This window comes from Onychostoma macrolepis, chromosome 14 (assembly GCF_012432095.1).
Source record: "Onychostoma macrolepis isolate SWU-2019 chromosome 14, ASM1243209v1, whole genome shotgun sequence".
NCBI classification, from domain to species: Eukaryota; Metazoa; Chordata; class Actinopteri; order Cypriniformes; family Cyprinidae; genus Onychostoma; species Onychostoma macrolepis.
Window position 1 is genome coordinate 14,491,338 of NC_081168.1, and position 144,179 is coordinate 14,635,516.

At 37.3% G+C, this 144,179-nt stretch overlaps 4 protein-coding genes and 1 long non-coding RNA gene across 7 annotated transcripts; 2 read left to right on the forward strand and 3 right to left on the reverse strand.

The window, feature by feature from the left end:
* Positions 1-65,610: 65,610 nt before the first annotated feature.
* On the forward strand, positions 65,611-78,237 carry adra1bb (adrenoceptor alpha 1Bb). The gene is made up of 2 exons (XM_058798132.1): positions 65,611-68,387; positions 77,216-78,237. The coding sequence occupies exons 1-2, from the start codon at positions 67,433-67,435 to the stop codon at positions 77,713-77,715; spliced, it is 1,455 nt and encodes a 484-aa protein (XP_058654115.1). The 5' UTR covers positions 65,611-67,432; the 3' UTR covers positions 77,716-78,237.
* A 137-nt stretch (positions 78,238-78,374) lies between these two features.
* Positions 78,375-82,117, reverse strand: eif4ea (eukaryotic translation initiation factor 4ea). Of its 2 annotated transcripts, none has more exons than XM_058798137.1 (8): positions 81,969-82,117; positions 80,466-80,569; positions 80,285-80,380; positions 80,092-80,155; positions 79,896-80,009; positions 79,655-79,794; positions 78,995-79,124; positions 78,375-78,909 (listed from the first exon to the last, which is right to left on the reverse strand). In XM_058798137.1, exons 1-7 carry the CDS (start codon positions 81,984-81,986, stop codon positions 79,010-79,012), a joined length of 651 nt encoding a protein of 216 aa, XP_058654120.1. In that variant the 5' UTR covers positions 81,987-82,117; the 3' UTR covers positions 78,375-78,909; positions 78,995-79,009. The 2 variants fall into 2 exon arrangements, with proteins under 2 accessions (XP_058654120.1, XP_058654121.1); XM_058798138.1 differs by lacking the exon at positions 81,969-82,117 and adding an exon at positions 81,745-81,891.
* Positions 82,118-82,431: 314 nt separating this feature from the next.
* On the reverse strand, positions 82,432-92,857 carry adh5 (alcohol dehydrogenase 5). 2 transcript variants are annotated; one of them, XM_058798134.1, is made up of 10 exons: positions 92,719-92,735; positions 90,679-90,780; positions 89,791-89,863; positions 84,913-85,054; positions 84,717-84,804; positions 83,997-84,216; positions 83,645-83,905; positions 83,240-83,375; positions 82,754-82,892; positions 82,432-82,637 (listed from the first exon to the last, which is right to left on the reverse strand). In XM_058798134.1, the coding sequence occupies exons 3-10, from the start codon at positions 89,857-89,859 to the stop codon at positions 82,613-82,615; spliced, it is 1,080 nt and encodes a 359-aa protein (XP_058654117.1). In that variant the 5' UTR covers positions 89,860-89,863; positions 90,679-90,780; positions 92,719-92,735; the 3' UTR covers positions 82,432-82,612. The 2 variants fall into 2 exon arrangements, with proteins under 2 accessions (XP_058654117.1, XP_058654116.1); XM_058798133.1 differs by lacking the exon at positions 89,791-89,863 and having other exon boundaries at positions 92,719-92,857.
* A 719-nt stretch (positions 92,858-93,576) lies between these two features.
* gar1 (GAR1 homolog, ribonucleoprotein) lies at positions 93,577-96,419 on the reverse strand. Its single transcript, XM_058798136.1, has 7 exons — positions 96,289-96,419; positions 95,716-95,909; positions 95,450-95,604; positions 95,215-95,274; positions 94,691-94,805; positions 94,417-94,548; positions 93,577-94,083 (listed from the first exon to the last, which is right to left on the reverse strand). The coding sequence occupies exons 2-7, from the start codon at positions 95,897-95,899 to the stop codon at positions 94,073-94,075; spliced, it is 657 nt and encodes a 218-aa protein (XP_058654119.1). The 5' UTR covers positions 95,900-95,909; positions 96,289-96,419; the 3' UTR covers positions 93,577-94,072.
* A 34,491-nt stretch (positions 96,420-130,910) lies between these two features.
* On the forward strand, positions 130,911-131,970 carry LOC131553453 (uncharacterized). Its single transcript, XR_009274188.1, has 3 exons — positions 130,911-131,141; positions 131,325-131,403; positions 131,882-131,970. It is a non-coding gene; the product is annotated as an uncharacterized LOC131553453 (long non-coding RNA).
* The last annotated feature ends 12,209 nt before the right edge of the window (positions 131,971-144,179 follow it).

Here is a 144,179-nt window from a genome sequence, read left to right on the forward strand (position 1 = left end):
CATATCACAAATGCTATAAAGTCCTACTGCAGTCAGTATATGTGCTATTAAATAAAAGTATGTAGAAAAATTGTGTAACTTGCATGCAATTATGGCAGTATTTTTAAATAAGTGTTATGGTGGACAGATGATTAACAGGCTGTGTAACACTGAAGGGCCAAATACAGAAAATACCATACAGTAGTTGTACAACTGGTGCTTCTAAAGGAAAGATCATGGATTTGTTAAAATACAAAAGGGTGCTTATTGGTCATGTATAACCGCACAAGTAATAGCGTACACACACACACAGCGCCGCAGCGTCGTCTGGTTTGCTATCCTTGTGGGGACTCTCCATAGGTGTAATGCTTTTTTCTACTGTACAGACCGTATATTCTATTGCCCTACACCTAAACCTACCCCTTACAGGAAACTACAGGCATTTTTAGATTTTTTCAGAATGCTGCGTCTCCACCAGAGGTCATGGGTCTTCCAGCAGGACAATGACCTGAAACACACTTCAAAAAGCACTCAGAAACACTGTTAACAAAAAAAAAAACAACAACAAAAAAAAAAAACTTTTTTACAGAATTTAACTGATTTTACAGAAAATAACCCTAGATTTTTTACATAGAATATAAAATCAGCCTTAAAATCCACAAATCATGTAACCGTGCATTAAAAAATGTATTAAAAATGTTTTATTTTTATAAAGAAAAAAAAATCAGTGAGTGTATAAGTACATTCTAACGTTATAAGAGAAATGTAACAGATGTGTAATCACAAGAATTTATTGCAGAAATGTCAAAAAGCAGTACCGCAGTACAGTAGTCCAAATGACGATGCGTTGCAGTCGCGGTCCTCTCTGAAGGAATATAATAGTTTAGTGCAAGGAGCAGGGCATAATTTAAGTTGTTAAACGCTGAAAATACTATCTCAATCTCCGGAAACACGGCATGTCGCAATCTATGACGAAACCGGCGAGAGCCAATGAGCGTTTGATATCGCTGCCGTAAGACTTCTTGTAAAACTTCTTAACGTCAAATTTTGAATCTGTTACTATAGTTACAGAGGAAGGAGATACATATCACTTATGAATGGTTTGAATTTGGATCTGTTCCTCACACAAAGCATCACACGGATACCGAAGATTTGAATAAAAATGAAAATACTTTTATGATCATTTTATGTAATGCTAGTGAATGACAGCATATTAATAAATGTAAATTTAAATGTAAATTTAAATGTGCCCCATGTTAAAACCAAATTAATATTGCATGATAAGTTAAATGTTCTCGCTCTCTCTCTCTCTATATGTGTGTGTGTGTAAAGATTCTAAAATTAGATATTTGTATTGAGAATAATATAACATAAAATATAATTTAATTTAATGCAGTTGACTGATTTATTTATTTGCTTAATTTTGAAATTACATGTTTTGACTTGCCATTTCAAAGATTAAATTTAAACAATACTACACTTCATTAAAATATCTTTAATATGTTTATTGCAATATTATTCCATGGCCCAGCTCTGGCTGAAAGGGTACATTGCCGACAGGAGGCCAGCTTGAGGCCACATTTGGGCCAAGATCGCTTGCTATGTGGGAAGGACCACACTGTTCATGATGGAACATCACTCTTAGGGCGACCTATACATTGTCTTTACTTTTGAATAACTAAAAAACAGATTGTCACTTTCTATGGTGAGAAGTTCAACATTTTCAGTTTACTTGTCTCATATCACAAATGCTATAAAGTCCTACTGCAGTCAGTATATGTGCTATTAAATAAAAGTATGTAGAAAAATTGTGTAACTTGCATGCAATTATGGCAGTATTTTTAAATAAGTGTTATGGTGGACAGATGATTAACAGGCTGTGTAACACTGAAGGGCCAAATACAGAAAATACCATACAGTAGTTGTACAACTGGTGCTTCTAAAGGAAAGATCATGGATTTGTTAAAATACAAAAGGGTGCTTATTGGTCATGTATAACCGCACAAGTAGCCAAACGTACACACACACACGCGCACGCGCGTACGTCTGGTTTGCTATCCTTGTGGGGACTCTCCATAGGTGTAATGCTTTTTTCTACTGTACAGACCGTATATTCTATTGCCCTACACCTAAACCTACCCCTTACAGGAAACTACAGGCATTTTTAGATTTTCAAAAAACTTAATTCTGTGTGATTTATTAGCTTGTTTACCCGTGGAGACCTCAATTTAGGTCCCCACTGTGACACAAGTCCCCATGAGTCTGTGTGTATTCAGGTTTAAGTCCCCACCTGAATAGAAAAACAGGTACACACACACACACACACACACACACACACACACACACACACACACACATGACTACCATGATTTTGCCAAGTAAGACCTGTTCCTAAATTAGCATATTTTATTGATCCTGTCTGAAAACATAGTACCTCTGGCCCTAAACCTAACTAAACCCTAAAATCAGAGGGAAATGACAGGTGGTGAACACTGAATAGCACAGATGCAATGTGAAATCACCATTTGATCAATTAATTAAATGTAACAGCCTACAAATAAAAATAAACAAATAAAAAGACATATAGGCCTATGTAATCTTTAATTAAGTTATTTGAATTAAGTTAACTGTAATCTTTTTTTTTTTTTTTTCCATAGTTGCAACGCTATTTGCTGTCGCTCAGTGTTGCTTTGAGCTGATTGGTTAAGCTGACCGTCACTCAGGAATCTGGCCAATGACTAGCGAGCGCGCCATTTTCCCGGTCAAATTTGAATATACACTTTCACAGCAGTGTCTGTCAGTGTGTCGTTGCTGCTCGGCTTTTGCAATCTGTTTCGGTCGCTCCTCTAGTAATGGCTTTTATATGTATTATCTGAGTGTTATATTCATATTTTGAGTGAGTTTGTGTAGTGGGATGACGATTGAGAACAAATAAACGCGAATATGGACACTTCTACCAGCAGCTAACAGACAATTAATTTCTCAATCTCCTACCAGTTACTGTGTTTTGTTAGTATGAGCTAGTTAGGGCTGGGCATTATATGACCATGTCACACAGAAAACCGCGCCTCACTTGAATGGTCAAATAAAGACAAAAAAGACAAAATTCACTTGACTTAAACACAGTCGCTAATGTCTGGAGTCAAGATAAACATTCAGGTGGAAACCCGGTGACCTGTCCATACTGGATCTGTGCTTTTGGTTCTTAAAGGGACAGCAGTATAATTTAGCCTAATGTTACCTGCAGTCAGTCATAATTTTAATCAAACAACAAAATACTAAAGAGAAAATGTATTTAACTGATCTTTGTTCTATTGCATTAGTCCTATTGTTTGTAATTTGCTACTTTGACCTTATTCATGTGATATATAAGATATACTGTTATTGTGAAGTACAATTTCCTATATTGTGAAATAATATGGTCATATCGCCCACCCATACTGTCAGCTAGTTTTAAGATCAAACCCATAAGAAAAAAGTGATAGAACTTTGAAATGAGTAACCTGAGAACACTGTCATGTAAACTCATTTGACAGAGATGACCTGAAAGCATGATCCTTGGACTCCTTGGAGAAGAATACTGTATGTAAACCAGGATTTTGGATCAGCTGTGAAGATTTTGTATGGAGCTGGTGAGTACATTTTTGCAAGCCCATGTCTCTGTCAGTAAGCAGACAGTGTTTTACTAAACAAATTAATAATAATAGCCCCTTTTGCACCGCTTTAGTTCCAGAACTAAAAGTACAGTAGTAAAGTACTGGGACGATTTTGCGTGAACTATTTCCCAGTACCATTTAAAAGGTTGCATTCGCACCAACAGTGGGTACAAGGTAGGGAGTGACGTAAGCCGGTCGACAGCGACGTCATTTGTGCGCAGCGTTCAACAACGAAAACAAAGAAGAACAACGTTAACAACAGGAGGATGGAGGACGCTGTGATTGGAGCTGTGTTTTTGTTATGTCTTGCAGGGTTCACAAATAATGGACATGGAATGTCGATGTAGACGTCAAGCGATTGAAAGAACGGAAAGGAGTTAAAAATGTTCAAAAGTGCCTGCACTTCAGCGTCCGTCCATCTATCGCTGTTCTCCATTCTTGCAAAAAAGTTGATGCGATGTTTACACAGTATGTGTTTACATGGCGTTTTAAATCATGGCGGGTGAGGGCGTTTTCGTACGCGTTTAGCCAATCAGCGTACACTTACGTCACAATAGTTCCTATGGAACTGTTTTAGACCCTACTCTGAAGTAGGAGCTAATTAGTTCCGGGAACTAAAAAAGTGGGTAGTTCCACAATTAGTTCGGGTACTATGAAAAGGTTCCTGCAGTGCGAAAGGGCCTTGTGTGTGTGTGTGTGTGTGTGTGTGTGTGCGCGCCCCCTCATGATCCAGAAGTTTTGTAAATGAAAATCTTCTATACCACATGATCTTCAGAGGAAGTGAGTATTGATGTCTAACATTAATACATATTATATAAATCTATTTTTAAATGAATTTTCACAGTATTTTTCTTCCATGTTTTTAATTTGTTTTAATACCAGACAAAACAGATGTCTTCTGACATAATCTTTTTTTTCTTTTTCTTTCTCTTTCTCTTTCTCTTTCTCTTTCTCTTTTCCCCCAGCTATTCCAGCTGATTACTGGCAATTTGGAGGAGGACTGCTCTTTATCTGCTGTGTCTCACTTCTGGCCATGGACCTTTTGTTGTATGTTTTGGTTTTACTTATTACACTAACATAGATAGAATTCAGAATTAAAATACATGTTTGTCTACATATATTATCAGAGCTACAGTGGTGCCCAAAATTATTAGAACACTAGTATTTATTTTATACCAGTTAAAAAAAATGGTTTTAAGTCAGTTATTTATATATTTTGCTGTATAGTGTCAGTAGGAAATATCAGTTTACATTTCCAAGCATTCATTTTGCCATTAATTGTAATAATCCAGTGATATTTTTGTTTGCACAAGGAGTCTGACAACAGCCAGTGCTCCACACAGAGATCTGATCTCATCGTCTAAATCCAGAAGAACTGTGGCAGCGTCTCCAAGAAGCTTCAAGAAACCTACCTGCAAAGCTAAAAGTTTTAGGCACTTGTGTAAAAATTCTGTTAAATGAGGATGTTGTCAAAAATAATGCCATAAATAAATTTTCTTTATCAATGAACTTCTATTAACTAAATTAAATCAACATTTAGTGTGACCATCCTTTGCGTTTAAAGCAGCTTTTCCTCTAGGTGCACTTGTGGTTAGTTTTTCAGGTAACTTTTCAGATAGGTTTCTTGAAGCGTCTTGGAGACGTTGCCACAGTTCTTCTGGATTTAGTCTGTCTCAGTTTGTTCTGTTTCTTCACGTCGTTCCAGACAGACTGATGATGATCAGATCAGATCTCTGTGTGGAGCACTGGCTGTCGTCAGACTCCTTGTGCAAACAAAAATCTCACTGGATTATTACAATTAATGGCAAAATGAATGTTTGGAAATGTAAACTGATATTTCCTACAGACACACTACAGCAAAAGATAGAAATAACTGGCTTAAAACCATTTTTTAGCTGCTGAAAATACTAATCTTGGACACCACTGTATATGGAGCCCACAGGAGTCAGTAGACTATTGTGGATTAATATAAAACTTATGTTATGTAAGTCCTCATCATGAGTAATCCTAACTGATAAGATAGAAATGCAATTTTTAGCCATTCAATTCCTCCTGGGGGCTCTGAAGAAATGTTTATGAAGAATTCATTGATAATGTTATTTTACATCTGAATAATAAAATTGCTTGACAATCTTGTGTGTGTGTATATATATATATATATATATAAAATGATTTTTTTTTTTTTTTCAGTTTAAAAGGACTAGTTCAATTCCAGAATAAAGATTTGCTGATAATTTATTCACCCCCATGTCATCCAAGGTGTTCATGTCTTTCTTTTTTCTGTCGAAAAAGAAATTAATGTTTTTGAGGAAAACATTCCAGTTGACTCCCACTGAAGTTCACTATACGGAGAAAAATTCTTTAATTTCTCAAAAACTTTAATTTATTTTTGACTGAGTAAAGAAAGACATGAACATCTTGGATTACATGGGGGTGAGTAAATTATCAAGAAATATTTATTCTGAAAGTGAACTTGTCCTTTAAGTTGAATATATTTAATTCAACATTTTTATGAAACTGTTCTATGTTCTTCATCAGTACAGTATTTTAAATGTAATTGTGCTGTATTTCTTTAAAAAAAAAAAATAAAATGTAAAATTTTAATTTCTTATGGCATCTGTACAGACTTTGTATTTTGTCTTCTAAATAAAACAGAATTTTACATCTTGAGCATGCTTTGACAGTTTATTGAAGGCTTTTGATTGTAATAATTGGTAAAATAACAGTGTTTCTCTGTAGAACATTTAGTGCTTTCATTGCAATAATCCAGGAAAAATATGTAAAATAAGGGTTTTACACTATAAAAAAACAGTCAAATGACTGGCAGCTATAGCTGCCAAGCAAAAACCATAAAATTAAAGTAAAATATCATAATTGAAACAAGGAAAAATCTGTAAAATAAGGGTTTTAAACTGTAAAAAAAAAAAAAACGGTCAAATGACTGGCAGCTAAAGCTGCGTTTTTTTTTTTTTGATGATTTCTTTTTTACAGTAAATGGTTACAAAGTGCTGGAGAGTCCTGAAATGGCCAGCAACGAGTCCAGATCTGAATCCCATAGAACACCTGTGGAGAGATCTCAAAACAGCAGTTGGGAGAAGGCATCCTTCAAATCTGAATGACCTGGAACAGTTTGCAAAAAAAGAGTGGTCCAAAATTCCTGTAGAGAGGTGTAAGAAACTCATTCATGTTTACAGGAAGTGATTGATTTCAGTAATTTTTTTTCCAAAGGGGGTGCTACCAAATATTGCCTCGTTCAGACTGTCAGCCCAAATCCGATGTTTGTGCAAATCTGATTGAAATCCGATCATATTTAAATAGTCTGAATGGCAACAAACTACATGAAATCCGATTTGTGTAAATCCGTTTCAAGCTACATTCGTATGTGGTTTGGAATCCTATTCAAATCGCATTTCTGGAAATCCGTTTCAGTCTGAACGGTCAGATCGGATTTAGCGTAGCTTTTTCACGTCCTCACGCCACGTAAAATGTAAATACATCAGATGTTTTTTGCAGAAAACATGCTGAACATCTTTGCAGAAACAAGCTTGTGTCGTTGCGAAGTGCAAGTCAAGTGGTAAAAAATAATATACTGCTAGTACATACCTCTTTGTGTTTTGAAAGTAGCGGAGACCAAAAAAAATTTATAAAAAAGGAAAGTAGTGGAGACAGCATCACGGAATAAAGCCACACATTCAAGCTTCCTGCGTTTCTGCCGCTGCCTCACACGACAAAATAATAGTACAGCGCAACCGCGACGATAAGACAACATCTGTATTGCAAACTGTATTGTTGTTACTGTTGTTTTTAGAGTAGTCATAACAACGCAACGGCATTACCATAGAAACCAATGCACATTCAGTAAAAACGAAAGAGCGCTTATGGACACACAAATCGGATATGAACAGTTGCGATATACTGTGTGGACAGTCAGTTATTTAAATCCGATTCCATCCGGATATGCACAAAATCGGATTTGGGCTGACAGTCTGAACGAGGCTTAAGTTAAGGGTGCCAATAATTTTGTCCAGTGTATTTTTTGGGTTCTGTGTGGAATTGTATCAGATTTGACTTTTCTTCTCAGTTTTTTTTTGTGTTGTTCCAATGCAGACAAAAAATAAATAAACATGCGGGCATGAAAACATTTGCAACTGCAAACATTTTCTGAGAGAAGGGTTGCAATTTCTGACAGAATTGAAAGGGTGCCAATATTTTTGGCCATGGCTGGAAATGTTTAGATTTAAAAAGTTTAGATTTCAGCATCTAAAATACAGCTAGCATGTATCTGTGTTTATCTGAAAATTCTAATGGCCACTCTCTGAAACTTCCCCAAAAACAAGACCAAAGTGGTTTACTCGTTAACTCCAATAGCTGTTAATCACAGACACTCAAACTGGAACACAAACAATCCACTAACCCAGCATTACTCGGCAGGCGGTAACACCTCTGCGCTCGCGCCTCACTGGTCTTTTCAGCGATAGAATCGTACATCAACCTTACACAAGTGCTCCATTATACAACTATCTTGTCAGACTAAGCTTTGTTCTTGGTATTGATTCAGAATGTGTAACCAGTTGAAATAATGATTCCGAAATTCCCATCACTCTTCTATTGAAAGGTTGAGTAAGATGTGAAGTTAAATATGCCCTTTCATGTAGGATGGAAGGAGCTTAAACAACAAAGATGCCGCTCAGTGAGAGACTTATTAATGCATGAAGCACACTTTCAGCGGGCCCAGACTCACAGCACACATTTCAATATTAGCAACTGAAGAAATTAAGCCATACCGAGGGACAAAGTTGTCAAAGGCAGATGGAATTTAATTGTAGGTTTTGCACAGAGACTGGGAGATGACCTTGACCTCATCCAAAAATTATACGCGTGTGAAAGCTGCGTGTGTGCAGTGAAGACAAGCACTGCCAGCGAGTTCACTGCAATTTCATGCTGTTGGCTTGGGATACCAAACTGATATTTCATATACGTAACACAGTCCTTGCTTTAAAAATAATAATAAATATTACATATAAATGTTACCATTAAGTCTGAATCATCCTCCAACAAATCAAATTAAATGTCAAATAAACATTTTCAAATGTGGAATTATAATGAAGAGGAACTGGAGCTTCCACGATTCAAAAAGAACACAAAATAACCATAAAGGCATCACAAAAGTACTTCATGCAATGTCGGATTCTAAGTGTTCTGAAGCTTTTTTTCCCCATAACTCATCCTTTCCCATGTAATGCTGTCAATCAAAATCACACCATGTTCATTTGCTAAGGTTTCCTGAGCAGTTTGGGTTCCTTGTTCTCTGTGTTCCTTGCCACTGTTCTTGCTTACACTGCACTGTTCTTGAATGATATAATCAAAATGAATTAAATTTAGCTGAATGATGGCAGTATTGTCTTATGTAGAGCTGCTTTACAGCTGAATCACATCTTGCAACATCAAAACTGGTATTAAACTATAATTAATACTGAATTGACTCAAACTGAATAACAACATTGCTGCCTTTTGTAGAACTGCTAATAGCTGAATTGAACTTGTTTTCAATTTAACCCTCTACTGCATAGCGTTGCCCTCAGGCAACAGAAAGTTTTTATTATGCCCTATGTTAAGTGCATATTTTTTTAAATGATTGCAACCAACTAAAATGTTTGAAAAGTATCAAAGAACAGTCCAATAAGGTGTGTGAGTCACTATCAAGCACCATTTGAAGGTGGGACGTCCTGTTCTGACACATGGTCACAGGAACAAATGGTATGAGAAGAAGGCAAGATTATTTGCTTTAGTAATCTTATTTAAAATGACATGATCTGTACATAAAAAAAGTGTATATATATATATATATATATATATATATACTTTTTATGTACAGATCATGTCATTTTAAATGTCATGATCTGTCATATATATATATATATATATGTGTGTGTGTGTGTATGTGTGTGTGAAGGTGTAGAGAAAACTTTTGTCAGGTTTATGATTTTTAATTTTTATTTAGCATGTGCAGAAATTCTGTTTTTCTTTTTGTGGCCTCACGGCAACATTGCACAATAAGGGGTAAGGAAGCAGGGGTCCACAACTCCCATCCCTAACCAAGATTCCCCATTATGTGTGACAAAAAGGGAAGATGCAAGGTTCCTGGGTGCAAAGGAACACCCAAAGTGATGTGCAAAAAGTGTAATGTGCACCTCTGTTTCACAGCAGAGAAGAAGTGCTTCTTGAAGTTCAACACGGAGTAAAATCTCATTCCATGAAGTACATGATATGACACGACACACTACATCGGGGCTGGGAAACTGTCCTGCAGAGTTAGCTCCAACCCTAATCAAACACATCAGAACAAGCTAATAAATGTATTTTAAGATCACTAGAAAGCTACAGGCAGGTGCGTTTAATTAGGGTTGGAGCTAAACTCTGCAGGAAAGTGGCCCTCCAGGACTGGAGATTTCCAGCCTCGCACCACGACACAAACCTACATCTGTATCAAATGCAATATATCAATGTGTTTCAAGTGTTTTTCCCTTTTCATTTAATGATTTCTTGACATTTTTTGACAGATTTGTGATTTTGAATTGCTCTCTGAACATTGTCTTATGATATGTGAATGGAGAATGGAGAGGCAATGAAAACATATTTTGGAATGGGGGTGAGGGGTGGTCAAAAAATGCTTTATCAATAAAATGTTCCCAAATAGACCATAAAATGATATGGAATATTTTTTTTTATTTTTTGCATGCAGTAGAGGGTTGATGAATTTCACACTGGTATTCAACACTGAGCTGAACTAAATAATGAATTTTTTTTTTTAGAGCTGCAGAATCTGAATTGTGTGCATAGTTGAGCTTCCATAATTGATTTAGCCATTTTCCTGTGATAGAGCTGCTTTGACTCAATGTACAGGTGCATCTCAATAAATTAGAATGTTGTGGAAAAGTTAATTTATTTCAGTAATTCAACTCAAATTGTGAAACTTGTGTATTAAACAAATTCAATGCACACAGATTGAAGTAGTTTAAGTCTTTGGTTCTTTTAATTGTGATGATTTTGGCTCACATTTAACAAAAATTTAAAAAAAAAAACTCAAAACTCACATCTCAACAAATTAGAATACTTCATAAGACCAATAAAAAAACATTTTTAGTGAATTGTTGGCCTTCTGGAAAGTATGTTCATTTACTGTATATGTACTCAATACTTGGTAGGGGCTCCTTTTGCTTTAATTACTGCCTCAATTCGGCGTGGCATGGAGGTGATCAGTTTGTGGCACTGCTGAGGTGGTATGGAAGCCCAGGTTTCTTTGACAGTGGCCTTCAGCTCATCTGCATTTTTTGGTATCTTTGTTTCTCATTTTCCTCTTGACAATACCCCCATAGATTTTCTAGATGGGGTTCAGGTCTGGTAAGTTTGCTGGCCAGTCAAGCACACCAACACCATGGTCATTTAACCAACTTTTGGTGCTTTTGGCAGTGTGGGCAGGTGCCAAATCCTGCAGGAAAAATGAAATCAGCATCTTTAAAAAGCTGGTCAGCAGAAGGAAGCATGAAGTGCTCCAAAATGTCTTGGTAAACGGGTGCAGTGACTTTGGTTTTCAAAAAACCCAATGGACCAACACCAGCAGATGACATTGCACCCCAAATCATCACAGACTGTGGAAACTTAACACTGGACTTCAAGCAACTTGGGCTATGAGCTTCTCCACCCTTCCTCCAGACTCTAGGACCTTGGTTTCCAAATGAAATACAAAACTTGCTCTCATCTGAAAAGAGGACTTTGGACCACTGGACAACAGTCCAGTTCTTCTTCTCCTTAGCCCAGGTAAGACGCCTCTGACGTTGTTTGTGCTTTGAGAGTGGCTTAACAAAAGGAATATGTCAACTGTAGCCAAATTCCTTGACACGTCTGTGTGTGGTGGCTCTTGATCAAGTCAAGGCAAGTCAAGTTGAGCTTTATTGTCATTCCGCTACATGCGGGGGCATACAGTGGAACGAAATGTCGTGCCTCACAGGACCACGGTGCTACATAAATACAGGCATACAACAATGGAGTAAGACAATATAAACCTATACACAACTATCCTACTGATAGATTTTGACTATAAATATAAATATACTATCTATAAAAAAGTACCTATACAAACTAAAAAATACAAACTATACAAACTATACGAATGCTTCAGATAAGTACTGTACATGTGCAAGGAGAAACATTGAGTTCAAGCAGCTGGCTGGGGAACAGTGCAGGATGATTTGTAGTGCATGAGCATGTAAACATACATATATTACTGAGTTCTTTTGTGGGATTTGTGTACACACAGCAATGTGTGTGGAAAGTGACTAGTGCGCATAGAGGAGGAGGTGTGCTACTACAGGTGGTTTGTACAGGCCCACTCACCTGTGTGTAGCACACTTGAATTGCACGTTACATGTTACAGGAGGTAGGGGTTTGTATGGGGGTTCAGAGAGGCGGGGTGATTTGAGTTCAGGGCTCTCACAGCCTGGGGAAAAGCTGTTGAGCAGTCTGGCAGAGCGGGCTCTGATGCTCCGGTACCGTCTTCCTGATGGTAGGAGCTGGAAGAGACTGTGGGAGGGTGTGTGGAGTCCTTCACGATACTATTGGCTTTGCTGGAGCATCGTGTGAGGAAAATATCCAGGATGGAGGAGAGGGGCACCGATGATCCTTGCAGCGGTGTTCACTGTCCGTTGTAGGGTCTTGCGGTCTGCTGCAGTACAGTTCCGTACCAGACAGTGATGCAGCTGGTCAGCACACTCTCAATGGTGCCCCTGTAGAAAGTGGTGAGGATGGGTGGAGGAGACTTGCTCTTTTCAGCCGGCGGAGGAAGTGTAGGCGCTGTTGTGCCTTCTTGGAGAGTGACATGGTGTTGGTGGACCAGGTGAGATCCTCTGTGATGTGCACCCCAGGAATTTAGTGCTGCTGACTCTCTCCACAGGCGAGCTGTCGATGGTCAGTGGGGGTGATCACCGGAGTTTCTCCTGAAGTCCATCACAACCTCCTTTGTCTTACTCACATTGAGGACAGGTTGTTAGTGCCACACCATTCAGCCAGCTGTGCCACTTCCTCTCTGTAGTGCGTTTCATCGTTGTTGCTGATGAGGCCTACCACTGTTGTGTCATCAGCGAACTTGATGATGTGGTTGGAGCTGGACTTGGCAGTGCAGTCGTGGGTCAGCAGCGTGAAGATCAGCGGGCTGAGCACACAGCCTTGTGGGGCACCTGTGTTCAGTGTGGTAGTGCTCGAGGTGTTGTGGCCGACACGGACTGACTGAGGTCTTCCGGTTAGAAAGTCCAGGATCCAATTGCAGAGGGAATTGTTAAGGCCCAGCAGGTTGAGTTTATTTATGAGCTGTTGTGGGATTATTGTGTTGAATGCTGAGCTGAAGTCAATGAACAGCATTCTAACGTAGGAGTCTTTATTTTCTAGGTGGGTAAGAGCCAGGTGGAGAGTGGAGGAAATTGCATCGTCCGTGAGCGGTTCGGACGGTATGCAAACTGGAGCGGATCGAGTGTGTTGGGGAGGCTGGTTTTGATGTTGTGCATGACTAACCTCTCAAAGCACTTCATTATGATTGAGTCAGTGCTATGGGACGGTAGTCATTTAGACAGGACACAGGTGATTTCTTTGGTACCGGTATGATTGTTGTGGATTTGAGACATGTGGGGACGACTGCCTGGCTCAGCGAGGTGTTGAAGATATCTGTTAGGACATCTGTCAGCTGTGCAGCACAGTCTTTCAGTACACGGCCAGGTATGTTGTCGGGACCCGCAGCCTTGCGTGGGTTGATCCTAGATAGGGACTTCCTTACGTCGGCTGGAGACAGACAGAGCGCCTGGTCGTTGGGAGGTGTGGGCAGTTTTGTGCAGGTGTGTCATTCTGCATTTCAAACCGTGAGTAAAAGTGGTTGAGTGTATCTGGGAGGGATGTGTCGTCATCACAGGCCTGTGGCGGGGGCTTGTAGTCTGTGATGGTCTGAATAGCTTGCCACAGGCTCCGTGTGTCACTGCTGTCTGTGAAGTGATTGTTGATTTTTTGAGCATATGACCGTTTTGCATTTTTGATGCTGCGGGACAGATTGGCTCTTGCTGTTTTGAGGGCTGCTTTATCTCCTGATCTGAATGCTTCATCTCTGGTCTTTAGCAGCCCACGAACCTCTGCTGTCATCCATGGCTTCTGGTTGGCGCGTGTGGTGATGGTCTTGGTGACTGTCACATCATCAGTGCACTTTTGGATGTAAGCAGTCACAGTTTCAGTGTACTCCTGCAGGTCTGTATGGTTGTTGTAGGTGGCCGCCTCTTTAAACATGTTCCAGTCTGTGTCCTGGAAGCAGTCCTGCAGTGCTGAGGTGGCATTGTCTGGCCATACCTTGATCTGTTTGTGAACCGGAACATATTTGAGTTTAGGAGTGATTTCCTTATGAACTAGCGGTAAATTTACACTATTTGGAGACGAACAGACGACATTAAAAGACAAAAAAGCACCGTCTTTGGGACCTGGAGCAGCCGCTGCGTCTGATCGCGCCGCCTTCTTGGATTGATGCCTTGACCCCAGCGTCAGTTCATTCCTTGTGAAGTTCACCCAAATTCTTGAATCAATTTTGCTTGACAATCCTCATAAGGCTGCGGTTCATGCTTGGATACAGCACTCTGTGAACAGCCAGCTTCTTTGGCAATGAATGTTTGTGGCTTACCCTCCTTGTGAAGGGTGTCAATGATTGTCTTCTGGACAACTGTCAGATCAGCAGTCTTCCCCATGATTGTGTAGCCTAGTGAACCAAACTGAGAGACCATTTTGAAGGCTCAGGAAACCTTTGCAGGTGTTTTGAGTTGATTAGCTGATTGGCATGTCACCATATTCTAATTTGTTGAGATAGTGAATTGGTGGGTTTTTGTTAAATGTGAGCCAAAATCATCACAATTAAAAGAACCAAAGGCTTAAACTACTTCAGTCTGTGTGCATTGAATTTATTTAATACAAGAGTTTCACAATTTGAGTTGAATTACTGAAATAAATGAACTCTTCCACAACATTCTAATTTATTGAGATGCACCTGTATATTGTATAAAGCGCTATAGAAATAAAGGTGACTTGATTTTTCTTCAGTATCAACTTCCAGATAAGAGGCATTTGGGTTTAAAATTTAGTAAAAAATTAAATGTTCTTACAGAATCGGCTAAAACTTTTAATATGGTTGATATCGTTTGGTTGTCCTTTTCCTTTTACAGAAATGACATTGTTTGGATCCCTCAAACTTCTTGTGTGTATGGCATGTATAGATACACACATAGACACACAGAGACAAAATATATATAATAATACACATTTTTCCCCCAACAATGTTCCTTACCCATCATGCATTATCTCAGTACCATCATCGGCACCCTGAGTTCAAATTCATTTTCTGCTGATAGGGCTGATAAGCCCATATTGGCTTTCTCAGTGGCATTTTCTTTTTTCAGCACAGCGAGAAAAACGGAAAGAAGTGCAGAGTCCCCTGATTCAGCTCAGGGAGACATTTAGAATTTAGAGAATAACCTGCGGCCTGGAGCTGATATGAACATAGCCCTGGGAAAAATAGAATGAACCTGAGACTTTAACCACCATCTCTTAATGGACATTAGATAGAGGGTCTGCTCTTTGGATGGTGCACGTCTGTGTGTGTTTGTGTGTATCACGCCTCAAGCCCATCATGTTTCCACGTGTCCGTGCTTTGATCCACGCATCCGTGCCTTGATCCACGCATGCACGCATTTGTAGCGCTTGTGTCTTTGCATTCGCAGATCATTGAGCTTTCGACTATTAAAGCAGCAGTGCGTTCGACTCTCATCGCCTTCGACTGCTACAGTCTTTCCTGCCATCTCCCATCAGCGGCGCATGTGAGGAGCGTTCACACATGCGGCTGCACATTTTTCCACACTCTGCTCTAGAAACATGACATTTGACTGCGCTTTGCTACAATAGAACAAATAGCACCGCCGAGTCAACACCACGCTTCCACCCCCTGAAGCGCTGAGTAGTTGATTAAATTTGTTCTTGATTTATCGCAGCCTTCACTTGCTTCTATAGAGACAGAGAAAGAAAGGGAGAGACAGACAGAGTGTAAGAGAGAACATATTTATTTAGATTTATTCTGCCTTTTACACCTCAAAGCACAGCTAATACTGCATGTGCTAAAGGGAGGAAAGGTTATAGACATAATGTGATAAGTGTGCATGTGTTTTTGTTGGCTTGACTCTCCTGATCTTCTGCAAAAAAAGAAAAAAAAAGCAGAGTGTAGTTTTTCTTTACGAATGTTGCTTGCCAGATGATATCTTGGGTAAAAGCCAAGACAGACTGTGTGATATCATTCGCCTTTTATCTCAGACTGTATGATGTACATTTGAGATAAGACTTTGGTCACGACTGACGGTGTTGACTGGCCGTTTTACATTACATTTTCACATCTTCATAGACATGCGAAACTGAAATGGTGGCACTCAGTTAGAAATGTTTGGCCTGGAAAACAGGAGTCTGTCGAGAAATGACTTCTGAGGTAATTTTGAGAATAACATGATGGGAATGTTACCATATAGACAACCTACATTTGTAACATTTTAAATTATTATGTAAAGCTGCACTTAACCGGCAAAGCTGAAACTCTTGTTATAGCGGTAAGTACAACCAAATGAGTGTTTACACATCAAATGCAATGTGGTCGCTGGGGGTGGGCAATATACTGGCTGACATGATAAATGGGTAGAAATTTTATATTTAATAAGCTTGAAAATGTTTAGTTTTGTTTTAGGTCCTTTTGAACCAGAAAGTTTTTCTTATTCCAGTAAATTCTGGTTGATATTGCCACATTGTTGTAAAACCTACTGACTTTGCTCACACAGGGTATAGCAACTTTGCAAAACAATTTAATGTTGTTTGCACTGTTCTATTTTTGTTTACTTGTTACACTTGAAAAGAAAAAAAAAAAACTGAAAATGTATTATAATTTTTCTTGTTATTTTATTGCCAAATAATAATGCATTCAATCTTTTTCGGCTTGATATATTTCAATTTGCACAGGTTTTGTATTTCTTTTTGGAACTGATTAACCACTGTTTTGACCTGCAATTTAGCTGTGTATGCTTGATCAAATGCTATGATCAGATAGATCAAATAAATAATGTCAGGTGTAAATACACCAAACAGTTAAAAACTGCTAGTTTTGCTCAATGCAAAATTACACATTTTACACAATTTGTCATCCTCTACATAAATTAGTCTCCGATAGCAAAAATCTTTCCTCTTTAGTGGCATCTCCCTCAAGTGAAAGGTCATGCTTGATGGAGATAGAGGCTGCTTAACTTTAATCAAACCTCTCTGTGTGTGCATGTGCCTGATAATGTTATCTACATGTGGTAAAGAGACACATTCATCAATAGCATTTGGACGTAGGGGTTGATAAAACACATGCTATACCACTGTGAAAGAATACTTGTTTCTGATAGAACTGCCAGCAAAATAAAATGATTAAATGAAGTAGCTTTAATCAGGGAGTTATGAGAGCTCAGCATGGAGTCTCAGTGCCGTGGTAGGAATTAATTGGCACAACTGAGCTGTACTTCATATTACAGTAGTTCTTTCTCTCTCACTCACATGCACACATAAAGTCATGATTTAAGACTACAAACCTTCACTGATTCTGGATAGAACATCAAACAAATCTTTATGTGTGTTCGCGAACATATTTCAAAGGCTAAACACAGTTGACGCATAAAGTTTGTCGGCCCCATGCGTCTGTGTGTGTTCCCAGCACAGTTTGCCGTCATTTGTGTGTGAGCTTTCCTGAGCATTTGGTAACGAACCATCTGAACAGAAAACAGTTGGATCCTCTAAATGAGTTTATGTGTCACACATTGTTTGGATATGCCAGATGTCAGTGTTTCTCACATAAGCCATACTCTAAGATAGGTTTGTGCGATAATGAATCTAGCAACGGCTCCCTCACTGTTTATGCTGGAATAGACAGAATAGGAAGTCTGAGGTGGCACAGCATGAGTGTGTAAAATAACAGCACATCTACCTACTGGCATACTTGGCATATGTCACTAAATACTTCATAAAGTTAGATTCTGTGATTTTTAAACTTGGATAAACTGTACATGTTTAGAAAGAATTCAACAATATGACTCTACATGCAACACACTTGGAACTTTCAAAGAATAAGGTACAATTTGGGATCCCATTCTTCTTTTAAATTTTTTAAATTTTATTTTGAACTTCTCAACAATTAAAACCAAAACTGAATTATTCGCTAAATGTAAAAAATAAAAAAAACTTACTGCATGATTTACCCCCAGCACTACATTTCTTAAAACATGTCAAACCATTTCTATAGTGTCCTAGGAAGACAAGTAAACATTCTCATAATTTTTAAACAACAAAAATCATTTGTACGCAAATTATAATGTTGACTGCACTTAACCCTATCTTTTAACCTTTCATGTAGAAAAAATGTCAAACAAATATTTTTCTTTCATTTCTGGAAATTTTGAATAGCTTTAAACCAACATTTGGATTGCTTCTGCTTTCACAGTTTCTTGAAAAATATTTTATATATATATTATATATATGTGCGCGTTTTTGTGAAAAATGAGGACATAAATTTGTATAATGACAAGGGTATGACAGGTATTACAAGGAGAGGGTGACTTTTCAGGACATTACCCCATGTCCCCACTTTTCAAAACGCTTCTAAATCACACAGAATGGAGCGTATTGAAAATCTGAAATAGCACAAAGTTTCATGTAAGGGGTAGAGTTGGGTGAAGGGTTGTGTAGGGCAACAGTTTGTACAGTATAAAAACCATTATGCCTATGGGATGTCCCCACTTTTCACAAAAACAAACGTGTGTGTGTATGAATGTATGAAAAGGGCCACAAACACTCTGAAGAGCGGTGTCTCCTTGACGTACTGTGCCACAAAAGTGTCATTCATTTTCAGTGTTGGGCAGTAACTAGTTACTAGTAATTTAGTTACTGTAATAATATTACTTTTTGCAGTAACTAGTAGTGTAACTAATTATTAATAAGATTTCAGTAATAATATTAGTTACTTTCCATAAAACAGCTTAGTTATTTAGTTACTTTTGATGCCTCAACCCCGCTGATTTAAAATCTAACAATCAAATAATTCCTAGATTTATTTTCAGAATGTTCATGGCTTGCACATGCATGTGATGTCCCCAGTGCAGCAGGCAAGCTTGGAATATGGAAAAGCTTACATTCAGCAGATAGAAATATTGCATTAAATTGATTTTTGTCAGGAAAAAAAGATCTGTTGTGCAAGTTGTGGCTTTACTTTACTCTGGCATTGCATCCCTCTGATCAGCATGTGGTACATTATATTAATATAATTAAAAAATATTTTTGGAAAATTAAACAGTTTCTTACAAACTCATGTGATTTAATAAAATACATAACGGAATTTAATCGCATATGGGTAACTGAAAATTACTTCAAGCTACACATGACAATTAATGAGATTAATACAACACTTCTACTTGAATGCTAATATCAATCACTATTGAGTGTTTGTAATAACTTCTGACTGTGATCCAATGTGGATTTTAGTTAAATGATGAGGCAGAAATACGTTGTTAGTAACATTCTTGAAGAATTTTATCTGGAAGATACCCAGATACAACTTCTGTGGGGCATGAATAAAAAGTAATGTAACTAGTAGTGTAACTAATTACTGTTGCCAGAAAGTAATAAGTAAAGTAACAATATTACTTTTGAAAGGAGTAACTAGTAATGAGTAATATATTACATTCTTTGAGTAACTAGCCCAACACTGTTCATTTTAGCAACATTGGAAGTTTTGCGCTTCATACTGACAACAATAACAACCCTCAAGCACTGCAGGTTACTTTGCGCCTCTTCTGTTTCAATTAGCGTAGCTTCTTTCAAACATTCCCCTTCTCTCTGCCCTTCATCTCACACACTCAAGGCTAAAAATATATCCATTTTTAACCTCACAACACCTGTGACTTCCCAGTACTTTTAGAGCTGTAGAACTCTTCCCAAAATACACTAACAGCGGAAAGGAGACTGTAAAGGCAGTATGTCGTATAATGCGCTTCACATGCCCAAAGATATTCTGCTGCTTAGAAAGGTGAGGACTTTAATTTCTTCATTGAAGTAGGGCGGCAGTCTATCATTAGCATAATGGCATCTATCTCATACCAGTGATTACTCTGAATTTAGACCCTGATGAAAAGCCTTTTCCATTCAGATTATGGCCCAGGACACTTAAAAAAGAACCATGAAATATGAACCTAAAAACCAAGATGGTGAGGAATCGTGGAAACGTTTTAAAACAAGGACTTAACTTAGACTTTATCTTAGTAGCTTTTTGACCTGTTTTATAAGCTGTAAATGAGTCTCTCTTCTGGAAGTATTATCTGACTAGTAGCAAATACTGCCTTTAAAAATGACAGACAATGAATGATGTTATAGAGAAGGCCTGACATCAGTATAGTAAATATTTCAAACTGCTGAAAGTGATTTATGATTTATTTTTTCACACAAATTTGAGTACTTTAAAAGTAATCACATTCCTCTGTGTTAATTCATAACCTGACCCGCAATTCCTCAAATGTACAGTCAGCCCTTGAACCGTCAAATTATAAATGCTTTTAAACTTATGACTTTCCAATCACTTTTTCCAACTGGAATTCTTAATTTTCACACAGATGGCTACTTCAAAAAAACATTCCTATGCAGATGAGGCTTTTCCTAATTACCATATATTAAGTATGCCAGCCATTATGTCAGTAAGCAAGGTGTGTGTATGGGACTTTCACGATTGTTCAATGTCAAGGTTTATTATAGCTATTATTATTTATTTTTTGATGGCTAGTGTTTCTCTATCTCCCTCTCACTTTCTCTCCTTCCCTGTCGTTTTGCGTGAGGGTCAGTACTGTCACTGTAATCAGATCATCTTCATTTATCCAGCTCTAATTGTGAGACTCACACCCTGTGGCTAAATTAAATCATTTCTCCCTTTCTAAACCTGCAGTAATTATGCACCTATGAATTATTTATAGGACAAGTATAGATATAATAATTTTTAATCAACTTTCAGCTGTTGAGGGATGGACAGCAGAGTGCGTGTGTGTGTGTGTGTTTATATGTGTGTCACCGTATGTTCGTCTGTGTGCCGAAACCTGATGCTCCAGCTTTCTTTCCTCACTTCCTGCATGCCGTTGTCATGGCAATGTGTGTGTGTCAACACAGAGTTTGATTTCCTCTGACTAATTTGGCTAATTAACGGTGTGACTGTTGCACTGTGGGATGTGCAGCCTTGTGCATGCATCTCTCCAAGGACATATAATCCCAGGGCTAGCTGCTGTTCCATTAGCAGAAGTTGTTGTGCTTCTACCTCTCAAATGTTTCTAACATGGGAAAAGGAGAATCTTTGGCCCAAGCTATTTCACGAATTATGAACAGTTTGCCCTGTTAGTTGCATTAATGCTGTCAGTGGATTTTGTTCGATAAACGGAGCTTTCGCATTAAAATGTATGCCCTTGCCACATCATTTTATTCACAGTTACTTAGTGCAGTCAAGGTATCAGAGTTGGTAAAAATTCAGAATTTAATAATTGGCTGCCTTGTCAATTCATGAGCTGGAATTTGAATTGAATAGGCCACAGAATGTTGATACGGATCGGAATGACAGGAATAAGAATTTCTGGATTTACAGTTCAAAGAAATTTAACAAAGCCGGACAGTAATTTCATTAGTCCAACACGTTTTGTGACAAAACATAACAATATCAGAAATTGTACTAAATGTGCCTATTTCGGTATAGACCAGGGTTCCTCAAATCTTTCCCTGGAGGGCCAATCTGCTGCAGAGTTTAGCTCCAACCCTGATCAAACTCACCTACCTGTGATTTTCTAATGATCTTGAAGACTCTGATTAGCATGCTCAGGTGTGTTTGATTAGGGTTAGAGCTAAACTTTGCAGGAGTGAGACAGATTTGAGGATGCCTGGTATAGACATCAGACTATTTTTATACGTATAGTGTATGGATTAAATTAGAGAATTCTGGGGAAATTAATTTAGTCTGGCATATACTGAATGATATTTTCATGAATGCTTATATTTAATATATATACACTCTACAACCTTGTATATACTTCTTATTAAAATATTTTGAAGTATATGCCAAATATTTTCATATACACTACACTTCAAATGTTTGGGTTCAGTGAAGTTTTTAAAGAAATAAATACTTTTTATTCAGCAAGGATACATTAAATTTATCAAAAGTGACTGCAAATTCATTTTTAATGTTACAAAAGATCCCCATTTCAAATAAATGCTGTTTTTTTTTTGTTTTTGTTTTTTTACATGTGTAGTCAAAGACTCCTGAAAAAAAAAAATATATATATATATATATATATTACTGAAGAAAATTCAGCTTTGAAATCAAATGAATAAATTATATTTGAAAATATTAAAACAGAGGTAAAATAAATTGTCATATTTCACAGCAATACTGTTTTGCTGGACTTTTGATCAAGCCTTGGTGAACATGAGAGACTTTTTAAAAAATCATCCCCAAATCTTAATTCAATTCTAAATAGGTGTACCTGCAAAGCATACATTTCTGTTCAGCTACATACATTTTTATTAACTACTTGCCCTACAATAATTTATTATACAGCATACGTATGTATGCAATGTAAACAGCCATCATTCAGAACATCAATGAAGCATATGGTGAGCCGCTGTAATAATAAATAAATGACCAAGAGTGTGTTGTACATACATTTTTACACATGCTCAAATCTTCCTGTTAGAAAATGTAACTACATTTTACATTCTCTAGGGATCAATCTTAAATGTTAAACACACAGATTGTTAAATACACTGTCTTGAAACAACAGCCACAGAATCTCCTGCTAAAGTTCAGCTGTCCTTTTTTTTTTTCTCTCTCTCTCTTTTTTTTTCTTTTTTTTCTTTGCTCTAATACTCTCCTGTTGAGCCACTGTGGCTAAAGTTGTGCTGTCGTCTGTGGTACTGGAGATTTCAGCTTCCCAACCATTAACATTTCAGCTGGTGAGGGACCATGTAATAGCTGCAGGCCAAGAGTGCTGGGTAAGGATCACGATTCTTCAGCAGTATGGCCTTAATTGTTTTCACAACCCTCATTACTTTGAACAAAGTACAGCTACTGGTTATACAGTCTGCAGAAAAAGGCTTAAACTCAGTTTATGAGCATTGTGGACCATTATCACTTATTATAATCTCTGGAGAAAATATCCTTGAGTGGCCTGGATTACACCTTCATCTATGTGATGCACCTAAAATAATAGTCAATGAGCGAAATGGTTGCACCCTTTTAAGCACGACAACATTACCTTGGGCTACCTAGATACTATGGATAATATCATTGCCTCTGATTAATTTGACTCAACAAATCTCACATAAAACTTCATGCACAAAGTAATTTCTAAAAATAATTTCATATTTAAAACATGCTGCTTCTGTGGCCTACATCTTTAGAAAGAACAAATGAGCATGTTGTATTTAGAGTTTGATTTGTTTTCCAAAGTCGTGACAGGACCATTGTAAGCTGCTCATCATGTTGGGCTTTATCTTTCCACACTCTAACAAATCGCCCGCATGGCAGATCACCCCTGTTAGTCCATCTAAGAGTTGAGACATGCATCTCTGGAGGAGTTCTAGACTAGAGCTGATGCCAAAGGGTAAGAGCAGAGCCAAATGGTGTGATAAACGTCCTCCATACTTGCGTGCCAGAAGAATGTGCCAGAAGCTGGACTGTGCATCTAACTTTGAAAAAAATTAAAAAAATTAAAATGTTGCTCCATTCCACTGAGCCAGTAATTGTGCTATTGATGACAATGTATGCAGCTCTCTGCACAATGCTTTACTTAGCTTAGTTAGATCAACATATTCTATTCTATTCCCATTGAGCTTAACCTGCACACCATTCTGTTGGCCATTCTATCATTTAAATTACTTTCATTTGTTCTATAAGCTCTAGTTCCTCCTTATATTTCCCCCCAGTGGAATTTGCACTCTGCACATGGTTGTGACTGCATGACACAACATTTGCAAATTCTGTACTCACACTCTTAACTTCCCATGTCCAAGAAATATGTAAGGGTTCCAACTTTCATAATACTAGGAAATTAATAAAATAAAATAACAAAGGATAATAATAAATAAAATAAAGGATCCAGGTGTAGAGAAGATTTTATATGTGTGAAGAAAGAAAGGAAAGCAAGAAAGAAAGAAAAAGAAAGAAAGAAACATGCATTTTTATTCCATCTGTTTGTTAATTTCAAAAATAGTTTAAATCTGTGAGTTAAAAATGGTAATAATAGGCTACTGTTCAAAAGTTTGGGGTCAGTACAATTATTCCATATGTTTAAAAAAAAAAAAAATTCAAAGCTGAATTTTTAACAGACAATTTCTCCAGTCTTCAGTGAAGTTAGAGTTGAAGAAAAATAATCATAATTCAATAAGATCTCAGTTTTGTTTCACTTATGTGAGTTTCAACTGAAAAAAAAACAAAAAAAATCTTGTTGATCCATTTAATCATGACTAAAAAAAAAAAAAAAAAAAACAGCTAGCACAACTTATGGTCACATGCTAAATAGAAGTATTTTTGGTTACACTTTATTTCGATAGTCCACTTTCTACTAACTATAAGTAACTTTTTTTACTACGTCAACTACATGTCAACTAATTCTCATTGATTTGCAACTACATGTCTAACTCTCAGAGTAGACTGTTAGGGTAGGTTTAGGGTTAGTAGAATAAGTTGACATATACTTGCAAAGTGTCTCATAGTCAGTATGTTGTATGTTGTGGACCCATCAAAATAAAGTGTTAGAAGTTATTAAGCAGACAGTCTACTAATACTCTAATGACTGCTAGTTGAGATGTTGTTGCAATGTTACTTACTGTTAGCAGAATGTCTAAAGTGTCTAAAGTGTTACCGTATTTTTTAACTAAATGTGTAAGAGGAGGACATATAAAGAGACAGGGCAATATACACTGGCATTAGTAAAGCTGTTACTCACTGAGTGAAGCAACACCGTCATCACGTATCCACCCACAACCTAAACAAAGGCTTCACTCTTCAACACAATGACAACCACAAAAACTCCAACATAGCAGAACCTCTAGAATAACTGAACTTTAACAACACATCTGAACGCTAATGTTTCCCTTTACTAAAACAACATTTACTCTTCCAATCCAGGCACATGCAGCATCCTGGGAACTAGAAGCAAAATGCCAGCAAAAATGATTAATGTAGTCACAACACAAACAGATTAGGTCAACTTCCATTTGACAAATTTAAATGGATTGTACATAATGAGATATTCAAGAACTATGTTGCTTTAGCTTGTGTTAATAAATTAAACAAGCAGCAAAACTCATGTTTTTGAGTACATACGCCTAGTACTTCAGAAAAAAAAAAAAAAACTTCTCTTCAGCAGAATACTCTATACTCTTATCTATTCCATACATGGCCCAATAGGGGCTTAAGAACTGAATCTTTTACGAAGATGGGTTGACTGAATGTGCTGCTTTTGCTTTACTTGCCAAAATGTTTCTTTGTTGCTATCAGAAGCCCATCCCTCCTACTAGCAAATAGCTTTGTGGGAATAGCTGTGACTGTAGCGCTTATATCTATTTTGAATAAGATAATGTCCCCATTTAGTGTTATATAAGTGTGCCATCATGAGTTTATGCATTGTTTTTTTGTTTTTTTTCCCCCTTCTATCACTGGGCATGAGACTGCATCAACATCAGTCTTTTCTTCAGTCTGTGGAGAAGTGCTCCGGCAAAGCCTGCTGCTGTTTCACTGTCTCACTCCGTTACACTTGACTGACGCTTCTGTTTAACATTAACTCTGGGTCCTGTTGGAGTTTTTCTGGAAGTGCCACGTCTTTTATTTTAATGACAATGTGATCACGGATTTTCATGAAGCTATCTGCTGACTCTCCATGTTCTTGTTTACGCCCATTGACTTGGACATCTCAAATATGACATTACACCTTCTAAAAAAATGTTCAACAATAATAGTACATCAGAAGATTAACATGGAATTTCGTCATCTCTCTTGTTGTGAGATGGTACCTTTCGAAGCGTCTGATTCATCTTGGCCACTGTCTGCTATCTGTGCAGGCAAACTTGTCAGGAGCACTGATGTGAAAACATTAATCTGCCTCATCTGCAAACATAAAACAAATGCATATAATAACTTTATACTCAATCTAGTCTGCTCAAACAAAATGCATTAGTCTCAGAAAGACCACTTCTGACACAGCATATACAAACATTTGGCATCAGTATGATTGATTGATTGATTGATTGATTTTAAAGAGATAAATACATTCATTTAGCAGTGATGGTAAAAACTTACACTGTAACAAAAAAAATCTAATTCATATAAATGCTGCACTTTTTGTAGTATTATTATTATTAGTAGTATTATTATTATTATTATTGTTGTTGTTTTTATTAAATTGAAAATCTTAAAAAGGTATCATTGTTTCCACAAAAATATTAAGCAGCACAACTGTTTTCAACAAATAAGATATGATAATGGAAATGTTTCCTGAGCACCAAATCAGCATATTCGATTGATTTTTGAAACATCATGTGACATTGAAAACTGGAGTAATAGCTGCTGAAAATATATTTTGAAAATTTCACTAAAATAAAAAAGTAATATTAAATTTGAATAATATTTCACAATATTGTTGTTTTTATTGTATATTTAATCAAAGAAATGGAGCCTTGGTTAGCATGAGACTCAAAAACCTCGAAGACAAAAAAAAAAAAAAAAAACTGACCCCACATTTTTGAACAAAAGTGTGAATATCATTTAAAGGAACAAAAACAGTTCTAAAGTTTAAATGCATTAATACTTTTATGATGCTGTCAATATGGTACATTTCAGTGCACTTATGAAAATGTACATCTTGTGATCTTTATATACAAATAGCTACTCACACAAACGAGATCAGGCTGAATATATACCATTTAGCTTCTTGGAAAGTTAATACACAAGTTCTGACTTTGTGAGACTGGAACTAAAACTCTTAAAAAGGGATAATGTTGTGCACAATTTTGTTTTGCTTAGTGTAAATTTATTTGCATTCCACTACAGCCATTACAGAAACTCAAAACTTCTGCACTGCATCTCTCTGGATTTCTGTCATTTGCATGCCACTTAAGAATTCACACATCTGTGCAGTGATAGTCAAAACCTTTACAGTAAATAGTTACTTTTCATAAACACATGCAGCACTAAATGGCATTCAGCTAAATCACTAGTGTTGCCTCTTTTGTTGCTTTTTACACTTTAATTATTCTATTCCATTAATAAGAGAATTTGTTTTTCTTCTTTTATATATTCAGGTGTCTACTCTGTGTTGTGCTAATGCAGAAAAGTATGTGTCAAATTGTTATATCCCTATTAAGAAGTCCACGGCAAAGAGCGGAATCCATGTAGGTGTTTGATTCCCTGTGGGCTGTAAGATGAATAGTATCTCTATAAGATAAAAAGACAATTCTTCACTCAAGTAAAAATCAGTACTGACAGAAGGAAAAACGAGACGGAGAGAATGTGTAACAGGATGGTATAACAGAAACAGAGAAGGAGAGAAAGAGATACAAGGTAGATAATGAAGACGGTGTTAATTGGAATGGATACATCGGGGAGGAAAATGAAATAAGACAAGAAAAATTTAAATGAGAATGAGAGGGGGAGCAAGGGAGAGAGAAAGGAGAAATGTTGAGCATTTAGATTTTAAATGAGGCCAGCAGCCCTGACCCAGCACAGCCACCACTTCTTAATGAGGACATACTAAAATTACCCACACACACACACACAAAGATTATGGGCAAACACACTCGCATTCTCTCAAGGACATTAATAAACTGTATTCCAAAAAAGTGTTCCAATGAAATATTTGCTGAAAAAACACATCAACAAAATATTTGGACTGCAGAACATGTGTCACATATGTAAGGGATAATCAATGGCTAGCTGTGCATTAAATGATTTGAATGACGCGCAGCGGAGGGTGGTTGCCTCCGCGAAGTTGATTATCCCGTTCATGCCATGGTCATTTCCCAGCATTCACATATTAAATATGTTAACAATATTTGTGCTGCAATATTTGACCGGAACGCTAAAAATGACGGTTATTTTCATCTGTAGTACTATTCAACTGTAACTGTATGTTACTATGGTTACCAATGTTTATAGGAAGCGCATTAATATAGAACGTGATTAAACTGACCTGGAACTACCTGTGCAGTTAAACAAATTTAATCAACACCTGCCAGCCAATCAGAATCCAGTATTCAGACAGACCATGGCATAATCGCACTATATCCACTTATAGATTGATTATATAACAATTGAAAGCTGAACAGAATGTATTGATTAAATTATCCGTATATAAACACTATAAAATGCTTGTTGAACTTGTTGAACTTGCTTTAAATAAATAAACACAATTAAAAATTTTATAAAACGGGAGCAAATTTGACCCTACTTTATTATAACTGTTGAAGCATATCTTATTAGACCTGTGAATTTAGAAGAGATCTTCTTTTCCTCTTTTTCATTCTTCATTAATGATAGATTCGGCTTCAGTTGCCCCTTCACTAAATGAAAGCATTGGAGGCCCTCTGGGTTTTAGCAGTGGCACTCTTTTATCATTTGGTTCAAGAAGATGCCATGCCATGCGTTTCATATCAGAATTGCACATGCTCCTTGCTAAAGAGAATATTTATCAGCAAGACCATGTACAGGCGCTCGCATGAGACTTCAGAGGAACGTGGCCAGGCGTAAGACTATTTTAAACGTGGACCTAATGCCATTTGTGGGCGGTTTTCTTGATACATGTATTGTTAACCCTTTGTCTTGTGTCAATAAGGAACAAATACAGCAAGCGAAAATTAAAAGTTTAGTCCATTAGTTATAACATGCACTTTGCCTGATGTGGCTATATATATATAACGTCTCGCCAGATTATAAATCAAAACTACATTTAGAGAAAGAAGGAAATGAATCTATGCATCCCTAATATTTTTGATTATATACAATTACACTCTGATCAGACTTTTTAGTGGACATGCAATGTGTTAGTGGAAGTGCTGGGGTGGAAAAGAGGTTTTTTTAACACCCTCAGCAGCCTCTTCCATTAAAAGGGCATTTCACAACATTTTAATACAAGGTTCATTATGTTCAACATTAAAGTAACACCAGTGAATGCAACAGGCCATGCTTCTAGTCTTTGTAGAAAATGGGTTTGTGGATAATGGAAACAAATGTGAACAAATATCCAAACCTTTCCAAAGTCCCAAGACCTATAACTAATTTAACAGAAAACGAAAATAAAAAAGTAGTGTCGTGAAATGAATTAATCTTAGAATGAATTATTATAATAAAAAGACAGCTCTGAATCTGAAATTATACAACAGTTCCATTTATTTAATTTAGTGGATTTTTCATTTACTTTATCTGCAAGTCACATATTTACCCAAAATTTTTGTACAAAAGCACAGATTCATTTAGGAACAAAACGAGTAGCTGAATCAATCACTCATTCGATTTGTTCAGAACACTCATTTAGAAACAATACAGTGAACAGAGTCACTGAATCTTTTACTCGATCAATTTGTTCAAACACTGATTCATTCAGGGACAAAACAGTTGTCTGTCAAGTCACTTGATCATTTCATCAACCGCTTCATTTAAAACACTGAATCGTTCAGGAACAAACACCACTGCTGTATCTTGCTAGGACACAGCAATCTATTCTGCTTTGACTTTTTCTTTTTCTTTCTACTTCCATTAGAAAAGCAAAATTAGACAAGAAATTCAATTCAGTTCAAGTTTATTTGTATAGCGCTTTTCAAGATGCAAATCGTTGCAAAGCAGCTTTACAGAAAATGTAAGTTTCTACATTATATTTAGTAATAGCTTATCAGTGGTGACTGGCAATATTGTCTAAATGTAAGCTACTTAAAATGACCATCTTGTTTATTGATTCTGTATAAAAGCAATAGCTCATCTGCATTGTACCACTGGTCTGAATATCAACAGCTGTGATTGCCTGTGGTCATTGCTGATATCTGTTACACCACCCTGTAAAAAAAAAAAAGCTTTTTTACCAGCTTCAGCAGATTTTTGAGTTTGTTCAACTTGTTTTTGTGGGAGATTCTCAAATTTTTGTTGTATAAACTTAAAACAAGTTGAGAAAACTCAAAAATCTGCTGAAGTCTGTTGCCTTAAAATTTTAAGTTGGCTCAACTTTTTTTTTTAGTGTGCACATCTAACTTGTGTGATACTGATTAATCGTATGTTTTTTTCAACATATTGCTGAAAAAAGCAATACATCTGCTTCACATGCCTACGAAAATCCCTTCCCCATGGTAAAACATGCAGCCTCTTGTGACACTTTACTTAAATCTAAAAATGTAACATGTTTTAAAAAATCAAATAAATGAAATATTTTTTTCTTTCGACCTCACTTGTATCTTTTGGTCATTATCGGTGATTCCATGCAAGTCTAATCATTGATTTTAGTAACTGTCATTGCTCAACAAGAAACTGTAGGACTAATTGTGGATTCCCTGGCAATCAGATGTTTTTGTTATTGCTGTTTTTGCCATTTCTTTTTACCAATTACAGAAATTCTGTGCAGTTTCTTTTTTTTCTTTTCTTTTTTTAATAGAAATCAATAGTTACTGTGACAATTTCTTAACCTGTGTAGTAGAGCAGAGATCTCCTGAAACAGAATTGACAGACGTGATCCAATGTAGCCATACTGTTCTCATGGTAATAGGATGTTTATAGGTTGGAGGTTAATCTGGCTTTCCATGACGAGCTTCACTTAGTCTTCTTAAGAATACATAAACCGTATGAATCGGTTACATTTTATATATATATATATATATATATACAGTATATTATACAGTATGTTCTGCAGACCTAAACTTGAAATATAGAGCAGAGAAAGCATATAGCACTGACACCACTTAAATGGAAAAACTCTTTGAAGAGCGATGCTCACCACTTTATACTTATTCCTTTTACTATTCTCTTTCATCACCCGATCTGTCTCTATCTGCAAAATTGTACCGTTAGGTTGTATTCCATTCCACACTTGACACAGAAATTAACATCATTTTGTGATAATTAACCCTGCAGGCAATTATTTCGCCTTTGCCTTTCTTGAACAGAATAGAAAGAGAAAGACAGACAGAAAACTTTCTCTATCTGTTCTGTTTGCTTTCATGGATGTCTCTCTTCCTAAAGGTTATTCATGACATTATTACAATGACTGTCCTTTTCCTAGCTTGTACTTCGAAAAACTGTAAAGGGAATTATTATGCTATTTGTTACTAAATTACACAAAGGAAACCCTTTTTTTACCCTCTCTCCAGAGGATGGGTTTTGTGTTTCTTAAGAGGACAGGTGCGGAGGAATCATTTGTTCTCTCTCACTGAGCACTCTTCCAGTTAAACTTTTGTTTTCTCCTGGGAGTGAAGAAAGAGACAAGGAAAAAAAGAGACTAATTATTTTCAGTGACTATTATCAGTCATTAAAAAGCAAAGACTCAAAGACACAACACTTTTGAATTGCAACTGAGGTAACAAAAACAAAAGCCCTTTGCAAGACAGGTGCATGCGTTTTAACACACACATGAAGATACACTATAACACATTTACGGTAACCAATTATTGTTGCTCTCTCGGGGCTTGCAGATGCCCTCTGAGGAGATTGGCATGGGACTGAAGAAAAGAAGGCCAGAGGCTAACAGCAATCTGAAGAGAGGTGATGAAGAGAAAAGAGAGAAAAAGAGATGTGCAAGAAAGTCTAAAAAGTGCAAACAGAGGAAGAGGTCAAGGAAATGTCCTTTGCTTGCAAGATTACACTCTATACCATTTCTGGGAGCATAAGTGGAGTTTTGCTTCAGTATATGCCTGATTGTGTTCTCTACATTTAGCAGTTTGTTGCCATATGAGATCATTTCAGAATTCAACAGAACAGATAAAACATTTTTATGTCCTTATTTATTTTTATTTGTTTGCAAACCAGTAACTGGTATTAGATATAAAATACATGAATTAAATAAATGATTTACTACATAATTTCATTATCTTTGCATAATTAATTTGAGCAAGGATGCCTGAGTTGATCAAAATTGACAGTAAAGTCATTTGCTACAAAAGATTTCTACTTCTATCTTCTAATGCAACCTTGGTGAGAATAAGAAACTTACCAAAAACATAAAAAAGCTTACTGTTTATTGATATATATTTATTTTTAACAAAAATCATTATCTATTTTATTTAATTTGTTTATTTTAATGGAATCAGTTCCTAATGGGTACTTGTTCTCAGTTCCCAACAATTCTACTGAAAGGTGCAGACCTTGCAACTCGTTTCTCTCTCCCTTCTAACTGTATCTCTCTCCTCCCCTCATTCAGTCACTCTTTCGTTCTCCTCTTTCTTCCCATAAATCATATTTGTTCACATTACCGAGGAGAAGGCAGAGTAACACTGCAGATAGGAGTCTTAATTAGCAGGAACGATCTAACACACCAGAACCTGTGTGAAGATCAAACAGCGTATCTGCTTACCGTTCAAATACCCCTGTCATTTAGCACGGAGAGCAAATTTTTCCAGCATTTTGTACCTTTCCCGGTAATTGAATTGTGCACCTCATAACTGAACGTTACCTCCGCAAATAGGGCGACGCTAACACGTTAAACCACTTAATATCATCTGTTGTAGCTTGTGACCGAGAGCGTTTAAAGCACTCATGCATGCTTAGAGGTGTGGACGGCATGGCGACTTAGCGAATTTAATGAACTTAGTGCTCATAAATGATTAGCGGGGCCAATTAATGCTTGACAGCGTATATGTGTGTGCGTGGAGGGCCATCTTCACAGCCAGGAGAAGTCAGACTGAATTAGAGTTACTAACAGATACACAAATAACTCTGCAATCATGGCAGGCGTTTTAGCTAGCTTAGATTAGGTCAGCTAATTGGCACACTAACATGATTTAAATAGCTCAAATTAATGTTGGACAAAATTAGTGAGGTCTATTTAAATGAATCCCATTTCAAGCTTATTTCTTTCTGATCCCCCTCTTTTTTTAAGCCTAGATCTCATTCTTCAACTCTCTATCGCTGTCTCCCTCACACACACACTTTCACGACCCCTTATAATAATTTCAGAACATAAAGCCTCTGGTATTCAGTTGATTTACATATTTCAGTGATTAAGTATATATGTCAACGCTGATTTCTTGAGCCAGGAGAAAGGCATGATTTATTTATAGGTGGTGGGAGGAAAGGCACTGTGCGCATGCATCTCCTAAAACAGTCCGGTATGTTCACTGCTCTCTCGTATGACCAACATGAGAAGCTTATCTGCATATGCAGCATCCAAACATAAACGTAAACCAGAATCAATCATATTCTAAATAGATTCCACCGTCTCGTACAGCGAGAGCAGGTGACCCAAACTCATACACATCCCGCGAGACTAATTTGCCTTCCTCTAAATCAATCACTCAGGCCATCAAATCAGCCTATCGCATTGTTTGTTACTCACACATGGAATGTTACATTGTTATAGATGCTCACACATGGAACGAGTTTTCATTTCACCCCGTTTATGAGGCATAATAAAATGTAAAATGAACTGCCAGAGGGAGTAAAGATGGGGAGACGACTCACAGCGAGCTTTATTCAGCGATGTTCACAAGATTATGTTTACTACTAAGCAATATCGCAGGAACAGGACCCCCTGGCCACATATCAAGTGAGTGTTTGCAGTAAATGCATGTGTATTCATGCACGTTAGTGCTGCGGAACTGCTTCTGTGGTGAAGTTAAATCTTCACACTATTGTTCTAAATAAAGTGAGTGAACAAATTCAAAGTATGCAAGTGGAGGTGTTGAGAGAAATTGGCACCTTAAGGCAAATTCTCCATATTAAGGCTGAAGTAGATGATTTCTCAACTTTTGGCTGCTAGGATAAATGCACTAAAATGCACTTTCTCTTCTTTGAGCAGATTTTCTTGATTCCAAAGTGAGCGCCATTTCTGGCAATAGGTGGTACAGAAAGAGATACAAAAATAGTAAGAAATCAGGTCTCTGAACTATAAAGTAGGCTGATTATAGTCATTGTTGCCTGCTTCCAAAAAAGTACACAACTGTCAATTTATACAGGAAAGATTTTTATATTTTGGATATATGATCATTTGACTGCCATTTTGTAATCCAAAGTACAAACCAAACATTAAAGGAATAGTTCTCTTTTCTTGCCCTTCTTTCTTCCATTCAACAATAAAGAAGATATTTTGGACAATGTACTTTCATGGTGCTTTTGTGTCCTTTTGCAGCTTGACAGCCCCTGGTCACAGTCTATTTCTGATGTATGAAAAATAGCAGCATGGACATTCTATTACACATCTTCTTTTATGTTCCAAAGTGCAGGAAAAATCCCACTGGTACGGATGAGACGATGATGAGAATTTTAATTTTAGGGTGAAATATTCCTTTAAAGGTCACACAATATCATCCAATACAAATTCAATACCTTGGTGACAGAGAAAAAAAATACCGGTGTCTGTTCTTTAATAACCCTTTGGTCAGCCTGCTCTAGTCTCTTGGTTTTAGAGGGTTTCTGTCCATGTGTCAGCTGATCACATTAAAAGACTGGCTGGGCATCCTGCTGAAATAAACAAATAATAAAATAAATGCAACCTAAATCATATACAAATAATACAAATAAATAAAACGGTAAACTGGTATTTAGCTTAATGCTTGATGTTGCTGAAGCTAATGCAAAACAGCTTCTAATACTCTAATCCTATAGAAAAAGAGTCCAAGCCGTTTATTTTAAAACAAGTCTAACAACAGCCCTGTTTAAACTATTTTACACTGACTATGCAAAAACAACCGTAAACCTCCGATCCTTGATATATTAGTTGTGTATACTGACGTGAAACACAAGCAAGCATGTGTTTTTATTCTCATCCCATTCAGTCTCCTATAGCAGATTTACCTCAGATAATAAAAGCGCTCCTCAGATAACCTTGCCATTCATCAAGCCCTGAGAGCTTTTTACCTGTGTCTTCTGCATGAGGCTAGACAGCCCATAAAACATCACTAATTAAATGCTGCTTTGGAGCTTCGCCTGACCAGGTTTGAGCGTTTTCAGAAACCGTCAGCGGTGTTCACGTAAGCATTACAATAATGCAACGATATGATGAAAATGAAAAGAGCGGAGCCCGAGAGAAGTGTTTATAGTGTAAATTAGTTCACGCTGCTCCTCAGCACCTCGTAAACAGTCGGAGTTCTCTTCCCTCGCGTTGCTCTTTATGATTATCTCTATTATCAGTTCTCTTTATTCTCTTTCCATCCCCTCAGGCTTTGGCAGTTTAACAGGAAAGCAGCAATTAAACTCACTCAGGGGTTAGAGGCCGAGAAGGCCAGTGGGAGCACAAAAGGAACGGAGGGAAGAAAGAGAGACATGGAACGAGAATGTGTTTTGCTGTAGCTCTATTACACATGGCTTGCCATCTCAGGGACTCATCTCGTCAGCAGGGTCACACTCCTGAGAGAATAAAAAGCTCATTTTCTCTTAATGAAGAGATGGAGGAACATTTGCTCTAGGTCGCTCCACCTGCTAGAGTAACGACCGCTCAGTCTGAGAGAAGCGAGGGCAGGGCAGGTGAGATGCTACTTTCTGCCCACTACAGTAGGGCCAAACCCAGAGAACATGTTAGGTTGGCCACCTCTAGTCCATGACAGATGCTTCATACCATGAGCAGCTAAACGGCCCGACAGCGCAAAGGCCAGAAAGACGAGGTTCAAACAGGCTGGAGAGAATGTAGAGAAGACGAGAGAGAAAGAAAGAATCAGCCAATGGATTTGAAGGGATAAAGTCAGACAGGTGACATAAGGGTGCAATTTGGAGCAAAGCTCTGCGGCTGGGCGGTGAATTCAAAGAGGTTCACTGCTAGATGTTTTTTGGCAGTTTATCAACTGTTGTGGGATGTATTCAGAAGCTGTTATATTGTCTGTAATCATTTGTAACTGTTTTACGTGTCGAACTTTCATCTATTGTCATGCATTGTGTCGAAATGTCACACATCGTGAATCGTGAGTTCCCTGAGATGATCAGATCAAGCTGTACGAAAAGATGCCAAGCTGTGTGGCAGAACAAAGGGAGATTCAAAGGAAAACTAGACGATTTTCTCCCTCTTTCTCATACATATGCACAAACTCACATATAAGGTCAGAAATGTTCTTTTGTGTGGTGTACATCGGTCTCAGAGTTATGACACTATTTCAAAAGACGAGTCTGAAAAAACCTATAATTCACCTCACTATCTAAATGGAAACTTCCATCATCTGCTGTTCTTCTATATTCTTCTCTTGTGTTAGGCTTATTGTCTAACCCTAAAATACTAACTTAAAATTCACATTTTCATATGAAAGATACCTAATAAATGGGTAATATAACAATTCTATAAAATACTATAAAAAAGTATTTAAAAAAATAAAATAAAACTACAATAAATAAATGTATAGTTTTATATGCTACAAGGCATTACAATATTATAAGTGGGGAAAAAAATCAGCTAAAAATGACATTTAACAGTGTAAAATGTTTATTTGGGACGATAACTGATCAAATATGTCAGGTTTTGTTTTTTTTGTTTTTTGTTGTTGTTTTTTTTTTGTTGCTACATATAGGAAAGAAAAATCACAAATGAGAATAGAGTATTTAAATAGAGATCAAATGGAAACCTTTGCTTAAGCCTCTTGCTTCTCAGATTTTTCTCTAGAAGAAAGAAAAACACCCTGATAATGTCACCCGTGTCTCTTCTATAGTTTGCAAAGATACTTCAACTATGTCATAAGCCATGCTCATTTTTTTTTTTTGCAAAATACCAAAGTCTTTAATAAAAAAAAAGTCAATATTATCTTAAGCATTTCTCATCAGATAGTTCCAAGGTCAAATTATCTGAGCTATGCAATTCACATTAAAGCTCCATAACCTCAATGTCAACATTTGTCTCAATTATTTCTCTCTCTTTTTTACTTCCATTTTTTCCTTACAAGGAAACCCCTCAAACAAACGTGGACTTCAGTGGGGGGAACTCCATCAAGATTTCTGAAGAGGCAACCTTTGAGCATCCATTGAGCTATACTTCTCGGGACCTTTTTCAGCTATTTTCTAGCTAGTATAGCTAGATCATTCATACACACAGAGCCCATTACACTGGCTGAAAGACATGCAGTGAGCATCATAAATGGCTAAATGAGGGCTGGACAATCTCCTATCTGTGTCCAGCATGCCATCCGGCAGCTCCCCGAACACTGGGATTGGACCGTGCTTTGGAATCCCACCCAAAAGAGAAACCCTGACATTTGAGCGCCCAAAATCCTGAAAAGCAATAACAGCCAAAAAGCTCGGTTTAGGAATGGAAGATGCTTAACACCAGGCCACCCTCACACATAGACACCCTCACACTAATACGCACTTAACCAGAACTCGCTCAATTCCTCCATTCAGCCCAAATCATGTCCTTTCCTCTTCTCACATACACCTTTTAGAGAGCGTCTTTTCTGTCATGGCGGCTGGAACTGTTTGAGTTATCATTTGGTTTCATCAGCACATTGCCAGTTATCAAGAGATTCAGATAAAGTATATGCTACAGACCCACAATGCCCCCTTCTGGCCACTTCTGAAACGTTTTCATTGGTTCCTCAGGACTCAGGAGAAAGGCCTATTATGGAAAAAGTATGTCTCACTACTGCAGTCAAACAGCATCATTCAGAGACCTGCATCTACACATCCAATGATGACAGATTATACATTCAATACTGACCCCGAAATCATGGCCATAAGGAATCGTAGTATAGTGAGATCTCACATGACATTATGTGAACATTATAGGAGCTTCAAACTCGCCATCAGCACATAACAATGTTAAAGTGTCAGGCTAAAACTAGAGCTTTCTATATCCAACAGACAATTACCGCCCATTCCACGAAACAAATTGCTATACTCCCAAGGTTTTGAGCTCCATGAGGGCCTTTTAATTTCTAGTGGTAAGTGTGCTGGGGCTGAATCTGTTGAAGCTAGCTCTCCAGGTGAGACACAGCAGTGTTCCAATCTGAAATGGATTTAACCATAGCTTTCCAGTGTAATTCCTGCAATAAAAGATTTGGGTGGTGCTATGTGTCTTTGTCCACATACTTGATTTTTGGTGCCTTTCAAAGTCCCATTAGCCCAAACCGCTCTGGTGACTGGAAAGAAAAAGCGAGAGATGTTGCAGTATCCTAGCATGCTCTCTCAATCTCCTTTGTTATAACTTTTTTTTTTTTTTGCCAACGCAGGGTAGGAAAAATGTCACAGCAATGCAAGAATATTTGCCAATGTCTGTGTGTGAGAGAGAGGGGGAAATGAAGGGGTGTGTGTGTGTGTGTGTGTGACTGAACAGAAGCTTTGATGTTTCACACCTTCTGAAGTGGGCCTTCTTCAGGTGTCTAAAGTGGAGAGGTCCTGGAACTGGAGGGAAAGGTGTACTTGTTCAAAGCCTCGCTCTCTCACTCTTTTTATCACTCCCTCTCTCTTTCTCAGGAAAAGTATCATTTTGACTATTCACTGTAGCCTGTAGCACACGTCCACAGCAGCATTTTTATTCTGTTAAAATAGATTGTTTAGGATTGTTAGACTCTTTCACAGTAATTAAAGGTGCAGCTCTTTTTTTTTTCTTTTTTTTTCCCGATGGTAAAATAGACACAACTACACAGCTAAAACAATGTTGGAACCATGATTTGGGACTCTACACAAACTTGTGGTTCCATCAGACAATCAGTAGTGTCATTCTACTGCAGCTCCAGAATGATTAGTGGCTCAAAGAAAAAAAAAAGCAAAGATGTTAAAACTGGTACCTCTGGTGCTTCCTGTGCCAGATGAGAAACGGATGTTGAGATGAATGGGATGAATTGCTCTCTCCAGGACGGTTCTCTGCAGGTATTACAGACCTCTTTGATCCAAACAATGGCAGTGTTAGGGAAACCTGTCTAAAAGCAATTTGAAATTCTTTTACTTTATATGTGCCTTTAAATGTCAAATGAAAAAATAAATTGTTATTTTGAACTTACTATTCATCAAAAATATTCAAAAGGTTTCCACAAAAATGTTAAGCAGCACAACTGTTTTCAAGAGATGTTTCTTAATCAGCAAATCCACATACTAGAGTAGAGTATATTGAAATAGAAAACAGATGTTTTTCACAATATCAACGTTCTCTGTATTAAAATAAAATTCTCATTCAAACTCAAAGTTGTGAACCAAACAGCCACTCATTTAAACTTTTTCTGCACCATCTTTGGACACAGACAACTTCCCCTCAAATACCGTGTTCTCAATCCTTCACATCACTCACAAACATGCACCCATTAAATGTGAAGCATCCGATTATGAGATAGATTTGCTTTGTAGAGACCTGTCTGATATAAATGAGAGCAGAGACGCTAGCTCATAAACAGGCTGGCAGTTTTTATTCTCTTGAATAATTCATTTCATTTCATGTGTTGCCTGTATATTAACTATAACAAGCCCAAACCTGTCACAGTCAGAATATTTCAAAGACATCACAATGAGCTGTTGAGAGACGGCAACCCAGACTAAATGACTCATCTGTGTGTGTGGGAGAGAACAAAGAGAGAGATCAGATGCAGGTCTCTGTATGTGACCTACAGCACAGCAGGTCTGTGATTCTATGCCTGACTGACTAAGACATGTGCCACCTGTGCACACATACTTGCAACCATACATGCTTACACGCCTGCTATCGTGGTCAATACTTTGCATTGACATCTATTATTTTTATGCAGAGACAATTTTCTGTGGCCTAACTCTTGTGGTTAATAAATATGTGTATGTGTATATATTTGTACGTAACAGTACTAGATGCATATATTTTACAGAAAATACACGCAGAGAGATATACCTTCCAAATACCACTAAAATGAACCAACGCATACCACGTGTTAAAATAAAAATCATATCCTTGTGACTTATGTTTAATTTTCATACCATCTGAACGATTCAAACTAGAATTAACACCTAAATGTTAGTTCACAGTCAGCCCAGCTCCAGCTGCTTATTGTAATGAAGCTGTTATTTAATATGTTTATTAAGCTGTTTTCCTTCCAACACTCCCCAAAATGTAGGCAAAACCTGACCATCACACACACACAAATGCACTGCTTTCATCATGAGTCAATATATTCTTTAGTCAATGGAGCTAGATTTGCAGACACAGCATATCTGACAATGATGCAGTGCGTTTAAATTCAGTGCTATATGTATGTACATGTTTGTGTGTACATGTTTCATATACATGCATGAAAAGTGTATATATTACAGACTTGAGAAAGGAGATATCGGCCAATTCAATCTGCCAAGACGTGGGGCAAACCTGCCAGGCTTGATTAAGTTCTCATATAAATTGCACAATAAGCAACCCAGTCATGTCTGAGATCAATTAACCCCTAAAACACATGAATAATATATACAGAGAACAACTAATACTGACTGCTTAAAGGATGAAGACAGAGATAAAAACTGATTCACATTAGTATGTAAACAACAAACACGCACAGACCTTGTTTAAATTAACATGCATCAGATTATTAATGTGTGGATCATTACTACGTCATTGCATTGTTGCTGTGCAGCTAGTTCAGTGTAGTCACATGCATTTCTGACTACCTCTGAATGTGCTTCAAGTGATTCATCAACACATCAGACACTGCTTATACATGTATGTACCATTGTGTACTTGTAATCGGACTAATAAAGACATATAGTGGAAGAATAAATCACCCCAAAAAAGGCAGTTATGTCCTTATTTATGCCTTTTAAAATGGTATAAACATTCAATGACAGTGAATGGTGATCATAGCCCTCTCAAGCTAAATTTTCAATGTATTACAAACATTTCAGTCAGTTCCTCACATAGACCTATTTTATGGCCATAAAAGTGAGTACATGGAGTGAAACTCGAGTTATATGGACCAGTTATATGGCACTGTTTTGTCCATTTTGTAACTTGACAGTCCCTGGTCTTCATTCACTTTCATATAGATGAGAGCAGCTCAAACAAATATATGTTGTTGCTGACCAAATGTATCACCAAATAAAGCAGCATATTCAAAGAAAGAAGCAGAAGACATGAGAAATGGGAAGATCAATTAAATTTTGAATAATTTTTAACACATATGCACTCTTAATAAAAAAGGGTTACAAAAGAGGGTTTTCACAGCAATGTCATAGAAGAACCAGTTTTGCCTCCCCAAGGAACCTTTCAGTGAACAGTTCTTAAAAGAACCCTTTTTTCTTAGTGTGAAGAACATTTTAATGATCAAAAGAACCCTTTTCCACTGTAAAGAACCTTTTGTGGAATGAAAAGGTTCCATGGATGGTAAATGTTCTTTGTGGAACCATTGATACCAATAAAGAACATTTATTTTTAAGAGTGTACTGTATATATACATATATGTGTGTGTTGTTGTTGCTTTGTTTTGTTTTTTTACTTGAAGGTCCTGTTCGAATATAACCACAGGGACAAAAAAAGTATTCAGTTATTATTCATTTAATTACATAATTAATATTTAAAGGGATAGTTCACTCAAGATTCTTCCATTAATTACTCACCCTCAGTTCATTCCAAGACGGAACACAAATTATGATAAGAATTGTTGAGTAAAGTCATTATTTTAGTTTTCTTTGCGCACAAAAAGTATTATCTTAGCTTCATAAAATTACGGTTGATTTTAAAGATGTCCTTACTAACTTTCTGGGCCTTGAAAATATCAGTTGCGTTGCTGCAGGGTCAGAAAGCTCTCAGATTTCACCAAAAATATCGTAATTTGTGTTCCGAAGATGAACTCAGGTCTTACCGATTTGGAACGACATGAAGGTGAGTAATTAATCAAAGAATTTTGGGTGAACTACCCCTTTAACTTTATCTAAATACTTATTATTTTCACTCAGAGGTCCTGGAATGTTTGGGCGAACTATCCCTTTAATACCAGGTGTAAAAGGGGTCACAAGTTGTCTGTCTCTGTAGCGTCGCTGCTGTCAAACAGCATAGCATACCGGTCAACTCAAAAGAGAGCGAGCGAGAGGGAACAGATAAAAGACTGAAAACCAAATACAGCATCATATTCAGAGGAAGAGGCAGAAGAGATGAGAAATGGGAGAATAGATTACATGGACAGAGAGATGGAGAACTTTTATCTCTACCTTAAGGGGACTGACATGGTAGGGGCCCCGATGAGACAGCTCCTCGACTGTAGTCCATTTGTCTCCCTGTTCCAGTCTGTCTCTTAGGAACAAAATCAATATATCTAACCTTTTCAGCAGCCGGAGGCTTAACGCACACACTGACACACACTCTTCACCTCACCTTGCCGCTGCTGAGTAAGATTTAGTAAATCACATATCACCTGCTGCTGTTCATCCAGAGACATGGCACGTATATGGCTCAACACACACACAAACAGACGCACAATAAATGAGAGATGTACATATGGACAAAGATGCACAGAAAACGCAGAGGCACAGTGCCATCTGTAGGCCAATAAGAGAATGATGGCTTCAGCATGGGTAGCGATAACAGGCTATCAAGTTTTGCAGAGGAGGACGTCAAGTTCTTTGGATCACACAAAAAAGTCTCAAAGAAATAATTGATTCTTTTATCCATTCAACAGTGATGAAGCTGTGGTTTAATCTGAGAATGTCCAGATTTGAGATAAAATTCACAGTCTGAGTGTGTATCTGATAGCACACAAGTGGAAAGGAAACGTTCTCTGTTAGAAGCGCAGACTGCTATTAGCAAGTTGACTTAATAATCTTCATGGTGTCATTGATGATGTGGCTGTGGATGATGTGCATTAATCACTGTTTTATGATACAATCCCACATCTACACAGCAACAGCGATGGCTCTCAAAATCAGCACAATCCTTCATTATGATCCATTGAGGAGTGGATACTAGAAACCTCTCAGATAGTCTGTCTGTAAAGTACACCATGAGGCTGAATACTTCAGCTTGGCTGTCAATCATGGGTGCTACTAAATCATGTGGGTCACAGACGTGGCCCTTCTGTTGTTAAGCCCTTTTCACACCAACAAAATGACCTGAACACATTCGTTTTGAATCAAAGCAGCTACCTTAAAGTTATTTGAATTTGGTCAACTGTATGAAAATAAAAAAGCAAACCAATGGAAATGAAGATACTGGAGCATTTGGGGGTATTTTAACATTATTAAAAAGTGACTGATGTCTTCATTTAATATACTTTTAGGTCCCACTTTATATTAGGTGGCCTTAACTATGTTAAATTTAAATTAATCATTTGGTACAATGCACTTATTGTGTACATACATGTTCTTACATTGTACTTATATTGTTAATAATACCTTTATGTAATTGCATCTGTAATTACATTTAGAATTACACTGTTGACCCATTCCCTTATACCTTAACCCACCCTTAAACCTACCCATACCACTTAACCTGTCCCTAAGCTTACCCGTATCCCACCTTAATATCAGCAAAAGTGCTTTGAAATACAATATGAACACAATAAGTACATTGTACTTATTTTTTGATGCAAGTAAATAGTTGTTAAGGCCACCTAATATAAAGTGTGACCTACTTTTATATTTTTTGTCCACATTTCTTTTCATTTACTTTGAAGATCTGAGGTAAAATATCCATTGTCGCTTTTAGTATGGCTATAAGTGTCACAGTTGCTTACAGGAGGAACGAGGAGACGTAGGAATGCTTTCAAAATAACAGTTCTTTAATCCAAACAGAGGTATGACAAGGCGGACAGGAACAGATATGAAGCACACCATAGACACCGGACAAACAAACAGGGAACTGAACACACACATATACATACACAGACAATTAGGGACTAAGACGAGACACACCTGGAATCAAATCAACAATCAGACTGGGAAACAAAAACTGGGTCACACTGAACACATGGGGAGCAAAACACAACCTAACAGTCCAGGGGCGTTACATTACTCCTCCCGGAAGGTGGAACACCGTGGAACAGAGGGGGAGGGGGAGGGGAACGGGTGGGAACAATGGCAGAGGCTCAGGGAGGAGACAGGAGGGACCCAGAGCAGGAGGAGCCTGGCAGGACCCAGGCCACAGCCATGATGGCCCACGGTAGAGCCGACGGAGGGAAGAGCCATGGAGGAGGGATGGCCGCCGACTCCAGGGGGCCGACCAACAGTGGCGAAGCAGGTGGTGGAGGAGCCCGAGGTGGAGACGGAGAGCCGACGAGCCAGGGGGATGCCGAGGATCCTGGGGGCCAAGGTGGAGCCGAGTGCTCTGGCGACCGAGGCGAAGGCGGAGCTCTGGAGAGCCGCGGCGGAGCCGGAGCGACTGAGGACCAAGGTGAAGCTGGCGGGAGGAAGGAGCCCAACTGAGCCGGTGGGATGGAGCGACGAGGTGCAGCCGGAGGAGCGGAGTCCTTAGGCGATGGCGGGTCGATGCCCGACCAAGGCGGAGCCGGAGGGACAAGGGAGCCCAGTGGAGCTGGAGGATCGACGGGTGACCGTGGAGGCGAGGGAGCTAGGAGCCGAGGTGGAGCCGCTGGGTCAACGGGCCATGGCAGAGTCCTTGCCGAGGAGGCTGGAGGCGGAGGGGAGGGATACTCCAGCCCCGGCGACACTGGAGGATGGCCGTCCCTTGGGGCTCGTACCGCATCGATGGTGGGCTGAGGGCTAGCAGAGGGGCGTGGGGAGTTGGTGGGCTGGGCTCTGGGTCGGCCAGAGTCCACTCCACGAAGGCGGCGAAATCCTCCCGAGGACCATCCTCAGACGGTCTAAGCACAGGAACAGTCTTGTGTGGTCGGATATGAGGATCCATGGGGCACAACAGAACCTAAAAAAAAAAACACTGGGTAAAACACGGAAACAAAATGGAGGGTACAAACACGGAGGTTACTGTATCCGGTCCGGTGTTCTGTCACAGTTGCTTACGGGAGGAACAAGGAGACGTAGGAATGCTTTCAAAATAACAGTTCTTTAATCCAAACAGGGGTATCAGAAGGCGGCCAGGAACAGAGATGAAGCACACCATAGACGATAGTCACCAGACAAACAAACAGGGAACTGAACACTCTATATATACACACACAGACAATTAGGGACTAAGACGAGACACACCTGGAATCAAATCAACAATCAGACTGGGAGACAGAAACTGGGTCACACGGAACACATGGGGAGCAAAACACAACCTAACCGTCCAGGGGTGTGACAATAAGGTCTTTGCAAAATGATATTCAAACTCACATTAAACCCTTTTAACGTTGAATAAAGCATACAATATAATCATTACCTGAGATTAACACAAATGCCAGTTCACATATATTATATAGTAATGTTATGAAAATAGTAGGCTACATAATCAGCAGTATGTATAATAGATGTACTCAAAAAATTTGTTTGCTCTAAATGTGCGTGGTGGTTTTACAAACAACATTAATTTTGTTTGTGCAACAGAGTATTAAATGATCTAAGAGATGTTTCTGAGTATTTAATATCAACTGAATACCACTGCTGTGCTTGGTTCTCCTTCTTCAACTTCCATATTCACTAACAGTTCTAATAATTATGTGATCTAAAGATTTAAAACCCTTTAACGGCTCTCTCAACCGACTGAAAGTCTGTAGCAGATTAAACACTGTGAATCAGGGTCAGCTCTGCTTTGCTCACTTTCTGACCCACAATAATCAAATCTACATCAGTGCCATTAAGATGCAAGCCATCTTGTTCTGGGCTTTTGAACCTGATCACATTGATGATAGAGAACAGAAGCTAAAAAGCATCCGTACAGCACTGATTTGCATGCTATGAAATGGTTTGGAAAAGATGTCAACTCCTAAATTACAATGACAGCAGATTTTAGAAATATATAAAATGCACAGAAACAGATGATTCAGTCAGCTCATTCACCTCCCACTGATGGAAATGTCAGATATATGTATGAGCTTTCTATGCCACTGTGTTTTGTTTTGTAGCACCACTGGAAATACCATTTGTCACACTGATTATGTTAAGGCAATTAGATTAAATTATTTCATTAAATGTGTTTAATTCAGTTTAAGAAGTATTTAATAACTTTTATTACAGATTAAAATGAAAAAAATAAAAAAATAAAAACACTTTTTTCCTCAAGTATTTCTTGTAGTGGAATGACAAGTGTGCGACAACAGTCTGTGTGGTTTAGGCTTTGCCTTCATTGCAGAGGTATTTTGCCAGTAAAACCTGAAATCACCTACATTCACCTACCCATTCCCACAAGGAAACCCATTATTCATGCTTTTCGGAATAAAGTATTTTGGTTTGACTAACCAGTAGTGAACTCTCAGGACCAGAAAATGTGTAATTGTCGAGGCTGTCTAGTGGACCTCTAGTAACACAATCACAAGTGATTTACATAATTAGAGAGTGAAATTTTCTAATTTGTTGACTGCTTAAAATGGGTTTTCCTGATGTTTAAATAGGCCAACTTAAAGGGATAGCATATTTAAAATTGAAAATGTAACATTTACTCACCCTCATGAGTACCTGGATTACTTTATTTCTTCAGTGGAACACAAAACAACACATTTCGAAGAACTCTGGGTTTCAAACAACATCGGACCCCATTGACTTTTATTGAATGGAAAGTCATACAGGGTTTGGAACAACAAGAATTTTCCTTTTGGTGTCAATCTCAAAGCATTCAGAGTCATGTCATGTCATGCTAAATGTCAATAGATCCTTTGGTACTATAAATTGGCTGTAAAATACTGTGGTGTATGATTACCATAGGGTGTCTTCTTCATTGTGTCAAGGTGTTTCTTAGCAGCATGAATGGCAATGAAGGCCATGCATTTAAATGCAAATTTATGGGGTGCCAATGACTGTAACTATTTGTACACTAAGAACTTGAAGCAAAATACTGTCATGCATGAGTGTTTTTCCTTGTTTTACTCAGAATATTGTGTGCCGCTTTGGCTTGGCTGTCGCTGAGGTACTAGATTTTTTCAATATTGGTTTAGTGATACCTCCCTGTAGCTATCCATTTTCATTCAATTCAGAAAAAAAAACCACCTCTAGAGACATTAGCTACGGCTGAGTGAAGTAATTCATCACTGCAAGCTCTTCAAATACACAGGAGTTGCGTAAAGCAACATTAATGCATTGTTCACCAAACACGATATTCTCATTTCTCAAATGGCATAAGTCTGCTGCTCTGGGATAAACCTCAGTGGCCTAAAAAAAAACATTTTGGGCATTATTAAAGAAACAAGTTCTGCTGAACTTGGATCAGTAGAAATGAAAGAGAGAGAGAGAAAGATCAGCAGCCGTTATGCCTGGGTGAAGAGACACATTTGAAGGAGTGTGTGGGTCGGAGATGACAGCGGGGCTTTTTCATTTGACTTTTAAGTGCTGGAAGATGTAAGATGTAAGGCTGACAGGTCATGTAAGTTATGAGAGGGTGAAAAACATCTCAGATTGTGACTGCACCAACACACACACACACACACACACACGCACACGCAAACCAGCCTGAGAGAAACAAACACTCTCTGCACACAAATATTAGCATGCACAAACAATTCCCGCCCTGTGGTGTACGTCTCCAGCGACGGAGAATTGATGAACGAAATCATGATTCCGTCACCATAACATCTGGCTGCATATCCAGCTTCAAATCTGTGTTTTTGAACCAAAACCGTCTCACCTATGCCTCAAGGTGTCATTGAAAGAGGCAGGGTGTTAGTATATCCTGCACGTTTGGCTCACAGCACTCCACTAAAGAGCCGTCAGTGCGGAACATTCTGAATAAAGAAAGTCATTTAGCTGCATTTTGCTGCCGGACAGAGAATAAGTGATTGCCCTGGGCTCCTCTCTACTCGCTCTCAAAAACAAAGTCATAATTGAGGTCTTTGTAGGGGAGAACATTAGACTGTGAAACATTTATGCGCCTGTTCGCCTCCCGAATAATAATAACGCCGGCAGTGTTGTCTCTTTAATATTAAAGAACACAAACATTTGCACAAGTTATCTTCCTTTATTACCAAATGCAATAATGAGATGTTTGTGCTACCAGATGATTCTAGAGAGTACTTCGTCTACTGCTAACAATGTCAGATTTACAGAGGTGAGTAAGGCCCTATGATTTCTGTGAAGCAGAAATGCAAAAATTGAGCTATAAAAATGGAATTTACAGTATAACATGAAATGCCATTTGGCAAATTTTGGATGAATACTTTAGAAATTCATGGTTATTATGAAAATTTAATTAAAAAGGCATCCAGAACATTTAAAATGTCAATTGTTAAACAATTAATACATCTGTTTAATTGTAGATGTTTCATGTTTGTTTTTGTTTTTTTAATTCATTAAACATTCTTACTGGTTACTGACATTTTACTTTATGATAAAAATGGAATCCAGAATAAATAACTGACTAAATAAATAAAAAGGAAAAAATTGCGCCTAAGTGAGCTTTTGTACTAAAATCTAAACTACTGACTGTAAAAATGTCTATTTAATGAGTCAGAAACATTGAAACACAAACATAAACATGTAAATATGGTAAATGTAAGGCTGATATTTTGTCTAAGAATCAGTAACTAACACTGAGAAGTCAGTGGTTAAATAGAGGGTTAATGCTCTGGTAGATGTTAAGAGAAATAAAAAACCTAAAGGTTACTGTCTGAAAAAAAGTCATGAGTCTCTGTGTTTAACAATTATAAATGGCCAGTCTCAATAGTAGAAGAACCAAAGTCATAACTCTTAGATATATACCTCCATACAAAAATCTACTGTTTTAGTAGATTTATGCTAATCAAAGATACTTGAGAGAATACCATAGTAACAGGGAAAAGAAGGGGAAAATGTGAAAAGATGGGAAAATTATTGTGAGATGCCATGGTACATTTTGGTTCTGTTTCTATGTGCTGTACATAGCCCTCATTATTCAGCTGTGGGCAGAAACTAATCTTTAAAGCTTTAGTGGGAGATCCACATTGATAGTTTGTAGGACAGCAGCTGAATCTTAATCTGAGTTTTAATAGGAGCTGTCTTTAGCACAACCCTGTTGACCGCTTCACTGCTGAAGTAAGAAAAGGAATTAAGACATTATTATAAATTCCACATAAAAAAACACTTTTCACACTTGCATAACAGTGTTGTAGGCAGGCGTTCTGGATGTAATGACAGCATATCTTGTTTAAATGCTAATCATTACAAAGGTGAAAATGTCATTTATGCACCACTAGCAGTACCAAACTAATTGAAATCTTTTGTTTTAGCCATTTCATATGTCATACAGCATGTAACTACTATGCTGTAGGGGACTGACATCTCCAAATGGCACCAAATGACCATGCACAAGTCCTCAAGTCCTTCAACTATTGTGGTGTCAAAAGGCAGCAGAGAAGAAAATAAGTCTATTTTACGCTTTCAAAACCTTTCAAAATAAAAAAAAATAAAAAAAGGATAAGGCACCTTCAAAGCACATACTTCTGAAAAACCATCAATAGAAAAAGATGGTTTTTGCGTAAAGATGGTTACGACATGACATTTGCAAAGACAGCTCAAGATGCAACTTCACAAAAAGTACACATTACCAGTTCAGAAGCAGGTGTCATCCCAAACCAGCAGGTAGACTCTATACATCACAATTCAGTCTAGTTTTTAGTCAGTTTTATTTTTTATTTATTTTTTTTTATTTATTTTTTTCTAAATCAGGAAATACTCTTGCATTATGGACGTGATAAAAAAGGTCATGACATTTTGAGAAATTATATATATATATATTAGAAACTCTGTATTGAAATGCAAAATTCAGAAACATCTATAGCAACATATGTGATATAGAAAGGTTTTTTTGTTGTTGTTTTTTCCATAGACATATTAATGAGGACAAACCAGTGTTACAGATGGACATCACATCACAGATCATAGGAGATTTGTGAGATATCGGTAACTGTCAGGTCTGAAATGCAAAAATCATAATTGTAAAAGACTAGAAACAGTTGTGCTAATTGAAGACCGGAAAGAAGTTAGCAATAGGAAGTTTCAGCTTTGTGTAACATAAAACATTACAGACGTGACACATCACTGAAGTGAAGAAGCTTCATAAATATGGCTCTTATGAATTCAAAAATTTCATAATTTATTGTTATGCAAAAGTGAATGCATATATTTCTTAAACACCTAGCCTTTTTGAAAAAATGCTTACTGACAACAAAGTGAAAGTGAAGAACTATTTTAATCCCTATTTTGAAACATTAATTAATTAGTTTAAAATGTTTTTTTTTTTTGTCATGGTACACACTTCATTTACGCTGACCAAATAATACAATTTCCTTGAAAAAAAGTCAATTATAGCAGCTAATATAGTAAAATACTGTTTAAAAAATAAATAAATAAAAAAAAGAAATAAAAAAATATAGTTACAGAAACCACCTGCAGGCGTTTCTCTCCTATTTGCAGCTAAAAATACTGTAGATGTGTGAACTATAAAATACAGTATATTTATGCGCACGTGTGCTAATAAGTCCTGGCGAGTCCTTGAAAAGTTTATATAATAACAAGTCTTAAATATTTTAAATGGTATAACAAACATCTTAATTATAATTCTAAGAGGTCTTACATTTGGGGAAGGTGAAATAGGAATCACAATACAGTCTAATGTATTAATTAAATCTGAAAAAAAACTTGATTTCATTAAATAAATATGAGTGCTGTTGCATGTTCCACAGCCACGAGGTTTCAAGGCAGTTTGCAATCAATCAAGCCGTCATTTATTTATGTATGTATTACTTTTTATTTATTTTTTGATAGCCATTTGTTTTATCATTCCGTTTTTGTCCAAACCTGCAATAAGTACAAATATGGTAAGGTACTTACAGCACTTACTCTTATCTACAAAAGAAAAAGAAGTTGCCTTTGCACCTTTTCTCCCTGAAAGCTCCTTAAAACATGCACACTTTGAGACACACACACCTTAAATTAATAAAAGGCTTCATATTTCTTTCATACAATATAATCTGCATATTGGCCAACTGAATGAAGTAGGCGGGACGTTCTTTAAAGCCATGTGAAAGCCAAGTAAGAGAGAGAGAGATTTCTTTGCTATGAAATGTAATCTCCTGTATTGGTTTGTGAGTAATGGAGGCAGATTCAGTATTTCATTAAGTTGGCCAAAGTGATGTATCATCCCTCTCTTCTCAGTAACGTTGCATTAACTTATTAGCTTTACTCTCTCTCGCTCGCTCTCCCGTTTTCACTTGCTCTCTCTTTCCCCTCGTCTGTCATTGAAACATAATCACCCTGTAAAAGTAGAGATAATAAAAGCAGAGGGAATAAATGACCCTAAGAGACACAGCGAAAGAGAGAAAGAGGCAGTTTAAGGAAGATATTTTCTTCCTTAATTTCGCCACTGTGACACAATAGACAGACTGACAGTGGCCCATATATGTGGTTGTAAAGGTTGCATCTGATATGTGTGTGTGTGTGTGTGCGCGTCAGTGCACATGTGTGCGTATTTGCATGTGTATTAATGGCTCTCTGCATGAATGGAGACAGTTCATTACTGAAGCTGTCCTCTATCCAATGATAAAGCCTTTTTAATTATGCTTCATGAAACAATATTAAAGATTATTGGGGTGTGCCTAATTTTTCTAGACAGCGCCACTCCTCTCCGGGACAGATGCCACCGTGGGACGGATGAGAATGACTGACGGCGGAGTGAACTTCAGAGACACGACAGGAAGTCGCTTGAGAGAATTAGGGCTGACTCAGCTCTTTTGGCCCATCTAGATGAGAAGCAAGACGTTACGGGCATTTTAATACCGACAAATACTTCCAGCAGTAATGCGTGAGAGATAGTGTACAGTCAGTCAGTTATTATGGCGAAATATTTTGCAATAATGATGACTGATTGTACATTATCCCTCATTACACAGTGACTGGGCAAATAGGTCTGCAGGCATTATATTACTTAAAAAATATATATTATAATTTACAGTAATATAAAAATAAAGAATAATACATTATTTATATGTTATAGCTGCACTGTAAAAATAAATAAAAGTATTTGTAATTTTTACACCCTCAAGTTATTCGAAACCTGTATGAATTTCTGTCTTCTACTGAATACAAAAGAAGATGTTTTGAAGAAATAAAAAGTTCTCTCATGAAACTCTAGATGGGGCAGGCCGATAGGTTCCAACTCAATCTGATATAATCACATCATTATTGACATGGTGCAGCTGATTGGTTTCTTTTCACATCAGCAGCCAATGAGTTTGCTGTTTAACATTCAAATACACGGCTAGTGCTTGCTGTAACAGTTGCAGCGTGTTTCAGAAACCCTCCACCTTCCCCAGCTCCACCTGTATAGATCTGCTACAGGGTAATTTCATGTATGCTATATATGCAGGGTCATTTCACATATTTTTCAGCTGTAGTATTTCCTACATGCTCACAGCAGCATGTCTGTGGATGTATTTTCAGTCTCGGTACTTGCTCTGCCACAGCAGCAGCAGCGTGGCAGATCTATTTCGCCAAGACCAAACACATTAACATTGCCATTTATACTACCATGCTAAAAGTTCCTAGAGTGGTAATGACCAAATGTGGAAACCAAACAGTTGCTGGTCTCCACTGAGTATTTTTTCCATACTGTAAAAGTCAATGGAGATCAGCAACTGTTTGGTTGCCAACAACTTAAGGCTGAGTAAGCAATGACAGAATTTCCAAATTTGGGTGAACTTTAACCCTTTAACTGTATTATTTATTTATTTATTCATTCATTCATTCATTCAGTACTGGGGTGTTTTGTTTTATATTTTCTATTATTTGTGTAATTTATATTGAATTATTGGTGTTTTTAGTTACCTTAATGGTGTTCTTCTCTGTGTGTATGACCCTGTGTAATGTAAACATACAACTACTGACCATATTTTATGGACGGGCCACTTAAAATGAATTCTGATTCATCATGTGGCTTTCTATTGAACTACTAGACAGGTGGTCATGGTTATCATCAACTGTAACTGTATATATGTATGCATGTATATAAAATATGAATCAGTTTACATTGATAATGAAAATTCATTTTTATTTTATGCCTGTGTTTGTTTGCAAATATTTTAATGCGTACTTAATGCATTGAGTATATTTAATTGACCAATTAACTTCAAATAAACAGTTTATTAAAGAGGATACACTTGAATTGAGTAATTTAATGGGAGTTCATCTAGCAAAATATCAAACAATTAAATAAACTAAGTTATTAAAATAAAGAGTCAATTCAGAACAAATGACACTGTATAATTAAAAGTGTTGATATGTAATTAGTCTTTTATTAAAAAGATAAGGTCCCCAAACACTCATAAATCCCGACAGAGGGAGGCTGGATGAGATGTGGGAGGGTATGTATGATTTTTCTTTTTTTTATTGCTTTCATTTTAAAAATGTGATTGTTCTGGACTTATTTCAAAACTTGAATTTTCTCAAAGATTAGCCAATGTGAGCTCTCTCTCTCTCTCTCTCTCTCTCATGCACACACACACATGCTCACAAGCAACGGCAAGCCACACAAAGCATGGTCCCCTCTGATGCACTGATGCATTTAATCAGGGGGGCATTTTTCAGTGAAGGGAAAGTAATCATTTTTGCACAATAAGGCCCATCTGAAAACGTCCACTCACATTTGTGTGGTGGCAGCATGCAGCCCAGTGGATGCATTATGTATTCCAGTGATAGATTAGACTCATGGTATTTGTGCTACCCTCTTGATGCTGAATGTCACCTTCTTTAATCATTCCTTCCCAAACAAACAACTTGAGTCCGCTCTTTTCCAAAAAAAAAAAAAAAAAAAGGCCCAACTGATGAGAAACCACTCCACTAGGAGTGCTGTGTCATTTACAGAATGAATTGCAATCACGGACGAAACTGTGCTAGATGTATATGAGAGGTTCCTGGAATAATGTTTTTCACATCACATTATTTTTATAATTATCATAAGAAAATCTTTTAGCACCACTGAAAATGATGAAGCAAAGTTTTATGTAATTATGCTCAGTTTCAATGTATTCTTATTGCAATAAGGTATAATTAGTTCGCACCATTACTTGCAAAATAATATAAAATATTTATTGTTTAAAATAACATAGACTAACATAAAACTAATCTAGCAATGTAACTGGCGAAAGAGTCACTGCAACAAAACATAGACTGACAGTCAATCTTGAACATGCAAACACACAAATGCAAATATAAACTTTATTGCTAATATATATATATATATATATATATATATATATAGTGGTGTGAAAAAGTGTTGACCCCCTTCCTAATTTTTTGCATGTTTGTCACACTTTAATGTTTCAGATCATCAAACAACTTTAAATATTAATCAAAGATAACACAAGTATCTTTGAACCTGGATGACTTGCCATAATTGATGGAACCATGAATTCTGCACTCTATCAGAAATTCCTGAAGGAGAATGTCCGGCCAGAAGTTTGTGACCTCAAGCTCAAGTGCACTTGGGTTATGCAGCAGGACAATGATTCCAAACACAGCAGCAAGTCCACCTCTGAATGGCTCAAGAAAAACAAAATTAAGGTTTTGGAGAGGCCAAATCAAAGTCTGGACTTAAATCCAATTGAAATGCTGTGGCATGACCTTAAACAGTCCATTCATGCTCGAAAACCCTCCAATGTGGCTGAATTAAAACAATTCTGCAAAGAAGAGAGCGCCAAAATTCCTCCACAGCGATGTGAAAGACTCATTGCCAGTTATCGCAAACGCTTGATTGCAGTTGTTGCTGAAAAGGGTGGCACAACCAGTTACTAGGTTTAGGGGGCAAGCACTTTTTCACACAGGGCCATGTGGGTTTGGATTTTGTTTTCCCTTCATAATAAAAAAAACTTCATTTAAAAACTGCATGTTTTGTTTACTTGTGTTATCTTTGATTAATATTTAAATTTGTTTGATGATCTGAAACATTAAAGTGTGACAAACATGCAAAAAAATAAAAAATCAGGAAGGGGGCCAACACTTTTTCACACCACTTTTTCATACATATATTATGTAAACAAAACCTTTTATTTTGGATGCGATTAATCTCAATTAATCATTTGACAGCACTAATATATATATATATATATATATATATATATATATATATATTCCCAGTACAGTTAAGCATATTTAAACTTGAAATGGTGTCTTAAAAATAATAATAATATAATAATAACAATAATAAAAATAAAATAAAAAACATCGTACATGTGTGAGGTGCTGAAAAAGCAGCGAAACGCGACGCAACAGTCCACCAAGCATGTGTTTTCATAGGAAAACAATTGCATCTGTTGATGTGAGACTGTTATATTGAGCATAACATGTTTTTACAAGTTGTGGAACATATTAGGGGTTATTCAACGTGTATATTTGAATAAACACGACAAATAGATAGGTACCTCAGGTGCAGCTCGACACAGCATAGGAGTTCACGCACACTACGCATCCAAACAGTGTCCCGCCCCCTAGTAAATGAAGCAGTATTCAGTTATGATATACAGGTGCATCTCAATAAATTATCACTGCAGAGACTGGGACCTAGGGAAAACTGAGACACAAGAAAGAGAAAGAGCATGCACAGACCCAAGGACCGAGGTAGGGAACATAGGAAGTATATCAATATGTTTCCTGGTGGCAACTGAGCGGGCAGACAATCCATAACTAAGAACATTGGTGGGAATGGGATTGGCAGATCGTTCAGTGTTTGAACCTGAATAGACTGACGGTTTATAATGAAATGCATTGGCTGGAAAGGGACAGACAGACTGTTCAATAATGGACTGTTTGGCAATGACCGGGTTAACAGAGCATACATAATGTTCATTTAAGGCTTCTAAGGCAGTGATAGTGGAAAAGTTAATTTATTTCAGTAATTCAACTCAAATTGTGAAACTCGTGTATTAAATACGTTTTTTAATTATTTTGTTCACATTTAACAAAAACCCACCTATTCACTATCTCAACAAACTAGAATACTTCATACGACCAATAAAAAAAAAAAATTAAAAAAAAAAAAAAAAATTTTTTTGTGAATTGTTGGCCTTCTGGAAAGTATGTTCATTTACTGTATATGTACTCAATACTTGGTAGGGGCTCCTTTTGCTTTAATTACTGCTTCAATTCGGCGTGGCGTGGAGGTGATCAGTTTGTGGCACTGCTGAGGTGGTATGGAAGCCCAGGTTTCTTTGACAGTGGCCTTCAGCTCATCTGCATTTTTTGGTCTCTTGTTTCTCATTTTCCTCTTGACAATACCCCCATAGTCCATTAAATGGCATGGGTCTTGATGGTTTCATGAGCATGCGGCCAAATATGGAGGAAGTTCAAGAGTAGGTGAAACGGGACTGGGAGCAATGGTATGAAGTTGGTCTAATGGACTGCATTCTAAACATCAGAAAATCCCAGTGCGACAAAGGTGGAGAATGAAAAAGATCTAAAGATTGAAAGGATGAAATGACTGGTTCTGCCAGAGAGCATCGCATGTGCCCTAAATTTACTGATCCACTCCCAGATGTCATGGGCTACCTTCCTCTGATTGGCTGCAGGAGACTCATTAGTCTGTGTCTGTGAAATGCTGTCATGCTGCCAAAGAGGACACCTAGAACTGCTCAGAATAAGAAGATCAAAAATCAAAGGAAACAGACTGTAATGAAAATCTGTGGATTTTTTTTCTTCTTTTCTTCTATTTTTTGTCCTGTTTTATTTTACATTCCTTCTTTCCTTTTTCATATTTCATAAAATACAAAATGTGAATCTAGTATATATATATATATATATATATAACATCTGTCTGTCTGTCTGTGTGTGTCAGGCATTTTATCATTTTATATAATAGATAAATAGATGGCGGACAACAGACTAGATAGATAGATAGATAGATAGATAGATAGATAGTAATATTGCCACTAGATGGAAGCATTGTGCACATTTAAGACCTTTTTTTTTTCATCTATCCAGCATGATCTCTGACAAATCGTTTTTTTCTTCTTTTGATTAATAATTGCAGGTTATTGTCAGTTATGTGTTTCAACTTTTTAGGCACACTCCTCCATTCAACTTTTAAAGCATATGCTTGATTCAAATACAAGACACTGCATATTATTTCAAAAGAATCACTGCATTTCACACAGCCTGTAAAGAAACATATAGAGAGGAAGAAAATAATGAAGATGATGAGTTGGAGAAAGCTTTATCCTCATTATGTCCAGACTGAGGGGTCTCAAGACACTTAACATTTCTCATGATGAAAATATCTCTCCTTCCCCCTTTGGATTTAGATCTTGGCACAGACAGATATCAAGAGAGCCATCCCCACTTCTCTTATTCTGGGGATGTTTATAAATTTCCTTAAATGTCCATTCAGCCACTGTCACTTGTTTTCTCCCAGAATATCTAAAAATCAATTGCAGTGGATGTCACTCTGCTCCCAGAAGCATGTTGTACACAGATTAAGAATGTTATATAAACCATGGCTTTCCTGCTCTTCTCCCAAGAATGCATTTCTCTCAAAGTGATGAATATACAGAGTAATAACCTTAGCTTCTGTGAGTACAGTTTATTTGGAATAAAATGAAGATTTACTTCATAACACATGCTTGTCAAACAAATAACTCGATCAAACCAACCACCTTACACAGACAGCAGAAGACACATAAACCGATTATGACAATTTGAGAGAAAAAATCCTGTGTTTCTATAACTCATACACACAGGAAGTCCTAAACAACCTTGTTTGCACTACTGTTCCCTGAGGAGTTGGAGTATGTTGTTAAATCAAGTTCTTCGGCAAGCGTTGAGTGTCCCTCTGTGCTCTCAGCAACTTGCCTGTGTCCTTACTGTTGAGAATATGAAAGAACAGACCAGAACAAACTATTCTTGGCACAACCATCTCCCAGTGCTTGTATATCACTTTTTAATCTACTCAAAACTATGTATTAACATAATCAAAAAGGTTTAAAGGCATGTAGCAGTATTATTTAATCTATATCAACATCAAATTGATCAAAAGCTTCTAAAATTGAATTTATATGAAACGTAAACAATGTAAAAACACATTTTGAGAGAGAATCCCAGCATGAAAGATGCTTTGATTTGCCCGAGTACACTTGAAAAGAGTATCGGTTAAATAAAGTCGCTGGCATTAGTTCCTCCCTACCAGGATGAATGCTGCTTCATCTGGACTGGATTCCTGCCTCAGCCACAACATATAAAGACACCATGTGTTTTACATTCAGCGTTTCACAATGTAACCATGTGTATTATACAACTTCTAAAAGGCTCATACTGCGTTAGGCCTCAGGGAGATGGAAGCTTTACTTTGACCCTACCACTGCCCTTCAAGCTCTTGCTTGCTTTTCTTTCTTTCAAATGCTGTGTGTCACATGGACAAGATAATAGAGTGATATTTTCCTTAGGTTTATCAAGCAAAATTTTGTGAGCAAAAAAGTTCCTTTGACCATTGTCAATAGTTTAGCGATGTCTGAAGTGGTAACAATTTACAATAAGGTCCTAACACTTAAAAATAAAGGTTCCAGAAGGAGGTTTTCACAGCGATGCCGTAGAAGAACCAGTTTTTGGTTCCTCAAAGAACCTTTCAGTGAACAGTTCTTAAAAGAACCATTTTTTCTTAGTGTGAAGAACATTTTAATAATCTAATTCCATTGTAAAGAACCTTTTGTGGAATGAAAAGTTTCCATGGACGGTAAAGGTTATATGTGGAACCATTGATGCCAATAAAAAAAAAAAAAAAAAAATATATATATATATATATATATATATATATATATATATATATATATATATATATATATATATTAAGAGTGTAGCAAATGCTGATTAATGTATTTGTTAATGAAAATACAGCTGTTCATTAGCTCAGGTCCAAACATCTTTTTTTTTTTTTGGTCCAAAAATCCAAAATTTGTATTATCTACATAAAATCCACAAGATCCACATCTTCAGTCCATCAATTAACATCTTGTGGAGTTCAAAGCTGCTTGTTTAACTTTCAATGCTCCTGACCAAAATATGAGTCCATAATCCATAACACTTTCTCCAATTAAAAAGTCCAACCGACATATTTGTTTAGAACTGTTATAAACTGTTTTTGCTTAAACAGTACTTGATCTGTGCATATTTCTCTCCTGATTCAACTTTTTAGTGAAGAAAGCAATATTAGAGATAGAGGACTCTTATATTTGTCTGAAGCAATGATTTGAAGTTAAAAGTATCTTAATGATGGATTTGTTTTTGTTTTTTTACAAACATGCAGTTATTCGCGTAATACGGAGCCCGGGAAGTCACCTGTAGGAGAGAAAAAAACAATCCGTGCCGACGGTTTTGCAATCCGTTCCCTCAGTTTATAAACCATACTCACGAATTCTTAAACTGTTCCCTCGGTTTAACAAATCGTGCCCACGGATTAATAAACCGTACCCACGAATTTCCAATCCGTGCGCTCAGATTTTGTAAACCCTCGGTTTTTGAATCCGTACCCACAGATTCATAATCCGCGCACGCTTTCGCAATCCGTTCCCACGGGTTTGTAAACTGTACTCACGGATTCATGCAGCAAGCTCCTAGGTAGCCTACGTGTTAACGAATCATACTGTATATTGTTTTATTGCATATTATTATGTGGAATAGGCCTACAGCAAATTGTTCGGAGTAGCACAGTGCTCATTCAACAAATGCACAGCTAAACAGATGAGTTTTGAGTCTAGATTTAAATGTGGCTAATGTATTAGCACATCTGATCTCTTCTGGAAGCTGGTTCCAACTGCGGGAGGCATAATAGCTAAAAGCAGACTCCCCTTATTTTGTGTGAACCCTTGGTGTTTCTTTTTTTTCTTTTTTCTTTTTATTATGCAAACAAACATACAAATACTTACAGGTAACAAATCAAATACAAAATAACCAACATCAACAAAACATACATGACAGCCAACATGATTTGTTTGAGTGAGTGTGTGTGTGTGTGTGTGTTTGTGTAAGTGTTGGGGGTGGAAGTATATAAATAAAGGAAAGTACAACAGACATGACAAAAGTTAAAAAAAAACATAATAGTAATGATAACAGTAATAATAATAATAATAGCATTAATAACAAAAATTAGAGGATGAGGAAGGTGATAAGTAATAATAGTAATAGTAGCAGCAACAATATCAATAAATAAATAATAACAGTAATAATAATAATAGTAATTAACTCAATTAATCAGAAATGATGGGAAAGTTGGAGGGTGAGGAGGATGACAAATATCAATAATAATTGTATTAAATAGTAATTAGTAATTGTAGCAACAATAACAATAATAAATTTATTCATCCGAGACAGGGGGTGGTTGGGGAATCAGGAAGAGGACAAATTGTAATAATAATAATAATAAAAATAATAATGGTAGTAATAGTAATGACGAAATAATAATAGTAACAATAATAATAAAGCTATAAATAGTAAGATATTGTAAGGCTGCCTCTGGGCCCTCCATGCGTAAGGCATAAATTAGGCCCAAAACGAGCCATCAAGGAGAGGTGCTGCGGGGCACAAGGCCCAAAGTCCCACCCCCGGCCGCCACTCACATGCCACGCTTACCCTACATATGTATATGTATTGTTGAGTGTATGATGCATTGAAAAAGCGTGACGTGCAGCGTGGAACCAGCCCAGTGCAAAGTCCAAAGTCCAACCCTTGGTGTTTCTAACTGGATCCTAAAGATCTGAGTGGTGTGTTAGGTTTATATTCAGTGAGCATATCTGCAGTGTATTTAGGTCCTATGCCATTGAATGCTTTATAAACGAGTAAAAGTACTTCAAAATCAATCCTAAATGTAACTGGAAGCCAGTGTAAGGACCTGAGGACTGGTGTAATATGCTCAGATTTTCTGGTTCTAGTCAGAATCCTGGCAGCAGCGTTCTGGATGAGCTGCAGCTGTCTAATGGTCTTCTTTGGAAGGCCGGTGAGGAGACCGTTACAATAATCCACCCTGCTGGTGATAAAGGCATGAACAAGTTTCTCCATGTCTTGACTGAACACAAAACATCTAATTCTTGCAATGTTTTTGAGATGATAGTATGCTGATTTAGTTACTGCATTGACATGACTACTAAAACTAAGGTCTGTCTCCAGAATCACCCCAAGATTGTTTACTTGGTTTTTAGTTGATTGACCCCTAGAGTCAAGGTATGCATTCACCTTGAGAACTTCATCTTTGTTTCCAAATGCGATGACTTCAGTTTTCTCCTTGTTTAACTGAAGAAAGTTCTGGCACATCCACATTAACAGTATCTAACTCTGGGGGGAAAAGCTCAGTATAATAAAATCACCAAAATAAGTCTTCATGTTAAGAATGAATAGTACACAAACACATTTCCAAAACTGTCAAATGTTATTAAAAATAAAGCATTCATGAATTATTGTATGACAAACATTTTACTGTCTTAAGTGCACTCATTTATTTAGCCTATAAATTAAAATAATAATAATAACTATTATTTTATTATTATTGTTGTTGTTGTTGTTATATATTTAGGTTACATGCATTTAGAAGAAGCTTTTATTCAAAACAACTTACAAAAGAGTAACAAATGACTCCAAAGTCAGTCACAATGCCAGGTTTATTATACAATAATAATCAAGTCTAAGATGATCACAAATTAAACAAGATTTTGACGCACATCTTTCTTATTAAATCGTTGTATTCCAATTCGTGTCCGTTACAATTTGCTGTAGGCCTATTCCACATAATAATAATATGCAATAAAACAATATACAGTATGATTCGTTAACACGTAGGCTACCTAGGAGCTTGCTGCATGAATCCGTGAGTACAGTTTACAAACCCGTGGGAACGGATTGCGAAAGCGTGCGCGGATTATGAATCTGTGGGTACGGATTCAAAAACCGAGGGTAAGGTTTACAAAATCTGAGCGCACGGATTGGAAATTCGTGGGTAAGGTTTATTAATCCGTGGGCACGATTTGTTAAACCGAGGGAACAGTTTAAGAATTCGTGAGTACGGTTATAAACTGAGGGAACGGATTGCAAAACCGTCGGCACGGATTTTTTTTTTTTTTTCTCCTACAGGTGACTTCCCGGGCTCCGTAGTACGACAATATGTTAATTGATTGATTGGAGTCGTGTGAATTACTTGTGGATTATTGTGATGTTTTTATCAGCTGTTTGGACTTTCATTCTGATGGCTCGAGCAAATGATGTAATGCTAAATTTCTCCAAATCAGTTATGATGAAGAAACTTAATCCGATGTAAATTCTGCATAGGCAAATATTTCAAGCTATTGCAGAGCACATGGATTCCTGTTGAAATAACTGGATTTCGCCCGTGAAAATTCACAGAACAGCCGTTCTGCGTCCGCACCTTTAGTCTACACCGCACTGCTTTTCCACTCTTCAGCGGCGTCCAAAAGGCCCAAACACTAATGTACCCCGACACACATTTCAGACAGGCTATTTCTTCCAGAAAGCGCTCTTTCTTTCCTGTCACAGCCGTCAGCTCAGACTGACTGTAATTCAGACAAGCATAGCTGACACTAAGAGCACGAGGGCATGTTCAGCCCGAGCTGCCTGAGACTTCCTCCTTGAAGTGTAAATGAGATTTGTGTCTCTTGGGACCCACATCATGTCTGTAACACAACTGTGTTGCTGTCTGTTTGACCTGAGATGGAGGATAAAGCCACATCAAGAGGTCTGCAGAGGTGCGGGGGTTTAAAAAAAGGTGCAATTCCAACACCGTGGCCTGAGACAAATGTGTCACAACAGGGTGCTAAAGAGCATTTTACCCATGAGACACAACAAGGCTGGCTGTACTTAAGGCATTTGAACATGATTTTACAAAGGTGCACTTTGCAAAAAGAAATTCCACAGACAAGGTTTTATTACATGCCCCTAGCCATTTTATTTTCGCACAAAGGAAATGTTAAAATGACATGCTTTATATTAGATAGAGTTATGTGAAGTCTTTGTGTGAAATTTGCATAAGGTACCTGGCACAGGGACTTTATTTCTGAAAGTGAAGGTTAATTTATGTTTACTGCACTTTAGCTTCCGAAGGTTTTGTCGAGATAAATCATACACATTTTAATAAATGTCAACGTGTAGAAATGTTATGGTGGCTTAGAGAGCTGTAACTGCGCTGAAGGTTTGCCTATTCATGGAGCTCTCAAGAGTATCGTATAGTATGAAGCACAACAAAATATGATGAAAAAGAGACATGTTAAGATTTCAGCATTAATCTGACACCGTTTTAATATGAGCATTTCTAGCTAAGAGGAAAAAGGTTTGCATTTCGAACTAAAGCAGTTCAGTCATCATCACAGCTTAGCTGTCAGAGGCTAAGTAATGAAAGTAAGAGTGGAAGGAATTTGCAAAAGATAAGTTAACAGTAATGGTAGACGTGATGAATTAGAGTAATACCAAACTCATATTTCAATAAGTGGGTGTTTCTTCAAGATGCACTTTTGGCCTGTGAAAAAAAAGGAGGGTAAACCGTCTTAAAAAGCACTTTTCATATTTTACATGCATTACAGACAAATACTATAATTTTTGTAAACATTTTTTCCAAAATATATATTTTACACTACATATTATATTACACAGATACATACATCCTTTATATCATTCCTTCGGAGGAATTTTGAAATTTCAGATGCCTGTCTCTTGCTATAGGCTACCTTGAGTGCAAACATCTTACATTTAAAGGTAAAACAAAACAATATGCAAAATAAATTAATAATAATAATAAAGGAAAAAAAAAAAAAGCTATGCTATTAGTCCACAGCAAGAGAAAGGCATCTGACATTTAGAAATTATATATATATATATATATATATATATATATATATATATATATATATATATATATATTGTTATATTATGCAATTATTATAATTATAGTTATTATAAATTGTGTTTTTTGCATAATTTATAAAAAATAGTTTTTATATTTTTGTCAAAATGCATATTTGAAATACACATCATAAAATGATGGTCACAAGTGATATTTACCTTCATATTTCTTTACACATCACATCTTATATTTAATATTATTTTAAAGCTTTAGTTTTGGAATAAGGTTAGAACAATAAAATTCATACATAAATGACATTTGAAAAGAAGACAAAATAAATGATGAAGGCATGGTGAAAAGTCCCCACGACAGGTTTAAGGTTGAAATATGTTCGTTTTACTAAAAATCAACCTCTGGGACATAAAAGTGCCTGACGTTGATTAAATACTCAAGTGCTAATTAACCAGAATAGACCGGGTCCTAAATCATTCATCAAGACCAAGAAGGTCAGAAAAATCATTTTAAATATTGTATGTATAGTAAACTAAACCCCATGGGAAACGTCAAATCCCCATCTGATAAGGCATTTAAGCCTATATCATGGTCCACAGCGGCACATCCCCTTTCTCAGCTCGGGTACTTTTCCCATGCCGTAGAGAAGGTGATGCATACTTAGTTCCCACAGTCTGATTTGAAAATGTCTCTAGCATCAGCAAAAAAATAAAACATAAACTCACTTCTCTCATCTATGGTTAAGTTTGACATGCTTACATATTTCAAAACCAAAGCACACAGACTACTGAAGTCAATTATAGCTGACTTGCTATAAACAAGCAATCACATAGTTTACTCTAACTGATGATGAAGATGTATTTGATCTGGTCTGTGAAAGAACACAGAACATTCTTTAATATCAAATAACACTATTTTGAAAATTGTCTTTAATGATGCTTGTGTGTGTGTGTGTGTATGTATGTATATATAATTTGTCCTAGTTTTACAACCATTGGTCAATATGAGTGGTCACTAAAAAATGAAACAATTATTTTGTGCCCCAAGGAAAAATCATATGACATAACGGTGAGTAAATAAGGACATCATTTTCATTTTGGATAAACTATCACTTTAAGAGTCCATGTACCACTACTGTTTGATCGACTGTCTCCTGCAGGGAAGTTTATAATTTCCGAGCTGCCGTTCTCCCCCAGGCTTTTAAGTCAGTCAGTCTATTTCCATTTAAAGCCACTCAATACCACCTGAACTCTATATAAGACTATGTTATGTGAGCAATGTTTAGAAAAAGATTATTTTCAGAGTTATCTCAAGGCATCGTAAACTGATTTTAAGTGGATGGATTTGAGTTCTTATTTTGGGGCACCAGTAGATGCCATGGGTTTGATTAATAACCAGGGAGGTCAGGGGGTTGCAATGTTCCCTTGCCAAACAAAACGCCTTCCAGGTGCGTGGACAACCAGAAATATCTGAATATGTTCTCAGAAAAAGGAATATGTTCCTCATGCCAAGTATTAAGTGTACCTGATAGTGTCTGATTGCACACTTCAAGTATTCAAAAATATCCTCTAATCAGGACTCAGATGTTCCATGTACATAGAAACCCCTAGTCATAATAAAAGCACTCTGACATGAAGAACAACGGGAGCTTAATTAATATGTATGGGCAGGATTCCTGGAAAAAGATTAACCCTCAGCATGGACTATATTGCGCTGTCAAAGAAGATTCTACACTGGATACACCTCCAGGATTAATCTGTATTAAAGAAAGCGCTCCATGTTTTATTAATCTCTGACCTATCTCATTCCCAAGAGCTAGATTGATTAATAAAAGAAGAAAAAGACTAGAAGAAGCAGATTCTCACCTGTCAAAGAGCTAATTTTATTGATCTAACAACACAGACATGAAAGGTTGACAATTTGTTAACATTGAAATGATTTAATTCATGCTGGAGAAACAAAATCAGAAACATGACTACATTATTATACTGCATACGATCTCACATATTTCTATTAGTTTCTTTCTTTCCACCAAAGTAACTCTGGTAGCACATTTCTTTCAGTGAGAAAGCCCAAACCAAACTATGTCTCAATATAAACCAAGGCCGATAAAAGTAGACAATAATTTATACCAAAAAATACAAATCATGTGATCAAAACCATATGATTTATCACAAACCAAAAAGACTCAAATTTCGCACACATTCAAAAATCGCAGCCTGAAGACGAACCGTTACAGTTTTTGATGTGAAATTCCAGTCTTGTGAATATAATTATACTGCTTTTTCAGTCATTTCGGTTTTTAATTATTACGTTGTACTTTTAGTATATAATACACCTTTCTTTAAACCCATGCAGAAACATTTTTGTCAGCAAAATTATTAAGGTATATTAAGAAATTAGCTTTATGATCATACAAAAATATTGATGCCCGTTGTGTCAGTCTATTAATAGTATATCATCATGTCTTTTTTTTTTCTCGAATATGAAGCAATATCAAACACCTTTGGGAGTGTCTTTACAACATGATCCTAGCAACACCAAGGATGTGGGTTCAGTTCACAGGGAATGCATAAGCTGATAAAATCTATGAGTTAAATGCAACATAAGATGTTGTAAATTAAAAAAATAAATAACAAAATCTAAAAAAATATGTTACAACAAGAACCTAAAAAAGCTCTCTATTCCAGGCATACTTTGGGATTAAAACCTCATGTCTCCAACCCAATGAGCTCATCTTCAGACTCCACAGGAGATAATAAAGGCTTTGCGTGAGACGAAATTGAGTAACAAAAGTCACCTGGTTATGTGGTTTTGTCTGGGATCAAGTGTAAAGTATAAAGCTTTTATACAGAAAACAACCTGTGATGTCACACTAGTTTATTGCATGCTTCACAAAATGTTCTTGTACACTTGAATTTTCCTTGATGGCTTAAAAAAGTTGAAAAATGAAAGTAGTAGGCTATCACCACATGGCCATACATTTCCGATGTAGATTTAACAATTAAAACAGGTTCTTGCAGTAGATAATCACCAATGACTTTGGAAGAAGAGCCTTTTTAGAGTGCAAATGTCTGACTATTTTAACTGACATGCTTCCGTATGATTAATATTAAAAAAGTCTAAAGATTTTCTGTCGGTTATGTCTGTTGTTAGCCCATTTTGTATGTATTTTTATATTTCTTTATCAGTTATTTACGTTTATACTAGTATTTAAAATAATGTTTAAGTTTCCCTACTTCAAAATGTCATGTTTATTTCAATGGTACTTTATGTTTCTTTGTAATTGTGATATCCGCTTGCAATCTCTGAGTGAAAATTGTTTCTATGCCAATTTTTACACCATTCTACAGTTTGTAGCTGACAGATATGGAAATATTATTTACAAGTTTAAGACATTTCAAAATTCTTCAGCCTCCCTATAGTGTATTGAGTTTGCTTTTTCAGCACTCTTCCTCTGTTTAAAAAAGAAAGAAAAAAATCAACATTTACTCAGAGTTTGGACTGAAGCGGGGATGGGCGGTATTAACGCCTTACCCCTGAGACAGAGACTCTTGTTTTCACTTTACATGAGTGTATCAGAATGACAACATTGCTCATAAGCAGCTCGTGCAACTTACTAGTTGTTCAGAAGAACCTGACCTGAGCAGCCAACCAACGCGTTAGAAATGGAGAATATTTTTCGCCAAAATGAACCAACAAAATGAAGATGAAGTCTCACAGTTTTGGGGAAGCGGTTCTTTGGATGCGTACAAGGGGTCAGCGAAGTTGTCAAACTCTTCCGAGTTAAATGGCACAGAACTCGAGCCTCTCCACCTGTCCCGTGCCGTCCCGCTCGGCTTGGCTTTAGGGACTTTCATCATCTTCGCGGTGGCTGGAAACATCTTGGTGATACTGTCCGTGGTGTGCAACAGGCACCTGCGATCTCCAACTAACTATTTCATCGTTAATCTCGCTATTGCCGACTTGCTCCTCGGCACAACCGTGTTACCCGTATCAGCCACATTGGAAATATTGGGTTACTGGGTGTTCGGGAGGATTTTCTGTGATGTTTGGGCAGCGGTTGATGTGTTATGTTGCACCGCATCCATCATGAGTCTGTGCGTAATCTCCATTGACCGTTATATCGGAGTGAGCCATCCTTTGCAATACCCCAACATCGTGACGGGACGCAGAGCTTTGCTGGCCATGCTCGGGGTATGGGTCTTGTCTTTGGTCATCTCAATCGGACCTCTGCTAGGATGGAAGGAGCCTCCGTCACCGGACGACACGGTGTGCGTAATAACCGAGGAACCCTTTTACGCGCTCTTCTCATCGCTCGGCTCCTTCTATATCCCCTTAATTGTTATTCTAGTCATGTACTGTCGTGTTTATGTGGTGGCTAAACGGACAACGAAGAATCTGGAAGCCGGTGTGAAGACGGAAACTATGAATTCAGGCGAAATAACGTTGAGGATTCATAGAGGTTCGCAGGTGCACGAGGACTCCGGAGCGGCAGCCAAAGGTCGCGCGCATCAGGCGAGGAATTCTCTGACGGTCAAACTTCTGAAGTTCTCCAGGGAAAAGAAAGCAGCCAAGACATTAGGGGTTGTGGTTGGCATGTTTACGTTATGCTGGTTGCCATTCTTCCTCACTTTACCAATTGGTAGGTCTTTCTTGTACACAGTTGCACAATTTGCCTGCCCCCCCCCCCCCCTCCCCCCTCTCCCTCTCTTTCATGTTGTCAAACCAGGAGAAGCTACAGTTAAATAGCATATCAGCAACAAAAAAAAAAACAAAAAAAAAACAATGGTCTAGCCTTATCATCTAAAAACCTGCTTTCTTTCTTTAAGCAGGAAAACAACATGAAACAGAAAATATAACATGTAACAACTTGTCCCAATTAAAATGTGACTACTTACCCAAACAACATTTAGGCCTATTAAATATACTTTTGTGTTTATAAAATCTTTTTGAAGCCCACATACACAAATATTTATAGAGAACACACACATAAATCATTATGCCAGTCTGATATGATATTCCAGTCTCACTATAGTAGGAAAATGGCCAAAACGCCTTTAAAACCAGCCAACAGATCAGATAGACCAGGCTTGGAGACCAGCTAGCCATTTTAGGTTATCATTATATTATTTCAGCTTAGTAGTAGTAATAATAATACTTTTTGGTTAAAATACTGACATTCTTAATATTATAAATACGTAATGTCGTTTTCTTTGCCATAATGCATCCTGATAACTTATATATTGTATATGCCTCTCAATATTTGTTCTTATGTCATTATAGGATCTATGAAAGGTTAGCAAACAGCAATTAAGATCCTCACGAGGAGTAATCATTATATACTGTGTGTATATATATATATATATATATTTTTTTTTAAATAAATAAATTTTGCTATAGGCCTGCTATTCACAGGAACAATACAAAATATGGAACAATTAGGACTTTCCCATCCCAACATATACAAAGTTAAAATAATAATAATATACAAAAAAAGTAAGAATAGTAATTTTTTATTTTTTTTTTAAAGCTAGGAAAACATACTTAAATTACAGTGAAAGTATGCATTCTGTGTTATGTTATTTTATTCAACTAAATTGAGTCGCCTATACACCCACATTAAATACATACAAGTGATTTATCCCCTAAGCCTTCTGCAGCTGGACATTTGTGGTCAGTGGGAAGACCGCAGAGTAGGGGTTAAGAGAGAATAAATCTTTTTGCACTTTATTTCCTTCTCCCTCTCATGGGGCTCCCAGTGTGGGGTCTGCCGCATCCGCCATTTGGCTGTCACAGCAGGGAGTATGAGAACGAAGCCCTGGACTGCAGCCATTCAGTCTCAAAGGCAGGTTATTATTAATGAATTAACATAGTAGTCATTCCTGTCCCAGACAGGGTTATCTCAGCAGGGCAGCGAGCTTGGAAGTTCAGCTGGCCTGCTACATAATTAGGCAACTGTGGCTTTCTTTGAAATTTAGAGAACAAAAACTTGAGTGGAAAACAGTAGTGAATTATTATACAGCACTGAATTATTGTAGCTACAGAGCTCATATTTTCATGAATATATCATTATACAATGTTTTAAATTAAAAAGTTTGTTTAGACAGTGTCAGTTTGTGCTTACATGGATACGCTTTAAAATGATCAGTTCAACTCAAATCAATATGTCATGTTTATTTACTTGAGTTCCATAATTGTTCAGGAAGGCATAATAACCACTAAACTGCATAATTCATCACTGTCTGAGGCAAGAAATTTCCTGTGCTAGTCTGTGCTATGTCTTTTAAATCACTCGCCACTAGCTTTCTTTAATATGGAAGCCCGTTTCTGCAATGTAATAATGTTTTTTTTACTTCACAATTCATACTTTTTTCACCTAATTCTGATACGTAAACAGAATTCTGACCCCACCCCCACCCCAAAAACAGAGGGAGATAAATTTAGAATTCAGACTTTTTGTCTTGCAAAGTTTACATGTGCAATGAAATTGTATTTCCGCCACAGAAAAAGAAAGAAAAAAAAAACCCGATTGTAACTTTTTATCTCACTATTCTGTTCAGAACAGCAAGTTTATATCTCGCAGTTGCACATCTTGCAATTCTGACTTTTTTTCCTTTTTTTTTTATCACATGGCAAACATAAGGATCTGTAAATATAATGAAAGAAAACAGCTATATTATTATAGCTGTTTTATTTTTTTATGTAATAAATAATTTAGCTATAATAGGTAATGTAACTATCTGGCAATACAGCTTAAGATGACCTGCTCATAATTTTGGATCTTTGCCGAGGAAAAGACTACAGGAGATATGCATGCTAACAGGGTTTATAAGTTATGTTACATAAATCATTGATATTTTTCCAAACCTGTCATACTAGACAATAGAAGAAACCCCAGTGAACCACTTGACTGCATACAAATTGAGGAAAAACAGGATGCAAGGTTGTGGACAGTATATCTCAAACTTGTTTGCTTCCTCTCCTATCATTCTAAAACAGTTGCATTCTAGAAAGTTTCTTTGATAAAGAGCAGTAATCAAAATAATGAGGCTATTTACTATTTAAGTGGGTGAGCTGCTGTGATGTTGCTAACATTAATTAATGCCAATATTCATGACTTCTTTTGAACTGTTACAGCCTTCTAATTTATCATGGTCACTTATACACTCTATTGGGCTTCATTCATGATTTTGTTTCTTCAGCCAAGTCTCATGGTTCCCATGGTACTTTGAATGCAGTGCACTGCTGCAGCATTGAGGTGGCTTCACTTTATACACCAGGGATCTCAGTCTAAAACAATTAATGGCACAGATCCACAGCTGCTCTACCACTGAAATTGAATGAAAAAGGGAGTAAAGGAACTTTTTTTTTTTTTTTTTTTTATAAATCTTGCTTAATGTTGTTTTTACAATAAACAGAAGCAGCATTTCATATTCAGGTTATTGATTCACTACTGTTTCAGCAGATATCTACTTTATTAAGGCTTTCACACATTCACATATCAACTGTACAAAAGATATTTGATCAAAGAAATAAATACATTTAAACTGTTAAAACATTTACATTAAACTATATTTAATAGAAAAATAGAACTTTCCTAATCACGGCACTTGAAAGCGAAAGTCTTCAAGTTTACAATGTTCTAGAGTAAGTTTGAGAATTATGTTTTACAGTTTTTTTAGACACGTTAAATTTTTAAGTTAATGTTTCTATGTAGCTACACTGTGGCAAACAATGTAAATGGCATTAAAATCTGAGAAATTTGAAAATACCAATAGGCCTAGTAGTTTGCATGCCTGAAAATTAATGTCTGTCATTAAACATTTTGTGTAAACCGTTGGCAAATATTGCTGAATTGTCTCATCATGTTTAGCTTTTTACATCTTATCTCAGCTCGCATTCAAATGCCGCAGCTCAGCTCAGCTCCTGTGAACAGCAAATCCTGCCTTCTTCGATTTGATTGGTTAAAACATTTTGACATTGATGAGCGCTTTGAGCCGCTGCGGCTGCACTGAGCCAGAACGTGCTAAATTAATTAGAATGTTTATCTCAAGTGGGCCATTCGTCTGGGCCAATGGAGGGATAGGCTATATTTACTGTAATTAATTAATTCTTTACATTTACGCAATTCCGGCCCACATTGTACAGCGGCCCACCGGGAAAACTCCCGGTACTCCAGATGTCCAACCACTGAGTCGGCGCAACCCGATCTCATGAAAGTGCGTATAAATAGTACGCCAAATAAAAACGAAAACTCGTGGTATTGATACGCAGAAAAAATGGACTTTGGCGTGTTTATGCTACGCGCGGTTTTGGCGTGCATACAATATGCAGTTTTCTCGCACATATGATACGAAATTTGTTGGCGTGCATATGATACGCAGTTTTCGCGTATATATGATACGCATCTACACCACAACCCTAATCCTACCCATCGTGTAGCATAGACACGCCAAAGTCCATTTTTTCTGCGTATCAATTCGTTCAGTTTCTACTTAAATCGCTATTGTGGGTAGGATTATTTCTTCGCATTTCATCCAACGTTGCTAATTCCAAAACGTCATTTTAAACGGAGGCTTGAGCCATTGATAACAGATTAATGCAGTTAATAACCAAGTTATGAGAGAGAGAGAGAAAATTACCTCTGTGCGTCTCTCAATAGTGTTCGGCAGCAATGTCTCTAGTTATAGTGAAACTTAGTTCCTTTTGTTCATGAACAGCGCCGTTATTGTTACCTCGCTTGTGAGAAATCATAGTTTTTAAGTTGTTTACTGATAAAATCGTCAGAGTAGCGCTAACAACATTAGCGCAATGTATGCTAGTGTGTGCAAACTGTAACTGTAACGTATGTGCGGTCTAGCAAGCACACTCGGGCCGATTCTGGCTGAAATGCGGCACTGTCGGCTCAGTCACGACATCGGTGAGAAGATAATGGGCCAGAGCCGCGCCGACTCTACAAAACACTTCTGGCTGACATCTCTGGGCCGATCTCGGCTGAAAGCTATTGTAGGTGCGGCAGGTCTGCACTCGGTGTAGTTGTGTGTCTCTACCTTCGGCCCGAGTTAGTTTTGTCTCTGGCGGCCGCTGCTAGAATGAAGGAACTCAGCGCCTGAGAGAGAGATTTGGCGGTTATCCTGAGGAGATTTCGGCGGGCACAGTTCTCAAGAGGAATACTTCAGATGCAAAAAGGTAAGTTAAGTTACTTAATTTATTTAATGATCAATCTAGTGTTGTTTGATGTTTAAATGCCACGAAGAGTATAGTTTTTAGATGGTTTCTGTTAGGTTTGCGATGATAACAAATATAATTTGCATATATTCAGTGTTGATGAGTAACGTTAGGCCTAACTGTCAGGCGCGGTCTCTTTAGGAAAACAATATGTAATTTTTTAATATGAAAAACCGATGAGCTGTATCCAGTGCATGATAATGTTAGGTAATTAAATTTTAATGAGTTAAATTATATTTTGTTTGCTAGAATTCATTCGATTCGTCTTTTTCAATGAGTGATTGCTGAATCAAAGGAGTCGGACTGCGCTGGTGGCGCCATAAACATCTATACGAGTGACTCTACTGATTTGATTCGATTCACTTAACCATTCAAATGAGTCATTTGTTTGTGAATCAAACTGGGCACGCTGTTGTAGCATTACACCTGCTCAGACAATTCAATATGTGCAATCTGAATTTAATAATAATATTTATTTTGTGGTAACACTGCCGTGTGGGAAGCTCTGACAGAGGAAAAACACTATAGATACGTAAGAGAGAGCCGTAAAATTTAAGTGCATCATCTTTTGTTCTTGAATGGAGGCCTATCTGTCTGCTGCACTTGAGCAGGTTCAGTTTTTAGAGTGAATGAAAACTTTTGAAGCATAGATATGCCTATGATGTGATTAAAATCATACTTATTTTACTGTGGTGGGGATTATTATGAGCAAACAAACTTAAAAGTTTAATCTGAACACTATATATATGTAATCTGACATTTATTTATTTTTTTACAGAAATTCTGAGCTGCCGCATGAACATTCATCAAACATATGAGGTGCAAATTCTGGGTCTGGTCCTAATGATTGTAAAAAAAACTGTAATGCTTAAGATTAAATAATTACCTTACAATATATATTTGTACATATTTCAAGGCTGCAATTTGGAAAAAACTTTCAAGCTAATGCTGCTGAAATGTATGTCAAGGGGACTATGAAGAGGTGGCTCCAGCTGATCAAAAGGGCGGACTTCAGGAGGCAGACACACTCTGTGAGTTTAAAAGACCCATCTCTTTAATCTTCCATACACGACAAACTATCACATTTCTATAATTCAAATCTCTTAAAGGATTTTTATGCTGCACCAATTAGGGTAAGCAGCAACACTTCCTATAATATCTAATGTACTTGTTAATTTGTGAGAAGAATGACATCAATGCTTATATTAGTTGCTTATATACTGTCTCCCTAGGTTATAGTAATCAGCTGATCCAGTCGGTATCCAGACCAGACGGTGGACCTGCACCCAGGAACAACCACAACACATCCCTGAATGTCAGCGGAGACCATGTCAGCTAGATGACAGATCCCCGTGAAGATCTCATTGATGACAGATCCTCAGCAAAGACTACGAGAACCAGACAAGCCCTCTGCACAGACCCTTTTTACCAGCTTCACCTGCTAGCGTGATTGTTTCTGCATGCAGAAGAAGTTGGATGAAATATTTTGAATGATATCAATCCATAATCTGACTTGTGATGCAGCCTGGAATAATCACACCACGTTCATTCGTTTGGCCAGAGGAGACGGTTTCCTGACTGGGCCGGGTCTTGTTTGGGTTTGGGTTCCTTGTCACTGTTGCCTTTTGTCTTGCTTGGTTGAAGACACCTAATATTCAGCAATATTATTGACTTGACTGCACTGACACCATTTGATAAGAACTGAACTGAATTATGACACACAATGTTTTATATATGAAGAGTTTTTGCAAAAACGGATAACTCCGTTTTTAAATATTTTTTAAAAATCATGTTTTTTGTTATCATGTTTTTGTTTTATTGTGTTAGTTAGCTAGTATTTATTAGTTATTCTTTACCTAATCAAAATAACTCGAATGCAGTTTGATTGAGATTAATTGGAATGCACAATGAAAAAACATGATTTTTAAAAATTGTTAAAAACGAAGTTATCTGTTTCTGCAAATGAACTCTTCATATATATATATATATATATATATATATAAAATATACAGTTAATATAATTTACTTGTTACTTTGTGGTTTAAAAAGTGTGAATGTTTATACTGTAGTGCATTTGTTCAGATATATATTTATATTAAAGTATTTGGTAATTTTATAATTAAAGCTTTTTTAATGTTTTTAAATGGTTGTATTTGTGTTTCACTTCTGAATTACATTTAGCAGTTTCTGGGCCATATTCGGCCCGGGGACCAAGCCGAGTCTCAGCCAGATCTGGCTTAAAGTGTCTGGGCCAGACCTGGGCCACATGAAATAATAGAAGTCACTCTACAGTATGCGGGCCAGATCTGGGCCACGTCAATAAATAAGAGTCATTTTACAGGGCGTGGGCCGCATCTGTGCCAGAGGAAATAGTTTGAGTCGGTTTGCAGTGTGTGTGCCAGTTTTGGGCCGGGGATCCAGCCAGAACTGGGCCAGAAGCTAAGCAAGGTTGTGGCCCAGAGGTGGGCCAGACAAATTTTGCTATCTGGGAGCGGGAGAGACTGTAACTGTTATGTGTGTGCGGCTGTGAGGGAGAGAGAGCGGGAGAGATAGAGTATGTGCTTTCCGTACATAATAAAGCGTAATTTTGTGGCAAAAACATGGACATGATCTGTCGGTTTTATCATATTGTTTACTATATTTATTTATTTGGCCAGTGTCGTTGTGGGTTTTGGTTATTTTGCTGTTGTAAGACCTTTGAAATAACAGAAATCATTTGGCGAAGTGATATGGTCATGTAATGCGGTCAAGAGCTGCCTGGAACTACGTTCGCCCTGCATTTCCCTGAAAATAATTGCACACCTTAGAACGGTCATCAGCCAATCTGCTTGAATCTGCGAACGTAGTTCCAGGCAGCTCTTGACCGCATTACATGACCATATCACTTCGCCAAATGATTTCTGTCGGCTCAAGCCTCCGTTACTAGGTTTAAAATGACGTTTTGGAATTAGCAACAGAGGCGTTGGATGAAATGCGGAAGAAATACTCACAATAGCGATTTAAGTAGAAATACTGGACGAATGCCTTGAAATATATCATCTGATCGATGTCTTGAGGTGTGGCAACCGTAGTATAAGCAGAATAATTGACCTCGGTCCGTTGAATTATTAGAAAAATAATGCACACCCGAGGTGTAACGGCCACTCCATTTCGCGTCGTGACCGCATCACCACCTCGGGTGTGCATTATTTTTCTAATCCAACGGCCCGAAGTCAATTATTCCTTACACATACAGCTTTCTCAAATTTAGAAGAATATTCCTTACAATAGAAAATCTAATATTTCGAAAGGTTATTTCAGAACATTTTGTTCTTTGTTATATATTCCCCAAATCATTATGAATTGTTTTACAATGATCATTGAATTATATAATTCAATAAACAGCATAAAGATTGATCATTTTAAAAAAATTCATAAAGAACACTGTATGGACTTACAAGGAACTGTTATCTTAACTGACATACTGTAGATCTAGGCCTATCTGTCCTAAAAGCGTGTTTAATCATTGTCTTATGCATCACATGCTCTTTCTTCCAAGTTCCCATCAAAGAGTAAGCACAAAACTATCTGTATTGTTTCAAGAGTTCAGTAATTAAGTATTAACTTTATTATTATGAGTACATAGAGTTACCCCATAGGAATGAAACACTTGGGATTTAGATTTAAATTCACTTTTCACTTTTTTATTTCCAATTCCTCAATAAAGGGAATTAAAAGGAATATCTAAAACTTTTATTTAGATAAAATATAAAATATTTGTTCATTTAAAAGTTTTTATTTTTTATTTTTTTTATTTATGTTGACTTGTGCACATCTGGCATTCGATAGATTTTTAGTTTCATAGTTTTCACACCAAAATTGCAACAAGCAGAAAACGATAGTCAAGCATTGCTGCCACATGCTGGATCCTAAAACTAATGACAGACCTTTAAAAGAAACCCAGTTGTATCGGCAGGGGGCACAATCACAAATTGTACCAGCAGGGGGCATAACAGTCATGCAGTATTATATGAGAGAGAGAGAGAGAGAGAGAGAGAAAGAGAAAGAGGGGTACTTCCTAAAGTATTCTTAGGAATACACTTCAAAACTTACATTTTCTCTGGAGATGGTGTAATTTTCAAATTCCGGGAACTTTTTGAATAAATGTACAATGCAAATCTAATTTATAATCTGAATAATTTAGAAAACTGATGTCACAATAGTAGTGTATAAAACTCACCAATGTGATCTCTCTCCTTGCAGTTGCGTTCAATGTCAGCCTGCGGCCTCCTGAAACCATCTTCAAAATCATCTTCTGGCTTGGTTACTTCAACAGCTGCTTGAATCCCATCATCTATCCCTGCTACAGCCGGGAGTTCAAGCTAGCTTTCATCCGCATCCTGAAATGCAGATGTCACCGCAGGAGACGGCCAGGTTGGAGAGCGTACAACTACCAAGGCTCGCACATCAACTCCTTCTACTCACGGCAGGACTCAAAGGACTCTGTGAACTATGGTAGTTACCTAAATGGGAGCCAGAAAACCCTGTCCTCTGCCAGCCCCAGCCCTAGTTATCATACCAAAGGCCTGTCGCATTTCCAGGAGGACGGACCCAGACATGCCCGGAGCAGGACACCTTCTGTGTTATCTGAGAGTACTTTGGATCATCATCTTGAGCCTGTGGAGGAAGATCCAACCCAGTCTGTAGACAATCCATATCAAGCTGCTTTCAGAAATTGGCCTCAAGAGCAATTGAGAGAGTAAGGATGTCGAACTTTAAGTGGCACAGGACTGCTTTTGTTTTTTATGGTCAAGAATAATAATATAAAGAAATCATATTTCTTTCTAAGCTATTTAAATCTAATATACAATCTGGTGTTAATGTACAGCACAGTGTGAATACTCTGGTATTCTTTAACAAACACAGCATTAAAGCAGTTTTGCTGACGATTTCCACTACTAAATAAATGACTTAATGATTTTCATGTTGTATAGCCGTCATCAAGATATACACAATACACTTAAATATTGTTCTTGCAAAATGATGACTTTTTCATCATAGATGATTAACAAAAGGATATAAAACTAAGCAATGAGCAAAGGGAAGCTAATTTAGCTAAATGGGTTTATCAGCTTCTACTGGAATGAGAAAATGTTTCCCACATCTCAAGAATCTCAGAGAGGATTATTTATTTATCATCAACAGATGCATTTCAGAGGCTCTTCACTGGGTATAGACAATGCACTGTACATTTTATTTACATTCATTTTTCATAAGCACCCATGTTCAAGACAGGGCTTCTATTATTTTTTGTTACAAAGAATTCAGGCTACTCAGTGAAACCCCTCAGGAAAAGGTAAGAACCAGAGATCAGTTATCAATACTGCTTTGAACATTTTACATGAGGAATGTAAAACAAGACTGCAAAAATACACATTTATACAACAGTCTTAGAACAGAATCAACCTTTGACATTCTCAAGCTGCAATACAAGAATTATTTGAATAGTGTAATTAGAATTATCATGATCGGTTTACTGTCCAGATCACTTAAAAACTAAATCCAAAACAGAAGTGTAAATAAAAAATAAATAAATTACACTTAAGATTTAGTAACTGCAACTCAACATAAAAAGGCAAACAGAATATGAAAGAAAAACATTCATAAATTGAATTGAACACACTTCCTATCCCCACCAGCAAAAGATTAGTTAATAGTACACTGACATTTAAAAAAAAAAGAACGTGGCTCTGTTTTTATACACTGTACAGTTTTGTAAATATAATATTCCTCTGATTAAACCCTTCCATCTACATATCTGAAGGCCTTTAATTTCCTAGTGTTTCCCCCACAGCATCCTGTGAAAGGTCAGATCCCAGGTCAGTTTTGTTTTCGTCTGTCTGTCTCTCCCGATGAAGATTTGAATTTGATTAAGTTTCATACTGTTGTTGCAGCATCTGAAATGAAATTATAGCATGAACAATTTAAGAGAGGATATTTAATATCAATGTGAATTTTAAAGGAACCATTAAAAATACTCACTGTTTAAAAGGCTCCTTAAACAACAAACTTATTCTTGGTGGTGGAACCACTTTTTGTGGCTGTGTCCGCATGTGACTGATATCCAATGATGACTTTTGGAGGCACACCTAATCTTTCCTTATACACACGCCTGTAAATAGACAAATAAATGAAGAAGTAACATTAGGTTCAGGGTTAAGGCTGCTCTGTGCCTGCTAAAAATTCAGTGTTAAGGCGCCATGCCACATAATAGCCAGAATAAATTATGCCTGCGCAGACCCATCTCAGCCCCTAGTATCAACATATAAAGTTGTAATTGCTGTGGAAATGCATGTATTCAACCTCTGAGCAACATTAAACAGTCTGGGTAAATACATGCCACTTCAGAAGCACTTCTGCGCCACCTTTGCAGTTGGCAATAATCTACCTTTTGCTCTACCTAATAGCCACAAATGAAAAGGCGGCGAAAATTAAAGTCACACTGAAACGCAAGCAGCGGCAGATCATTTCTTCTGTATTGTGATATACATCCAAGCGTTACAGATTATCAGAAACGAAAAAAAAAAAAAATGTAGTGCTGGGACTTGGTTCTATGCATAGGTTTTGACTGGATTTTGAGATGTGGGTGTTGGGCAGATGAACACAAGCTTGAAGGGTTTAAGTGGACTGAATGATTTTTACCCTATGTGTACAACAGCATCTTTGTTCTCATAGTCTGTCGTCCATATCGCTATTTTGTCTCCCTTTGTTCGGATGTTGACGACAGCACCACAGACATCATCACTGTGGTCATCAAATGCTTCTCCCACAAGGCACAAAAGCTGAAAAACAAAACCAGAATTGAGAGAGAGAACATCTAAGCCTGCATGATCCACAAACAGAGCTAATGCAGTTAAACCGACTGGACAGAGTATAGACTTACTGTCTCCAACCAGAAGCGGTCCAGGTCGGCTCTGCGCTGCTGTTTGGACAGGGTGATCAGCCAGCGGCCGCCCCGCTTGTTTCTCTCATCTTCCCACATGGGCTCAATGCCATCCTGCTCCGAAAAGAGCACACGGATCAATTTAGATGAATTCAAAATGATTTGCATAATGCTGTAATGCTATATTATGGCTTACCTTGAAGAGGGAGTAGTCACATCCTGACATTAAGTTACTTGATAACTGAATGTGATTGTATAACCTGGGAAAGAACATCAAAACCTCTGTTAGTGCCCACAGTGTTGCTTACAGCTCACAGTCTGTTTATTTAATCAGTGGTTGGTAAATCTATCATGCTGTCTGTTGTTTCAATCGTCTCATTATTACTTACGCCCAGAAGTCTTCCACTGTGTCAAACTTTGAGATGAGACGGAGATTAGCTTGCCATGTTTTGCTTTTGTCATTTTTAAAGAACCAAAGAGCCCATCTGCCAAAAGAAAACAACTCTTGATAAGTTTTTCAGGTACTTAGGGAAACACACACACACACACACAAACTGTGTGTGGCTTTACCTGTTCTGCAGAGGATGTTTAATATAATCTTCAAGACTCACTATCTCTTGTTTATTTTCGTCATTTTTTTCTTCTTCTGAATTTGTTGGATTTGTTGAAGTTTCCTATAGGGAAAGAACAGAACAATTTATTATATTTCCATTTACTTACGTTTTGCTAGCTGAATGTGACATTTCAAAGAAAATGCCCTTTATTTATTTATTTTTTTTAAGAGAAGTGGTTCTTGACCTTTTGGACTCCAATGCCGTTGTCTGCAAAAAAAAATATTAATTGGACTTTTGCAGCTGTTTGTGATCTATTTTTTTTAAATTTAGGATTTTTAAAAATATTATTTTTACCCACAATTTCTACTCAATGTAATATTTATAAGCTTGGCGTTAAACTAGAAAAATATATATTCAGTATACAAATGCAGATGGAGTTATTAAAATTAATTTACATGACTTTTCCAAGTCTAGAAATCACACTTTTAAAATGAGGCACCCTCATATTATTATATAGTGTGTCTTATTTGAAATCATTGGAAGACATCTTGGAAGTTTGCTGAGGCCCCACTGTGTTAGATGTAAATGTTATATATTGCTTCAGAGCAATTAATAAAATAGTTAAGGTGCATTTATTACTTCAAGGTGCTATTACTTCTACTAATGATAAAGAATTTTAAGTTTGCTTTGCTTATTCCAATACCCATCATCAAATCTATATAAAAACTATAAATAAAAAATAATAATAAATAAATTAAAAAAAAAACAATAAAAAAAAACAACAAGTATTTTCCTTATGACACGGTTACTGGAGGAATGATGGACATTTATGAAAACTTTGGCAGGAACTTATGGATCCTTATGAAAGTTTCTGATAAAAGTTCACCAAAGGCTGTCTGAGGAAATGGTGCCTAAAGTTATCATTTTATTTTGTTTTACAGTGACAAACATGCATGTTTAGAAAGAAAAAAATAATCTTGCAACCAAACTAAAATTCGACACAAGGTTTTATCACTAACCTCTCCAATACTTTCTTTATTAACATTTGACCAAACGAAACATCTAACGATTCCACTTATATCCGTGCATAACTTTATCTTGTCAAAATATCAAATAGTGTGTCCACGATGTGTCCATACAAAGAGCAAGTTAAAAACAAACATCCATATTTTCAGTGACACATCAGCAAAACATGAGTCTAGATTACAGGAACAGGTACGGTTAAACAAACATGTTCAACTTTAAATGGAAAACTCCAATAAGCTCACAGCAACCCTCTTCAGATAAAAACATACCATATTTATCACTTTTGCACAATATCCTTCAAACGCCTATGTGCGACAGTCAGACACATGAGCTCACTTGACTGTCTGCTGTGAGAGATATCAGTCCACAGCAACATAGTGATTCAGATTAGCTTCTATAAAACCACTGAACAAAATGAAACACGTATTTAACATTAAAAACTACCACTGGTGTCCTCACAATAATGATTGTAAGAGCACTTATATTGACTCACCGGTTCAGCAGTCGCCATCTTCTACAAACGTGAAGGGTCTTTCCGTGTGTGAAAACACCATTTGATTGGCCAAACTCAATCGAGCACATGTGAGTCAACGAGTAGCACGCGTCTGGACAGCGGCCTCTAGAGGACACCGAGAGAAATGGACTCCGGCCGTAAAGGGTCATGAATCACGTGTAGCACTTTATGATTCATTAATGCTTCACTGCTCGATTAAAACCACTGTATATTTTTACATTTTCTATAACTTCATCAGGGAAAATAAACAATATTTTAGAATCATAACTTTTCCATTATGTGGTCAACTGAATAGTTTTTAACTCTTATATTAGTCACAATTTAGTTATTCAACTTATATGATTTTAAATGTACACATTCAAGATTTATAACATACAACAGAATATAGCGAGCCATTATACGGCAACATTTTGACATTAAAAAAAAAAAGAAGCACAGAATGTTCTTTGTTTGGTAATCAAATTTATTCAGTGTGTAATGAACTCTGCACACAAATAACCATTATCAGAACAACCTCTAACACAACAGTCAATACAGTAACTACTGAGACAAGGGTGTTAATGATTAGTATGTTTGTTTCATGGCAGGACAAGGCAGTTAGGACTCATGTTTGAACTCGAGGCTCAAAGCTGTAGGACGGTTCGGATACTGTGGAAGACACACAAAAGAAAGTTTGCATTTAAACACCAATTTGTTCCCCATATTGTATTAATATAACATGACAAATAATGACAGATAAAACCTGCATGTTATAAGATATGTACCTCTTCCCAGCATGCATCAGGTCAAACGCCTCATTGACCTGGGCAAAGGGCAATGTGTGAGTAACAAATTCATCCACCATCAGCTTCTTATTCATGTAGTCATTCACTAGCTTAGGGACACTCTCCACACTCTTCCAACCTGAAAGACAAAGAAAAGAATCCTTCTCTTATTAAGCGAATTGCCCGGCATATCATAATTTATATGTTATATGTCATTTGTAAATGTAAATGGTAACAGTCTATTATAAAAGAATGTTAATAAAATAAAACCAAATAAAAATAAAACAATGATAAAAACTAAATAATTATTAATATATACTAAAATGTATATATTTTCAAATCTAAAAATACTAAATTGGAAAAAAAAAAAAAAAATCAATGATACATTTTTATTAAAAATACAAATTAATACTATTATTATAAAAAACTAAAATGCAAAAATAATATAAAACAATGAAAAATAATAAAATTAAATAAAATACCCACCACCAAAAGCTGTGCCTTTCCATGTACGCCCTGTGACCAGCTGAAAGGGGCGGGTGGAGATTTCTTGCCCTGCTCCTGCCACACCAATGATAACACTGGTTCCCCAGCCTTTGTGACAAGCCTCAAGAGCAGCTCTCTGAATTCAAACATGACAATAAGAAACATGGCAAAAATAATGGTCATCCTGACCCTAAGTTGTATAAACAAGGCAATTATGCACTTCACATTAGTACAATAATATATTTTAGTACAATATAATTATTTTGGTCTCTAATTTTGAGTTACCATGGAGTCAAATATTCTGAGAAACAATAACGACTTCAACTAAGCAGTACACAGATGGGTGGCTGTATCTGCCAGCTTTTGTTCATCCCTAACTAAACGGCTGATGTTTCTGCAGCTCACCATAATGCCAACATTGCCAATGCATTCGAAGGAGTAGTCAACTCCTCCATCTGTCAGCTCCACAAGCACTTCCTGAATGGGCTTGCTGTGGTCCTTGGGGTTCACAAACTCAGTGGCTCCGAACCTCTTGGCAGTTTCAAACTTGTCTGGGTTGATGTCAATGCCAATGATCCTGGTGGCGCCGACTGACTTGCAGCCCATTATGACTGCAAGCCCCACTGCTCCCAAACCGAACACAGCACATGAAGAGCCGGCCTCAACCTGTCAGGGTGAATACAATTTCATAAGACATATTGAGGCAGCAAGACATATTTTAATCTAAAGAAATGCACATTAATTAAACAAAACAGACCTTAGCAGTATTGATAGCAGCTCCATATCCAGTGGAAATGCCACAGCCCAGCAGACACACTTTGTCCAGGGGGGCATTCTGATCCACTTTGGCCAGAGAGATATCAGCCACCACGGTGTATTCGGAGAAGGTGCTAGTACCCATAAAGTGGAAAAGCTGCTTTCCTTTACATGTGAACCTGGAGGTCTTATCAGTCATCAGACCCTGACCTTGTGTCACCCTAAAAAATTACATTACAACTAAGTATATACACAAACCAAACTATTTCAGTTAAAATGAACGATAAAAAGACCTATGCTACCATTCAAAAGTTGGGTTTGGTCTCTAATGCTCACCAAGGCTGCATTAATCAGAACAAAAATACAGTAAAAAATACAGTTATATTTTAAAATATTAATTCAATTTAAAATAACTTTCTAATTTTAATATACAATTTAAAAAAATTAATAAAAAAAAAACGTTTAAAAGAACATCATTTAAAATAGCTTAAATAGTTCAATTTGAGCTAACATATATATATATATATATATATATATTTTTTTTTTTTTTTGTCCTATGATTTTTTTTTTTTTCAATTTAATGTGTCCTTGCTGAATAATTGAATAATTTATTCAAAAAACAAACAAACAAACAAACAAAAAAACTCTTACTGACCCCAACTTTGAACAGTAGTGTATTTTCACAAAAGAAACATGAAAATTACATTATATTTATAATTACCTGATTTTCTGACACAGGTTGGTTTTAGGATTTTTACAAAACTTGCATTCTCCACATTGGGGTACATACAGCAGAATAACAGTATCACCTTCACAAAAAGTAAGAGTTTCAGGATTTCTGCATAAGTCCAAAAACAGCTCACACTTTACACATTACATGTCATTCACATGAGGGTAAAGAGTCCATTTTGACATGCCTGGTTTGAATTTGGTGACCCCTTCACCAACACTCTCAACAGTGCCTGCGCCCTCATGACCCAGGATGACAGGAAACAAGCCCTCAGGGTCACTTCCACTCAGAGTGTAGGCGTCAGTGTGACACACACCTGTAGCATGAATCTAAAACATACAACCACATAAAACTTCTCACGATTACAGATTTTGAACAGCTATGCATTTTTTTCTATAAATGACTTGATTGCTTAATTATTTAAATAAAGAACAAACACTCTTCTGCATAATTATGCTCAAGACAAGACAGCAGGATCAAAACTGAACATCAGTGCACCTGCCCAGTGTAAAAAAATCTGTCACAAAACATGGTGCTTTGGCAGGGTGCAGCTGCAAGCCAGTTTGCTACAACTTTAGTAGAGCCGGTGCAATTAGAAAGTGAAATCTCGAATCTTATCAGTTATGAAAATATCCCATAATCCTCTGATACACACGTGGTCAGAATTGTTGGTACCCTTGGTAAATATGATCAAAGAAGGCTCTGAAAATAAACCTGCATTATTAATCCTTTTGATCTTTTATTAAAAAAAATTAAATCTAATCTTTCATTGAACTAAAACAATTGAAAATGGGGGAAAAACGCATTATGAAATAAATGTTTTTTTTCTCAAATACACATTGGACACAATTATTGGCACCCCTAGAAATTCTTATAAGTAAAATATCTCTGAAGTATATTCCCATTCATATTTACAATTTTGAGCACTCCAGGGGGATTGAAATTATGAATTATTTCATGAATGAACATGAAATTATCCAGCTATGGCTTCCTGTTTCACAGGAATATAAATAGGAATTCCCTTAATCATCCATCACAATGAGAAAAACCAAAGAATATATTTCTGATGTGCAGCAAAAGATAATTGAGCTTCACAAATTAGTGAAGTGGCTTTAAGAAAAGAGCTAGAGCAGTGAAAATTCCCATTTCCACCATCAAGGCAATAATTAAGAATTTCCAATCAACATAAAACGCTACGAAACTGCCTGGAAGAGGAAGTGTGTCTATATCGTCCTAATGCACGGTGAGAAGGAGAGTTTGAGTGGCTAAAGACTCTCCAAGGACCACAGCTGGAGAACTGCAGAAAATAGTTGAGTCTCAGGGTCAGAAAACCTTTAAAAAAAAAAAAATTGTCAAACAGCCCCTACATCACCACATGTTGTTCGGGAGGGTTTCAAGAAAAATTCTCTTAGATCATCCAAAAACAATCTCCAGCATATTCAGTTATCACACACGACTGGAACTTCAAATGGAACTGGCTTCTATGGTTAGATTAAACTAAAAAAGAGCTTTTTAGCAGCAAACACTCAAATGGGTTTGGTGCACACAGGGATTAAAAAATAAATAAAAAATGTCAAATGTCAATGTCAAATTTATTTATATAGCACTATTAATTACAAACCATGGTTGTCCAATGTGCTTTACAGCAAAAGAAAAATAGAGAAAAAAAAATACACAACATACAATAAAACAATAAAAAGTAAGGCAAGAAAGTATTAATACACATTATAGGCCTCAGCAAAAGATACGTTTTTAAGATAAACTTAAAAGCAGATACAGAGGGAGCAAGTCTAATTGTGACAGGTAATTTATTCCAGAGTCTGGGGGCAACTACCGAGAATGCACGGTCACCTCTACACTTATACTTAGACCTAGGCATGAACAACAGTCTCTGATTGATTGAATGAATGAATGAATGAGGCATTTATATAGCGCTTTCATGTGTATTGCAATACACCCAAAGCGCTTTACAATCATGTGGGGTGGGGGGTCTCTCCTCAACCACCACCGGTGTGCAGCATCCACTTGGATGATGCGACGGCAGCCACAGGACAACGGCGCCAGTGCGCTCACCACACACCAGCTACACGTGGAGAGGAGAGAGTGTCGTAGAGCCAATCAAGTGGATGGGGATTATTGGGAAGCCATGATTGACAAGGGCCAGTGGAGGGAATTTGGCCAGGACACCGGGGTCACACCCCTACTCTTTACGATGAGTGTCATGGGATTTTTAATGACCACAGAGAGTCAGGACCTCGGTTTAACGTCTCATCTGAAAGACGGTGCTTTTTTACAGTATAGTGTCCCCGTCACTATACTGGGGCGTTAGGACCCACACAGACTGCAGGGTGAGCACCCCCTGCTGGCCTCACTAACACCTCTTCCAGCAGCAACCTAGTTTTCCCAGGAGGTCTCCCATCCAGGTACTGACCAGGCTCAGCCCTGCTTAGCTTCCATGGGCAACCGGTCTTGGGCTGCAGGGTGATATGGCTGTGGCCACTTGGAAGACCGAAGTGATCTACTGGAAAAATGTTCAATCAAAAGGTCAGAGAGGTAAGATGGGGCCATACAGTTTAAAGATTTGTACACTATAAGTAATATTTTAAAATCAATTCTGTAGCGCACAGGCAACCAGTGAAGAGAGCGTAAAATTGGAGTGATGTGGTCCCGTTTTCGAGTACCTGTGAGCAGTCTGGCTGCTGCATTTTGAACTAACTGTAATCGGGAAAGAGCTGATTGTAATTATCTATATGTTGGGATTAGCCAATAATCCAGCCTGGAGGATATAAAGGCATGGATTACTTTTTCAAAATTTTTGAAGGAGAGAAATGACTTTACTTTTGATAGCATTTCGCAACTGAAAAAAGCATGATTTCACGACCAAGTTTATCTGCTTATCAAATTTCAAAGACTCAAAGACAACACCCAGGTTTTTCACTGATGTCTTCACACAAGAGGACAGCCCACCAAGATTTCATTTGGGATTATGAATTGAATCTGAAGAACCAAAACTATTATTTATGTTTTACTTTCATTAAAATTCAGAAAGTTTAGAGACAATCTTTACATCTGACAAGCAAGCCATGAGAGTGTCCAAACCATCTGAATTACGTTTTAAGTGCAAATAAACTTGGGTGTCATCAGCATAACAATGGAACGACAGCCCATATTTCCTGAAAATAGAACCAAGTGGAAGCATGTATATTGAAAAAAGAAGGGGAGCCAAAATGGATCCCTGAGGAACCCCACATGATATAAAAGCATCACTAGAAAAATGATCTCCAAAGTTAACTGAAAACCTTCGATTAGAAAAACAAGATTTAAACCAATTTAAGGCACTACCCTTTATACCTGCACATTGCTCCAACCGAGCAATACGAACTTTGTGATCGACCGTATCAAATGCAGCGGTCAAGTCTAGGAGCACAAGCACAGCATAGTTACCAGAATCGCAGGTTACTAAAATATCATTTAAAACTTTCAACAATGCAGTCTCAGTAGAGTGATGTTTTTTAAAACCAGATTGAAATATTTCAAAAATCATATTGTCATCTAGAAAACCCTGCAATTGCTGTAGGACAGTTTTCTCTAAGATTTTAGCAATGAATGGCAAATTTGAGATAGGTCTAAAATTGGCTAACACTGTGGGGTCTAAGTTTTGTTTTTTAAGCAAGGGGTGGACTGTTGCATGTTTTAACAGGTCAGGTACAACACCAGTTTCTAAGCAGCGATTAATCATAATCAATAGATGAGGAAATGATGAAACTTGTTTAAGAAAGTATGGCGGATTAATATCAAAACAAGAGCCCGAAAGTTTAAACTGATCCACTATTTCTTTAAGATAAGTGCCAGAAATTGGTTCAAAATGACTAAAAACAGCACTGCAAACAGGGGGAAGAGAGGGATCGAAGGAAGAGGGAGTTATCCCCAGTCTAAGATCTCTTATCTTATTGACAAAAAAAATTAAGAAAAACTTCACACATAGATGAAGACATTTCAGGAAACAAACACACAGAGGGGTTCAAAGTAGTATTGATGATAGTGAAAAGTGTTTTTGGCCTGTGACAGTTTTTAGTAATGATTTCTAAAAAATATCTTGATTTTGCTGCTTTGACTGCCTTCTGGTATTGCAATAGCGAATCACTTAATATTTCAAACGAGACCTGGAGTTTGTCCGTTTTCCATTTACGCTCTGCTCTTCTACAACACTTCCTGAGCGAGCGTATGGTCTCATCTATCCAGGGCTCAGACCTAGGTTTTCGTTTTAGGGTTTTTAGAGGTGCCACTGAGTCTAAAACATTTGCAGAAATATAATTAAACCTGGATAGGAGCTCCTCAGCACTCAAATCTGTTTGAGAATCATCCAGGGATAGAGTGGCATCACAGAAAGCTAAGGAAAAAGCATTTTTGGTGGTAGAAGTAATTAGCCGGGACTGGAGGGCAGATGAAGTACGATTTGAAATATTTAAAACACAAGGAACCATAAACATAACAGTCTTGTGATCAGAGAAACCATTTTCACACACCTCAAGGTCACAGAGAGAAAAACCATGCGATAATACTAAGTCAAGTGTATGTCCATGCTGATGGGTAGGGACATTAACCTGTAGAACTATATCAAAAGCTTGTAATAAATTGATGAAATCCTTAGCTAAAAGGTCATTAGTGCAGCAAACATGAACATTGAAGTCTCCCAGAATTAATATTTTGGTATAAATTCCCCCAATAAATCTGCAAAATCGGTTAAAAAGACCTTATTGTATTTTGGGGGATGATAAATCACTGCTATGAGAAATGGATCAGAAAGTTCCAGAGCAAATAACTGCAATTCAAAACTGCTGTATTCATTAAAAGGGACAGAGTGACAGGAAAAAGTGTCTTTATAGATGGAGGCCAAGCCTCCACCCCGGCCCGTAGTACGAGGAGAGTTGTAGAACGAACAGTTTGTTGGTAGCAGTTCAGAAAATGGGCTTAAGTCCCCAGTCGTAAGCCAAGTTTCAGTAAGAAAAACGAAATCCAAATCGCGGGAAGAGATAAAATCATTAATAATAAAAGTCTTATTTACCACTGATCTGGTGTTGATCAAACCCATCTTTAGCCGTAGGAGGTTATCGCTGGACTCTACTGACTGCATTGCCCTGCAGTAAAAAAAAAATACCCTGTGTACACAATGAAATATACTGCTGTATTTTTGATGTTGTGGGCCTATATTTCTGCTTTAGACACATGGCATCACTGATTCTATCAAATACCAACAGATAAAACTCAATAAGGGACTGACTGTGTTAGAAATCTTATAATGGGCCATGTTTGGATCTTCCAACCGTACAATAATCCAAACACAAACCTCAAAAACAACACAAAAATGGGTCACTGAGCACAAAACCAAGCTTCTCCTGGCCATTCCAGTCCTCTGACCTGAACCCTGCAGAAAATGAGTGGTGAACTGAAGAGAAGAAGCGCTAACATGGAGCTGGGAATCTAAAGGGTCTGGAGTGATTCTGGATGAAGGAATGGTCTCTGATCTCTTGTCAGGTGTTCTCTAACCTCATCAGGCATTATAGGAGAAAACTCCGAGCTGTTATTTTGGCAAATGGAGGTTTCAAAAAGTATTGAATAAAAGGGTACCGTTAACTGTGGCCAATGTGTATTAGAGATAAACATTTATTTCATGATGTTTTCCCTCCATTTTAAATTATTATTCTCCAATGAAAGGTTAGATTTTTGAAAGAAAGGATCAAAAGGATTAACAATGCAGATTAATTTCACAGCCTTCTTTGATCATATGTATCAATGGTACCAACAATTCTGACCATGTGTGTATGTCAGTTTAAAATGTTAAAAAACAAAGATTTTATGTAGCACCAAAGCGCTTTGTGTCATCTACAATCTATGCACATCAAATAACATATTGCTTTTGTCAAGAAGTACAATGTTCAGATTAATGATTTACCTTCACTCGAACTTCATGGGCTTTAGGTGGAGCTACTTCCACTTCCTCAATGGAAAGAGGCTTACCAGCCTCCCAGGCCACTGCTGCCTTGCATTTGATCACCTGAGGATGATTTGAGAAGATAGCAGTTCATAAATAATCTCAGAAGAGTTGTTTTGGTAACTCCTTTCCCCATAAAATGAAGATTATGTAAGCAACTGCTCTGGATGGTTTTATGCAGATACAATGGAGTTCCAGATTCAGTTGATTCAGATTCAGACGCACAAAACCATGTGATTTTTAATACAGTTTGTGTACAATATAGCAAAATCGGCCCAATATATGGTGAATCTCCATTTACATGCTGTAATAAATCTCTGCTGAAAGCCCGTTGAATGCAACAATGAAGACATTAGACTGACACGTTTCTGATCTTTTAATGCATTGCACATTTCTGAATAGAGTCTGGGAATGTGTCGTCACAGCGGCAATGCATTCTGGGAATTTAGGTCACGGGAGCTACAGCGGAGACTGAGTGGTAGTGAATGTAGACTTTTTATATTATTTAATGTTTATATTATTCTACTTAAGATCGCGTTGCAGTGATTAAGGTTTACTGTATCATCAATTGCCACATCCCTTTGCATGGCCGGTGTGAAAAACGTGCTTTCTCCGCGTTAGAAAGCCGAAAAAGCAGAGGTTTTACCTGCAGACATTGATGATAAGGGCTATGGCAATTGATCATTCCAACGCGATCTAAGTTGAATCATAAACATTAAATATGTTTACATTCACTACGGAACTCAGATGAAAATTAAACCGAAACTCTAAAATAAAATGTGGCTTTATAATTCAATCAATCAATCAATCAAACTTTTATTACAGACTCAAGGTCCAGATTTTAAAAAGACAGTAGTCAACATATACAACCCATAGCATCTATCACAAACATAAAGAGTTACAACAAAACCAACAATACCAGTGTCTCCACAACTTTGACTGATACCGTGTAGTACTAATTCATCTCTGTAGATTTAATATATTATAGATACAGTGATTTGCATTAAACTGTAAGCCCTCACACCACTAATAGAAGGAAATCATGTATGGAAATGTTGCGGCAGCTCCTTAATACCCGGCCACTTTTTGTACGGATTAAGTTTCCTTCATTCATTTGATCGCTCGCATCGTTGTTCGGCATCCTAGCAGGAGTCTTCAACTTGGTTCGGTCAAGTCAATGTATTTATTTGCACAGCATCCACAATACACATCGTTTCAAAGCAGCTTCAAGTTCTGTTACCTCTATAATGGCTTAACTCTTAACACCGAGCAGTTTTACCGGGCAATATGACGATATAACAATGATCCACTGTTTGAGATCTAGCTATAGTGTATTCTCCCCTTACAAAATTAGCCATGGTTTTGCAACTCTAACCACAGTTTATCCATGGTATTTAAGATTGTGGTTATATGAATGGTAATACATACACCAAAAACACGGTCGCTACACGTTTACTATAGTAAAACCATGGTCAATTGTCATAAGTGTTTTAGCAGTTAGCATATATCAGTACCACTGTAGTGAAGGAGACTGATTAGTAATGAATATTTGCAGCCTCTCAGACAAACAACAGAGCGATTTTTTTTATTTAAAGAGATTTACATGTTAGTCCGTTTTATTCTAAGTGTATGTAAGATGTTTTTCAAAAAATATGAATGTAAAACGGTCTGCTTTTTCTGTGGTGATTTGCATTTGTTTACGCTGTGTGCTCCTGAGCGTGACCTAAAACATGGCAGAATCCGACGCGGCGTGACGTAGGTTCCCAAGCTCTATAACGTTACCGAAAACAGGTCAAAGCAGCACAATGGATCTTTGTATACCTAAATCTGCACTCATGCCATGCATGCACAAGAAGTGCTGCTACATATTTGAAACCGTTTTTGATCGAACCTCTTGACACACAAATATTGCAAAATTACGTACATTAAACGCGCCCAAATGCACACCGTAAATACTTTATGTATTTCAAAGGGTAAGTGTAAATTTCACTGCCAACTTACTTTCCCAGTTGTGCCCATGCTTTTCTTCCACCACTACAGGAAGCGAAGGGGTGTGGCAAACTGAAGAACTCTTTCTTCAACCAATGAGAGACCAGGATGTGGCTACGCTTGAGCAAAGTTCGTTGTTTTTCTCAGGGACAGCAGCGCTTTTGCATTTTATTGGCCGGTTGCTAATGCCTATACACACTGTAAATATGTAATTAGTTATATGGATTGTATATTTTACAGAGAAAAATGTTTTCCAACAAATAATGACATTACACTAAAACGTTAATGTTTTCTTTTTTTTTATCCTAAGTAAAAAGTATGATTCACCTTATCATTTAGGCGGTAAAAGGGAGATAATTGGACAAGGTGGCTGTTAATTGAACTACTTAACTAGCAGCATTTTTAAACTTTCAGCAGTTTAAATAGGTTGGTGTATTTGTATTATAATGACCAAATCAAGTTAGGAACTGTAAAATATACAGTGACCAAAATGCCATCCTGTAATATCTGAAACGCTGTCACTTGTTTTTGCATTAGACTTGGAAATCCATCAGCATATTAAAAAAATATATATTTTAAGCTGTCATCAGTGACATAGCATGTATATCCAAGAATAGTCGAAGCAATTTCCTAATGTTATTGCACAGAAGGTCTGGAAAACCCCTGACTAAACACTTTGTCCAGCTCTTGATAACACTACACATTGCTTTTTATAAACAGTCTCTGACAGCTTTGGAGTAGCAGGAATCTCCCCCATTCAAACAACCCAGTATTTACATTTGAGCAATAGCAGATTCTTTTGGAATTTGTGAACAAACATGTTGGTACATAACAGTAGACATAGTACAAACAAGTCGACCAAGTTACAAGTACAGTAAATATACCATCAATTTTATTATGCAAGTCCATGGTGGCATATGGAGTTCAAATGAAACAGATTGCAATTCTGTATATGCAAATATCCATTATAATCCAACAATGAAACGTTTTTTACATTATAATTATTATTGTCTGTGGAGTTGGCTTTACAATTTTGTCACACCACATAACCTTGATGTTGTTCAAATCTATATTGGTCCAACCATTAGTGAATGCACACCAACCAGTCCAAGTTGGGGAGACACTCGCCCTCTTTGTACACAGGGATGTGGTAACTTAAAACATCAGCCCTATCAGTATACCAAATAAAAAAATTATACTGCAGAAAACTACACATATGGTACAAAAAGTAAAAAGTTCAGCTGTACAAGAGAGGCATCAGTTAACAGTCTAAAGACTCTGTTAGGCCCCCAAATGCTGCTTCTGGCTTCTCACTGGAAGTCTCTCCCGCAGATTTAAGGACACATCCCATACTGAGAGACCTTCATCATCTTCCACCTGCAAAGTAAGAAATATGTGATGTGTTTCTCCTATTAAAATGAAGATGTTTTAATTAAATGAAAAAAGCAGATCAGGTATTTACACACAATACACTGCTAGTCAATGGAGATGATTCTATGTAAATGCAGCGTTGGTGTTCATGAGGCATCTTTCAAAAAGATCGCAACTTTTTAACATTAATGTGACTTCAAAATATATATTTTTGTTTGTGGATTGGTAAAGGCATGAAGGTAAGCACATGATGGAATTTTCATTTTTGGATAAATTCCTCCATTAAACTGAATTCAGTACTTTCATCATTATTTTCTGATGATCATCATAGCTAATTACCTCTGAATCCACGTCCACCGCCTCCACCTCTGCCTCCTCTGAATCCTCCCCCACCGCGTCCACCAAATCCTCCACGTCCACCAAATCCTCCACGACCACCACCATTACCACCACGACCTCCACGGAAGCCACCTGCAAATATATCATTCACTTTAGGGATTATACCTTCAAAGGTAAACCACAATGTTAAAGTTATATGTAGCGGTTATAACCAGAGATGATGATCAAACTGAATCAATCAGCATATGTATGACATTTTCTTGTGTGATCTTACCTCCTCTCCCACCTCTTCCTCCTCCTCTACCTCCTCCACGGGGCGGGCCCTTCTCACCTGGAGGCCTAGGGAGGAATCTCTGGAGGGGCAGGAGCTTCATAGGATCAATGTAGAACTGATGCAAGAGGAGAGAAAGAGAAAAGCTAATTAAAAATATCTGCAAAATACTATACGTTACATCCTAGTGTATTGATAAGAGGCAGCAAAGTCAAAGGAAGCTGCAAAAATTGCTTGAAGGCTCCTAAGAATCCCTTTGATATTCTGAAGCAGTATCTGCTTCTAAATTATGGATAATTTTAAAAGAACACCCACTGATCGTTGTCTAATATTGGAAATAACACTGATAAGTGGTGGGGTGTTCTTTAAAAAATATATAACTGCATAAATTAAAACGTACTGCATAAACATTGATCATTGACAGACATGTTATGCTTCAACTACCAACCTAATACTAAAAAAAAATTATCAGAAAATAGGTTCAAACCAACACTACACATCTAGGGTCCCAAAAAGACTGAAATTACCTTCTGTAACTTCTTGAAAGAAGATGCCTTCATATTTTCAGAAAGTTTCACTGAAAAATACTGAGGAATTTGATAAGGACACATTTAATGACATTTAGTTAATTAACAAATTCTGACATACAAGATAAGTTTTGTTTTTTCTCAGCAAAGTTTTGATTATGCTGATAATTTAGAGCCCTTTAAGTCTTTGTAACATCTGACAGCACTGATCCAATGCAATAACAGGTAAGGATACAAAATCACGAAGCTGCCCAAAGATCTCGTCCACTTTTCCAATTTGCTCTTTGTTTTCCAGGTATACAGGAGCGTTGAAGTAAGGGACTTTATTGTCGTTCGTCACACATTTACAGACAATATCATCCTCACAGGGGTGCATGAACTCTCCCAAAGCTGAGACACGAAGAGCATGAATACCAGTTATAACAACATGCAGTCTTGCAGTGCAAACGCAATCTAATGTAAATGCAAAGAGAAGCGTGAAAGAAAACAAAGGCACCTTACCGACAACATATTCCGGTGGACCAAAGTCTTGATATCTGTTAAATCCACCTCTGCCGCCGCCGCCGCCTCGACCCCCTCCAAATCCGCCTCCACGACCCCCTCCAAATCCGCCTCCACGACCACCACCTCTGTTAAAACCACCGCCACGACCCCCTCCTCGACCACCACCCCCGCGGAATGACATGATAGAGATTCTGTAAAAACACATGAAACCAATCTCTAGCTAAATAAGACAACACGAGCTCAACGACCAGAAATCAAAATTTAGTCTGCTCATCGTGAACGAAACAAACCCTGAAAAAAAGACTGCATTTCCAGGTTTAATGTAAATAGTTTTAGGATTGAACATTTCTTATAATAAACCATAATCATAAACAGTCAAAAAAGAAATAGCAGCCCTGGTAACGTTAACTTAGTGGAGTACTGTCGAGCACGGTTAACTAAGGACGTTAGCCTTTTAGCATATCTAATACTCCAGAGTGCAAAAAATATAGGCAAATAATACCATAACGTATTTTACTCAAACATATGTTAATATGAAACTCGAACTGAAAAGCGAAAAGCATAATTTACCTTTAAATATGGTTGGCTGGACTATCAATGAGCACGCTATTGACTCTGGAAACACATGTGCCTGCACTGCCTGCCGTAAAGGAACACCGGCTCACAGACTGTCGTAAACACGGAAGTCAATACCATGTTTGGGCGATAGAGGCATACGTGTCAAGTGAAAGCAGGGGCCAGTTGTTCAAAAAGTTAAATCTGGACCAGAATTATATGGAAAATGGGGATAGGAAACATTACACTTAAAAAACAAACAAACACACAAACTGCTGAATAATGGCTTGGATAAACAGCGAGTATATAACGCATTAATGACATATTTAAGAAAGGTGCATCTGTGTAATAGGATTTAGAAGCGAATTTATTACCATTAATGTTTATTTTATTTTATTTTTTTTTCCTTCTTTCTTTTCTTCAGCTTAGTTTTTCTTCCTATTCCATCAATGATCCACACTCCAGCTCAGTACGTGGCAGGAATGCACATTTCTGTTTGTTTGCCAACCGCCATAAAAAGCCAGAAGAAGAAGAAGAATCTGGATTTGGAAATCCTATGTTTTACTATCCAGAATCAGGTAACCAATCTTACTTGTGACGGTTTTTCAAAGCAAAATTGGATCGTATAACCCTGATCCAGATACACACTTTTTCAGATTTCTAAATCTGGAGTGCTCTGCATAGCCCCTAAAGCAGAGACCTTCAACCCTGTTCCTGGGGACCCACTATCCTGAAGAGTTTAGCAGCCCTAGTCAAACACACCTGAAGCAGCCAATCAAGCTCCTCAAGACTGCTTGAAAATTGCAGGCAGGTGTGCTGAAGCAGGTTGGAAATAAACTTTTCAGGAGAGTGGGTCCCCAGGAACAGGGTTGAAGACCTCTGCCCTAAGGGACATGGTAATGGAAAAAAACAAACAAACAAACAAACAAAAATACAACAACTTTAAATGAAATATTATATTTTTGTTTGATATTGACAGGATCTGCTGGGATCACAATAATCTAGTTTTTTTGGATCAAAAGTATCCCAATCAACACAAACTAAGAATTTAATCCAGATCAAAACCAAGAGTGGATTTTGTGATCTAATCCTAATTCAGAATAATTTTCTTTCTCTCTTTTGAACAACCCATTTTTAAGATTTGATCCAATCCGATGGCCAAAATCCGATCAGATTACTTTTAAACAACTGGCCCCAGAAGATTACAGTTGAGGTGAGATACAGTATAAATTGTCAGAGAATTTATTAAAATAAATAGAGAATATATATTAAAATAATTATTTTTAAGCTATTATACCTTTTTAAATATACTGTAGCATTCTCGAGACAACAGCAAGGCGTTGTGCAGTACAAGGGGTGTTCGTAACACCACGACTTATTCAGAGCAGCACACTTGAACCAGCAGGGAAATCTTTTGCCCCTCTTTCCCAATACTTCCCTCACACACATCCAACTCACACAGAACATTCAAATACAACAGAAGAAAGTAAGTGCAACATTAACATTAAGACATTCCTTTTACAACAGTAACCTTCTGAACACGCTACAATATATTTTCATCATTTAGCTTACTGTATGTAGTTGAGGTTTTAGTACATTTTTGTTACTCGTTCTTACTAATGTCACGTAATATGTTTCATTTTACAAGAGATTTTCCCTTGAGAAGAAACACACACACACACAAACCATTGCCATATTAAAGATTTTTTTTTCTGAAAGTGACTTCACAGATTTTGAAAAAAGTCTAGAAGTCTAAATGACCCTGTCACCCGTGTAAGAAATATGAATGCATGCACTGAGGAAACAGCAGAGGTCACTCTTGACACATGATGAGCTGAGCGGCGTAGATTACAGTATCTCTGGAGGGGCTGTAATGATAGTGAGGGACCAGAACATTTGGATTCTGATCAGGGAACTGCTGGCTCTCCTGGGTCTACACAGGAGAAGGCGATATCTGTAAATAGAAGTCAGTTTTCCCCCAAATCTCTCTACCTCATTTCTTTTTTTTTTTTTTTTTTTTAGTTTTTCTTGAATGCCGCAGGCAACTGTCAGCATCCAGCATGGGAACTTGAGTAGTGTACCGAAGAAGAGGGAGAGAGCGCTAGACAGCCAGAGAGAGAGTACCCTACATCAAGAGGAGTGCCGCACTCTATGTGGAGCTTATTATAACCTTGTGTTGTATATCTTGTACCACAAATACCTTTACACTTTCCCTTAAACCTTTTAGAGAATAAATCCTGCCTTTATACCTGCACGTCCTCGAACTCAACAGTGACTGGAATTTTGACTTTATCTCTTCTTGGCTGACTGAGAGACACTACAGCATCTGAATGTCAATATTTGATGCTGGGCTAGCACACACATGCTCAGAAGCTGTGTTGCTTTTCATTGTGGAGATGGAAGACATACACAAGCAATGTTTTGTATGTGCAAAAATGTGTCTGGATGGATGATGCAGTTTCAAAATTGAACAACTGTATTATTCCTAACACATTTTATATTCAATATATACATCTACGCAGTTGATAAGACCTTCATACTGTGAATGAAATATTGAATAATATTGAGAAAAAAACAACAACAAAAACAACATTTCTTTTTAGAAGAGCCAAAAATTTGATTCATCAAGGACAAAAGCATTCAAAACTAAGGTGTCTTTAAAATGCCTGCCAATTTAAATTCCTCATTCTTACTCCTGTGAGGCTCACGAGTTCTTTACCTTGGAAAACATGTTGTAAATCACCACAATGTGTCGCCGCTCCACACATTCCTTTTACAACTTTCAGGACATAACCCATGTGATTTAATTGCACAAATGTGGAGTGGTTCGTATCCTATCGTATCGATTTCGTGGTTGGGTAATCCGTGATTGCCACAATGGTCAGTCAGATTATGGGGAAAGAAGGCAATGTGGCCTTTTAGACTGTAATGGGGGGGAAAGTCTGTTAATTGCCACTGACTGCTGAAAGTAAATTAATTATTGATCGCTTACGCTACTTTTTTTTTTGTACTTACATAGCTTTACAAATCCTTTTATCTCCCCTAAATGTAAGTACATTTCCGCTCTGGCATAATTACACACAGAGGGTAGCCCATGGACCACTGAGCACCTCATTAGATCCAAAAAGTTGTTTATTCTGGATTTGTTTGGGATGCGTATACCAAAAGATGTCTCTCACACATTTTGTAGAATTTCGTAATGGATGTCATTTGGTAACTGAGAAAAAGCACATTTTTGTGCAAAAAAGAGTTTTCGCATAGAGATTCATCAATACATTTGTGTTTAAATTAATTTGAAGTTTAGTAATTTAGTTAAAAATATAAAGGTTTCATTCTAAAAACACTATTGTTTTCAACACTGATCATATAACTAGCATCAAATTATCATACAGGTATTAGAATGAGTTCAAGATTTCATGAGTTCATGTGACGTTTAAGGACTTGTAAGGAATTCAGGCCATCACAGGATTAAATTGCATTTTAAAATACATTAAACTATAATCTGTCATTTTAAATTGTACTAATATTTCAAAATATTACTTCTATTTTTGATTTAAAAAATCAAAGCATGTATTTATAAATGGGCATACAAACCTGAAAAAGAAAATTTGCTCAAGATCCTGCACACAATTATTAATGAACCCCATTGTCATTGGCTCCTTTTTTCCCCTCCCTTGGGCTGCTGTGCACAAATAGGCCTACTGCCATCATTACCTGTCGATATACGTGTGGAGACAGAAGACGACAGAAGGAAAGAAAGAACGTAACTGAATGAAATTACTTACGTGGGTGAGGGCTCGCATCCAATCTGTGTTCAGGATGACACTGAATGCAAAGCACAGATCCAAGCCAACCCAAGACTGCATCATTATTCTGGCCATTGATTTTCCACTGGGCCTCCAAAGGGCCTTGTGCTCTTTGAAACGAAGTATAAACAAAGTACCAGCATGATATAACAGTATTTTTATTCTGCTTCAGGAGGCAGCAAGCCCAATGGATTAGAGGTTTCACTCAAAGAAACGCAAGTGGTGTGCATGCAGTGTCCATTTCAAATGGCACACTGTTCTCTCAGCCTGTGTGAATGACACTCGTTCTCTGATCAGTTTGAGTCAGTGCATTCTGAGTGGGAGAGGAGAACTGAGCGTTCAGGGACATCTGAAGACAGGTCATCTGATGCTTAGAGCCAGGCTGTGATGCATTCTGAGTTGGCATTTCACCTCTCGAGATGAGACGATAAGAACTGGCATTATGTTTGGTTTCCTTTAATGCTTTGACAGGCTGGGTCCGATTTAACCAAACTGAGTGAAGTGTTAAGACCAAGGGTGGGAAGAACAGCAGTGATAAAGGTCATATCTGTTAAGATTCCAGAGTCATTTGTTTTGTGTTGGCAGCCAAGTTTATTGTAGTTTACAGTTTAAAAAGGCAAAACGAAGGAAACTAAAAAGTCTGATTTTTGACTCTTTCTCAAGAATTTCAATGAGTCTGTAACCATATTCATGTTTTCTCAGGCGGCAGATGGACTCTTTGATTACATTAAGAGTATTTCACAATAATGGTACAGCTACAAATGGGAAACAAACAAAAAAATAAAAAAGGCCATGCCACCAGGTCAGATAATTGTTAGCTACAAGCAGACAAATCTCTTTTTTGTACTTTGATGTTTGTAAATCAAATACTTTAATGTATTGTAATTGGTTCCCTTTGATATCGGACAGATTTACACATTCCATCTTACTTTGCCTTCTTTCCGTTCCATTCAGTGCAGCAACGATGGCCAAGATTATACCCTGAAAGCACCTATGCATACAAATAGCAGTGTCATTAGAGCTGAGAGGTTTTCCATGCTCTCCCTGCCCCTACTGTTCATCCACACAATCCTTTCAACAAAATCAGAGAAGATAATGTGTATTATTAGGTTTCCAATTCTCTTTAATAAGTGATGGACGAGTGCATTTCCTTTCCAGGTATTAGACTGGTCTGCAGAGCGTTCTCAGGTGCCATCACTGGATGAACTGGACCGAGGGACTTTTGAAATCTTGCGTGGGTCACAGTAGGGTAAATGAATTGTTAATCCATAAATGATCATTCTACCATTTACTCACCCGCATGTCGTTCCAAACTTGTACGACTTTTTTTCTTCTGTGGAAAACAAAAAAGGTGAATGACCCATGTAGCATATTTCAATCCTTCTGAAGATATACGATAGGTTTGTGTGATGAAACAGTCTGAAACTTAAATGATTTTCATCGTGAAACTTGTTGACTGAATCTTCAATTTGTGAACAATCATTAAGACTGGCTTTATAAAAAGAACAATTGGTTAAAAATGACTTGTTATACTTCTCTGATGAACACACTAATAGGAGCTTGGGTGTACTTTTTTTGTCAATAATTAATTATTGTTCTGTTTCTCAAACAAAGCTGTTCTAAAGTTGGTTTTATTTTTATTAAATGTGACATTTTTATTCATTTTGACATTTGGAGATCAAAAGCCTCTTCATTCACATGCGTCATACCTGTCACGGTGCACACACAGCGGGGAGGAATGAGGACCACGGAGACGAGGATGAACTCAAATTATACAGTCTTTAGTAATATCCAACAGGGTAAGACAAGGCAGGGCTAAGACACACAGGGAACATAACAAGTAGACCAGACGAAAAGGAACTAAATACACAGGATAATTAAACACACACAGCTGAACAGAATCATAATCAAACTAAACAACAAGGACAGGAAAAAGACCATATAAGGACACAAGAGGGCGGGAAACACACGACACACGACACAGGACTGACAATACCGTCATCATAGAGTGGCAATGAACTTTTTGTGCTCTATAGAAGAAAGAAAGTCATATGGGTTTGACACAAGGCTAGTACATAATAACATCATTTTCAGTGTTGGTTGGTCTATCCCATTAAGAATCGTAAAAGTTCAATCACATATAGGTGAACCATGATGTTGAGAGCCACCAAGTTCATACAGTAGTATAGCTCTACCACGGTTAAGGCCTCGAGCAAGGCACTTTACTTGTAATTAGTGTAGTGTAAGCCACTTGAGAAAGAAGTATCTGCTAAATGTCAAGGAACTGTGTGTCTAATATATGATTAGATATATGTTTGCACTGAGAAGATCACTAACATTTTTTAGAGAGAGAGTTAACGAGGTTTGTTTATTTAATCTCGTCTGAATTAGGTCTATAGCAGGAGAACACACACATACTTCTGGAGGCGCACCTTCCTACAGAGGTTAATTCCAACTTTGCTTCAAAATACCTGCATGTATTTTTGGATGAACCCTAAGATCTTGATTTCCTGATTCAGGTTTTGATTGAAGTTGGAAATAATGTCAGTCATGACAAAATTTAGTCATAGCCTACATATACAGAATGTATGGCATGTATGCCCAATAAAAAAAAAAGAACATGCGTCTCATTTTTAAATATTTATTTCTTGAATCATACTTCTTAAATTGTGTATTGTGGCTGCTCCTTCCAGACCATTTTGGGGGAAAATATATTTTTTGTCCCCCCACAAATCCTCCTCACTTTTCCATTATATGTAACATCAATGTTTCAATAGCCTCTGTGTTTGTGCCCAATATGGTTCCATTTATATTTAATATCTGCTTTATCAAAATATTCTGCCGAGCAGTGCTGATTCATGCAGTGCCAAGAGCAGAGCCCAGCAGACACAGCAAGACTTGATATGTCCTTATACCAGCTGATGGGGTGTTGTATTTTTACCACTGAGAGTTTTCTTGTTGTCAACAAAGAATCCAAGCTCAGTATTTCAAAGTCTTGCCACCAATGACACATTAAACAATTGCTAACATTTTTACAAGACAAACTCTTCATTCATCATGACAGATCGGGGGATAAATGCAGGGATAGATGCAGGAATAAAATGAAGCATTTTTTTTTTTTTTTTGACTGGTTACCGTGGGGCTTTTGTGTAGTTTAATTTATTTTATATTTAGTTGTTTTTTGATTAAATAATGTTTTAATGAATTTTATTAAAATGTATTATTAATTTAATTTACATTTTTGTTAAATTGAGCGATTTATTGCAACTTATATTAACTTTCCATGCTACTCGCCTTAGAATGAATTGGATATTAGTGGATAGTATATCCAAATATAACTAAATGACATGCAATGATATTAAAATTAGTATTTAATGTGTCACTTCTACCCTCCTGCCAACACCACCCCATTATTATAGGAATAGTTTACCCAAAAATGTATTTCACTGCTGTTATTATGAACAAAGGAGAAAAATTTGGAGAAGAGTTTCTGAGATCTGCAGCAAAGGGGAAGGATTTTCAGAGACTAAAAAACAAAATTTCAGTTTGTTCCTCACACAAAGCTCAAAAAGGTTCAGCATATACTGTAAAGTGCACGTCATATGGAACTTTATGGTTCTTTTATAGTGTTTTTCTGTTCTTTTTGAAGCTTGACAGCTGTATTCACTGAACTGTTGAAAAGGTGCCTGAAAAGTGTTTCACAGAAAGAAAAAAACAGAACAAAAAAACAGCATATAGGTTTGGATCAACATAGAGGTAAGTAATGACAGAATTTTCACTTTTGTCTGAAGCATGCACAATGCTCTCTCACACATTGACTGGATTGACTGGATGACAGACCATGATGCTGGGAAACAAAAGAAGCTCCCTAGACCAGACCTCAAAAAATCCTGGCTGCAGAGCTGAGCACCTATCAGCAAAGATCAATTGAGATGAATGGGGATATAAGTGGATAGCTTTCTGCAGGTATTACAGACCTCCTTAGTATTGCTGGCCTGGGTAAATTTGTCTAAGAGAGTGAGAAGGTTGGGGTGAACAGAGAGTGAGAAGATGGGAGTCATTTAAGCACTGACACTTCCACCCACACTGAAACTGCAGCAGCTCCTCATCTGCAGTTCTATGTTAAACACCATCATCCGCCCTTCCCCTCTCCCCACTCTCTCTCCATCTCTGAATTCTGCCCGTTGTGTCCACAATTTGTATTGCAGTACTTCTAAAGTGTCCTCTCGAACTCTGCCTCTACCTCATGTTTGTTTTGAAAAGTGGATGATAATTCATCCTTTGATATGGGCATTTGTGTTACTTGGGCTTTATTTTTATATTTTGAAATAATAAAAGATGAATAAAACCCACACAGTAGCCTACAAACACATGACTTTATCAGAAACAGTTTTCAGAGAAAAGAAAGAGATGGGCATTGCATAGAAAACAGAGTTCTTTGCATACAGTCAAGTATTCCTAGTATATACATACTATCAATCCATTGCTGTTATATGTGCAATATTCTATATGGACAATTGTACTAGTTTGCTTTTTGATCAAATCTTTGTCATTTTTAACTCTAGAATATGCTGATGCATTAGCCAGACCTGGCAGAACAATATTGCATTTAAGCATATTTATATTTGACATACACAAATAAAGGTTTTTATTGGCATCTATGGTTCCACAAAGAACCTTCAGCATCCATGGAAACTTGGAAAATACATTATAATATATATTTGCGTAAAAAGTTTCTTTAGAGTTTTAAAATGTTCTTTATGAGACAAAAAAAAATATTTTAATAACTATTCACTGGGTTCTATGGGAAACCAATTTTTTTTTTTTCTTTAGCATCACTGTAAAAACCCTGTGGAACCTTTATTTTAAGAGTGTAGCCTATGTTATTGAACATAATCTTTGTTTTGATCCTTGGTTCAAATACAATACTCCAATGAACCTTCAAAGGATCCACAAGTAATCCATGCAACTCCAATCCATCAATGTTTTGTGAAGTGAAAAGCTGTGTGTTAGTAAGAAACAAATCCATCATTAAGCCGTTTTTACTTTATATTGTCACTTTTGGCCAAAAGACAGTTTGTAATCCATAATAACGCTTCCTCCAGTGAAAAAGTCCATCCCCTGTTGCCCGCTCAAATAGAAATCCACCAACATATTTGTTTAGAACTGTTTTGAGCAATTGTAGCTTGTAAACAGTGCTTTATCTGTGTGTATTTCTCTCCTGTGATGACCTTTCCACTGGAGAAAGCAATATTATGGATAGAAGACTTCTGGGACGGACTGAGGGTGAGTAAATTAACAGCAAATGTCATTGAACTACTCTTTTAAACTATTCCTTTTGACACTGAAACCAGTCTCTCATGCATGCACCCATGCTTGCCTTTTCTTCTTCTCATTCTCACACCTGCATACTCTTATTTTTTAACATATCACTATCTGCTGGTTGTCTATATTACTACTGTATATCTAGACAACCAGTTTTGTTGATTTTGGTCTTTCTTCATTCAGTTATATACTAGAGCTTATATGCCTGTTTCCTAAATGGAAAATAGCTGCTCAGGCTGTTTCCAAGATGGTTGCTGAGTGCTATGAATATTGTATGTATACTTAGAACATATATGTATAAGCACAAACATTCACAGTGCACTTCGACATCACCCCCTCCATTCACCCTGCCTCATATTTCTCCTCTGTGCAATCCCTTTGCATAATTCATCTATTTTATCGCCATGCAAGGGGCTCTCGTCAACACCGGCTAATTTTAGCAAGGGACAAGAGGAGGCTTTGTGATAAAGTGAAAAGCTGCGAAGTGTCTTTTTCTCCTCAGACTTCAAGTACATGCGGATATTTGTGTGTATGTTTGTGGCTAAGCACTGTTTCCCTCCCAACATTCTATCACTTCAGTGAACTGCTTTTATGTGGTTTGCTTTTATCTCTGCCTCACTTTTTTTCATTATATTTCCCCCTTTATACCTCAATTTGTCTTTACATTTCAATTTCCCATTTGGTTTCGAAGAATATTTCAGTTCATCGATGCTTATTCGAGCTAGCATTTACTGGTGTAGCGGGTTGTCTTTACAGTGACAGGCATGTCAATGCGTAACAGTTGGGGTCCTTGTTTCTTTGTCTTGCCAATTATGTCCTGCCTAGCTGCCTTCCTTTCTATTGCAGATAGCGGTAGCTTCACATCGTATGGTATGTTTTATTAATTGGAACGTCTGCAAAATATTGACCCCGGTATTTGTCCAACCTAATCGTGTTTACTGTGCTTCCCAGCGGCATGTAAATAATCCCAAATCAGCTTTAATGAGTTAGGAGAGAGTTTGAACTGCCTGCGAGCATGAAGCGTGGATGATTTGAGCTTTTGGAAAGGGGAGCGGTTGGTGTATATCGTGTTAGCTATATAGCACATGTTTGTAAAAGAAGGGGCAGTGGCTGAGAGAGATGAAAGGTTTGAAATGAACACGAGACTGCCATTTCGCGTGTGCATGTGTTCATGTGGGGGTGTGCTGGGACAGTGCGGATAAAAGTGTTTGATAACGAACTCATTTGATCTTTGATGTGATCATTATTAGCATTGATGTTATAATTGATTTGGTCAGCAGAAAGAGGGAGAGAAAGAGGCAGAAATACAGATTCTGGATGTGTGGGTGTGAGTATAGATGTAATTTGTGTGCATATCGTTTCATATATGCTAATTAGCCTGTGGGTCATAACCAAGCGTGAACATCTTGAAGAATATGTAAAGGTTAACTCTGCTGATTCTTGGAAAAGTGATGGATTCACTTTTCTGTGAACATGTTGAAGAATACTCAAAGGTTAATTTTTCAAAAAATGCAGCAGGCAGAACATTATATGACTCCTAATTCAATGCATTCAAGCTTTTTTCCTGCTTTTGACAAATGGTCTTCCCATACATGTCAATGACATTAACATTATAATGCACCTAATGATCTAGGTGATCATATTTATATGAGTTTATTGTTCATCTCTCTTACTGACAGCTTCTTAAATCTGCGTTCTAAACACAGACTCAGCAAATCTATGAATACCCGGGCATATAAGATTCATGACCACATTAGGGCGATCACTAATGTGTGGGATGAGAAAAGGAAGAGAGAGGAAACGCATTGGCAGTTGAAATGTAATTTGAAAAGTATAATGCATCTTTTAACGCAAACTTGGTTTGAGGAAAAAGGGTAGAACTTTATTTTACAGTACGTGTACTTCCCTGGTACATACATGGTAAATATCTTGTACCTACAGGCAAATAAGTGGTAACACAAAGTACTTACCTGAAGTGTATGTACATGGTAACAAATAAGAAACACAGCTGTACTTAACAGTCGTGCATGCATGGTAATTCATTTGTACATACAGACAAGTGTGGGTAAGAACGGGCACTTACAGGTAGTGTCCGTACATGGTAACTAATTAGATACTTTACTGTAATAACTAATGTGTATACATGGTAAATATGTAGTGCTTATGGACAAGTTGGTACAAACAGGCAGGTCCTTACAGTATCCATATATGGTAACTTATAAGACACATTACTGTACATACTAATGGTATGTACATGGTAAATTTGTAGCACTTACGGAAAAATGTGCTATTATGTGGTAACAAACAAGACACATACTGTACACGTGGTAAATATGTAGAACTTACAAACAAGTGTGTTAATGATAAATTGCTCTCCGCAACAGTGCTTACAAAGTTTGAAGAATTGGTAATTCCTCTGTAATGTTTATGTAAAATGGTGCACTTTATTTTACAGTCCTATTTCCGTATACATACTATGTACCATCAATTACTCAATATGTACCTTGGTCCATGTTTATACCCCCAACTTGAGTACCACATAACTTATTCTGTACATTAACTAATAGGTACATACACCAGTACTTACATAGTAAGTATATGGAAATGGGACTGTAAAATAAAGTGCAGCATTTTACATAAACATTACACAGGAATTACCAATTCTTCAAACTTTGTAAGCACTGTTGTGGAGAGCAATTTAACATTAACACACACTTGTTTGTAAGTACTACATATTTACCACGTGTATACCAAGTACAGTATGTGTCTTGTTTGTTACCACATAATAGCACATTTTTCCGGAGGTGCTACACATTTACCATGTACATATCATTAGTATGTACAGTAATGTGTCTTATTAGTTACTGTCACAAACAGAGCCAGGAGAAACAGGCAAGTAGTGATACAAAGGGTGTATTGACTGAATGCAGATAGAGTAGAGAGAGAAGCAGGTGAGTAACTAGAAGCAATGTCCAATACTGAGTGTAACGGCAGGGAACTGAATAGAGTTTATATCACAGGATACGTGGAGATCGTGAGCACGGGAGAGCAGGAGTCAACGCTGGAGGATCGCAGGAGTAGATCTGGGAAACAACAAGGTAAGTAATTCACAGGTTAGTGCAAATGGAGTCTGGTAAATGTTCAGGGTGGTGAACCGTAGACCGGACGATGAGTTTCAGAGAGAAGCGTGTACTTATAGGAGTGCTGATGAATGACTGCAGGTGCAAGTGATTAGAAGTCAGGTGATTGTGATCTGGTGATTGCTGTAGACTGTGGTGACTGTGACTCTCTGACAGTTACCATATATGGATACTGTAAGGAACTGCCTGTTTGTACCCACTTGTCAATAAGTACTACATATTTACCATGTATATACAGTGGGGCAAAAAAGTATTTAGTCAGCCACCAATTGTGCAAGTTCTCCCACTTAAAAAGATGAGAGAGGCCTGTAATTTTCATCATAGGTATACCTCAACTATGAGAGACAAAATGAGAAAAAATAAAAAAAATCCAGAAAATCACATTGTAGGACTTTTAAAGAATTTATTTGCAAATTATGGTGGAAAATAAGTATTTGGTCAATAACAAAATTTCATCTCAATACTTTGTTATATACCCTTTGCTGGCAATGACAGAGGTCAAATGTTTTCTGTAAGTCTTCACAAGGTTTTCACACACTGTTGCTGGTATTTTGGCCCATTCCTCCATGCAGATCTCCTCTAGAGCGGTAATGTTTTGGGGCTCTCGCTGGGCAACACGGACTTTCAACTCCCTCCAAAGATTTTCGACGGGGTTGAGATCTGGAGACTGGCTAGGCCACTCCAGGACCTTGAAATGCTTCTTCTGAAGCCACTCCTTCGTTGCCGGGCGGTGTGTTTGGGATCATTGTCATGCTGAAAGACCCAGCCACGTTTCATCTTCAATGCCCTTGCTGATGGAAGGAGGTTTTCACTCAAAATCTCACGATACATGGCCCCATTCATTCTTTCGTTTACACGGATCAGTCGTCCTGGTCCCTTTGCAGAAAAACAGCCCCAAAGCATGATGTTTCCACCCCCATGCTTCACAGTAGGTATGGTGTTCTTTGGATGCAACTCAGCATTCTTTCTCCTCCAAACAGAATACATGAGCTAAGTCAAGTCACAGGTGATCTTAAAGAGCCAAGTCAAGTCACTGCTCATCTTCACGAGTCAAACCAAGTCACAGCTGATCTTCACGAGTCAAGCCAAGTCGCAGCTGATCTTCATGAGCTAAGTCAAGTCACAGTTGGTCGTCATGAATTGAGTCACGTCACAGCTGATCTCCCAGAGTCTCGCCCCGTCTCAGCTGATCTTCCAGAGTCGCTTCACGTCTCAGCTGATCTCCTAAAGTCAAGTCACGCCTACGCTGTTCATCCAGAGTCACAGCACTTCACAGCTGTTCGTCCAGAGTCACAGCACGTCACAGCTGACCTTCCAGAGTCACGTCACATCACAGCTGACCTTCCAGAGTCACGTCTCTGCTGACCTTCCTGAGTCACGTCACGTCCGGGCTGACCCACCCAGATCATCAAGGTCAGTCTTCCATTATCCCAGTTTGATGTCTAGTTTGAGGGATGTACCGCTGGTGTCTGCACGCACGGCTGGTATCCCCAAACCAGCTCACTGTAACCCTCCTGTTCTTGCACATATTCCCCTGTCCGAAGCATTTCCCCTGATGGGAATCGCTTTGTGTTGCATTTGGGCTGCGTTCACCACCGCAGAACTGCCCGAGGTGGTTGCGCCCGCTGCAGCTTCTCCAGAGGTGTCGCGAATCTGGTCTACGAACTTCCATTAACCCTCCACCAGAGGTCATTCGCTCACCACATGGACTCTTACACTGCACAGATCGTTACACTTACACTGAACTTCAGTTCCCACAATCCATTGCACTCATTACACTCAGCTGCAGCCAATCACACGCTTACACCCGAGTCTGATCACACAGCTGATTCCCATTTCACCCCTTACATAAACCATGGACTTCCTCTTGCTCTCTGCCGAGTATTGTATGCGCTTATCGCTCTCCTAGCTTTAGCTACTCTACAGAGCCCTTGTTAGTTTTCCTTGCCTTGCCTGTTTCAGATTGTGTTTTCCCCTGCCTTGACTATTGCTTCGTTTTTGATTTACCTCTCTTGTCTAGCCCCTTTGGATACTGTTCGCTGTCTACCGACCCAGGCCCGTTTTGGATGACTCTTTGCTTTATTTATTATATACCTGTTTGCCACTGTTTGACCCTTGCCTGTATTTCGACCACGTTTATTAATAAAAGCATTGCACTTGGAGCCGCTCGCCTCTCGTCTCATCGGCTTCGTTACAATAACGATAGATAATTTCACTATACAAAATCCAGAGCATTACTATGCACATAATAATGAATAAAGTCACTGGATTCTTACTAACATGTAATTTTTGTGGTTAGTGAAACACTGATATAAGTGTTTACAGTGCCAAACAAACATTTGAAAAGGAGCTACAAAAATGGGATTTTAGAAAACATTGTAATGCCTTTGCATTAATACAGGGACACACATACTAAGTAAACACATTTCATTAAACAAAAAGCTGTGTTCTGATTGGTATGTTGTGCATTAGCATTAATTGGCAATAAACCAGTGAAGTTATGGAGGTGTACTAAACGCAAACGAAACAAACTAAAAATGTGGTTGTCTAAAAATTTTCTTCAGCTAAATGAGAAAAAATCAGAGATAATTATTTTTGGTCCACCAAAATTTAAAGAGATGATTTCTAGTACTATTGATCCTTTAGAAATAATTGTAAAAAACAGTGTAAGAAACCTGGGTGTCATAATCGACTCAACTCTTAGCTTTGACAATCAGATAAAGTCGGTAGTAAAAAGTAGTTTTTACCAACTTAGAATGATTTCCAGGTTAAACCCATTCTTAGTTTTAAAGATTTAGAGACCGTTGTCCATGCATTTATTACCTCGAGATTGGATTATTGCTAAATATCTCGTCTGCAAATTGTACAGAATGCTGCAGCCAGGCTTTTGACAGGCACGAAGAAAAGAGATCATATTACTCCAATATTATCCTCTCTCCATTGGCTACCTGTTCAGTACAGGATCGATTATAAGATTTTATTGATGGTTTTTAAAGCACTTCATAACATATCCCCAAGTTATATCACTAATCTTTTAGAGTACCACACATCAGCTAGGACACTGAGATCAGCAGATAAACTGTTACTGGCAGTTCCTCGTTCTAAAAAAAAGTCTAAAGGTGATAGAGCATTTATGGTTGTGGCTCCCAAATTGTGGAATAGTCTTCCACTTCATATTCGGCAGGCTCCATCCTTAGAAGTTTTTAAGTCTCAGTTGAAAACTCCTCTTTTTACATTAGCTTTCGTAGAGGAACAACCCCGATAAAGGGTATTTGTCACATGTGGGTTGGTTCATCAAGTGGTTTATTCTTACTAATTATTTTTGATGTCATTGTTTTAATCTTTGTATATGCTTTCTTTTAAATTGTGAAGCACTCTGGGCAATAGAATTGCGTTAAAATGTGTTATACAAATAAATAAAAGTTGAAGTTGAAGTAACGCATACCTTATAAAAGAAACCTGGGCCAAGTTTAATCAAACACTCAGATATCGCAGATGCCAAAGTGGCATATTGTTTGCATTTTGAAGTGGAAAATTATCCTCGAGGTCCTTGGTTAAAGACGCCCTTTCAGAACTGAGAAAAAAACCCTCAGCAGCATGCTGCTGTTTTTAGTATTTAATTTAATATTTATTAAAACTGATGAAGTTATTATTTCTTAATTCAATAAATAACATTTCAAATCATTCAACGTTACCTACACTACCATTCAAATGTTTAGGGTTGGCACTTTTTCAATGTTTTTGAAAGAAGTGTTGTATGCTCACCAAAAGCAGCATACAGCAAAAAAATACAGTAAAACCGTAATGTTGTGAAATATTATTACAATTTATTGCAATTGTATTTTAATAGATATTCAAAAGTAATTTTCAGCAGCCATTACTCCAGTCTTCAGTGTTGTATGATCCTCAAGAAATCATTGTAATATAGGCTACTGGTTTGGTGCTCAAGAATTTTATATTATTGTCAATGTTGAAAATGGTTGTGCTACTTAATATTTTTGTTAAAACCATGATACATTATTCTTTTCTTTAATGAATATAAAGTTAAAATGAACAGCATTTATTTGAAAAATAAAAATTTTTTGTAACAATATAAATGCCTTTACTGCCTCTTGGGTAGTGTATATGTCATTTGAATGGAATAATCTAAAATAGTTTTAAACTAGCTCTTGATATCTTAAAGTGAAATAAAGGAATATATAATTCATAGAACTCTATAGTATATCTATAGATGCATCTACTTGATTCTGTTTCATTTGTCTACCATTATTCAGTTATTTAAACTAAACACCAAATGGTCAAAAAGCATAAACTTAAAAAGAATATTTAATACAGCACTTTTCATTAATGATTCATTTTTCAAAGACAATAAATGCATATTCATAAATAATATCTCTTGAACAATGCACATACAGCCATTAACTCACTATCAGCAGCCACATTTAATCTTAGTAAACTCCCCTTACTTCCAAATCAGTGCAGTATAGAAACTGCCTATTTTCCAGTGTGCCATATGACTTATGAAGTGAACTGTAACCTTTAATTTACCTTTTTCATCTCCGAATAAAGACTTGACCCCATCTGCAGCCACTGCTGACACTTATTACTGTCCTCCGCAAGGGAAACGGCCCTCGGCTGCCTCTCTAAGGAGCGCAGACCTGAGGTGGCGAGGCCTCACTTCAGTTCGTCATTGCGGCGACCCGCGTGAGTGTGTTTATAAGTGGCGGGTGTATTAGCAGGTAGGTGGATTTGAGCGATGACTATATTTTAAACAGCCCCGTGGACGTGTACACGTGTGGGCTGAGGGGTTACAAGGTACAATTCAGGTGAGATGGAGCTATATTGTGTGCGAGTGTGTGTTTTGTGTGTATCAGCAGTACTGAAGAGCACCTGGAGTGTAATGGAAAGCGGTAAGCAGTGTTGTGATGGACTATGCTGGAGCAGCCGGTGGCGTTCACCTTCAGACAGGGGTCACACACAGCCTCTGTAAAGAGTCTGTAATAACTGTTCTCCTAGCCTGAGCTTACTCATACAAAACAAAGCTAGAAAACAAACCACACGAGTGCTTAAACAGAAAAACTTGCACCGAACCACAGGAATCTTTTTGTGTACGTGAAGAAAGCACTCATTGATCGGATTTTAATTGGTTTTCGCTTCTTCCCATCCAGCTTTTGTGAAGAGAGAGTCAGGCAGATGTCAATTAGACTGCAGTAAGCTGGCACAAAGTGGGCAAGTGTGACGGTTCTGGAGATGATACCCTCTTCACCTCTCCAGGAACAGCTGGCCGTTGTCAAAAACCTCATTAGGCGAGTGGCGTGATGCAGAGCTGTTCCTGCTAGGTCAATGTGACACATCAACACTCACAGTACTCGCGCTACTTCTTCCTTCAGCAAACAACTCATCGCTCCAGCTGATTCCTTTTGATCTCTGGTAAACAGGCCTAAATTAATCTTTTATTGTCAGTCTGCGTATTTAACTATGGATAGATCTTTTAATGCCTGTTCATATACGAGGATTGAAAGCAGAATATGTGCCTGGAGTAAGCATTGTAAAGCTGGAGCGTCTGTGTTCTCTCTCGCTCCAAAATCGCTCCTTCACGAGTGCAACACATCAGCCCATTATGCAACTGAATGTCAACAAGAATTGTTACCAATTATTATTGTTAACACTCATAATGAAAGGAATTCATGAAATTATTTGAAATACATTTTGTGAAAATTAATGATGCATGAATTTATAAAGTGGTGAGAAAAAATATTGATAAAATGTTAATTTCACAAATGAAAAGAAAAATAAAGTAGGGTAGTAATGTAACTCATTTATCTCAGATTTATGCGGTGTAAATATTTGCTCTGATAGCAGTTTGCTGCATTGAGTCATGATTCTATTCAATTCTTTTCAAATTATTAATAATTATTTTCAAGAATATGCTGAAGAAAAATGTAGCTGATGAGACAGTTTGCTCTAGAGTCAATGCAAAGATGCATTTATAATTGTGTAACTTAAAAATAAAAAGCAAAAATAATGTATTTATTATTGCTCTAATATGAATAAAGGTTATTAGAATATTGCCAAAATAACACATGCGATAAGACAACCATTTAAAGGGAGAGTTCACCTAAAAATGAATTTACCCCATGATTTACTCACCCTCAAGCCATCCTAGGTGTATATGACTTTCTTCTTAAAGACGAATGCAAAGGTGCCATAGGTGATTGTCTTCAGAAACATTTTTTGTTATTCTGGTTGAAAGTCTCTTCACATCCTGATAGCAATCATTAAGTCATGTGGTCTAAATGTATTTACCTGTATTTATATATTGTGTGGACGGTGTAGGACCAAGAAATCTTCGTCCAATCAAAACGTTCGGTCCGAGCGTTTTAATTGTCTCTCCTACCTGCCTATCAACATATGTATTAGCATACCTCTGCGCACCCTGTTCGCGCAGACAGGATACGTCATCAGCGCGATCCCGTACGCTGTACAGACAGAGTGAGAATGGCAGGCAAACATCAACAACCCGATCTTCCTTCCTGGTATTGTAGTACTTACTGTGTTATAAAGTTATCTCACCGGTGAATGACACATGTTGTAGCCCAGCAGTTCCCAATTCCAGTCCCCGCGCTCCCCGCTCTGCATATTTTGCATGTCTTGCTTAGTTAACACACTTGAATCAGATAACCAGCTCGTTAAAAGAGAGCTAAGTGCATGAACTGTTTTCCAATTGACATGCTCCCTACACAGTGTTCATTGCTCCCTACTCCCTGAACAGGGAAAATCCGTTGAAGTTTATTTCACTTCAGAACATTCATTCACGGATTTGCGCTATGCAGCGTCTTCACACACAGATGAAACTTACTAGAGAAGTGTGAAATAATACATGCCTGTAAATAAATACAATTTAAATTCACGTCTCGCATACTTTAATGCCCTTTGTATGGAACATATACGCTCGCTTTGAACTGGAATCATGGTGGGATATCTGGTGATGTCCACTTCGCAGGGCACTTATGACTTACGGTCGAACAGATCAACCGTTGGATGTGATAAGATATACATCGGAAATGTGCAGAACAGGGAGGGCACGAGGACTGTAATTGGAAACTGTTGACAATTTAATGTTGTCACTGGTATTCTGCTCTTTAAGCGTATGCGCGTTCAGGGGGTGTGGCTTTGGACGGCAATTGCAGGGATGGTGGGACGTTCTCTTTCAGTGCTATCAGGCGAAAGATAGTATTTTCCGAGATCTCCGGCTGCACCTTTAAATTAAAAAATGTCCTGGCTCTTCCAAGCTTAATAATGGAAGTAAATGGTGGTCGAGATTTTGAAGCCTAAAAAATGCCTCCATCATCATAAAAAGTGCTCCACATGGCTCTGGGAACGTAGGCGTATAATAAGCTTGAGGTTGAGTAAATCATGGGGTAATTTTCATTTTTGGGAGAACTATTATCTAGGTAGATCTGCATATCTGAACATTGCAACTGAAAATAATTAAAATATAAATATGTGACCCTGGATCACAAAACTGAATAAATAAGCATTCCATTAGAATATGGTTTGTTAGGATAGGATAATATTTGGCTGAGAAACAACTATTTGAAAATCTGGAATCTGAGGGTGCAAAAAAATGAAAATACTGAGAAAATCACCTTTAAAGTTGTCCATATGACATTCTTATCAATGCATATTACTAATCAAAAATGAAGTTTGATATATTTACTGTAGGAATCTTGCAAAATATCTTCATGGAATGTGATCTTTACTTAATATCCTAATGATTTTTAGCATAAAAGAAAAATCAATAATTTTGACCCATACAATGTATTTATGGCTATTGCTACAAATATACCCTTACTACATATGACTGGTTTTGTGGTCATAAATAAATGAAAAATATAAATGTGCTTGTAAGCTGAATTGTGATGATTGTGTAGTCTTTTTTTTTTTTTTTAAATCCCAAGCAATCGTATCATCAAACTAATCCTACACTAATGTAATAGCTTTATGGTGGAGCAGTAACTGGGTGCAAATTAATGGAGTTTTCTCACAAATGAGCATAAAATGGAAAACCTGGATTGGAGTTGGAGCAGAGTGATTACAGAACTCTGATTGAAAATATACGTGGTCAGAAAGAATGGAAGGCTTAAAGTTAATCTCACCGCAGAACTTCCCTCTGGCCTCTTCTCTATCTGTCCAACACAATGAACCCTCAATTCCATTGAGCATACTAACCCAAACAACATTTCATTTAATCATCCACACCCCCGCCTCCTTTCTCGCTCCACTTTGTCTACTTGAAGAATAGACATATGTGGCTTGTGCAGGCAAGACAGGAGTTGTCCATTCCCAAAATGTAATCCCATCAGCTGTGGTGGACTAGATAGAAGACCATGGATGCCCCTTCGATGGCATCTGCTTCATCAAAACTCTTCCCTCGTCCGGTTCCTACCTTTGTAGTGAAAGTGCCCGTCAAGAACAAAGCCACTGTAATGGCGTATTCAGCAGTGTGGATGGGGAAAACGGCCAGAATGACACTTCAATGTCACTCTGCTGGAAAAAACTTTCAAAAGGCCTTTTGCTCCCTCTTGTCTCTGAGGTTTGGATCATGTCCAGACGTATCACCCGCTTATTCTTTAATGTCATTGCGAGTTCACACATCGTCCATCCATATAAAGTCATTTAGCTTATTAGTATGCATCAACCATCTACGTGGTTGCAATGTTTAATCATGTTTTTTTTTTTTTTTTACACACATCTTCAATGTCAGTGAAATAACTTATTATGACAGGTTCAATCCAGAGAGGCCTGCTGTAACACCAGCTGAGTATTACTTTCACATCTGAGCTTGAGAGCCATGAAATGGCTTCCCACTTGCCTTCCAGCTTTACAATCTAACATTAAACCAGGTCCTGGAACACAGTCCCGTGGGGCGGCACACCTCATGGTGAATACATCACAGGGAAAAAACAGACAAAATCATCAAGATCACAAGCCTCTTGAGGGCAAATGCAGGCCTGATTGCATCGTAGAAAGAGTCCACTGTCACCTTACTGCTCTTCTCCACCACAGGAGTGTGTGAAGTGTCTCGACATGATCCACTGGTTGGCCTCTATTAAATCCTTCAGCCTCAGACAGAGGTAGGTTAGTTGTCATTATACATGACACTACCCCCCTTGGGTGAACTGCATGGCAGCTTAGAGAGCCACCTTAACTGTAAAAGAAAGAACCATCCTTACATAAACCTACTTTCAAATGTTATTTCAAGTGTGGGCACTGTGGTTATATTTTCAAGTAAGTGAACATCAAATGTCAGTATGTAAATATGAATATATAAAATAAGGTATTAGTGCACCATCTTACTTTCATCATGTAATTAATTATTTGCTAATCCTTTAGATAGTCATAGCTGGGTTTCGTACCTCTGGACCAAGTTTTACAAATTGTACAGTTTGAAAATGGACTGACATACTTTTTTTTAGTGTTTTAATTTCAAGTACAGCAAACTATATCATTAATATGAATTTACTTAATGTTTTATATAGAGAGATAGATGGCTAGATAAATGAAGATCTATAGCTATATACACATCTGACCAAATCTACTATTGCTTTAAAATTTGAAGCAGAAATTGTTCACAGAGAAAGTGTTTAGTAACATTATCTATACGTTTAATATACAATGTATTAATACATTTACAGATCTATTGGTTTTTATTTTAAACAGAAATTAACAAAAGTGTAAAAAGCAGGAAACAAAGTGTTTTGTTTCATAATTAGTAAATGTAGGCTATAATAATGATAGTGGTAACACTTTGAAGCCCGTATTTATAACACATTATAAGGGTATTCTTAAGGCATTATAATGAATGCATAATGCATTATAAACAACCTCATAATATGTTGTATGATCTAAAGAATATTTATAAGAACAGTTTTAATGCATTATAATATTTACTTATTTGTGGTTATAGCTATTAAGAGTATGATGATTTATAGCACACAGTGAACACATTGCATCCACTTAAGTTTCAATGGGTTATATTTCTCATAGTTATAATGTATTATAAGGCTCATATTTTGCCATCTCTCATGCTACTTTAAAGCAGACAAAGACCACTTTTAATAACAACAACAATATATATATATATATATATATATAATTTTTTTCCCAAACATCCATAAGATCAGATACCAGATCAGATGACTTTGTAATACGACACATTTGCTTTGAACTATTTTTACTGTAATATCAGTTTTATTATTTCGATGGCACGCTTTAAACAGCTGTTGATAAGTAACTCTGCAACTACATGTCAACTATAGCGGTCATTAGAGTATTGGCCTGATCTTGGCACGATTTGCTTGAAGTAGGGTGTCGTGGGGATTCGTAAAGGACGCAAGATTCAATCAATTCATCTTGTGTAGTGTGTCGTGCACGACAACTGATGCCATGCCTGTGATGCTTCACGTCAACAGAGAAAGTATGGAAGGATTTTCCAGACTATTTTCAAAAGCAATTGCAAATTGTATTTTCAATTCGCATTTTCCACATGTGAGCGCATAAACTGTGACATAATCCAAATGCAATTGCAAATCTTGTATTACCGTTTGCATTTTCACTTTCGCGAACGCACAGTGACTGTCACATTTCAAATGAAAACGCAAAGTCCATTTGCAATTGTATTTCCCATGTCTTACGAGTTATGAGCCTGTCATATTTATATAGCAATATTAATTACCACATTTGCTTTTTCACTTTCTCTACGTCGTGCATGTAACCTGCCAAAACTCAAATGAAATCGCAATTCCTTTTGCATTTGAATTTCCGAGGTCTACACAGAAAGCTGTCAATCATTGTGAAGGGGCGGGACTATACTAGAGGGCGTGTTTGTAGTGGGAAGTGACGTCACGCATAGAAGACTGTGCTGAACGCTTTGATTAATGGAGGTAATCGGTGAAGGCTCCGCTAAAGGCAGCTGTCAATCAGTTCATGCCTGTGTGAACCAACAGACAACCTTCTTGGCACAATACATAATTCTGTCTTTTTTACCCCAAATGCAGCGATTATCCCCTGCTAACAGCGGGAGCCACAACGGTACGCACAATAGATCAATATTCACTATTAACGAAACGCTTTACATCTGTCTCAACGTCTCTCACTGCTTCTTTCTCTCCGATTGACACAAATGAGTAAACGTTACAGCATATGCGATAAGCACGTCTTTAAACATAAATTAACGGTAGCAATGTAAATATACAGTATGAAGAAATTAACTTATTGATGCACGCACACATGCAATTACTCAAAGCATTGCAGATGAAATGACATTATTATCACCATTAGGTCCAATGATCTCACGCTTATTATAATAACAGCGCCTACACCTTTTCTAAACTGCACCAGCATCCGGGTCTCTAACACGGTCTGGGTCCTAACTATAGGTCATTAACTAACTGCCAGACTAATAATCACACAAGGAATAAACCTATTACACAAATAACTGCATGAACAGTCAAACTGGCCCTCAATTTAGTACATTTATGATGTTTTCTTGAGGGATTACCACGACAGAGTGAAAAGGGTCAGTTAAAAACTATTTTACCTCAGTTCTCTTTGACAGTCCTCTTCATGCACTCCAGATTTGTGTCCACGGTCAGGTTTTCTTTTATATGGGCTTTTCTGATGACAAGTCTGGGCAGAACACGCTGTTTGCTAGCCATTGTTTGTTTACACTCATGTCACCACCTGTCTAGTCCCACACTATCGATGACAGCATGCATGTTGTTAAAGACTACAAGCAAAGAATGTTCAGAAAGAAACTTGTAGTCTGACATGTTTCTTGTTCATGACACGACAAGATTTTAGGAGTCAAAATCGTGTAATCTGGCACATTGACTGTCGAAACCGATAAAAATTGTGTAGTCTGAACTGGCTTTGAGGCAGTGATACATTGTATTTTATAGGCATTCAGTAGACAGTCCTTAAAAGCGTTTACCTCTAAAGACAATACAAGAAATCAACACACGACTGTGAGTTTCAGCAAACCTTCTCCCCAAAGATAACAGTACCGCAATTGTTTAAGCTGCACCTGGCCATGAAAACTAAATGCGTGTAAAAATTCACATGTAGTTAACTTTCAGTAGAAGATCAAAGACCAGCAGAACCCCCTCACTAGAAACTATATTGAATCTAATAAGTTAACAGATGCCATTATGTTCACAATAAATGCCCGTTACAACATAGTATAACATCATCTTAGTTTTTTTCATATGATGTTACGTCAGGATGTAGGATCTGCAGATCTTAAACAGATTCTTACATTTGTAATCCTAAAACACTCATGATGTTTTGAAGATAAACTCTTTGATTAGAGGCTGCAGACAATCCACATTCAAAAGAGACAAACAAGATCTGACAGCAAACAAGCAAGATTCAAGATCCCCCAGGAACTCAAAACCATCTCAACAATATAATGCGATAGAATTTGGCCAGAAAGAGGATTCTCTAGTAGGCCTACTCCTGACAGCATCTTCAGAGCTTGATGCAGAAAACAGCAGCATGTAGAAAACAGCGGGTGAGAAATCAGGACATCTAAATGGGAAGGGAGAACATAAAAGGACAGTAAATGGCCTAGAAATCGCTTGGCAGCACAGGACAGCACTTCTTAGGTAGAGTCTCCTGGAATATAATGGCTACCTGAGAAGAATAAAAGATTGAAATTGTTTTGCGTTTTAACAGCATCAAAAGCTTTTCATTTTTTTTATTTCGAGAGAGAGTTCTCCTGGCATGACATCAGCTGTAGCAGAGGTAATGCTGAGTGTCAAAGAGAGAGCTTTTACAGCTTTGGAGGAGCCATCTTGCTGCTGACAATATTTACATAGCCCCCCTGCAGTTCTCTAAACTGAATGATGTTACAACGCTGTTCATTTTTCAGGGTAATTAATTTCACCACCTGGCAGATAGAAATAATAAAAGTGGAATTTATTGACCCGTTTTATTTTCTTGATGCAGGAGAGAAGAGGCACTGAGGTTTGTAAATAAACAAAGAGTCATTATTATAAATAGAAATGACAGGTAATGGGTTTCTCATCACATATAGTGTTCATGCATTCGATTCTGTTGAAGAAAAAAATAAGCTCATGGCCACCTTGAACATCCTTTGACCTTTAATTTCTGCTGTTGATCCAACAATGCAAACATTAAAGTACACTTGGCACAGTGTAAGACATTCTTGGATCAACATCTTTGATCAAAAATGTTGTTCCAGAAAGAAGCAATCAAAACTTTAAAGGGGTCACGAGCTGCTTATTTATTTATTTTACTGTTCTTTGAGGTCAATTTATAATGTTATCAAAATGTTTACATCAAAAAACATAATTTAGAAGTAACAGGCTATTTTAGTCCACTGCTATGATCGGCTAACAGTTGTGTATGTTTGACAGCCTACAGCCTTCACAGATGGACGCTTGTAACGATGGCAGTCGCCCTAGAATAGATAAGCTATAGTAAAGGAAATGTTCGGGCACCTGTCAGGATTAATCCTGACAAAATTTAAATTAACCCAGGATAGCAAAAACCAGAAACCACCTGTTACAATACTGCTACCCTTTTGTTGAAAGACGTCACGTCTGATTTGTTACAAGCATTAGTGACAGAATCATCAGCCAATCAAATTGACGTTCAGTGACAGCCCGCCCTCTGGGTCCTAGCCATGTGCCCAGTGCTACCCCCAGCGTTACACCGCCCCTTTAGTGAGGAATTTCCAAGGTACAAAATTGTAAGTCAACGAAAAGAAAATGACAGCCACAGTCGTCACAGCGCCTACACCAGATCTTGTTGCCAATCTACTAAAAACGTCTTTTGCAGACAAAAGAGAATAACTGTGAAAGGAAGACCTACACCAAAACTGAATTCGCTAGCAAAGGCCAGCAAAGGTTTTCAAAGATTGCAACTATAAGTGCACTATGTTAGACTATGAGTGGCTAACAGCTAGCACCGAGCACCCGTTATTTTGTTGGCAGTGTTTACTTTTTAATACGAGTAAAGGGACATGGAATGACAAACCCATGGACTTTGTTTTACAAGTGACAGGTGAGTGCGTTATTATTTGATGAGAATTGTATCATGCACATTGTTATGGAGGTGTACATGGTGCGTTGACAATACTGTGGTGTGGTGTGTGGATGTCCAGCATTTAAGGTGGGAGGAGTTGGATCTAGATCCATCCATGTCCCCTGGATCTTGAGTTCTGCAGTGAGGACCATCTCTGTGTATTGGCGGATTACTTTTACTGATCCATGTAGGGAAGTTTACTCAGCATTTAACCCACCCTAATCTAGCCTACTGTTGAAATTGTTGATCAGCTGTCATTGTTGTTGAGAGCCTGTGTGCGGCATAATATGTGCATTATATGCATATAGCTGCATTAACTGTAACAGAGATGTGTAAGATGCATGCATGTATTTTACAGTTGTTTATTGAAGGCCCTGACTGAAACCCCACGGTACGCCACTGTAAATTGTCCATAGAAAAAGAGAAAAAAGAAACATTAAACATTGTTCATTTCATAGTTAAGAAAAGAAAAAAAAAAGCAATCTTAAAAAGCAAAAATAACCATGCAAATAAAATAAGCACATTGAATGTGCAGAAGTAAATGTTGTGCGAGTGCGTGCGTGCGTGTGTAGTGGTGAATGAATGAGTGTGTGTAATGGCGGCGTAGAGGTACTGACCAAGTTTGCAGTCATGAAGGAAACTGGAGAGCGTAGCGGGTTTTGTCAGACACCAGTAAAGGTGGATGAACAGCTATCACTTGTTTTTAGAACAGCTTTACTAAAAGCAGACGATCTTGGAGTGCAGTGCTTAAAAAGAAAAAAGTGAAACTCCGCGATGCACCAGACATTGATCACAGGAAGCAACAGTTCAACAAGCGGCCATCTTTCCACTTCGCACGGTAATCCACTCCCTCACTCTCACTACTGCAAACCTTACTGATGCCACAATCTCTCTCGGGTATGACATGCTTCCTTATATCCTCCTTCCTTCTGCTGTTAGTTGAAACACTACACCCCAATCACGCAAAGTGAAAGTAAACAATTTCCTGTGGCACAGAGTTTCCGCATTGCCACACTCTGATGTGATTTAAAATGCATTAAGTGGTTAAAAACGCATAAATTCTCAGTACATATCAAACAATCTGTAATAACAGATAAAGCAATAGTAATAACGTAATAAAAACAGTTATTTACACTTGTGTGGTGCGACATCTGATCCAATATAATTGGCACAACATCATCTTTTAGTTTCAGTCTTTCTGAAAATCCTGTGCCAAATTGTGCCTTGTCTGTAAATTAATCCGAAGTAAAATGAAGTGAACAAAGGACCAAGTTCTTACTGACACGGTCTGGCACTTAATTAAAAATAAAGTTAATCAAATAAAGTTTATCATTTGGTTTCAAGGTAGACCTGTGTTTGCTGCTCTTGTCACTTATACCTACTATGTGCGCAAATAGGCGAGCGGGGCTAAACAGGCAGTGATGTAGAAGCAGGCGTTGATCTTCTTCTGTGGAGGCGGTGTTTAACCACACACTATTACATCATACACTTTATTCCACAAGCTGTCCTTTTGGCTTCAATATAAGCTGTTGTTAGACTAACAAGAAAGTTTTGAGTTCTGAAACACACAAGGGAATTTTGATTTCTCAGTTCATGGCCCCTTTAAAACTACTTCTAGAATCATAGGTCAGGGATTGGTTGAAATGAACTGTGGACCAGGAAAAACAGAATTTGTTGTTCCAGGACCATTCTACTGGTGTAAATCACGTAAAGCCTGAAGCTATGGTTGCTTTGGACCTTGTGGAAGTTCTTTTTCTGCAGACATCTCTATGAAGCTATCAAACAGTTAACAGTTTTGATTAATATAAGACTATGCAGTACATTTTTACACTTATACAAATGAAATACAAAAGAAACAAAATATTAAATAAGTAGAAAGACAGAATTAGAAAACTTTTACACTCTTAACAATAAAGGTTCTTTATTGGCATCAGTGGTTCAATGAAGAACCTTGAACATCTACGTTACCTTTCAAATGTAGAAAAGGTTCTTTCGGGTTTTTAAAATGTTCTTCAAAATGGTTCTTTTAGGAACTTCACTTTTTGGTTCTTCTATGGCATCACTGCAAAAACACCCTTTTGGGACCTTTATTAAGAGTGTAGCCAATATCTTTCATCGTTAGAATTTTAATAAATGTAGGGATTTAAAAATGTGACTATAATACTAATATGTATTATCACACAGTTTCTGTAAGTTTGGTGAAGACTCTTTAAGAACTTTAAGAAAATTAAATGAATAGAAATGATAAATGCATTTAATTTTGTGAAAGTTCTCAGAAAACAAGACATATATCTTCATTTTGCATTTTGCAAGTAAATGTATCTTGATTTAAAATATGTTTAGATACTTGTACTAGAAATGAGACAAAAAATAAAAGATAAATAAATAACAGCAGAAGATGTTTTATTTTATTTTTTATTTTTGCAGTGCATGCAATATCTAATGCCGTGACTTTGTGAATTCATGACTTTCTGCTCTGATTTAAGACCTTTTTAAGGCCATCATTTGTGGAAAGGCAAATTAAAACTTTTTAAGCCTTTTTTAAGACCAGCAGAAACCCTGCCACAACACTAATGAGTATCTGAACTAATCTGTGTCACCCAACAGGAAGATCACAATTTCATTAGGCATCACAAGATACTTTTTAAAAATTAAATACATATTCTGGTGAAAAAAATAAAAATAAAACAAATATAATCTTGAGTATCTCCCCAAAAAATAAGAGTCCACTTCAGAATTAAGTAAGCTTTGCTGATGTTGCTAAAACGATCCTTCATATTTCTTTCAGTCTCTTTATAGCCTGGTCCACTTATTGCATAAACATCCACTGTATCTTTTGCATTGTCATCATTCTTGCTCGACATTGACACAGTCCTCCTCTAGGCTGTGAAAACAATTACGAACAGTACTTCAAACTTGTCAGGCCAATGTATCTCCCTTCCCCTTCACTCTCTCCCTTTTCTCTCTCTGTCCCAGAAGTCCTCATCCTCCTACATGGGCCTTAGTTGTGGATAATGAGCTGGGATTGAGGCAGCAGAACTGTGGTGAAGTTTGAATCCTCGTGCCTATAAGCAGCTGTGTCTCTGTCTTCCTCTTCTATTACTCCATGTTGCCTTGACTACTGCTTTAGAATTATTGTCAGTGTGGGGGAATTAAAAAGAAAAAGTTCTTTGTTCAAAATCAGCCGTTTCCAATGCGGGTGACGTACAGTAAGATCAAACGTCAACGGGCCGATATACAGCTGAGGCAACTGAAGAGAAACATTTCCCTCGCAGACTGCAGGCAAATTTACTGCTGAAGAAAAGAGGACACAGAAGACAATGCAGAAATACAATGCATCATTGCAAGAGCTAATCAACTGGCATTTGTGTGCACGGCAAAACTTCACATGATTAAGAATGATCAGTGAGTTTTAAACATAACAAGCTGGCTTTAATTGATCATTTAAATCTGACAACATTCTCACTAAAGACTTCCTAGGCTTCTCTTGTTTATTGAGCTTCATTTTATGAGTCCATAATTGTATTACTAACAGCAATGTTATGAGGCCGTTATCACTGCAACGTTAATCTGCTATGTGACAATACGCTAGCTTTGAGCGAACGTGGATCAGTTCTGAGGGGTATCAGCTGCTTTGTTTTAGCTCACTATGCAGTAACTTTTATGGCATACACGCTTTTCACCCCAGGCAAAATTACAGTGCCCCCTCGAATATTGGCTCCCAGTTCCCTTGTATTATTTATTGTGCTCATCATACCTGAATTGAAAATTTTTGTTCTTCATACAGATACAAGAGGGAACATGACATTTGAAGCACATCCCTTAAGTGGGAAACATGGGAATCGTTCAGCCCACTGAGCAGCACCTTAGTTTTTGAAAAGCTGTTTTAACCCATTGGACTGTTTTGATTTCTCTTTTGCTATATATTGGATATTAGAACATAACCAGGGCTTTTTTTTTCTTTTTTTTTTTTTTTACTTTTTCATTTATTTATTTATTTGTTAAAATTGAGTTCAAAATACCTTTTACAATACATATTTCCACCACTAACTAACTAAATACACACATAGCACCTTTTTAATTACAAATTATAAGGCAGCACGATTAATTCTCCAGTGTCCGTTTGGTAGAAATATAAACAGTATGCGTTTTAATCTTAAATGTCTTAGAGTGGAAGATAGGATGATTGCCGCAATGCTGTTATCAACATGGAAGGTTTCCCAGTTTAAAATTCCATTGGATCAGTATTATCATTTATAATCAAATCTTCAGTCACATGAATATGCTACTAGACTAGCAACAGTGGGTAGATTTTTACTCCCCAATGCTAAAACTAATTTTATAAAACATACAGTAGTATATAGGCAATGAAATCATGGAATTGTCACATATTGACCCAGTTTCTTTAGTTCCCTGATTGGTTAATTAGCTCCTCACCTGTTTCTGTTCCCCTTTGATTACGTTGATTATTTAAAGCCTGTGTTCTCCTCTCATTAAGTCTGCTATTACGTTTGCATTATGTGTTTTGCTACCCCTTGCTCCTGGAATTCTTCTGTGGACTATTATTAAAAGACTATTGTTTGGAATCCTCCCTCGTCGTGCGTTTGACTAGCCAACACACATAACAGGAATCTCTTACCACTGTCATTAATTAGGATAACACGGAAAACAGATTCTTAAAGGCACACCTTGGATTATTGTATTTATAGAATGTTGAGGTATAGGAATTAATTGAATGAGGAATAAGATTTGAAGCAGGTGTTTCATGTACTAAAAAGGTGGAAGAAATGTTTAAAGTGTCCTGAAATGTGAAAAATGTATTCAGTTCTTTGTACAGTGTATGAATTTTACATATGAATGAATTGTTCTGTGGAATAGATTAGCAATGCTCTTGGGCATAGCTAATGCGGATTCAAATAAATAAACTGCAAAATATAAACACATACACCACCAGTCAAAAGTTTTTTGAACAGCAAGATGTTTAATTATTATTATTTTTTAAGAATTTTCTTCTGCTCACCAAGCCTGCATTTATTTGATCCCAAAATACAGCAAAAGCAGTAATATTGTGAATTATTTCTACTATTTTAAAATAACTGCTTTCTGTTTGAATACATTTCAAAAAGTAATTTATTCCTGTGATCAAAGCTACATTTTCAGCATTACTGTCAGCTTCAGTTTCTCATTCCTTCATAAATTATTATAATATGCTGATTTGCTGTTCAAGAAACCTTTATTATTATAAGTATTTAAAACTGTAAATTGAAACCTTTATTATTAAAAAAATTTAAAACTGTAAATTATTATTATTAATTATTTTTTTTGATGAATAGAAAGATCAGCATTTATCTGAAATTAAAACGCTTTTGTAACATTATACACCATACCATTCAAAAGCGTAACTTTTATTAGGAAGGACACTTTAAATTGATCAAAAGTGATAAAGACATTTATAATGTTACAAAATATTTCTATATCAGATAAATGCTGTTCTTCTCAACCTTCTATTCATCAAGAAACCTTAACAATTCTACTCAGCTGTTTTTAACATAATAATAATAATAAATGTTTTTGAGCAGTAAATCAGAATATTAGAATGATTTCTGAAGGATCATGTGACTGGAGTAATGATGCTAGAAATTCAGCTTTGAAATTACTTTTTTTCTTTTAAATAGTAAAAATATTTCAAAAATTTTACTTTTTTTGCTATAATTTGGGATCAAATAAATGCAGGCATGGTGAGCAGAAGAGAATTCTTAAAAAACATTTTTTTTAAATCCTACTGCACAAAATCTTTTGACTGGTAGCGTAATTGTAAACTGTAAACTCAGAATTCAGACTTTTCCTCTCACAACTGACCCTTCAAAAAAAAAACACCCTCCTTAAGTACTGTTGCTATGTCCGACAAGCCATGCGTCTCACACCATGTTCTCACGCAGAAAAAGAAAAATACATTGTGGAACAAAGAGGAAACTGACAACACACCGAAAGACAAGACAGTGCAGGTTACTTCTGGTAAGAAACAAGGTCTCAGCTTTAAAATTTCTCACTTTTCTGACTTTTATTTCTGTTAAAGTTGTGAGTTTGTGTGATATAAACTCAGAATTGCGGGAGAAAAGTTTTTGTTAATTTTAATCCTGTGGTGGAAACAAGCTCCCATTAAAACAGGATTACAGGCTGAAATGGTAGATTAAACACAATTAAAAAACATCAGAACAACACCCACATGTGAATCCTACAAAAGAGCAAAGGAACATAGCATCAGATTTGAGAACAGGAAGGAGTCAAAATGACACGGCAGCAGGTGGCCTTCCTCCCCTCGGGCCACGCTTCTGAAGACAGAGGCTCCAGATGCGTTGTCATAAACTAAATCCTTTTGGAAGATAGATGGGAAGAGAAAAAAGGATCACATTCTCATCTAAATGGATAGATCATGCTGGATGTCAGCAGGGAGCAGTAGGCATCAGATGTTTTTGGGGAATCATTCCGCTGTATTAAGGTGCTGTCCCACCAGCTGACTTGTAACAACTCGATTTTGGTAGGGGATGTCACTGTTTGTACTGAAAACTTGTGTTGACATTTTTTCTATAGTAACAGAAAGTTTGGGAGGACATATTGAAGGGCTCATCTTTTTAAAGCACAGTAGTCACAGCCGTGCTTCAGAAAATCAGCTTGATTGTGAATACTGCAAAACCCTCTAGATAGATAAATAGACATTTGTTTTGTTTCACTCATAAATAAATCAGCGTTTTGAATGATTTGGTTGAACTTATGATTCATTGACACTCAAAAAAAAAAAAAAGAGTAACTTGGGGCCACCTACTAGCATAACTCATTCAGAATGAGTCATTGAAAAACCTCTAGTACTAATAAATACAAAATCAGCAAAATTAATGTTTTTTTTTCTTTCTTTCTTTGGAAATTTGTGACAAATGGTGCATTCACAGGTTTTACCCAACACTATCTCACGACCAATTCGTACCCCAATGACAGGTAGTTTTAGGGGCGGGGTCAGGGGTATGTAATTCGTACGAATTCATATGAATTGGGGAACTCATAAAATCTGTACAATTGAGCAAAAATTTTACAAATTTGTACGACCTCACTCCTCACCTCAATAAGCCAGCTCGTAAAATATGTACAAATTGCTATAAGATTGGCTTGGTTTCACCACATTATCCTGGTGAGGAAAAAAAAAAACACTTTAGTCAGATAAAGCACAAGCAACAATTAATGTTTTCTTAGATGACTTGTGCATCTTTGATTTTATTCACTCATGTCACTTACATAACTGAGGGTCAGATTATCAGACTAGAAATATGACAACCTGGTCTCATGGCATTTACGTACCTCTGCGCACTTTTTGTGCGACACCGTTTTACATACCTTGCTGCACGTTTCGCCAGTTCTTCAGTTTCAAATAGAAATGTTCACTGAGTGGCGCTAAAACACAGGTTCAATATGTGAACCCTGGCACGTTTTTATTACATAGATATTGGTACATATTGCTGTTTTTTTATTAGGTTGCTTCAGATACGTATTGCGGCGGTTCAGAATTCAAATATCCGGGGACTGTCGCTAAAGGTTAATGCTCTATGGTGTTGGAAATATGCCCTACACCAAATCCAGCCCTAAACCTACCCGATAGTGTTAACAAATGCAAAACTGATATAAAAACATATTAGCTGATGTAACTGTGCCTTTTGAACGTCCTTTTATGCAGATTTTTATGAAGGTAAATTTGGTGCAAAACAACTGAGCGTCCGTGACAGCGGAATTTGTAGTTGTAGAGAAGAGTCACACGTGTATCAGTAAATTTGAGGCCACAGACAAAAGTTGCAAACTTGTAGATTTTTTTCTCTCTCCCACAAACACAACACAACAGTTACACCTTCTCGGATCCTTCATTGCAGATACACAAATCCTATTCTACGAATCACAAATCAAGAAACTTGTACTCTCACATGTTTTGCTACTATTGCTGCAGTGAATATGGTGCAAAACACACTCACACACCTGCATCAAAAATGTGAAGTCGTGGACGAAATTTGTACATCCGCAAATCAGTATTTGAATTCTTGCAATTAGATTTGCACACTTGTAGAATGTTTTCTCACATATATATATTTTTTTCTTGGATGCTTTTTCTAGCACAAACACAAGTGCATAACGACAACGGCTTGAATCTGCTGCTACGAGTCTCAGATGCTGTTTTTCACTTGCAAATGACAAGTTTCGCGCACTCTCACTTTTGCACCAAGTATCTGTGTGACAAATGGAGCAAAAGTGATTTGTGCATCTGTAGAGGCAGCGGCGGCCCTCTGCAGAGATCAGAGAAGTTTGACCAATCAGAAGAGCTACACTGTATCCGGTTTTTGTTATTCTTTATAGTTCTTCGGTTTTTTATGATCAAGTTTGTGGATCTTATCGTCTGCAACATCGAGGGTGTATTTTGGAGCCATCGCGACAGTGATTACATCAGCTGGTAAGTTGAGTTAAAGTCAGTTATTTGAAGTAAATTTTTTAATCAGGGAAGCATAATAATTCTACACTGCCTTTTTATCGCAGGTTATGTCAGACGTATAACAGCGAGCTAACGTGAAAATAGTAAAGAAAAATGAGTTAAGACACACCGCTGTTATGTACATCTTTTGTATTTTATTTTCAGGTTTTAGTCTATTGTCACCTGCAACGGAGGTGTATTGGAGTCTTTTCCTGTGATTGAATCATAGAGGTGGTAACAACAGGTGAGTAAGCTGCCATCAACTACTATATTAGCTGAATTAGACACTAGAAAAAAAAAAAAAAAACTACCATACAATAACAGAACTTACAGGTTATAATAAAATAAACATTCATAATATTTCTTAGCCAAACTTCCCATATATTGCTAGTCCGTTCCTGTACAACCCGTTCTGTGGGTTAGTGGAGAGCAGCAGCCTAACAGGATTGTGACTCTGTTACAGGAGGTTGCTCCAAGCAAAAACAGGGATGCTGACTATGAAGGGCAGAATCACAATATGGCCAGCTGTCAATTTTATTGAAATTAGGTAACCCAAAATACATTTGATTTTACATTATATTTACATTCATGCTTTTGCCAGATGCTTTAATCCAAAGCAAACTGTGCTGCATTATGTACACATTTTTATTGAGTTAAGTTACCCAAACTGTATTTTCAATTACTGCTTTTTTATTATTATTATTATTATTATTATTTTCTAGTTTGTGGTCTGGATCATGTCATCTGCAATACATTCCAGTTGGAGGCTTTTTTTGTGATTGCTATCGTAACGGGGATAACATCAACTGGTAAGTTAGCCGAAGTAACTAAAAAAAAGTATTTTTTTTTTTAAATTGTTATCCATTCCCTTGATAATCAACCCCATTATTTCAGCAATATAACACTAAGCTCACAATGTCAAATGCAGAAACGTTAATTCATACGTTCATGACCTCGAGGCTAGATTATTGTAATGCTTTATTGGGTGGTTGCTCTGCGCGTTTAATAAACAAACTACAGTTGGTCCAAAATGCAGCAGCTAGAGTCCTTACTAGAACCAGGAAATATGACCATATTAGCCCGGTTCTGTCAACACTGCACTGGCTCCCTATTAAACATCATATACATTTTAAGATCTTGCTAATTACTTATAATGCCCTGAATGGTTTAGCTCCTCAGTACTTGAGCGAGCTCTTATCACACTATAGTCTTTCACGTCCGCTGCGTTCTCAAAACTCTGGCCGTTTGATAATACCTAGAATATCAAAATCAACTGCGGGCGGCAGATCCTATTCCTATTTAGCACCCAAACTCTGGAACAATCTACCTAACACTGTTCGGGAGGCAGACACACTCTGTCAGTTTAAATCTAGACCCATCTCTTTAGCCTGGCTTACACATAACTCACTAATACGCTTCTATTATTCAAATCCGTTAAAGGATTGTTAGGCTGCATTAATTAAATCAACCGGAACCGGTTTACACTTCCCATAACACCCGATGTACTCGTTACATCGTAAGAAGAATGGCATCTACACTAATATTAGTCTGTTTCTTTCTTATTCCGAGGTCACCGTAGCCACCCGATCCAGTCCGTATCCAGATCAGATGATGGATCAGCACCTAGAGATGACCTCTACAGCCCTGAACTTCAGCAGAGACCAGCACATCTAGATGAGCCCCAGAGACTGATCCCCAGTGAAGACCCTGTCCCCTAGACGGCCATCCGGACAGGACCACGGGAACCAGATGAGTCCTCTGCACAATCTGACTCTGCTGCAGCATGGAACAACCTGCTGCTTCGTCTGGTCAGAGGAGAATGACACACTATTTCCCTGTTTAATACTGTAAAGCTGCTTTGACACAATCTGCATTGTAAAAAGCACTATATAAAATAATGGTCACTTGACTTGACTTGACTTTGATCTACTGTTTGATCTACAGGAATGCATTATAAGGAATGGATTATAAATTTAATGATTTGTGATGGATTATCAACTAATTATGCACCTTCCTTGTAGGTGCGTTCACAGAGTATATAGTGTTTTTATTCATCTCAAAGTGCATACAGCACAAAATCTGGCAGTTAGGGAAAATTCTGTAAACACTTGTTTGAAATATGTTTTTTTTCTTGTGCTTGCAGGTTCATTCCGAGAATCAACCCTGGTGGCACAAAATACCATTCAGAGTCACAGATCAGATGGAATTCTGGGAAGAGGGTGCAAAGACAAAGCATCAGCCTGAATCCCCTCATGGTGTTTCTCATCAGAGAGCTTGTCAACTTTGCCAAAATTACTGAAATTTAACACAACACAGACAAATTTTTACTGTATTTTTATTTCTGTGAAGTCTGTTTTGCCATGCTGCAGATACAAAGTCCACAGGGGACTGTGGTGATGCCCTTTTTCAGCTATTGCATGCTAGAGATGAAGATTTGTCATTTGTATTTTTAAAAAGAACATGTTCAACAATTAAAAAGAATATTATAAAGACAAATGCTAATGAGTTAATGATCTTTATGGGGTTGTAAAATAATATGGTATATAGTGTTGTACTGCAATTAGATTGTTTTATATAGGTAAAATAGGAATAATACTTTAAATGAGAATACAGTAATATTTACATTTACATTTAGTCATTTAGCAGACGCTTTTATCCAAAGCGACTTACAACTGGGGAATACATAGAGCGATTAATCTTGAAGAGGCAATCAGACATACGAAGTACTTGCAACACCAAGTCTCAGGCATTGTTCAAATAAATACAAACTACCAAAGGAAGGAATAAGTAAAGATAATTTTTTTTTTTTTTTAAGTTTAGGATGAAGTCAAGTGCTGTCGAAAGAGATGAGTTTTCAGTTGTTGCTTGAAGATTGACAGGGATCCAGCATTCCGGATAGAGGTGGGAAGATCGTTCCACCAGCCAGGAATGGTGAATGAGAATGATCTAGAGAGTGATTTTGCGCCTCTCTGTGATGGTATCACGAGGCGCTCACTAGCAGATCTCAGATTTCTGGAGGGATGTAGTTTGTTAATAGAGTGCAAGTAAACGGGTGCTGAGCCAGTGGTTGTTCTATATGCAAGCATCAGTGTCTTGAACTTGATGCGAGCCGTGATTGGTAGCCAGTGCAGGGAGATAAAGAGAGGTGTAACATGGGCTCTTTTGGGCTCGTTGAAGACCAGTCGTGCCGCTGCATTCTGAATCATTTGTAGAGGTTTGACTGTGTTAGACGGAAGTCCAGCCAGAAGAGCATTGCAATAGTCCAGCCTAGAAATGACAAGGGCCTGGACAAGAAGTTGTGCAGCATGCTCTGTCAGAAAGGGCCTGATCTTTCTGATGTTATATAGTGCAAACCTGCAAGATCGAGCAGTTTTGTAATGTGGTCTTTGAAGGTCAGCTGATCATCAAAGATTACACCAAGATTTCTGACCGAAGTTGATGGGGTTATTGTTGATGAACCTAACTGGATCGTGAAGTCATGCTGTAGAGTCGGAGTGGCAGGGAGGACAAGAAGCTCAGTCTTTGCCAGGTTGAGCTGCAGGTGATGTTCTTTCATCCATGCCGAGATGTCCGCCAGGCAACCTGAGATCCTTGCAGCTACCGTTGGATCATCTGGTTGAAAAGAGAGGTAGAGCTGTGTGTCATCAGCGTAGCAATGGTATGAGAATCCATGTGCCTGTATGATGGGACCCAGTGATGTAGTGTATGTGGAGAAGAGGAGGGTCAAGAACTGATCCCTGAGGAACCCCAGTGACCAGTTGATGTGCTTTGGATACCTCACCTCCCCAGGCCACCCTGAAAGACCTACCAGTGAGATAGGATTCAAACCAGCGAAGTGGAATGCCAGAGATGCCCAGTGATGAGAGGGTGGACAGGAGTATCTGATGATTGACAGTGTCAAAAGCGGCAGATAGGTCCAGCAGAATGAGGACTGATGATTTGGAATGGGCTTTTGCACTGCAGGGCTTCAGTGACCGAGAGAAGCGCAGTCTCAGTTGAATGGCCCCTCCTGAAACCTGACTGTTTAGCATCCAGTTTGTCGTTCTGTGAAAGAAACAGTGAGACTTGGTTGAAGACAACTCGTTCAAGTGTTTTCGCTATGAACGGAAGGAGAGAGACAGGTCTGTAGTTTTCTATAAGAGAAGTGTTTAATGTAGGTTTTTTGAGCAGTGGGGTTACCCGAGCCTGCTTGAACGCAATGGGGAAGTTACCTGTGAGTAGGGATGTGTTGATGATGTGTGTGAGTGCAGGTAAGAGTGTGGGTGAGATTGCTTGGAGAAGGTGTGAGGGATTGGGTCAAGAGGACATGTTGTAGGATGGTTGGAGAGGAGAAGCTTGGATACTTCAGCTTCAGTGAGTGGACAGAAAGAAAAGATGGGAGTTTTAGCAGTGGATGTGGTAGGGTGAGGGTCCTGTGTGCGTGGAGGTGAAAACTGACCACTGATTGATGTAGTTTTGTCTGTAAAGAAAGTGGCAAAGTCATCAGCTGTAATAGAGGTGGTGGGAGGAGGTGGAGGGGGACAGAGGAGGGAATTAAATGTTCTGAAGAGATTACGCATGTCTGGAGCGCTGTCGATCTTGTTATGGAAATGTGAGGATTTGGCAGTGTGGACTTTAGCAGAGAAGGATGTGAGCATAGACTGGTACCTACTGAGGTCCGACAGATCGTTTGATTTGCGCCATTTTCTCTCTGCCGCTCTGAGTGTAGTCCGATGTTCACGAAGAACCTCGGATAACCAGGGGTTGGAAGGAGCAGCCCGTGCTGGCCTAGAGGAGATAGGACAAATGTCGTCTAGACAAGAGGTTAAGGTAGAGCATAAAGTCTCAGTAGCTGCGTTTACATCCAGAGATGAGAAATGGGTGGGTGAAGGAAGAGAGGAGGATACTACAGAGGAGAGATGGGAAGGAGAAAGGGAGCGAGGTTTCGTCTAAAAGTAACTGGTAGGGGGGTTGGTGGCACAGGAGAAGCAAAGTGTAATGTAAATGTAATGAAGAAATGGTCCGAAGTATGTAGCGGTTGTACCAGAATGTTATCTGCAGTACAATTGCGTGTATAAATTAAGTCAAGTTGGTTGCCTGATTTGTGCGTGCTAGTAGTGGTAAGGCGTTTGAGATCAAACGAAGCTAGGAGTGAATGGAAGTCTGTAGCATAAGGCTTGTCTAGGTGAATGTTGAAATCACCAAAGACTAGGAGTGGAGTGCCATCCTCCACGAAAGAGGACAGCAGCCCGTCCAGCTCCTCTAGGAAGGTGGCTAGAATTTGGCTAGGGGGACGGTAAATGACCACAATCTGGAGTTTTATCGGAGCTGATACAGTAATGGCATGAGATTCAAATGAGTTGTAATTGCATAGGGAAGAGCGGGTTGAGTATTGAGTAATAATACATCCAGCTACTGTAAAATTTACAGCAATCTCTTTACAGTGTAGTTTAGGTGCCTATCCGCTGGCACCCGAAAGAGCAGGGGGTAATAATAAAATAATAATAAAAGCTGCGAGCATCTTCCGGAGCGGACAGCAGCAAATACCAATAAAGGTACATTTTCTTTCTTTTTCTGAAATCACTCACTGTTATACTGTACATTGGTTCATAATTTTTTAAAAATATATTAACAAATATATTTAAGGCGAGACACTGCAGGTGAATAGGGTAAAAAAATTAACTAATAGTTATCGCCTTACTTACCTAGTTGATTGATTACATTGATAATTGCAAACATTTTTTGTATTACAAGTTTTCTAAAATGTTAGGTTTAAATATGCAAATGAGGCATTATTTAATGAAATACGCACTAATTTGCATACATTTCTAGTACAAAAATCTAAACACTGGATGAAGTCAGTTTCAAAATTCTTGTTTAATTTTTTGGACATATTATAATCAAAAGTTTTTACAGAGGGAATTTTGGGTATCTCATTTTGTCACTCCATAACTCAGAAAATACTTAGAACAGACAGAAAACACTATATTTTGACAATTTTGGGGCGATTAAAATGTTGTATATAATCAAGCAAATTATATATGAACAAATCCCTCTGTAAAAACCTTCAGGATATAGACAGGAATAAAAATGTAAAGTTTGGTGTGTCTAAGTGCTACTGAAGTGGAGATTTATGGCTCAGTGTAGGAGAAAAAACTCATTTTGAGAAAACGGCCTTTAAAAATATGTATTGTAATTGAAATCTATTGACACAAATAGATAAAGTGCTATAAAAGAAACACTTAACAGTGTCTTTTGGATGTTTTCGATCTACTAGTCTGAAAAAACACTTTATGAAAAACCAAAAAGCCCAAAATCTCAAAATTGACAGGTGCATAAAAAAACAGTGTTTGTGCCTGTAGTGTCTCCCCTTAATCGTCTTGTATATGACACTCTCATAATAATCTATTTAATTAACGGGTTTATCTTTTATGAAGCCTCTTTGTGAGCTGAAGCAGGGATGGGCAAACTATAATGTTGTTAGTAACATTATAAAATAATTTTATGTGGAAGATACACAGTTACAACTTCTGTGGGGTGTGAAGAAAAAGTAATGTAACTAGTGTAACTAATTACTGTTGCCAGAAAGTAATAAGTAAAGTAACAATATTACTTTTTAAAGGAATAACTAGTAATGAGTAATATATTGCACTCTCTGAGTAACTAGCCCAACACTGGTTGTTACTTTACTTTGCAACGGTAATTAGTTACTAGTTACATTACTTTTTCTTCACACCCCACAGAAGTTGTATCTGTGTATCTTCCACATAAAATTCTTCTAGAATGTTATTAATAACATATTTCTGCCTCATCACTTGACCAAAATCCACATTGGATCGCAGTCAGAAGTTATTCCCAACACTCAATAGTGACTGACAGTGACATTCAAGTAGAAGTGTTGTATTAATTGTCATGTGCAGCTTGAAGCTAATTGTAATTTCTCCATTACCCATATGCATTTCATTATGTATTTTATCAAATCACATAAGTTTGTAAGAAACGGTTTAATTTTTCAAAAAGATTTTTAATAATAGTACTATAATGTAGCACATGCTGATCAGAGGGATGTAATTCCAGAGTAAAGTACAGCCACAACTTACACAACAGTGTTCAAATCATCTTTTTTCCTGACAAAATCAATATAATGCAATATTTCTATCTGCTGATTGTAAGCTTTTCCATATTCCAAGCTTGCCTGCTGCACTGGGGACATCACATGCATGTGCGAGTCATGAAAATTATGAAAATAAATCTAGGAATTATTTGATTGTTGGATTTTAAATCAGCGGGGTTGAGTCATCAAAAGTAACTAAGCTGTTTTATGGATGGCGCCTGTAATATTATTACTGACATCTTATTAGTAGTTAGTTACACTACTAGTTACTGCAAAAAGTAATATTATTACAGTAACTAAGTTGCTAGTAACTAGTTACTGCCCAACATTGATTAGGACTACTAGAACTTAGGCTACAGGTAGGTTGAGTTTTATCAGGCTGGAGCTAAACTCGTTTAATATTTAAACTATAAACAAATATACTGTACAGTATAACGGTGAGTGATTTCAGAAAAAGTAAGAAAAAAAAAAACACACCTTTATTAGTTTCCGCTCTCCACTCCGGAAGATGTTCACAGCTCCAAGCCATTGTTATTATGCACTTGTGTTTGTGCTAGAAAAAGCATCCAAGACAAAAAAATATATATGTAAGAAAACATTCTACAAGTGTGCAAATCTCATTGCAAGAATTCAAATACTGATTTTGCGGATGTACAAAATTCGTCCGAGACTTCACATTTTTGATGCAGGTGTGTGAGTGTGTTTTGCACCATATTCACTGCAGCAATAGTAGCAAAACATGTGAGAGTACAAGTTTCTTGATTTGTGATTCGTAAAATAGGATTTGTGTATCTGCAATGAAGGATCCGAGAAGGTGTAACTGTTGTGTTTGTGGGAGAGAGAAAAAAATCTACAAGTTTGCAACTTTTGTCTGTGGCCTCAAATTTACTGATACACGTGTGTGACTCTTCTCTACAACTACAAATTCCGCTGTCACGGACGCTCAGTTGTTTTGCACCAAATTTACCCTCATAGTTTTAACTGCTTTGTTGAACCGTAGTTACACGGGACTCGAACCGGTGCTTCTCGTCTCCTAAATCCGACTCCGTACTCCGTGAGCTACCGAACAAACTTGTCACATATGAAAACTTATAAATATGAAGCTGGATATGTGCGATGCTAACGTTCAAAAGCATCAGTTTTCAAATCTCCCAGCATATTAATATTGTTTTGAAGTCATAACATGATATTCTTCAAGTAATTGTGCGAAAATTACACTTTATTAATCGCAACTCTGTAAATGTGTGTGAAAGTGTTCATTTATTTTGGAAACTGCAGTGATATGTACTTATTGGTACGTATTTCATGTCACGCTAAAAAGTGCACCCAGGTACGTAAATGCCATGAGACCAGGTAGAAATATGATTAGATATGAAAGTTTATATCTCGCAATTGAGCATATATCTAGAAATTCCATAAACTCGAGATTAAAAGTCACAATTATTATTATTTTGTGTGTGTGTGTGTGTGTGTGTGTGTGTGGTGGAAACAGTCTTCCATAATGACCAAATCAATGACCTATGTAAAGAAACAATTAGCTTCTAACGCACAATCCATGATAAGAACAAATGAGAGAATGAATAAATGAACAAAGGTAGAGAAAACAGAAAACCTTTATTTCTTCCACATGAAACAACGCTAAGCTCTTTTCATTTTATTTTTACCTAAAGAAATCACACTTGAAAAGATAGCAAAAACAATTTTCCACATCCATCACTGGCATCCATATCTTATCGGTCTACTTTACTTTATCTTCTGCTCAGTTACTCTGAGTAAAAGACTTTCTTTAGTTCAATGACCTCTCATTTATGCTGTCAGAGTTACTGGTTCAATAAGACGTAAGCTCTTCATAAAATTTGTTTCACGAATATTACACCCAGTATTAGTAGAAGGCAGAGGGGTGAATTCCAAACACTTTTAAAGATGTCATTGAATCAAATGCAAGCGCTGCCCACTGAAGCTCGTTTACAATATTTGGAAACATATTAAAGTCTTGCATTCTTTCATTAAAATGTTTCATAAGGTCATAAAATGCATTTCAAAACAAAAACATCATTGCCAGTTATGCACTCATCTATTTTGACAGGCAGCAATGCATGTCAGAATAATGTCTAGTTAAACAACCAAATTTCATTCATTTCTGCCTTAACCTTTATCTTCAAAGAATAGCTGAATGCCTCATACGTGGAGAAAGAACATATGAAAAAAAGCCAAATGCTGTAGTCAGAATATAAAGATTCGGTCTGTCTCATCGGCTTGTCTGAATTATTAGAGAACATACAGTTGTCTGACAACTGCAGGACTAATGAGAGACATATTGTTTTTTCTCTCTTTGTAACAGGGCAGCTTTTGTTTTCATATGTTGAATTTGTAAACTTTCTACAGATTCTCCAGCAATGATGATCTATTGGCAGTGGAGGATCTAGAAAATAATTTTTAGGGTGGCAAAGGGGTGGCATGGGGTCTACGAGGGGTGGCAACACCAAAGCAAGCCCCCATGCATAGTTTTTTGGGGATTTATTGTCTGACATGCACAGTTGTGTTCACAAATATTGCCTTACCATTAAGTAATCATCTATACTGTTATAATAAATAAATAACAACATTTCGATATCCATCATTGCACCAAGTCAATACTACATAAAAAAACTTCAACAGGTTATAAATGTTTCTGAGCTTGTATCATTAAAGAAGACATGCAGTTCTATTAATATTACAAAGGCTACTTAGATGGTATAAATCACGTTTTAGTGCAAGTTTAAGAGCAAGTTTAAGAGTAACACGTTTGAATTTACATTAGAAAGAAAAACGATTGATTAATATCAAAGCATTGAAACTGGATCAGATTTGAAAACAATGTTTGATTTTCTGTTATTACCAGAGGTGGGAATGTCTGTAATCACCCAGAACACACCATCAATAGTCTAGCAACACCCCAGCAACTGCATAGCAAGAGCCTAGCAACCACCCAGAATATCCTAGCAACCAACTAGCAACACTTTAGCAAACATCTAGAACATCTAACTGACCAAACTATTTATGTTTCCTAAACAAGACTTTAAGACAAGCCAGCATAACTTTGTCGTTCAAACTTTTCAATCTAGTTATTACAGGTATTCTTAAATGCTTACAATTCAAATACACCGATGACTTTCCTGCCCAGTGAACACTCATGAGATCAATAACACTTAACAAACACTTAACTCTTATTAGGATTCAGGAATTATTTTTGCAGCTCAGTGTCTATTACAGTATACAACATAAATTAAATTACAGATAATAATAATAATTCCGCAATTAACTTTTGGAAAAAAAAAAGTAAATTCTGCATCCTCTGCACATTTGGTCAAATTTCTTATAAAATACAGTACTATACACTCTCAGAAATAAAGGTACAAAAGCTGTCACTGGGGTGGTACCTTTTAAAAAGGTACACTTTTGTACCTATTACTAGGTTCAAATATGTACACTTTACGTACTATGTACATTTAAGGTACCAAAATGGACCCTTTAGATACAAACATGTACCTTTTGAAAAGGTACCACCCCAGTGACAGCTTTTGTACCTTTATTTCTGAGAGTATAGCAGTTTCCTGGTCTCCTGACACAAGACTATGTCTCTAGGCAGTCATTTCACAGTTCTGTAAACAAGCAGTACACATAAAAAATTGTTACAATCAAAATTTGACAGTCGCACGTTTGAAGGTGTACAACATGTGCTACAGTTTACTGTACATATAAAATAGTGAAATTTCCGTCATCTAATGTACTGGTACTGTACTGTAATTATACTGAATGTGTAAGTATAAAACCCATGTATATTATTCATTCAGCTCTCTCCTCTCTCCGTTGTTAGGATGCAGAGATTCTGATTGGTGTAATCAGTTTTGCCACCTAATGTTTAATACTTATTGTTAAACTTTTTGAGAAATGTGTCTTTGTTTTGAGAACTGAATTAATGGTTTGGGGAAAATGGGCCGACTAAAATCAGTTATATTATGTTAACAATCGAGAAAACTGCAATACAAGATTCTTACCTAACTCTGCTATTAGTTTTCGTGATCGGCATCTTCTTATTGGTTTCATGTTATTGTTTCGTCCGATATGCAGAAAGGCCTCTATATCCATGATGAAAGTGGAGCGAGCGGTTGGAGAATCGGATCACCAAACAATTACGGGATGAATCGCAGACATATCCGGACAGGATCAGGATTTCTGAATAAACCGAGAAGCAGTATCTGATTCACGAACAAATGTAAAAACAATTCGTTAGTGAACAGGCTGCGCTTTGTGGTTTTGACTAAAAAATAATCGGTTCATAAGAGTCATTTGTTAATGAAGCCGACTACACTGGGCGCGCTGCGTGCGCGAGCAACCACATGTTTTTTCCCCATTATTTTCCGTTACGCTGTCATCGCTGCAGCTGAAAAGTAGCACATGAAACACTTCTTACATTTATAATTTTATTCTGTGATAATTCTGGGGTGGCAGGTGGGGTGGCACAGCTTTTTCTTAGGGTGGCAGTTGCCACCCCGTGCCACCCCGGTAGATCCGCCCCTGGGTGAGTGATTGAAATTTTGGTAAAAAAAAAAAAAAAATTACAATAAGGTTCAATTTGTTAATATTAGTTTAACACTTTTAAGGACTAATTCTCACTATTAAAGCTGCAGTCTGTAACTTTTTTGGGTTAAAAATCATTATTTGAGCAAATACATAACCACTAACCAGCCAGTGTTCAAAACTATTGCCTTAGTTTAGTCTGATTCATGTAATGGTTATCTTATAATAATGTTTTCTCATTTGAGTGGTACTGGTAGGAATTTGCGGGAATTTCGAGCATGTTGCTGCATCATTACATCACGTCTGTAAACATAAATGAGTCCCGGCTAGTATGCTATATCTCATGTGAGGATCCAGCAGGTGGCGGATCGTTTACATTCTCTTCTCACAGCAGTTGGAATAATTCATTTATCATTTTGATGACGGATTGTAATCCAGAAAGGAACATGTGTTTATGAAAAACATGTGACATATTAATTTATATTCCAGTTTTAAATGTGCATCTGATTACACAGATATAGCCTATGTGGGGTTACACAAGTTTTTGTATTTTAAAGAGAACCAGTTCGAAGGATAATTTGGTTAACAGCAGCAGCATTGCATGCATGTAGTCTGTATTAGCATTACATGATTTCAAATTCTGTACAGTCTAATCTCTAATTGTCATACCACTCTAATTTCATGAAAATAAATTATTTGAATCCAAAAACATTAACAATTTGAGAAAAACAAACAAAACAATAATCATTTGCACAGTTTGATGTGATATGAGCTAAGTGATCATTGGATTTAATCACCATTGGTAGCGAAATTTATTGTAATGCTTTTTTTCTCAGTTGGTCAAAACAAAAGTGGCAGACTTGTTACTTGTTCTGATGACAATAGCCGGTGAAAATTCTTATTTGGGTCATATATTCCAAGACGTAGGCTAGAGCCGTGCACAACCCACGCAAGAAAGTTTATTATGCAAATAGCTGCAATTGCAGGTTAAACAAACAAACAAACCACATCCCACAATTCATTAAACAGATTTCATGAAACACAAATATTTATTGTTGCTCCAGGCACAAAGTGGTAGAAGCAGATTTATGTTAACTAAATTTAATGATTCTTTATGAATACTAATCACATTTTTCTCTACTTTACTTAAAGCTGCAGTCTGTAACTTGATTCATGCACCATGAATCCATTTTCCAGACCATGTTTTTGACTTGTCCTGAATCACTATGGTACACCCAAAGTGTTTATATTCGGACAATTTCAGACTGGTTTGGGTAGATACTGCTGTGGAGTAGCCCGGTGTCTGCGTGATTCGTCATAGACATAAACAGAGAGAAGTAGCTCCGGCTACAATGTTGTTCCGCAAG

Excerpts from the sequence above, each read along its gene's own strand:
- adra1bb (XM_058798132.1), top strand. The coding sequence starts at position 67,433 with ATGAACCAACAAAATGAAGATGAAGTCTCACAGTTTTGGGGAAGCGGT. Across the intron at positions 68,388-77,215 it reads CTTCCTCACTTTACCAATTG|TTGCGTTCAATGTCAGCCTG; the intron begins GTAGGTCTTTCT and ends CTCTCCTTGCAG.
- eif4ea (XM_058798137.1), bottom strand. Across the intron at positions 80,381-80,465 it reads AAACATCCTCTGCAGAACAG|ATGGGCTCTTTGGTTCTTTA; the intron begins GTAAAGCCACAC and ends TTCTTTTGGCAG. Across the intron at positions 80,156-80,284 it reads ACAGTGGAAGACTTCTGGGC|GTTATACAATCACATTCAGT; the intron begins GTAAGTAATAAT and ends GTTCTTTCCCAG.
- adh5 (XM_058798133.1), bottom strand. Across the intron at positions 85,055-90,678 it reads CCCATGAAGTTCGAGTGAAG|ATTCATGCTACAGGTGTGTG; the intron begins GTAAATCATTAA and ends TGTATGTTTTAG. Across the intron at positions 83,376-83,644 it reads TTGGCAATGTTGGCATTATG|AGAGCTGCTCTTGAGGCTTG; the intron begins GTGAGCTGCAGA and ends GTTTGAATTCAG.
- gar1 (XM_058798136.1), bottom strand. The coding sequence starts at position 95,899 with ATGTCATTCCGCGGGGGTGGTGGTCGAGGAGGGGGTCGTGGCGGTGGT. Across the intron at positions 95,275-95,449 it reads TTGGGCAGCTTCGTGATTTT|TATTTTTCAGTGAAACTTTC; the intron begins GTATCCTTACCT and ends CAAATTCCTCAG. Across the intron at positions 94,806-95,214 it reads CTTTCAAGAAGTTACAGAAG|TTCTACATTGATCCTATGAA; the intron begins GTAATTTCAGTC and ends CTCTTGCATCAG.